General features: G+C 31.6%; 11 protein-coding genes across 11 annotated transcripts in view; 8 read left to right on the forward strand and 3 right to left on the reverse strand.

Annotated features, from left to right (window-relative positions):
• Positions 1-9745: 9745 nt before the first annotated feature.
• On the forward strand, positions 9746-11266 carry LOC132753144 (E3 ubiquitin-protein ligase TRIM71-like). The gene has a single exon (XM_060743586.1). The coding sequence runs from the start codon at positions 10094-10096 to the stop codon at positions 11192-11194; it is 1101 nt and encodes a 366-aa protein (XP_060599569.1). The 5' UTR covers positions 9746-10093; the 3' UTR covers positions 11195-11266.
• A 7214-nt stretch (positions 11267-18480) lies between these two features.
• Positions 18481-19792, reverse strand: LOC132753142 (uncharacterized). The gene is made up of 2 exons (XM_060743584.1): positions 19221-19792; positions 18481-18991 (listed from the first exon to the last, which is right to left on the reverse strand). Exons 1-2 carry the CDS (start codon positions 19658-19660, stop codon positions 18481-18483), a joined length of 951 nt encoding a protein of 316 aa, XP_060599567.1. The 5' UTR covers positions 19661-19792.
• A 19259-nt stretch (positions 19793-39051) lies between these two features.
• On the forward strand, positions 39052-40901 carry LOC132753145 (uncharacterized). The gene is made up of 2 exons (XM_060743587.1): positions 39052-39580; positions 39836-40901. Exons 1-2 carry the CDS (start codon positions 39135-39137, stop codon positions 40170-40172), a joined length of 783 nt encoding a protein of 260 aa, XP_060599570.1. The 5' UTR covers positions 39052-39134; the 3' UTR covers positions 40173-40901.
• A 5993-nt stretch (positions 40902-46894) lies between these two features.
• LOC132753146 (uncharacterized) lies at positions 46895-49235 on the forward strand. Its single transcript, XM_060743588.1, has 2 exons — positions 46895-47390; positions 47647-49235. Exons 1-2 carry the CDS (start codon positions 47266-47268, stop codon positions 48683-48685), a joined length of 1164 nt encoding a protein of 387 aa, XP_060599571.1. The 5' UTR covers positions 46895-47265; the 3' UTR covers positions 48686-49235.
• Positions 49236-61645: 12410 nt separating this feature from the next.
• LOC132753147 (uncharacterized) lies at positions 61646-63973 on the forward strand. The gene is made up of 2 exons (XM_060743589.1): positions 61646-62467; positions 62725-63973. The coding sequence occupies exons 1-2, from the start codon at positions 61758-61760 to the stop codon at positions 63788-63790; spliced, it is 1776 nt and encodes a 591-aa protein (XP_060599572.1). The 5' UTR covers positions 61646-61757; the 3' UTR covers positions 63791-63973.
• A 3922-nt stretch (positions 63974-67895) lies between these two features.
• LOC132753148 (uncharacterized) lies at positions 67896-70855 on the forward strand. Its single transcript, XM_060743590.1, has 2 exons — positions 67896-68406; positions 68690-70855. The coding sequence occupies exons 1-2, from the start codon at positions 67976-67978 to the stop codon at positions 69753-69755; spliced, it is 1497 nt and encodes a 498-aa protein (XP_060599573.1). The 5' UTR covers positions 67896-67975; the 3' UTR covers positions 69756-70855.
• A 2141-nt stretch (positions 70856-72996) lies between these two features.
• LOC132753150 (uncharacterized) lies at positions 72997-79570 on the reverse strand. The gene is made up of 3 exons (XM_060743591.1): positions 79219-79570; positions 77790-77966; positions 72997-73283 (listed from the first exon to the last, which is right to left on the reverse strand). Exons 1-3 carry the CDS (start codon positions 79517-79519, stop codon positions 73036-73038), a joined length of 726 nt encoding a protein of 241 aa, XP_060599574.1. The 5' UTR covers positions 79520-79570; the 3' UTR covers positions 72997-73035.
• Positions 79571-88436: 8866 nt separating this feature from the next.
• LOC132753137 (uncharacterized) lies at positions 88437-101185 on the forward strand. Its single transcript, XM_060743579.1, has 9 exons — positions 88437-88952; positions 93862-93974; positions 94560-94806; positions 95492-95600; positions 96448-96502; positions 97332-97485; positions 98050-98108; positions 98859-99039; positions 99743-101185. Exons 1-9 carry the CDS (start codon positions 88499-88501, stop codon positions 100318-100320), a joined length of 1950 nt encoding a protein of 649 aa, XP_060599562.1. The 5' UTR covers positions 88437-88498; the 3' UTR covers positions 100321-101185.
• Positions 101186-102114: 929 nt separating this feature from the next.
• Positions 102115-118825, reverse strand: LOC132753139 (3-ketoacyl-CoA thiolase, mitochondrial-like). The gene is made up of 11 exons (XM_060743580.1): positions 118699-118825; positions 115738-115913; positions 112722-112850; positions 110993-111109; positions 108494-108641; positions 107085-107144; positions 106258-106373; positions 105589-105691; positions 105042-105139; positions 104427-104581; positions 102115-103298 (listed from the first exon to the last, which is right to left on the reverse strand). The coding sequence occupies exons 1-11, from the start codon at positions 118712-118714 to the stop codon at positions 103217-103219; spliced, it is 1200 nt and encodes a 399-aa protein (XP_060599563.1). The 5' UTR covers positions 118715-118825; the 3' UTR covers positions 102115-103216.
• Positions 118826-124043: 5218 nt separating this feature from the next.
• Positions 124044-128912, forward strand: LOC132753143 (uncharacterized). Its single transcript, XM_060743585.1, has 2 exons — positions 124044-124136; positions 127825-128912. The coding sequence occupies exons 1-2, from the start codon at positions 124118-124120 to the stop codon at positions 128910-128912; spliced, it is 1107 nt and encodes a 368-aa protein (XP_060599568.1). The 5' UTR covers positions 124044-124117.
• A 13843-nt stretch (positions 128913-142755) lies between these two features.
• LOC132753140 (uncharacterized) overlaps positions 142756-144179 on the forward strand; it is a 3560-nt gene continuing 2136 nt past the window's right edge. Inside the window, exon 1 of the mRNA XM_060743581.1 lies at positions 142756-144179. This exon is cut by the window's right edge and continues 2136 nt beyond it. Coding sequence (XP_060599564.1) covers positions 143553-144179 — 627 coding nt within the window. The 5' untranslated portion in view covers positions 142756-143552.

Genomic DNA, 144179 nt, shown 5'->3' on the forward strand with positions numbered 1-144179 from the left:
ATATATTTACACTTCAAACCCAAAATATTTAGAATTTAAACAGAAATTCATGCTGAAACTTCATTAAATGCCATTTTAGCGTGATTTGAGTACATAAGATCACTTTAATATTTTTGAATGAAAGAGAATTGTCGATATTTCAAACGGAATGCAATTAAGTAAGCAATATTAAAGTTTAATTTTGCTGCAAACATCCAGTGGACAAAAGAGTTTTTGGAGGGTTTTTTTAATCGCACGAATAATATATATATTGAGTTCCTTATAATGTTATTTTTATATACAAATCTCATTTTTTTTTTTTTTTTTTTTTTTTTATTTTATTTTTTTTTTTTTTGAAAACACAAGTGTGTATTATACATATCTACACAAACTCTATATGTACAAAATATAAACATTACTTGATTACAGTATCTTGGCATACTTCATAAGGTTGTTCAAGAATATTTGAGTGTCATAACATGTTTAAAAATTTCCCATAAGATATGATGTTCTAAGTAGTTTCTTTTATATTTAGAGTCGACTTGTTAAAATAAAAAAACACACATAGAAAACCCATTGAAAAAATGGACAAATTACCAAATGATATTTTATCCTTATAATTTGAAAACAAGGAAACGTTATAACAGACAACGCATTGAAGCTCTGGTAATTTCATCACAATGTCTTTATCTTCTATCCAGATGTTAATCCCATAAAACAATGTTTGTTACTTTTCATCGCTGTGATAAAATACAGACACTACTTCCGCCAATTGTTTCCCTCTTCTTTCGCGGTTAGATTTAACGATATGTTTGCCGTTTGTGCAATTAATTTTCAAGAAATAATATGACAATACGGAAAAATTTTTGAAAACTTGTATCTCTAATGCATTAATCAAGAAATGATGCTATTCAATCATATCTTAATTTTAAAAACTCTAAGTTATAAGTACTTTTTACCAATATTTGAGGATTTGACTTACACTGTTATTATATAAGTTCAGAATGTCTGCCAAATAACCTTAAAATGTGATATAGCGTCATACAAATACCAGGATTAACCATGATTCAATAATTTATGTTTTATTATAAAATATTGTCCCTCAAAGAATAGATGAAATAGAAAAATAATAATATATAAGATTTAAGATTAACATGTACAATAACTCTAACTTAGATTCGCTGTAAGATTACGTTTTTTTTTTGAAAATCATTTATTGAATTAATATTTTTTATTTTAAGTCAGGAAAACAAATATACTACCTCATCATTTCAATCAAAAGTTTGGGGAACAAATCTTTGCCTCTTAACGATAATATTATACATATATATCAATTTTTTGTCGTGTACTTTTTTTTGTTTGTTGTAGTTGTTCTTGTTTTTGCATATTAAAATACAATAAATATGTAATTAATCTGCCCATTTTTGCTAACCCGTTTCCAAATCATACTTTTTAAGGAATTTCACGACAACAACAATTATTATAGTATATTTTGTAAACATTAGCACGTCAAAATGCTATATTAGCAGACATAATGAATGTATGCGTAGTTATCTACTTTCAAAGAAGTCATCCTAAAATTATCGGATCAAATTCAGTGTAAAAACTAGTGGTAATTAAATGCTTCCTCTCTTTCAATTACCAGGTTAGTTGTCAATGCCAATTACAATTTAATTAAATTCAATCTCCTTATGTTTGTTTTTATTATAACGTTCCCTAAACCCTTTTCATACAGTTACGCATAAACGTGTTTGCTAAAATTAAAGTTTAAATAAAGAGAAAACAATGCTATATCATGTGGTTGTAAATTCAGTATTGAAAACTAACCCGTAGGGCCGACATCATGCTGAGTGTTGAAATCAAGTTTTCATTACAGCTGTCTTGTTTTCATGTAACTGTATTTTATTGTTTCATGATTTCCCATTAGTGACTTTATGGTGCATGAAAAATATAACTCCGCAAATGGGAGTAAGTGCGCGTTCGTGTCTTGGGTCGTTTCAGCAAGAGTGTAGAAAAAACCATTGATATAATTTATTGTTTAAATATTAAATAAGATGGACACAAAAAGGGGATGAGAATAATGGAATCAATCATACTAAGCCTTATACATTTTATGCTAAAAGATTTTAGAGTTCTTTGACATGGTGTGCGCTTTCTTTGAATGCTATCTAAAAAACCAAACATGATGATATTATAGTAATACCTTTGCCAAAGTTTAATCAAAAACCTCATAATGCAGATGGCTGTCCCGTTCGCCCATGCCTTTACCCGTCGCAACAATTAATTGCAAATTATATCTTCTCTGAAATTTTTAAAAGACACTAAAATTCCAAATATGTTATCGTTCCCGTTCCTTCTTTTTAATTTTGCATTTTTGTATAATCATTGTATATCGTTGCATATATAACTTTTAATTTTAATTAGTTTAAGAATATTTGAAAACCAGGTATTCACCGCCATTACAAAAATAGAACTTGTCTACGGACAGTTTATGTTTATAAATGACCTCTGTAGTAGTAAAAGTAACAATAGTTTAGTAGTTTCTTTCAGTGCATTTTTAGTTCTAAATGGCTTTGATTAAGTTATTGATAACATAAACAAATAAACGTCAATTCCTGGAAAAAAATTGTCTCGTTCCACACATAATTGAGTTTTTTATTGTATAATAATATTCTTTTGGGTTTTTGGATTTCATAGCTCTGCAGAATTCTCAATAAAGAATTCTGGTATATTTCAGTAAGAATGCAGAGAAACAATTTAAATGAGGTGTTTTATAGGATTAAAAACATGATAAGACAGTCAACTGGATCACAGTCAAGTAAACAAATCAATAAATGTCTAAAATATAGATCCCCTTAGTGTTATTTTTGGGCTTACTTATTGAGTTTCCGCGTAATCTCCTTTATTTACCATTATGCTAAAGACGAAGATTAGATTTTCCTTACTTCATAGTTAAACAAAAGCAGTGATGACTATTTTTGCTGATTTCTCTTGCAATTACATGAATAAATAAATATAAATTATGCCGGACTTTGAATGTTGTAATTTTGTTTGTTTTTTGTTGTTTGTTTGTGTGTGTGTGTGTGTGTGTGTGTGTTCGTGCGTGCGTGCGTGCGTGCGTGCGTGCGTGCGTGTGTGTTTTGTTTTGTTGCTATCATTAAATAGCCTTTGTATCATTTCTCCTATAATTTTTTACGAATTTGCAAACTTGCTAGTACGGAAATCGTTATAATATTTTTTTATATAACAAAATGTCATATAGACATTTAATGAATAAATCCAACAATATAGGAATATTTCAGCAGACGGGTGAGTTTCGGGCGTTTATGGTAATTTAATACTCCATGTGTTTTTTATCTCACTTCCGAATGGAATTTAACATAGCTCTGTTAACTTCATCAAAGCTTTGACACCGTGCCATAAACTTTTGTAGACTAGGTGTGCACTATCTTTAACAGCATGATGAATTATTTGTATCACGTTTGCTAGACCTTTGCTTTGAAGTTTAACAATGTTTGAATATGTTAGGATAACACCTGCAACTTGACATTTCGTGTTAATCATGTTAATGACAGATCAAGAGCAATTTTTTCTTCTTATAGTACAATATTTTCCCCTCAGAAATTGTATGCATCACAAAAGTAAATATTTTGCTCTTCGAAAGCAATTTACAGGAAATGTTGGGGTAAGGTTTAAGGTTTACTTAGATGCATTTGTTTTTACTTAGAAACCAAAAGTGCTTCTTAGTTTAATTATTCAAAGAACGTTACATTAAAATTTTGAAGGGAGATATCTTTTTAAAGAAAATTACCCGTTTCCATTAAATACTGTTTACGTAAGACATTGAAAACACCAGGTGTTATAATTATATTTTATGATAGCAATCGTATTAAGGGTGTTTTTTTTAAAGTTCTGCATGGAAAAATTGAATCATATATTTGCATTTGAGTACATTTAATTCGTTTCGTCCACACAAAAAAGAAATCAAATTCTTTTGACAATATTACGATGGTTAAGAAAATGATTTTGAAAAGTTTCAATACGTTAGTTATATCTGTATTTGAAACTCAAATAAAACAACAAAATACGAAGATCATCGCCAATGTTATCCTTAAAAATACTTTTTCCTACATGAGTACTTGTGAAACTGAACCATAAGAAAAGAAGAAAATAATGAAACAGACCAGAACAAAGGTCATGATATGTCTGACTTGATTTGATTAGGAATAACTAAAGTTAACATACCTGTTTGAATTAAAAGGTCAAGGGTGTTGCAATTATGTATTTCTATATAAAAATGATAATATAACATACAGCAAAAAGTGCAACAAAAATTTGACTGTAATAAAGTCATCTGTATCTTTGTTTAACACGTTCAAACGTATAATACACGTTATCCATTTGGTTTGTATGTGATACAGGATAATCATGTTTTATTCTTTTCAATTTATTGACTTTTGGGAATGAAATATTTTTTTCGTTCTTAGGGATAACTTATTCCAATAATTTATTTGTTTGCAATTTTAAATTGTATTTAAAGTGGTAGTAATGCCATGATAATAGACAAGGGTTTGATAGTATCATTATGTACAGACTCATACTGAGTTTGTAAATTTGATAATTTACCTAGTATGTCATTTCTGTCGTCCGATTTCTCCGGGTTTTGTCATTTAAAATTTTTTGTAATTGGTTTTTAAAAAACATTTTCCAATAAAAGATAACACTTATAAAAATTTTTTTCATTGGGTTTTGATAGAACATTGAAAAAATTTAGAGTTTCAATACGGGTTTTTTATACTGGACATTAAAAGAAATTTTTAATTTTGACTTTAAAGGTATAAAGCACTTGTAAAAATTTCTTTTTTCTATTTGTGGCAGAAATGAAAAAATAGGGATCTACAACAAATAAAGTAACAAAAAACATTCTGAAAATTTTATCTTTTTTATAAGAAAATTATGTCAAATTAAAAATACAAACAAAGCCTTCATCTTATTCCCTTTTGGAACCTTTAAAATATTTTTTTGAAAAAAAAAACTCAATTTTGTTTCAGGGTGCTTTAAAAACATTTTAAAAACTTCTTGGGAAGTAAAAACGAAACTTTTTATCTTTAATTAACTTTATTTTTTAAATTTTTAAAAAAAAAACATGGTACAGGGTTTTACGGTGTAGATTTTCTTACGTATTTGGGATCTTTTAACTTGTTTAATTTTTTTTGTTTTTTTGTTTGATGATTGGGTACGGCCTTTTCTTTTAAATTTTTCCTGTTCTTTTTCATGAAAAATAACCGTACCCGACGGAAAATAGAAAGAACTAATTTTTCAATTGGGTTTAGAAAATTTTCAAAACTCTTAAATGGGTAAAAGTTAATAAAACATACATTGGACAGCAGACCAAGAGTTGATTAAATTTCTTTCCAAATAACTAGTATTTCATCGTGTTTGTTTGTTCATTTATTCATTTTGGTTATTTCTAATGTTTAAAGTGACATTATGCTCATGGTTTCATTGACAAGTTGAGCTAAACTAACTATTTATTTCAAAAGATCGACTGTTATTATGGCGATAGACAAAGTATGAATCTGACCTAAATATGAAAAGACTGCCCACTCTTTTTTATAGAGTGAACATTACAGGTAAATTTCAAAGCATATTTACAGAAATTTCCAAAGGCCACGTGAATTATTTACCGTCCATGCGAAGTAAATTATAAATATGAAAGGAATTATTGAAAAATGTAAACTTGTAATGACTTCTACCTGTTTACTCGATGTAAGCCCTTAGATGGGCATAATGTCATTTTAATAATTAAAGTCGAAAATTGTGCTGCATAAAAGTTCTTTATCATGTCTATTATGATATGCTATCTAATAAAACACAATATTGACTAAACCATTGGGACATACAACATTACAATTTGTTTTATAATATGTTTTTATGATTGTTTGTTTCAAAATTACTGTGTTTCATTGCAAAATAATAACTTTACGTTTTCCTGCACATTTCAATTTAATTGTTTTAAAATGAGCTGAATGCAGTTGATATCATTGATTCTAAGTAACATGATTCATATCCACCACAATTTTTATCAAATACATGCAAAAACCTGTTACCCACTAGGATTGAAACATTTTAAACAGTTTTACACTGAAGTTAACAAAGTTAATATGTTAACAAATTCAAAACATTTGTAAAAATACTACTAATTAATAATATCATTTCAAAAAAAAAACCCTGAAAAATATGTAAATTCATTTTAATCGACCGCAAAACGCATTTGTTTTTATCTTTATGTAGATGTTATGGTCCTAGATGCAAAACGTGTATCCCAACAAATTACAACTGCTAATTTGTTCACCTGGCTTAGTTTTATATAATAGCATTTTATAACCTATATTATTAACTTTGTGTGTTTTTTTTTTCTTTTTTCTTTTTTTAATAAATGATTGCAATATAATTGTAATTGACAATATCAGTCAGAACTTAAATAATCTAAATCTGGTAACTGGTCATTTTGTGAAAGGTAACATATTACTTAATATAAAAGGGAATACGTGTAAAACAAATACAACCGATTTGCTGTAAGTAGTATTACTTCTGAAATAAAACATTAATGACCACGCTCGTGTAATCGCATAGAAAAAAAGTTTTAGGTATTTGTCAAAGCATTGACATTTGATACTTGTTATCGTTTCATGTACATAATATAAACAGCAGGGTAACTATACTATATTTTAGGAAGAGGAACATAAATATAGTAATCAACATAGCAAAATTTACGCAAATGGTCATTATGTAGATACTGCTCGTTCACTTATATTTTACAAACTCGAGTTTTTTCGTAAAGGAACTCCACTGAGGTTTTTTGACTTGGCAGGACTGGAAATAATTTTCCGAAAAAATGTTCCATTTGATATAAGTTTAGACCAATAACATGTCTGCAAAATTTCAGATCAGTCGCTCACTCCGTTTTTCAAGAATGATATTTTATATTGTGAAAAATGACCCAAAATGCAAAAGTGTTGCAATGCTTTTCACACAAATCGGGCTAGAATAGTACAAAATACGATTCTCAATTTATTTCTTAGTATATTCTATTTATAATTGTTAGTATATATTTAACTCCCGAAGGTGATCTATGAAAGAAATTCAAAATTTTATGTTTTAAGGCTTTTGGACCTCAGTAAAGTTTTTTGTTAATTTGCAAGTTGACCGGTTGCCTTTATCGTAAAGACTACCTATTATCACACTGTTATAACACCATGATTAATAAAATAATGAATGTTAGCACAGATGGATCTTATGAGATATGTCTAATTTACTATTTGTAAAGGTTTTAAAGGTTTTAAGTAAATTTGTCAATTGTGATGTATGATATTTATCTAGGTTAAACGTCTCTCTGGTATCATGTCAAAAATTAGCTCATTGAATGTTGATAGTAAATTTTATTTTTAGTTCTTAAGTTTAACAATTAATGAATTACCTTGATCGTAAATAAAAAAATACAGTTTGTCTAAAAGTAATTTAATAGTAAACACAATTGATAGATTGTCTTTGCTATTTCTAGGAGCGATATAATACATGAAGGTTGAGTCATAATTATAATGCAAACATAAAGAGTTTATTCTGTGCAAGCTGACCATAATGAGTTATTTTCTGCCTTTTTTTCAGAGCCTTGTATTTCACCTTTAACCTTTCACCCACGCTAGTCTTTTTAGGTAAGACAACAAAATTTAGGGCATGTGTGGTGTTTTCTTTTCTTCTTTTTTTCTTTTTGATAACCGAATATGCAAATTAAAAATATGTAGGCGTTTTGTTTTTCATCAGATGTCTCAAGGTGTTCAGGCATTGGTAAAAAGACGTTTTGGTTCATTGGTAACTTTGGCGTTCCTTCAGGTATTTCAGTATTTTTTAATTATCAAAAAGGTATATTTGCTGTAAAGTTGCAAATGTAATTTTGTAAACATGTACTTGTAAACAAGCTGATTAATACCACATTAGCTTTCATACTAAGTAACTTAGACTAAGTAACAGCTAAACGAAACTGTCAATTAGATGCATTTCAAATTTAAGGCATACCAGTTATGCATGAAAATTTAAATTTTGAAAGAACATGGACTCGCCTGAAAAGTATTTCATTACGAATGTTTACTAACCAAAAGGATTTCATGCAATTTCATATTAGAAACTCAATATATTTTATGCTGAGTTAATATGAATGATATACTGGCAAAAATACATAAAAAGATTTCGTTACACATGTTCAGTCAGACTTTTGTTTTACAAGTCAAACAATTAATGAAAATTGTAGAAAATAAATTAGTCATAAATACGTATATATTAACATATACAAGTAAAATATTATTGTTTCTGTGAATAATTTATATCTTAAAAAATTTGATGTAGATCATTATGAATTTTATTATTAAAGATCAATTTACATCCAAAAGTTTAAAAAATGTTGCAAGCTTCATTATTGAGCGTGTTCATGGACGGTATTGGAAAGTTCCTTTTCATTTTGTTTGGCTTACGGCGTACCAACACAGTTAAGGCAATATGACGCCGAAACAGGAAAGATGATTTGGCTAACCTCTGGTGTTATAAACAAATTACCTCATCTGCAGAACTAAAATGTGCAAAGACTCAAATAATTCGAACGCAGTTAGTCGCCTCTTACGATCACGCAAGGTTTAATGGTCGTGTCAATGCTGATGCCTCAATCAGTGAAGGCAACCCCTAAGCCACAAGAGGATACTGGAAATTGAAAGCTACCTTCCACAACCCTAGCACTGGCTATAACAAAATTCAAAATTTAAAATGTGATGTTAAATTTTGATAAATTAAAAAAAATATGCTTATATTTTATGAAAATACTACATTTTATGTGAATAAACAGTAACAGGTTTACTGCCTCTTAACACAATAATTAAGGTGTCCCTTTTGCTTACAATGCTTCAATTGCTTCTTGAGAAAGATGTCACTACGTCACTGCTTGATTCAACTTTTAGATAAAAGAAGACTTTTAAGTACATTTGAAAATTAAAAATGTCTATAAGCATGGCAATGTATATGCTTTAGATCCTGGAAAGGAGTGAAATGTTATGTTTGGTGTTACATATGTTAACTGGCGTTCATTGAACGCCCCCTTCCTTGATGATCTTGTTATTCATATTTTTTTTGGATATAATATAATAGTTCACATTAAATTATTATCAATCAGTAAGTTACAAGTGGTATTGTAGCCAATTTAGGATAGTTTACCATATTGAATGGTTTAACTCGACGATACTTATTATAAGTAATGAAAAGTGTACGGAGAAACATGTTTAAAATACCTTAAGCAATATGCCTTTGTTGAATTGAAACTGTAAACTACATTATTAAATGACTACATCTGTAAATGAGAGCAAACAACACATTATGTCCCTTTTTACAAATACATGTCATTTTATCAAAACAGTCATGTGAACGTTTAATATCATTGTTATAATATGAAATCACCTCTTATCACTATTATGTCAATAAATTGTCAATAATTATGTCAATAAATATGTTCATTTCGCATATATTTATAGAAAATTATTTATAATCAGGTTTAAATCAAAAGGCTATCTTCCGTTACATTATCAGTATTTATACAAAGCAAATGTCCTTTATGGCAGTCATGTACAAACCGTAATACACAATTATACTATTATACATTGCTGCAATGCGTGTTTATTTTTAAACCGGTTTAAATGTGGTTTCGATTTATCGATCTAAACATAAAAGTAACATGTCAAACATATACAGGAGCCATTGAAACGGTAAAATTTGTAACAAAAGGTATTTTTATTGAGGTTATTGTGGAATTGTTTTCGTTGAATATATCGTCTAAATTGGGAAATGGAGATTACACTTTCAATCTCATTGTATAAAGTGTGGCGAAGTTCACAGTTCGTAATGCGAGTTTATCTTTGAACTGGTATGTTAGATTAAAAGTAAAGATAAAAATAGCTCTTTATATGCATAATATTTACAGGCGTTATTTAAACAGTAACACTTTTAACACAAAGTAGTTTATAATTGAAGTTATTGCTGAATTGTTCTTGTTATGGATATTGTCTTATTTTGAAAAATGGAGAGTACAGATACATGCGAGCCGTGCAAGGCGCGAGGAAACATAACAAGTGCTTCTAAATACTGCTTTACGTGTCAGGAATCTCATTGTTTAAAGTGTGCCGAGGTTCACAAAAGCTCCAAAGCTACAAGGACTCATCTTTTAGTTCACATAAACGATATTCAACTGTCGGTGAAGTTAAGCAACGAATTAAAAGCAAAACAGACGTGTGGACATCACGCGGGAAAGTATTTAGAATATTTCTGTGTTGATCATAAGGCGTTTTTATGTAGAACGTGTTTACTGATGAAACGACATTGTTCCAGAATAATACATATGTCTGCACCATATTCACCTGATTTAGAAAGAAAAATGTTTTCTGATAAAATATATGATGAGTTAGATCAAACCATTCTAAAAGCTAAGTATGCAAAGGAAAAAATTCGAGATGCTGTTGAGAGATCAAAATCTGTAGCTCAGGAAATATCAGATAAGTTCGATGCAATACGAGATAGATTTTTAACGCATTTTGAAGAACAAAAATCATATATATTAAATCATGCTAAGAAAAAGATTACTCGACAAACCGACTTGTGCATGCAAATGGTTGATGGTGTAGATGAACTTATAACCGAAGCTGAAGGGACTGAGACATTTCTGAAGGAAATTAAAAATGTAGAGCAAAATTGTGACATCGTACACTGGATAAAGCTTAGCATAGATAAAATGAAAGAATTAGAAAAAAGAACAGAGGAGATTTGCGAAGAAAATTATATTATCCAAGCAGAATTTGAAAACACATCTTTAGCTGAATCAATTGAAAAGAAAGAACCTTTCATTAAATGCTCCATTAAAGAAACAAAGTTAAAAATTTCAAATATTTCTGTAAAAACTACCAACAAAGAGGAATTTTATGATTTTTTATGTAGCAGAGACATTTTAAGTGAAAAAGGCAAATGTGATGCAGAACGCAACATCAAACAGGTCAAAACGTCTTTGGTTAACAATCCTACAAAAGAAGAAACAAAACTTGACAATAAAGAAGCAAGCATTGTCACATCATTGGAGAAAGGTAATGCTGATATTGCCATACCAGTCAATACAGAGACATGTTTATAACAAAATGTCTTATTATATACATGCAAGGAAGGTGTTGTGCCACAAATGGAAAATACAAAAAAATGCATGGGTAACAATAACTATGAAAATTTGACATAATAGATAAAAATGGTAAGATTACTAATATGAGCGGAATTATGTGTCTTCATGATAGCCGTCTAGTGGAATCTGACAACCTGAACATGAGGGAATAATAGTTTTAAGTACTTATAATAAAGTCAGTAAATTTATACCAATGGAATTTGATTCTCGATGTTTATCAGTATTCAGCCAAGAAATGTTCATTGTTTAGTGAAGTATCCAAATATAATATCATTGACAATAAAAGACAATGACATAAAAATGAAAACATTATCTTGAAACCAGATTTTATCCTAGTGCAGCACATGCAGGTGGGCAGAACCAAGTGCCAGTCATAGTAAAGGATGAATACTTTATCCTGCATATGGATATTATGAATTTTAAAAGGAGAAGTTATACAGAAATTTTGGATTAACCAAAATGTAGCCGTGACTACGTACTACACAGCATCAGTAGTAGTAGTCTGATGTTCAGACCTTGATGAAACGATGTTTTTGTTACAAAAGTATTGAAGTTACAAATGGTTTTACTGATCAAAGATGACATATAAATATTTTGGATATTGTAGGGTAATGGTACTATCATCTATTGCAAAGTTGATTAGCAGTTTTAAGAATTTGTCTTATGAAAGGGCTTCTTCATTGACAATGGACTTCTCAATGTACTAAATATTTACAAGACTTATAATCCCGAAAAAAATACATACGTTGAATGTTGTTTTGACAGAGTATTGTTGATCTCGTATAAATTTCTTTTTTCTATATATAAAAATATATCAAGTACGAGGGTTGTCCCAATATTCTGTGACAAGATTGAATTAAAGCTAAATAAAACAGGTACGAATTTGATATTTTGATATGTTATAAACACATTTAATTTAAACGTTTTCACAAATTTTCATAGATAAATATCAACAAACAACAAAAATATGCCATAAACACCATGGCAACTAACTGAATCGCGGCGCACGTCCAACGTCAAAGACGGCTTTAAATCTATATAAGGCACCTTTCTCAAATACTCTCAATGGCTTTCAACGCAATAATGGTACCCATCAATCGTCAATTTCTGACATAAATCATGTGGTTGTTAATGTTTGTTGAATGTTTGGATGGCATACATTAATTTATGCTTACGCGAACTTCCGGTCTCGTTACTCCTGTTTTTAGCTGTAGGAAATAAGCGACGAAGATCGGTCTTCCTATCCGTGTTTTCCTTATTTTCGCTTTTTGTAGCGCAAAACTCTGGTTCCGTTCATGCCTTTTGTACACAAATGCTCAGAATATGTTGCTAAACTGTTATATTTGGTATATTTGTTGAAAATCATTACATGTGTTATCTCGATATAGTCATGAAACCTGAGTGACATGTTCACTGCGCCGCAAATTCTTCGAACGTCGCCATTTTAACTTTCCTATTTTATATGAGATATTTTCATTTATTCGTATCTTTTTCGTTTTTTAAGTTATTTAACTAAAATTTTCAGAGGTGATTTAAACATAGCAGCATAGGAAGTCAACGTGACATTTTGCAGACACGTCATCATATGTTTGAAATATACGTAAATAATTTCAGCCTATTCATAACAAAATGTAGATTATTTGACGTGCGCCGGCAACTCAAACCAATGTCGTTAATACTGAAAATTTCTAAGTAACTAGGGTAATTTTTTTGTAAATGATTTGTTGTAATGTTAAATAATAAACTTAACGGTTATATGTGTGAATTATTTTCTATTGGCGTTAAAAATGAACCGGCTTTAACATTTGACACGGACTTTAGGGACAACCCTCGTATTTTACCTGATTGATTGAAAGTGTTATTATTTCTAAACAAGTTTCTGCTTTGGTTGAGATGACAATTAAAAATATAGTGATCGATATCGCCAACAAAATCTAAAAGAGAATCTTCCTCGTTTTTCTTTATCAATAGAAACACATTAGTGTTTGCCTTTGCTTTTTCAAACAAGAAAGGACCTGGTTACATTTAGCTTATCATTTATCAAATAAGACACTTATCAAATGTAGAACATCGATCATGTACCATGACAATGTGACGTCATCCCTGATAAAAATTGATTCAATTAACCTTAATAACATTACATTGCTTATCGGCAATTAATCGTAATTACATTTTCGCCAACCAACATATGCATTTGTTACAGTTAACATGATATCAAAACCTGTTGCTAAACTTCATGATGTTTGATATAGACAATTAAACAGAGTAAACTAAATGATTGCATATTACTAAGGTTGTTAGTAACTCTTAACTTGAAATGAATCGTAAGCGGCCCTTATATGCTATTTGTTTAAAGGTATCTGGTAAAAAATAGGCATGTTTTTCCGTTTTCAGTAAATTATGACGTAGATTACAATATATACAATAAAAATTGTTTTTGACTGTCCTTATGTGTATGAAACGTGATTTAGAAAGACGTTTTCTTCCGTAACGCGATCGGTTATTTCTGCCACCCTTTTCACTGATGACGTATGAATAACCGTTAACTTATATGTCAGCTATACTCATTTTAAAAAAAATGTCCGCTAATACATCAACATGAACTCGCCACTCGTGAGAATACAGTTTTTAAAGCTCACTCGATGAAATAAAAGTTCATCATCCACAAAAACGAACAAAAGTATTTTATATATATGGTGATGATTGATTATGAAGGCACTTAAATCTTATAATCTAATTGTAGAATTTTTCACGCGCCTTTTATCAGTTATTATAAAATTCAGTTTAAACGTAAAGCTTTCTTTCACTAAATACTTTCTTTTAGAGAAAAAACAACCTTTCTACAAAATTTCTTCACAAACAACAATTTAAAGTTATAGAAACTATATCGTTCATAAAGAAAAAAGTACCATAATAGTTATGTTGTAGGCGAACTTACATTCATTTGCCATTTAGACATATTTATGCATGGAGAAGTTCGATGTACTTTGAATTACAAAGGATGACAACTAACATGAAATAGAGAAAATAAAAATCCCTAAAGAAAGCGCAAAACGACAAAATTAAAATTGTTGCAGGCTCGGTTTAATTGAGCCTGTAAATAGACGGTACTGTCAAGTGCAAACTATCTTCCACGCCCCCTAGCACACAGACTTAAATTTTGGTTTTGTATGACCGTGGTATATTGTTGATGTCGGCATTATTTAAAACATATATATTACACAAAATAAAATAAAACAGATTCAATTGTTGTTTTTTGTTTGTTTGTTGGTTTTTTATTTTTTTATTTTTTTTTTGTTGTTGTTGTTCTTTTTATGATAAAAGATTTTGCGTGAGAAATGGGATGACATGTATAGTCAAGAACATAACTTTAACTTTTTACTAGTTTTTTAGCAATTTGTCATTATCTTCTAATTGTATAAAGTCATCTCATTTATATACTTTTAATTGTTTCCGCGTCCGCATGTTTACATGTATATAGTAAAGAAAATAATGTAACTTGAAATTATCATATCGTTTACTATTATAATAGTAACAGGAAAATAAAATGTATAACATGAAATTTAAGTAATATACAGCGGGCCTCTTGCAGCAGTTCCAAACGTCATGCTTGTTACCACAACTGTTCCACAACCGGCCATGAAATGACTATTTTATTACCTAATACTTTGCAATCAAACTATAATAAATATTGTACCAATATACAATAGTAACATTTTTACAACTGTTTTGATTGTTTACAACTGAATCCTTGTACACACGTTTTAATGAATTACTAAAAAAGTTAACCACTACAGTAAGTAGGTAAGCGATGTTCGATAACCGAATAGTGTCGGACGGCGTGAAATAAAATACAACTGAGTAAGAATATTTCATTGAAATGTATCTGTTATTTTCATCTATGGAGTTTTGTCTTTTTTGTGAATTTGATTGATTACCAATCAAATCCATGGTTAGTATGTACTCAAAATAACAACTAAACAGAGAATTATGGAAAATGCACTACAAGTTTAATCTTGTCCATAAAACATTTATATGCTAAAAGCTTTTTTTCATTAAATGCACTTATTACATCAATTATCACAAAATCCTTTCACTGTTAATTAATTATTCATCGGATGATAATAAAAAGTTTACAGTTCGGTTTAACATCTCGGTATATTCAAACATTTGTAGATTAATTAAATAAAAAGCTGTAAATTCAATCCTTTTTGTTTTACATCTACAGGGCGATGAACAGTTTATTACCTATTTCAATTGTTAACATTAATGTCAGATTCAGCATTATTTATTTCCAAAATGAATGTTTGAAAAGAGCTTTTATGCATACATGAATAACAATTCTCTGGCAAGCTTTTGACCTTAAGACTTTTTCCTACTCAAGATAGAACAACGGTTTTTATATGATTGTATCAAAATTGCCACAAATTGGCATTGTTCGATTGAAAAAAAATTAATTAATATTATGTCTTCGATCCCTTGCAATAAAATGAACAACATAACAACAACATAAATTTTTATTCTTGTCAGGCTCATATACAGAACAACATGAAAGGAAATTAATTTTATACAATGTACTGGAAATAAACATGGTGGCAGTGATGAAACATGTGAATGTACTCAAGACATGTAAAACTCATAGCGGGGTATGGTGGGTACTTTGAATTCTTTAAAAATATTTTTCTTGCGTAATCAAGTTATTTTTGTAAACAAATTAGTTCTATTTTAGACTAATGAGAAGTTCTCTGTTCATCTAAAGTTTTAAATCATGGTTTAATGCTTATATATCGGTGATTTAAATGATTGAATTTACTCCGCAGCACATATGATCGGCACGTATTTAATTTATTAACATTTTCTATTGTCTGTTTAGTAGAACTTTAAGGCTTTTACACTGACTGACTGACTGACTGACTGGTTGGCTGGCTGGCTGGCTGGCTGACTTAAGTAAAGAAAATCAAATCAATCGATGGGGGTTATATTATTTAATTTCTTTTTATTTTTTTTTTATCGATCGTTCATATATCAATATTATCAGAGGCCTTATTTGTACATGTATATCAGAGGCCTCATTTGCTCATGTTTAACACTATAAAATTGTTTTTTTTATAAAATGACTTTATGAAAAATTATAACTTTCAAATTAAAGCGAAATACAATATGTAACAAATAAATTAACGTTAAAGAGATACCATTTACAGAGCAAAAAAAGTATTGTTTTTTAATAATAAGAGTATAAATAAGAATTTTTTTTTTTTTTAAATGCTTAGTCCTCCGTAATCAAGAGTAGGATCAAGGCACAGGCTCACTCTCTCTGGACCAAACACTAGGGGAAAGTATCTTGACTTTAGCACCCTAAGATGCATCAGAAGACATATGCTGATATTTATTTCTTCCTGAAATTGGAATACATATCCTACACGCCCTCTTGAATTTAAAAACTATTATAATTATTATTACCCCCCCCCCCCCTAGACGAAACTTTGGTCCATGATTAAAGATTAACATGCCTAAGAAAACCAAGTGTCTTAGTCGGTCTCATACCCTCCCTCTAGCAAGTACTACAAAGTTACCAAATATTAAATGCTTTTAACGGACGTACTTTTACGTTTCAAACGTATCGTGTAAGCTTATGTTGCATAAAAACGATCTCATAACATATATTCAATGTTTTTCAATGAAATTTAATACTTTCAATTAATACTACTGTGAATACACAAGTATCCTCATAGTGCGAGCACTTTTTTATGATATTAGGCGAAAGAATTATAAAGATCTAATAATCTATTTCTCTATTTCAATATTGTGTTAACTTACGTTGAAGGTTATATCTCTAATATATGAAATGTTAAACAAACACTCGTGCTGTAACAAAATACCTTTCATACCAAAAAGTATAAGGTATTCATTACCTTTTCTTACTGAAATCGGTTGAATCTAAATAGGGGAAAATACTTTAAGTGACATTATGCCTATTCATACCGTTATGCAGGTTCAAAATAACTTGACATTTAATCAGATTTGTTTCCGATTTTGTAATAAACGTCAAAACATCTAAAAATATCCTGAATTTATCGTCAAGAGTCAATTATGAAAAGAGAAGGACAGACATTTTTATATTTTTAGACAGTTTTAATATGTTATCCTAAATATTAGTGAATATAAATACCTGTATTAATTAATGGCCATTATTGTCTTTATCTATTTAAATAAGTATTGTAGCTCAATTTGACCGTGACAAAATGAGCATGTCACTTTAACAAGTTAACTTTATAACTCTTACAATACTTTTGATTCTAAAATTGTCTTTAAAAATACGAAAATAACAAACTTGAGTTTTAAGTAGATACTTACATAGAAATGTAACTTTACACATAGCAAAGAAACGTTTATAATTAGTACATAGGAAAACGAATTAGAAAACCCCGAGTCACAGCAAGCAATGTTTTTTCTTTATTGTATCTTCATAAACAACGCTAATAATATCTCATTTTGTATCTTTCAATGTAAAAAAGATAAAAGTGTCAGCATCTTGGATTTTCAAAATTATTCTCTTACTTTGTCACAGAAAGTAAAAGTATATCGATATGCATTTCCTCAAAAGATGCCCCTGTATTGTTGAAACCTCAATGGGGGAATTCGTCGCCATACGGCCTATACTGTGTTAGTGTGACGAAAAATCAAACCAAAAACGAAACTTCATGACGGACAAGTATAAACATGTATTTTGTCATTTTGCCACACAACAACTATTAATCTATCGCTTGTCTTCTCATGACACAAGGAAGTTGGGCTGTTCTTCATAAACAAATCATCCCTTCCAATTTGTTTCGCATCCTTTCGATGTATATCAACTTGCATCACCCTGTCAGAATTTGTCTCGGTCACAAAAATGTATCCTAGATGGCCAAGACACAGCCTTTGAGGTTGACATAAATTTTCCGATATGATTTCAACAACGGTTCCATGTTTGTCAAGAACCACTATTCCTTTCTTCTCGTCAGCGCAATAAATAATGTCTCCTTCTGTGCTTACACACATGTCCTTAATATTGGCAACATTTTCTGGTTTGAATTTTAAAATATCTTGGCCTATATCGCTATAGACCTCAATTGTGTCAGAAGTGCATGCCCACATTTCATTTGAAACCCAGACAATACATCTAAACAAACGTTTGATTTCAAACATTTTCTTAATGTCAATGTCTAAGTCGCTTTTTAAATCTATTGAATGAAATCCATTGTTTATACATTTATACATGCGATGATAACCTTGTTTTCTTTAACGAAGCGCATCAAGTATGGATTACTGGGTAATCTGTGAGAAACAATAATGTTTAAAGTTTCTTCATTCATTATTTTGAGTTCACAGTTTTCAGAGTCAGCTAGTAGCAGTTTTTTATTGTCCAGCTGTACTATTCCTGTAATAGCACAAGCCTTTGAATCAGAACGAATTTGTGTTGAATACATTCCGTACTTTTGAAGTTTACCCTCAGATTTACATCGCTGCTGCTGTGTTCTTAATTCTTGTGCTATGCCTAGATAGTAATTGTCCTTGTAAAAACCTTTGCTAACAAGTTGATTACCTTGGTTGAAAGTTTTTCGACTATCACTTCCGCCTGTTGATATAGCTGACATGTCTTTAAACATATGTGTTCCTTTCTTCTGATCATCATCCTTGTGAACCTTCGAAGGTAGTTGTGGCATTTCGGACGTTTTAAGTGTTCGGAGTTTGTCCGCTTGTAGTCGTAAATTTCTGTTAAACAATGCACAAAAGTAATTATTGATTGAGTTATCAGAACGAAAAGTGTTTAATAATAATTTAGAAATGTATTCATGTCCAAAACTATGAATGGAGTTAATCATGAATTTAAAAAAGTCTTCAAAACGCCATACACTTCATTTACAAAAAGACCTTAACATAAATTACATTTGCATATTTTTTATCAAATACAACTTATGTTATTTGAATTAACAAAACATACCCTTCACTTTCCACAGATAATGTGACAACATCATGGTCATCAAACCAATAGTTGTGATCTTTTAGACAAACATAGCACATATATTGACGTTCTTCGCTGCAGCTTCGGCAGAAATGGGTTGATACTTTTGTTTTGCACTTTAAGCATTGTTCTGCTATATTGTCATTGCTTAAGTTTACCTCCGTTCTACTTTCTGTACCAATCCAGGGTAAATGATTTGTTTCGTCCGCCATTTCGTGACAGACATCGCCTTTTTTACTCCGAGATCCTTCGACAGTTAGAACTGAACTTGATATTGACCGTCTGCTGTTTTCACGGGAAGGTTTTGAAGACAGATGTCCACGGACGGAAGCAAACATACATGACTTTTCCTCATTTTCATCTTCATTTGAATCAACTTTATCGTCAACATTTGGATCTTCGTGATCATGAGTTGCCATACTTTTCCTTATAAGTTCAACTACAGTTACAATAAACGTTATCTCTATGTCAACCTTTACACTTAAATGTCTCAATACATTAATTCGTCGCAAACATTTAATAGCTTCCGGTTTCGTATGTAATACATTACAATAAAGGCATTGCAATCCCAGTTATATTAAGAATGAACCTTTATTGATTTGGAAGATCGATCAATTTTTATAAGTGTGATCGTCAAACTATTAACAATATCAAAATACATTTATCGAATTAAATTGTTGGTTCACATTGCGTAATGCAGTAGATCGATACTTTTAATTTTCTGTCTGATTGATATTCATTTACAAATATGTTTTCCAATATACTTAAAACGGCAAACATGAAATACTAGAAATTTCAAAGAAGTTGAAAATCAATTTTTATCAACAAGAATTCTAACAGTGGTTTATTTGGCTCCGCTCCAAAATATTTGTTCATTTATTTAAAGGGTTGTAATACAATTTCTCTCCAATGATTAGCGTTTATTTTACAAGAAACAAATTTGAAAACATTAAAGCTTGTTATAATTGACTTGAACTTTAACTCCACCTAACTTTCAATTCTCTATATATCTCAAATGTGACTTTCAGTCTTATATGTTTATGCTACATGAAGGCAGTATTTACTTTACGATATATTAACAAACCCCAAAAGCAATTAAAGAACAACATTTTTTTCATTATCAACACAAACAACAACAAACAGCAAATAATATCACCACCATTAGCAGCAACAACAACAACCATAATACCACCATCAAGGATGTGTGATGTTCCTGCATCGCTCATAAGAATGAATAAGAATACTCAAAGTGTTTATTGTCGAATCAAAATTATATTATTTGAACAAACTTATTAGACAGTCGCCTACTTACCATTTCTATGCAATTTTATAAACATATTTATCCATGTAATCTAATTTTTTCCTTATATGCATATATTTAAAAATGAACATGCCCTATCACTGTCATGTTTTATATTGGTGAAAATTATCTGAAAAATCTTGGTAAATGATCGACCGATGATCATGTAACTTATTTGAATGTAACACAATATCAAACAGAAGATTTTTCAAATTACACGGAAAGTCCATGCACCATGGCGATCATTTATTTATAAAAACAAATTTGAACTCGAATGAGCTGTGAAATATTTCCAATTCTGTCCAAAATTCATTGACCAGTAAAATAAGAATTGCGATATGACTTAACTTGATGTTTATGTTTTACATGAAGTCAGTGTGTCATCATTTAAAATGTTTTCCATGTATTTTGTATAAGCTTCGTTCAAGAAATATACTTTGGGCTTAATAAACTTTGGGTCTTTACATCTGGTCTTCATATAAAGACCCACTTTCTTATGTATAATTTGTTTATCAATGTGGATTTCCTTTTTGTTTAATGTTGTTTTTCTTATGATGTTTAAATTTCTTTTGATATTTTTTATTATATATTACATTTATTTATTTATTTATTTTCTTTCATCTTTTTTATCTGGTGTATATAACATTTCATATCATTCACATTGTAAAGTCATTTCATTTTTTCAATTTATCCAATCAAGCAAAACATATATCTACTCTTTGATTAATATGTTCGAGTCTCCTTTTGAAACGGTTATTACAGGTTTTCTTCATCTTCTGTCCCTTATCATCTTTAACAAACATTACAAAGTTGATTAACGTTAGTGTTAGTTATCCAGTTAAATGTATGAACCATGAGAAAATTCTCTAAAATAATAAAAACAAGAAGGAATCAGCGAAAGTCCTAGATATGTTTGATTTCGTTTGTTCATGACATATAGTGTAAAATGCAACATCGTCCATGGCCCCTAACAACTGTTTTTGCGATATTCAATATTCAATCCTATATATATTGGAAACAATATTTCCAGAAGGATCCACACAAATAGAACAACACCATAGCTTGGTAAAGTAAAAAATAATGATAATATGTAAAACAGTTATGGTTTATTCGTAAAGAATGCAAAACAAAATTTATACTTATACTGTTATATTGTTGAAGGAACATTTTCTGTTGGTAATTTTGGTACACAGAATAAAACCTTAAAGGGGTGGACGTGTTAGAGAAAAAAAGCATTTATCTTTTATGCATTATCTACTTATATATATTTCGGCAGTACAGTAAATAAGATATACATTAATTCTGTATTAAGTAAGAATAAGTCGGTAAAATAATTTCAAAGTCACAAACATCGACTGTTGCATAACCTAACATAACGGTTTAGACAGAAAATAGAAATTTCTAATTATTCTGTTTTAATTTAATGGTTGTAGTTAATTGTCTTTGTCAATGTAAAAATGATGACATTCAAGTGCAAATTTTGTTGTCGTATGAACCATTAAAGTATAAGGTAATAATTAAAGCAAGAAAATTGGAAGCAAATGTAATAAAGAAATAGGATAAACAAGTAAAAATTAGCATCTTGTTAATTGTATCGTCTATGCCATTAACTCATTCATCGACAGAATTGTACTTCCCTTATTAACTCTATTAATGGCATGGATTATTAGAGTGAAGTGTATTTGTACATAAAACTGCTTTTCAATCTAAACAATAAACAATGCATTAATTCTAGATATTTGTATTGGGAACTAATGTACATACCATAGAAGTCTATGATTCTATTGGCTTTTCTAGGTTTGTAAAGAATTCAACGCACATTTTGTTATATTTGTCAGCGTCTGCAAAAGTTACCAATGTTAAAAATGCATCATAATGACGAATGGGTAATTCATCGAAAATCACGTAGTCATCTGTACTGGTTAAAAGATGAGAGGGGACTTAAGTATAATACACAAATTACAATTTGTCCGCCTGCTTACAGTTAATCTTAATATATTAAGCATTTTTCGGCACATTAAAGGTCAAAGCTTTTAGAATTTGTCTACAACCTTAATATACCGTGATGCAGCATTCACAGAAGTTTTAACTCACAAATGAGCCTGATCAATTACCGATATTTGTATCAAAATCATAGCTAGCTATTTATATTTCTGTTATTACGATCATGTTATAAACTATGCCCTTTTTGCATAAGCATTAGTAAATGAAACTTCCTATACTTAGTACTATTTAAAACATTAATAACTTAGGTATTTAGTAAAAGTATGACCTTTTCGGTGTAGCATTAAACGTTATTATTTGCGAAATAAACTTCTTAATTAATATATTGTAAAAATATGTTTTTATTACTATACATATGGCAATCGGAAGTTTTATCAATGTAATTGTTATTCAATACAAATAACATTATAAATAAAAACATAAGAAACCGTTCAAAATTGTGAAAGGTTAAGCGATGAATACGCGCATGCGCCATAATCTGTTGCGACGGAAATTTACAAACATTGTTCTCTAGTTAGTGTTATGTTATATTTCTATCAAGAATAAACAAATAATATACCAATAATAAACAACAGATATAGCTGCACACTCGTTAAGAGCCCCAAGTTCTTAACAAAGTCTTTTCTTGGTATTGTCTATGTTTTGATAAAAATGAAAAAATAACACCCCATTTGTCATATTTTTACATGCAGACGTATCAACTATTAAAACAATTAAAATAACAACTGCTTAATCAATAATGAAATTCCAAATAGACTAGTTGTGTAGTATTCAACTATAGATCAGAATCTCAATGGAAAAATGGATACGTTCCGTTATTATTTAAATCTGTTTTTGTTATTGTAAGCTATTTTGAAACTTTATTTGACATTTAACTAATGGATGATCTTAAATTAAATAAATTGGTTCATACAAAATCTATTAAAGTTCGATTGTGTAGGAAGCAAGAAACTAAAAGATGGCAATTGTATCAAGGGATATTTTTAATTTATACTTTATTTGTGGATTTTTCAATAGTTTGAAGTAACATTTTGCCTCAGAAATTGATATTTTTTAATTTCTTGAGAAATGTCAAACATGTGTTTAATAGTGTTTATATAATTGATTAAGTGCATGTTAAATGTTTCACAAACGAAAGAAGTAGCATTGAACAACCAGCTATGTAGTATTTTGACTTCCATTAAAAAAACTGCTTCTCTTTAATTATACCAAGTGCCAATTGAGCTATTGATGCAAAAGAGCGTTCATGTATAATATAGCAAATGAGTATGTTTTTTGGAAACTGTAACAAGATACTAAAAATTAACAGTTTTTGAGAAAAGAATATAACATTTCTTTGGCATAATGGACCTTTTATAATTTACTGTTAATGCTGATGAGCTTATGTCTGTAACAATGCTATAATTAAAAGCATTTTTGGTTATGTATAGTGACCGGTTGTGGCCATTTTAAATCCCCAAGGAATTGTATCGTCATGATCGTTTGATCAAAAAAAAATCGCGGGCAACTTACAAATCCGACAGATTTTCTGCCGATATTTTAGAACAGTTGTTGGAAACATTTTGACTTTAGTGGCCGGTAACGACAATGGTTTGACTCTACATTTTATCCGTCGTTTGTGTATAAACAGTTGAGGAACAGAAAGAAATCCGCGACATATTTTGCAAGTGTTGTAGAAATTCTACAAAAATTCGCGGGAAAAATTATATGCCTCGACGTCTTATTTCTCAAAAATTGTCTCATAAAATATTGTGGCGAGTTATGGCAATTTTCAGGTGCGACCTTTTAAAAAGAAAACACTATTAAAAGAGACATTGCCAGTATAAAAATGTCAAGGCTTAATGCCCAAACTCGACTTTTTACAAGATATGCACACGGGTTGCAATAGCAGCAATCGGCTACTTAAAGTACGGACATGTTTGTGCGACTAAGTCTACCAAGTAGACAGAAAAAATCGAGCCGCGACATTTTATAAAATTTTGACATAAAATCTCGCGGATTTTAAAGTTTCCCGTGGCATTTTATAAACTGACGGTAGAATTTCTTCGCTTTAAAGTGGACGTTACCGGCCACCATATTTATTAGGCAAAACATACTTTAAGACATAGCATCTATCATAGTTGTGAGACACTGAATTTCTTAGATTTTTTTTAAAGATGTTTAAAAAGCCTTTTGACTGTTAAGATGTTCGTTTAGAAAGTAGAAAAAATATTGCCGTTTCGTTGATGCTTAAAGTGAATTAATATACATTGAAATTTAAAAAGAATTTGCTTTCTTATCTTGTAATTTTAAAATATCCAAAACATGTTTTGTTCAATAATCATCATCAAATGCATGAATGAACGGTAAATAAACTGATACTAGTCAAATATCCGTAACAAATTTCTGAAATTTTTGTAACAATATACATCATTTTCTGTTATGTTCTTTTACGTTTTATAAGAATGCTCACACTTGTTCAAATAAAATAAATAAACCTTTACTGCAGTTTCTTGCACTTCCACAATATAATCAATATTTTCCGCTATGCTCTTCAAGTTTTTGTTCCCCTGTTAGAGTTTTATGAAATACTACATTCTATAAGAATGAAAACAATTGTCGAATAACAATAAAGTAATATTTCACTACAATCGACACAAAAGTTTAAAACAAGTATATATATATTTATTTAATAAGCTAATCATTCAAGAACATATTTTAATCAACATTACTCGGACCAGTTTTTAATTTACCTTTAATCTATATTGTTCATTATACAGGCCAATAAGTACTGTTTTAACTGCATTTAATACTTATTCAATCGTAATTTTAATCTGCTTTTTCTTTGCTGAAAACTTTTAATAAGACAAACATTACATGTAAACGTCCATTTCACAGACGCACAAAAGTAAATAAAAGTCTCATGTCATGTAAGACACAATCAACTTTAAAAACAGTGGCATTGCTTTACTTGATGTAAAAGGTTTTCATCAAAGAAAATCAATAAACAATATTCTATTTCCGGTGCGTCTTTTTTATCTGGTCCAATTGTTGTGTATTCAGAATAATGCACAGAACGTAGCAATTTCCGGGATGCGTTCATTGAAGCCATCATTTCCTGTTGATTTAACATGCTGCAGTAAATGATATCTCACTACACTCGTTTCTGTCTTCTTTTTATAAGTATTTTATTCATTAGAAAATTCAGGAAAAAGCGAGAAAATTGAAAAAATAGGCTCGATACATGTAAAAATGTAAACACCAGCTAGCATGCAAACCCGTTTAAGTTCCTTAAATTACAAATTTCCTTAAAAATGATTATTTTCATGTTTAAACTTTGATAAATCCCTGTAAAATATTTGGTAATGCATAATGAAAATGGATTAGGTTGTGGTAACTTGGTTTTAAATTATGTTAGAATAGTAAATTTTATATTATTTTAGCACTGGCAATTGCATTTCTTTAGAAGTGAATGTTGTCGGAGCAGTGAACAAAAATATATCTACCATTATGTTAACAATTCATCAAATACATCATCAACAAGAGTTTGAAATGTCCATTTACACGCAAATGATAATGGTTTAATATTCACTAGATCATACAAGTTATATCTGGAGACAGTGCAAAAAATTGGTAAAGCTTCTCTGTTTCGCAAGAATAAAACTCTAAATGTTTTTAAATGTTTATTTTTTAACTGAATCATTTTATTAAATATATATCAAAAACTAGAAAATAAAGTAAGATATGAAATGCTTTAAACGTAAAAATATAAAGAAATCATATGAAGCATAAACTCATTTCGTTACATGTCCAAATGCAAAAAAAGGCAAAAGAAATAACACACTTAATAAACTTAAGAACAAAAATATATAAAACCAATAACACACAACAAGTAACATCTATAGACCAGATACCACTCGTATTGTTATAAACTAAGAAAAGAAATGTACATATATGTTGGAATTTTAATCGACTTACATCTTAGTATGTCGACTTCCCTGACGGATGGTTTCCTTTCTTAAAAGGAGCAAAAGGCCCTGGCAGGATTAAAAGACAAAGCGGTGAAGAGCACGTGGTGTTAACTCAACAGCCTTAACCATTCGGCCTCGGTATACTTAGATGTACATAAACCATGGAACGTTAACTTAAGAAATAATCTTCACCATAAATTGTTTAACCTTATCATGTGTAAATCCTTACCAAATTGACTAATGAATTTAAGTATTCATGTTTATTCATAAAACATATTCTTAATAAGCAAATGATTTTCATAATAAACAGAGTCCTATGATTGTTAGAGACATATTTAAAGTGAACTGCCGTTACATAAAACAACATCAGTATCATGTATGCGAGTCATTTGTTGTAAGACAAAATAAGTTCCTCCTACGAGAAATTAGGAGCACTTGACAAACTGATAGAGGGGAAAAGTTAATAAGAAAACGTATTTCAACTCTCATTACCTTGTTATCGTTATATTGAACACCAATTAACTAAGTAATAATTAATTATAGCAAACTCGTCAAAGCTAATATCTTGGAATATTTTAAAAGAAAACATTAATACTTTCAATACTGCTACATACAATATAGATGCACAATTATCTTAACAGTGATAACATTAAAAAACAGACAATAACAATTTACTACATAAGTAAATAAGCTATAACTAAAAGTCGTAGGAGCGACTGTAGCTATTATAACTTGTTATCTTATTTTTAGTTTTCTTTCTTATCTTTTTTTACTTTTCCTGTATTATTTATCATATTATACCAGAATTGGTTATGCACCGGTAATAGCTGTCCTTTTATAATTCAGCAATTTTAAATGTAGTCATTAACTAACATTCCCTCAGATATTACCATTAGAACATTTAAGTGCCACATATAAATATTATAACATTTTATGGTTTCACATTAAAGATAATAAATCGTTATTAAATATTTATATATGCGCACACTGTATAAAATTATCTATTGTAATTTTTTCCCATAATTGCTTTTATTATATTGACAAGTTTTTGCCATTTTGCTGACGTTATAACAAAATGGCACGACAGAGAACTTTTACAGATGTCTTTAAATTTGTACCTTTTTTAAAAAATGTTATAAAAGTTTGCTGGTGTTTCTAATTGCTTAAACATCAATAATGCATATTGTTCAAGATATATTAAAATAATGATAATGTTCTTTGAATTCCTATGGTTTAAACTTCAGTAACAATCTTATTCTTTGTTCATTCATATAAACAAAGAAAGCCAGGAGCTCGTATTGTGGCCTTCAGGCGTTAATACATCCGCTTTATACGATACAATATGCATTAGGTAACGATGCGTAAGCTTAAATTTCTTTCATTTATACATTTAACAACTAGAAACGAAACAAACATCAACTTTTTTAAATGTGTTTTTCTTTCTTTTTCTTTAAAAAATAGTACATTTATCGACAAGTACTTTTAGCAGATTGAAATAACACACAGTATTCTTTTGATCGCATTTACACATTTGAATAGATTATATTATTGCGCACCTGAAATCCAAACCATGCTATATATTATCACAAAGCACACATGTAAAGTTAAGATCAATTTTCACTAACAAATAAAAGAAAATACGACAATATAATTCAATTATCTTTTACAAAGGGAACATATAGACAAGAGACTGATCATTGCAAAATAGGAAATTGCAATGTTCTCTAAAGTATCCTTAGAAGTAAGCAATGGGACAAATAAATGATTCACAGGAAATAGAGTAAGAGAAATAGAAATGTTTTACAATTATCCAATATACCGATTACAGCAAGTTCGTCTTTGAGTGTCTATCATAGTTAATACGACATTAGGTTCTGCTGCGTCTGTACATGGAACTGCCATCGTGTAGTACCATTAACATGAAAGTGCAAACGATTCAAAATGAACATATATATAAAGTTTAAAGGGAACGTTAAAAGAAAGATATCAAAAAGGTTGTCAAAGTTCACTTGATGTTAGTAGAATCTTAGCACCAATTTTTCTTTCCTTTTTTCCCCTTTTTCCTTTTTAAGAAAACAATAAGCCATGTACATTATATCTTCGAATGATATATTTTATTTTTTTATTTTCTTTTTTCTTTGTTTCCAAATGATGTTGTTTATCTTGCAAACTTTAATGTAATCTACTTACTTGACAGACGGATGGAATAAATGACAATATCATAATTAAAAGCAATATATTCAGCTTTCGTAAATGTCAAAGCTTTTAGCATGCACTTTCTGCTGATTTCCTACATGTTTGAATTTGAATTCCATTAACCACATTGTAACTTGACAGAATCGTTTCATGTTAATATCATTTGCATAAAATCATATTCTTGTAATTTTGCAGCTGATTCTTTCATAATAAAAGTAGAGACTGTATCATTCCATAATGACAAAAACAGAGTTTATATATGTTAAACACGAAATATTTCTAAAGGACAAAATATAGAATTTTTCTTTAATCTACAAAAAAAATTACAAACCCAATTGGAAGCGGTGGCATATTGGTTCAAATGTCTCCCTCTTAACTAGGGGACTTGGGTTTAGTCATATATCGCTAACCATCATGCAATTTTTCTTCTTATCACATCGACACTTAAATAACGCAGTAAGAAGTCCTGATAGTATTTTAAGAAAGTTAAAAATTGTCTTTAAAGATGATTAAACAAAAATTACTGATTCAGATGACGTTGTGATTTAAGATGGTTTTACATGGCACTCTTTAATATTTCTTTAGATACTTACATTTTAGCAGATCATAAAAAAATATTTATCCACTAAGCCAGAAAAGCATGGTTTGATGTATAATAATGTCATGAGACTGTTCTGTTAAGTCACGTTGTGATTGATATAATGCAAATACCAATATTGAATAATTCAACAGAAAGCTTTGACCTTTACGACAGCTAACAACTTACTTGTTATTTTAACATAGTTATTTATTTAGTGTTCTGTCAACTTCTTTTCTAATAAATATTTAGATACATTGTATATACAAATCTAGACATATTGTAAAAGGTTGTGTTTTTTATTTATTAAAACTAAAACAAAGAAAAACAGAAATAAAATATGGCCTTACAATTGTACTAACATCAAGTGTACGTAAACTGTTCAATAATTGACCGTTTTACTTTGTATTTACTACTCATTTTTAACTTCTCCAGCTAAATGTACTTATTTTAAGGTACATGTATTTTCTTTATAGTACTTAAAAATGAATTGTTGTGGCGAAAATATTAGGGTTTTGATAATGCATTGCACTTACTTCGGAGACGTATGGGGCGTTTAAGTACGTATTATTTATCTTTGAGAGAGTCGGTAATTTCTGCAGAAGGATATCATCACTGAAAATTTAGAAACTTATGATTACCCTGATTTCAAATTTTAAAACATTTCTTTTAGATCAGCATATTAATTTGTATATCATAAGTATAAAATATTGAAATACAGGTTTTGTTTTTTGCTTTTAAGAAATTTCGCTCAACGGAATTTACAAATTGCATGCATGATCAAGCAGTATTAAGATGAATAGAAATTCATTTAAGGTCAGATAACCGGCTATATGGTATTTCATACATGAAAAGAGAGTTTTGTATTTTCTCCAAGTCATTGTGTAACAAAGGCTGTAAACAGTTACTCGTATATTTGTTCTTTGTGTTTAAGGATTCGCTTTCTCTTAAAATTGTCTTCATTTCAGATAACAAATAGATATAATTATGTTGTGCTTAAAAAAAGAAAGATAAGACTTGTGATGTAGACGAAGTATTAATAATATTTTTCAAATGTTGATGGATATATGTAAGTTCGTTGCTCTCTTGATTACTACCCATGATAAATAGCATGGACACTCATTACTTGTATGGGTTTGTCAAGAAATATAGTGTTAGCATAAACTTTCTCTCTAAAACATATTACATGTAGCATATAACCACGACGAAGAAAAGGCAAAAATCAGTTAACCGAATTAAGAAGATATTGCAAAAAATAAAGAAAAAATCATAATGATGGAACTTTGAAAAAGAGCAAATGAAAATGCATAAATCTTATATTTCTAGTTATATATCTATGTTGTAGCTTAAATATAAAAACCATCAATCATCTATCCAGTATTTCAAACAACTGATATATAAACGTTATATGAATAATAAACGATATTTTAACTATTAATTTTTGCGCTTGTTAAAGCTGTCAACTTTTCAAACACAATAAAGTTAACAATTTTAAAATCTTTATTGCTTTTTCACCAATAGTCATTAAAATGCAATGTGAGTAACTCTTACGATACAACAAGAGCTCTGACAATGTCATGACTGCAACAGCTGCAGCGTCACAAAATCTTATCTGGTCTGTAAATCATTTGTACGCTAAAAGCTTTGCATATTAAAACCACTTATTGCATCAATTATCATAAAAACCTTTTACTGTTTATTAATTATTCATCTATTCTTAATAAAAATTTTTTTTATTCGGAAAAAATTTTCCGTATTTAAATTGAAATTTAAGCTTCAATTGAGAAAAAATTAACTCATAATGTATGATATTATCATTTATTCATTATTTTATTAATATCGCGTAAAAATATTGACCCCCTGTTAATCAATCATTTTGTAAAAAATTGTTTACATTTCAGATTTAAGTAATTTAATTATTATAGCTCTAATTTTTATTTAATGTTTCTGAAAAAAAGGGGAAAAAAATCCTAAAATTGAGCTTTTTTGTATCCTTTTTAAAGTTTACTTTATAAATTAAATTTTAGTAAATATTTTTCCAAAGAAAGTTTAAAAAATTAACTTTTTTTTTTTTTAAACAAAATGGCATGTTTTTAACATTAATTTTTTTTTGGAAAAAAATTTGTACCTTATATAAAATTTAATGAATTTTTATTACATTCCCGAAACATGACATCATAATTTATAAATTTTTTATCTTGCTTTTATTTTTTCACATTTATTATTAGCAAAATTATTATTTTTTTAGAAATATATCATAAGTTTTCTAAGAATATCAACACTTACACTATAAGTAAAACACTTGAAAATATCATTTCCTTTACAAATAAATTTTGGGTAAAAATTTTTTAAAAAAAGAAAATGGAAGGGATAGAAGAAAGTTTGTTTTTAAAACCCGAAAACCGTTAAAAAGGAAATAACTTTTTTAAAAAATTCTATTTAAAAGGAAAAAAGGCGTTTCATCCTAAAAAATTGTTTTTTCTTTTGTTTTTCCCCTTTTTTGGTTTGTGTGGTGGGGGGGTTTTTCCCCTAAAATGGATCGTAATTTTTTCCTTTTAATAATTAAAACCAAAACCCGTTTTTTTGATAAAATTTTTAAAAAAATTGTAGAAAAAAAATTGGGGTTAAAATGTTTTTTCAAATAAAAAAAGGTAACTTCAAAAAACAGGTATTCACCTAAAAAACTTGCAAAAAGTTTCAAAAAAAGGCAGAAAAGTTTTATGGCCAAATTTTGGGGAAACATTTTATTTTTGTTTGAATTTTATTTCATTGAGAAATGTTTACTAAAAAATTTATATTTCTCTTTGAAAATTGCAACTCCCTGTTCATATTTTTTTGTATTTTATACAAAGCATAAAAATAATTACTGAACCCTCTAAAAAATGTAAACATTTATCTTTTCCGCGGATCATTTTTTTGTCCCCTTCTTTTTCTAAAAAACTTTTAGGAATTGAAATTTCCTTTTTTTTTGCATTTTCGGTATCTTGTGTTATTGTTAGTACCTTTTTTAAAAATTTTTAAAAGGGGGGGGGGAATTATAGTTTTTTTTTTTATTATTTGTTTGATTTTATTAAAAATTTTAAAACACTTTATTTTTAAGTGTTTTTTTCATTATTCTTCTAAAAAAGTTAAAATACATTTTACCGTTGTGCGGGTTAAGAAAATCAGTATTGGGTATTTTAAATTGTGGGAAAAAAACTGTCGTTAATTCAACCCTTTGTTTTAATATTTTTTTAAAAAAATTATTTGAAAAGGGTAATTTAAACCGGGCCCCCTTATTGACAGGGAAAAACAAAGGTTTGCCAAAAACCCGGCATTTTTTTTGGCCTCCAAAGACCAAAAGAGGAATGTGTTAATGGTTTAGGGCTTGGTTTTGGGTGCAAAAATAAAGAGACGCGCTCTCAAAAATATTTATTATCTAAAATGGAAAGTCTGGCCCGCGCCATGAAAATATTTAGACGACAATACGAGTACAAACAATGACAAATGAAACAAAATAATGAATGGAAAAATGTAAAAAAGGAAGTATGTGATGAATACAGACATTCATATTTACCTGCAAATTCAGAGACTCGCTTTGAGAAAATATTTATTATCATAAAATAGAACGTCTGGCTTGCGCCATGAAAACCTTTCATACGAGTGCACATGCATGACGTTAATAAGTGCAGAAATGAGGCCCGTACCAGTGGTTAGTACATACTTGTTAATGAATGAATGAATGAATGAATGAATGAATGAATGAATAAATAAATGAATGAATGAATGAATGAATGAATGAATGAATGAATGATTGATTGATTGATTGATTGATTGAGTGAGTGAGTGAGTGAGTGAGTGAATGAATGAATGAATGAATGAATGAATGATGAATGAATGAATGAATGAATGAATGAATGAATGAATGAATGAATGAATGAATGAATGAATGAATGATTGAATGAATGAATGAATGAATGAATGAATGAATGATGAATGAATGAATGAATGAATGATTGAATGAATGAATGAATGAATGAATGAATGAAATATAGGAAATACTACGAAAATAATATAGGTCTCACAAGATGTAAACAATAACAAATACAACAAAACATGACCTGGACATGAACATAACATAATCCACGGTGTACATAGTGAGACATACAACACATTAATATGACCCTGCGATATTAAAGGGACGTGAAGGGATCGAAAAGATTTTTTCAAGAATTTTGTATAACTAGATGTATGTCTAAACAAATAACTCATTTACAAAATTTCAAATCATTCGGTCACTCCGTTTTCCAGAAATAATCAATTTTATTGTGAAATTGGCCCAATAAATGAAAACCGTTTAAACGCTTTTCTTTAAATCGGCCAAAAATCACATAAAAATCGATTATCTATTTAATACCGTGTATATTTATATATCATCTACTGCTTGGTTTCAAAATCAAATGTACCAGTTGATTTAAAAAAAAAATCAAAATTTATTATCATAGGCTATTGGACCTCAGTGGCGATCCTTTAATAAATTAAATATGCACATGCATTTTGAAGTACTGTTTGTTCTAAAACTTATGCTGATGTTTAAACGTTACAAATGGCATGTACAATGTAAACAAAACATCATCATCACTAAATGAATCTTGAAAATGCACATTTTAATGTGTCTTTTCCTGCTAATGTTATAAGAATTGTCAGGCATTTGAAAAGCAGCGTTAACTGTTCTGGCTCTTTGATAAAGGTGGACAAGTACAAATTTATAGTTTCCTATCGTAATTTTGTTCTATTATCAGCTAAATAGCAAAAACTTGTCGATCGTAATAAAATAATTCATTGTTGGAAAAATAACAATAAATATTTCATAAATGTACCGTATAAATATTTAATGAAGATTTATTATATTTAATGTGCGTGTTAACTATAAGAAGTTATAATATTTATATGTGACATTTAATTTTTGTAATGATAATATGGAAGAGAATAGTAAGTTAACGACCATAATAAATTTGAATTAAAAAAGACTAATATAACCAATGCAGATCAAATTTTGGTATAGTTTGATGAAATAATCCAAAGGCCAAGAGACAAGCCTTGTATCCTTCTTTATCGTCCAATGAGGAGCTTAAAATTGAAAAAAATTCTAGCAGCCTATTTCGCACTACTGTCTTCAATAACGTTTAATTTAAACGTTTCGCCTACCTGAAACCCGAAGTGGATAAAAAGAAATGTAGGTCAGCTACTAATATGCTAGTCAGACGCCAAAAGCACTAAGTCTTATAAACACATGCAGTCGTTTCCACATATAGTCGATTCCAAAAAGTTCCTTTGAATCTTTGATTTTTTGTTTGTTTATTTGTTGTCTGTTTATTTTTTATCTCTTTTTTATCTTATTATCGACATACTTTTACTTATAAGGCTATTGCAGATATTAAGAGATTTGTATCTACCATATATCATTATTACGACATTTTGTCTCAATATTACATTTAGCCTCATTTAGGAGTATTGACATATTCATTAATTGTGAATTATTCCAAACATGTTTGCTTTGGTGCGTTTGCTGTTAAATTTTAAGTGGTATTCAGTGTAAAGATAACAGGTAAAGCAAGAATAAAATATTGTTTTTTGTAAGCGTTTTCCAATAATAAGTTTGTCAAGAGCTGTTAGAGAAACTATTAAAAACATTTTTGTTTTAAATAACGAAGTTCAATAGTTCTTACGACAAGAGACTCGCATTGATTTTACTGTTGTTGTTAACTTAACTGTTGAGATAGATGGGTTATTGTTCTATTTATTCTGCATTGCTCTTCTATCTAAGGAGATTTTTGTGCATCGTTGTAAAGAGCTGATTATTCTTCATCTGGTTTCGTATCTCTCCAACTATACAATTTATATCTAATGTCCTACTTTATGCTCCGTTTTTGATATGTTTAATAAAATACTTCAGTACGAAAATAAACATTTCAAGTGTTTTATTGATAATGTATTGTCTTGCGAAACGGAGATGTTTTATTAATTGGTTGCACTATCTCCAAACATAACTGTCATGATTTTATCTTCCTATCAATGTGAAATATTATACCGTTATCATGTGCAAGCAAATTGATACTTCAAGCTCTTATTGATAATGGTTTTGATGAATTGTTAAAATTTCGTATTTTCTTATACTGCTTCGAAAACTGATTGTTATCGCTATAAAAAGATAAAACTTTCAAATGAAACATGATTTCTAGCCAGGTCATCACAACCTCATCTATTATTACGTATACACAACCAAATTTCATTGAAAGGATTGTCAGAGGTGAAACCCAATCTTTCATTTATGTTAAGCAGTTATGCGTTTAGCTTATAAAATGTATAGATCCTATTTTGACTGCACTTTCTATTTTTATTTTAAGCCACTATATGAGCTGTGAAATAAATTAATTTTGAAGTATTATTCTTTTTTGAAAAAAAGGAAACGTTTGAAATACGTTCTCATTTACATTAAAATATAAAGGATATTAAAGTTTTTTTCTATAAATACAGGATTTATTTTCATCGAGTGGTATTCAAATAAATATTTCATGATTGGCAGTAGCCCCGAGTGGAATATGATAATTTTCATACCACAAGATGAAAATAAATCCTGCATTTATAGAAAAAATTAGAATTTTCTGCTTATTATATACATTGTTTGTTGTTGTTGTTTTATTTTGTTTTTTACGTACAATTTGAAAGACCCCCCCCCCCCTCTTAAATTGTATGTTTTGGCTGAATTTAGAAAATAAAACATTATGATTAGACATTTATACACCGTTTATTTCAGACATATCCATTGTTATTACCCATTCAAAATGGAAAATCTCTTTAACTGCAAACATTATCTACAACAATTAGGCAATGTATACACATACATTTGTATAAGCTGCTGCAGTGATTTAATATCAATCTTAAAGCGGCTAACACAGCGTGATGTCAAGTAAAAAAATTTTTAGAAATAATTTAAAAGAAGAAATAACATGCGAAAGGTAATGCTTTAAATATAAAAAAGTTAAATTTATGGTATTCATCGGAAAAGATAAGTAAATAAATAATATTAGGTTGCAACCTTTTAATTGTTCAATCAAGCAAACAAATATATTTTCTCTTTGAGTAATGACTGGAAATTTCGGAACATCAGATATATAAATAGGTAACCAAATGCCCTTCTTTGAAATATGTACGTCACATTGTTTTAAACAGAAGATGTAAATTAGTATACGGCAAACTTGATTCACAAATGTGCTTGAAACTATCCATAACGTGATAGTATGACTATGACCAGCTGTAACTTTTAAACCAACATCAGCATTAGTTGATGGATCAATCTCATTTGTGAGTTACACAATTCGGGAATGCTGTATCATGGGATACTATGTGTAGACAAATGCTTCTAAGCTTAGACTTTTAAATGCACAATAAAATCTTATAGTAATATTAATAATAATAAATCATGGTCTTACTTGACTATCGTCTTTAACTAAATGGCCCTGAATCTTTTCTTACAATTTTTAAGATATTAATAGCTTAGTGCTTGATAGTCAGTAGGACAGCAACGCTCAACTATTCTTAAGTAGTGCTTGACAGGAAAAAAGCCTTGATAATGTAAAATTTTCTAAGTTAACAAAAGGGCATTTTTCCCTTTAAAACCATGTTACAGTTAGGCCTTGAAGAAAGTCCACTTACGCTCTCAAAAAAGGGTAAAAAATTTCAACTTGTTTCAATGCCAGATGTCAATAGAATATGAAAATATCTGAGGTGGTATACAAACTTAAATGTAAATTCTAAGTCAAACAATGGGCATAAATAAAGTCTGTCAAAATGCTTGATACAGTTACCTCCTCCTGTCTACAGGTTAGGGTCATAATAATGAAAAAGTGTGCAAATTTTATTTTCAAAGCCATAAGTCAATGGACTTTGAAAATATTTGAGGTATTACAAAAACTTTAACGTAATTTCCAAGTCGAGAAAGGGGCATACTTCTGTCATAATTCTGTCAAAATGCTTGATAGAGTTACCTCCTTCTATCTAAAGGTTGGGGTTATGACGGTGAACATGTGTGCTAAGTTTCAAGGCCATATGACAATGGACTTTGAAAATATTTGAGGTATTACAAAAACTTTAATGTAAATTCTAAGTTGAAAAGGAGGCATACTTCTGTCAAAATGTTTGATAGAGTTACCTCCTCCAGGCTACAGGTTGGGGTCATGATGTTGAACAAGTGTGCAAAGTTTCAAAGCCATATGTCAAAGGACTTTGAAAATATTTGAGGTATTACAAAAACTTTTATGTAAATTCTAAGTCAAAAAAGGGGCATAATTCTGTCAAAATGCTTGATACAGTTACCTCCTCCTGTCTACAGGTTGGGGTCATGATGGTGAACAAGTGTGAAATGTTTCACAGTCATATGTCCATTGACTTATATTTGAGGTATTACAAAAAACTTTAACATAAGTGGTTACGCCGACGCCAACGCTCTGTGACTACAATAGCTCTACTTATTCATATCGAGTAGTCGAGCTAAAAGTTATGACGGGCTTAGTAATGGATACAAAAATGAAACGCTCGATGAATGTGACCGGAAACTTTGTGTCAACCTATTCTCACTTTATTCAAAATATTCTTTTTCTATTTTCTTCTTCTGTGACGAAACAGATTCTAGAAAATAAACAAAAAGGATATGTATGAAAGAATAAGTTTTAGTTTATTACTTAGGCGTTACTTTTGTGGTAAACCATTTAAGTTAAGGTGATGTCATTTGGTTTCAATTAGAAGATATTTGGTCCCTCACATAAATCAATTTAATGTATACAAGATTGGAATCTAATTGCACAATTATATTGATTTTATACAAAAAGGTCGTCAGGAGGCATTCACTTTTCAATACACACAATCATATTTGAAAATATTCCTTTTAAAAACTGCTCTTTTTTGCTCACATGGTCCTCGCGTGACATCAGACAAATTTGATAAATGAAAAGAACAACCTAATGATAGCACAGGGTCATTTTCCTATATATACATGAGTATATAAAGGAATCATAAGATTATCTTGGATATAGGCTGGTCAGATTTTGATAAAGTTAGTTCAGTGGAGTCCCTTGAACTTGTGGTGTTTTGTTTCTCTAGATATATAGACATTAAGAAGAAACATCTTTGAAAAGTTCTTACAATTTCTTGTTAGCGATACAAGGTCATCATGGATCCTTTATGCCGTTGTTTTTGTTGTCGTTGTTGATTACTGTTGTTTTGTTTGTATGATAATACTTTGTAAAGCAAACACCGCCATTATGTTACATATTCAATTTGAATTGAAGGTCATTTGTAAATATTTAGAGAGTTGAAAATACGTAGAATTAAGAAATAGCGAATTAAACGTTAATAGCATTGATATCTTCTTTTGTAAAATAATCGTTGATTATTCAACCGTTTGTATGAATAAAAAGATTATTTTGATATATGTATAAAGCACTGTTAATGAAAAATTCTAGTATCTAATGTATATCGTAGAACTTCTTTGAAAACGAAAATCAAAGAGATAAAACATAAAAATGTTTAACTGCGCTACGTAAAAATTAACCTTCAATTAATTTCAATATATTGAAACAGCTGATAGATTAACGATAACGCTTTAAAATCGATTGGTTTTCCAGATCAATAAAAACTCCGTCGTTGTATACTATATTAATACATTATTGCGATTTTTATGCATGCATGGATTGTTCTTTATACTAAACCGGAAGCTATTAAACTTCCTTGTCCTATCAGTGTAACCTAATATTTCTTTGTAAACATTGAAACGTAGTTAACGTTTATACATAGCTGTTATGGATATGAATAGACCCTAAAAGAAAAAAATGGCAACATATAAGCATGATCCAAATACTGAAGATGTATTAGATTCAAGTGAAGATGAGGAGGACAATTCAAGTCGGTTTGCTTCAGTTCGCGGACATATGTCTTCAGTGCGTTCAAATGAAAGAAGCAGAGCGTCAATTTCAAGTTTCTTCACTGTCAAAGGTTCTAATGATAAAGAAAGCAATGTTTACAGTGAAATAGAAGATGCTGATGTTATTGACAAAACAGATCACCAGCCTTTCACTGGTCACGTAAATAGAACGGAGGTGGATATAATTAAAGAGAAAAATGAAAAACTATGTTTTAAATGCAAAACAGCAGAGGCAATCCATTTCTGCAGAACCTGCAGATACGGACGTCAATATATGTGTTATGATTGTCTTCAAGGTCACGACGATTGGATTGATGGCCATGATGTTGTCATATTATCGGTGGATATTGAAGGGTATGTTTTGTTGATTTAAGTATCATTTCATGACTGATATTCTGTAAAGATTGTTTACTTTATTCTCTTATGTCAAGGATATCCATGGTGTTTTGCAATCCTTTATTTCATCATTGCCTCACGCTGTTTTGGGTATGAATGTATTTCACAATTTTTATTAAACACTAGTCACTGATAATTCATTTTTACGCACATTTATCTTCAGTTTTCTTGTAGTACGATTACTTCTATAACGGTTTCAACTCTTTTTTTCAGAAATTTGGACCAACAGCCCGAAGACTTAAATAAATTAGGAATGAGCAAAGAAGCAAACTTCAACCGTCTTAAAACATCAAAAATCTCTCGACAACCTTTAAATGTTGACAGTGATGAACAAGATGATGAGAACGAAGGACAGAATACTGAAAATGAAATGCCTCCCTATAAAGAGGGTCAAGCTATCAGCAAGAGATTTTACAAGGACGAGTTATATCCAAGCATAGCACACGAGCTCAGAACAAAGCAGCGTTGTAGAACTGACGGTCAACTTCAAAAGTACGGAATGTACTCGATACGAGTTCTGATACAAAGACATGTGCTATTACAGGGATAGTTCAGCTAGAGAATGAAAAGATGTTACTAGCTGACTCTGAAAACTGTAATCTTAAAATTCTGAATGAAGAAACTTTTAAGATTATTGTTTCTCGTGAACTACCTAGTAATCCATACTTAATGTCCTTCGCTAAAGAAAACAAGGTTATCATCGCATGTATAAACTCCGAGTTTTACTTAGTCGATTTCGCGGACGACAAAGACATTCAGAAATTGTTTGAAATCAAACATTTGTTTAAATGTATTGCTTTTGCTAGAGATGAAGTATGGGGATGCACTTCTGACACAATTGAGGTATATAGCGTTACAGGCGCAGAAATCACAAAGTTTAAACCAACAGGTGTTACCAATATTGAGGACATGTGTGTAAGCAAAGAAGGAGACATTATTTATTGTGCTGACGAGAAGAAAGGTATAGTTGCTATTAACAAACATGGAACTGTTGTAGATATCATATCGGAAAATTTATGTAAACCTCATCGAGTGTGTCTTAGTCCAGAAGGCTACATTTTTGTGACCGAGAAAAATACTGACAGAGTAATGAAAGTGGATATACAGCGAAAGGATGCGATACAAATTGGACGAGAAGATGTGTATACAAACAACAGCCCTATTTCTTTGTGTCATGAGAAGACAAACAATAGACTTATAGTTGCTTTGTGGCAAAGTGACAAAATTCATGTTTATACTTGCCCATGATATATTTGAAGGATTGACAGTATAGACAATATCTAAAGATATAAAATATATTTAAATATAATAACAAAAGCTAACACTTCCTTGTTTATTTCTATATGTTTAAAAGTATTTGAGGCGAAAGAAGTATTTTAGATAATCCAAGATTGGAAACTTAATGTATATTTAACATTGATTGTTTAATATATAATTCACTTGCTTTTTGTGACTTCACATTATAAGAGTTTGAGAAAAAATATTTGTAAAATGTAAAAATGTCGATTAATATGTAATATGCAGTACAAAATTCTTTTAAGCTCCTTCTCGATGTTTTTAGTTCAGCAAGTACTATTTAATCTGTTTAAATTTAGCTAATACATGTATCTGTTTTTAAAGTGTAACGAATTAACGAGTCAACAAAGACTACTTTGGAATGTATTCAGACTTTATTGAGGTTCAATGTGTTATCAAACTACCATTCTGTTAATCATGTGTCTGTTTAACATTTCGTAAAGAAGATATAACAGTCATTGTAACCTGATGTATAATTGATAAAGTTTATCATATTTGTTTGCTGTTTTGATCAATATCATACAAGTTGATTGATTGAAGATATATCTAAGGTCGTTTTAAATGTATAACACTGACAATTTACTGGCAATATATATGTTTTATGGTGAATCGAAATTACCTTCAAAACATGCTGTTTAGACAATTCTGATATATTTTGTTTGAGTTAAGACTCGTTTTTTTTCTGAATAAATCTAATCGACTGCTTTATATTTTGGAAAGAAAATATATTTAATTTAGGTAACTGAAGTTTAGTCCTTCTTCACTAGCCTTGATATTACTGGTACAAATTAATGTTTGTTGTTGGTATAAATTAAGTATCTAATGAAATAAAAGAAATTGAAACGCTTTTACATCTTGTGGATGAGTACATTAACTAAAGCAATTAATTATTGCATTGTGAGGCGGAAATTATTTTCTGAAATCAGGTCATAATAGCCGTTCTTAAAATTTGTAAATTAGGGTAAACAAACTATGATACATGATTTAGGTAAGTGAACACACGAAGGCGAATGAAATAAATGTCTCAGTGATTTTTGTTAAAACGTGTCCTTACAAATGAAATTGTATTGTGTTAGTATTTATCATAATCAGAAACTTAAATTTGCGTCATTTTTTCTGCAATTCCTTATTTGTATCATAATTATAAAGAAAGATAATTGATAATTTTATATTGCAGTTTCTGAAACTCAGTTACTTTGCTGATGATTGATGTCTTTTTTCTGTTTGTTGTTGATGTTTTATTTTTTCCCAACGCAGTTCGATCTTTTAGCCCTTTGTCTGCATCGTTTTTTTGATACCTTTTTTAAATAATAAGAATAACATTCAGAATTACTTGAGATATATCACATCCATTCTCTTTAAAATTCATTGCTTATTTGTTGTGGAATTATCTTCATTATGTTCTGTTACATATACATGTATGTTCTTATAACACGTCTTTATATGTGCAAAGATATCATATAAAATATGGTTTTATCAATGTGTTGTACGCTAATGAACCAATAATGAATAAATATTAAGATACTCCACTGAGGTTTATTAGCCTAAAACATAACATTTTAATTTTTCACATAAATAAACATGAGCACTTTAAACAGAAATATAAATAAAATATAACAGATATACATGAAATACATTGAAAATTGTATGTTTGTGCTTTTTTATTCTTTTTTAGTAATTATTCTAGAAAAACGGAGCGAGCTAATGATCTGAAATTTTGCACATAAGTTATTAGTATAGATCGACATCAAATGAAGTAATAATCTCAAAAAATATTTCCAGTCCCGTCATGTCAAAAAACCTCAGTGAAGTCCCTTTAAGATTAAAACAACATTTTGAAAAGCAATTATAATTACTGGTTCTCCGCGTTACATCGTAAAGAGGAGAACCATTGTCTAGCTGTAAGGGATTACATCAACCGGTTTTGAAGGCTTGAATGTATTCAAGCATACAATCATGTGCATTTTATACACGGGGATATATACCCGCGGCAGAGTAGGAAAATCAGTTCTAGCGATATTTCTCTAACGAGATCACCAGCATTCAAATTCAATATTTATAATGTTATAAGATTATGTTAAAGACATAATTAAGCAAACTGTTTTATAAGGAAAAAATTACAAAGTTAGTAAAATAAATTATTGAATGTATAGTTTTATTTCAAGTTTGGATATTTTGAACAGAACTTGCAATTTTGATTAAGGAAAATATAATGATATGTTTATATTTGATATATATGTTAGAATGTCTGAGCACGGTCCGTTGTTCAATATTCCGAGGAATAGTCTGAGGAGGATCACTTTTGTGTTTCCTCAATGCATGCCCACGGATTCTACGGTTCCTCTTACATTTAAAAGGGGGTTTACGCAGGCGGCAAGTATTCCTGAGACGAATATACGATCGAACCTATTAAGTTTTGTTTATTTTACATTTTTTTCATAAAATGTCTTGGACATAGTACAACAGTTTTGATCGTGATATGCTTTATACATATGTATTTCTCATTGTGATATATCCTCCTGTTTTAACAATCTCGTAATAAAATAACCTCACTACTATGCACAACATAGTTGTTTGTTTATTGAAAGTTAGAGTAAGACCGTAAATTTGAAAAAGTTATTACAAATTTATATTAATATGATGAATGTACGAGTATTTGTCTTTTTAAAGAAAGTTTTGTACTCAGTCTGGATAAGTTCTAGCAATTTATTACATCATATTGTCAATATACATGTACAATATATGCGGTTAAATTAGCATTACCGTTTTAAATAAATAGTTGCAAAAGGCTTAAATGGAAGGTTTAAGAATAAGATATTTTTCAAAACTTTAAATAATGTGTATGCTTATTCCAGTTCCTCTCCAGTTTTCTCCGCTTTGGTCAATGCATATTGACAATATCGATATAAAATTCATTTCTGTTAATAAAAAATGCAATCGGTCTTTATCATAATTTATGTCATGATCGTAATTCATTGTAATTTAATCAAACACTTATTTACGTCATGTTATTCTCATTACTTAACATTGATAACATGATATCATTATTTATAACTTGTTTATCTATGGTTTAGATTGGCAGGAAGTAATATTGTTTTATTTCATTTAATAAATTTTAGGGAAAACGCTTCTAAATATGTACATGTAGTTTTATCACACACAAACGCATTTCCAAAAACATTCAGCTATACAGGACCTCGGAAATAACAAACAGTTTGGCACCAAACAAGTTTAGTAAGGACGTAGGGATTGAAAACAAAACTTTTATCTTTTTAAATATCAGAACTTTATCCTTAGCCATAATTAGGTTATTATCAACTGTAAGCTATAATTTGTCAATCTGCAACTTGGCATACTGTAAGTTACTGCTATTTAGATAAACAAATTAGAACAATCGTGTACTTCTATTATTTGAATACTGCACAATTAAAAACATGACCTACAAAACTAGCAAACGATACTCCATTTACAATATACTAAAAAATAGTCATATTAACTATGATAGACATTCAGAGACAAAATTTTTGCACATTTTTATTTGATTGTAATATACAAATACTGTGAACATTCATTCTATTTCCTTGTCATCTTTTATTTAATCCCATTGCTTTACCTCTAAGTATATTTCATAGTACAATGCAATTTCCGTATTTTACTTTGATCAGTATCTTGTCTAAATGTTTACTATGTAAAAGGAAATTTAATCATTTTCTTGTAATTTTTTTAATAATCGTTTCTTTTAAATTAAATACAAATTGTACTCAAAACCGGTTCATATTATTATTGCTAAATTATCATCATTTTAGATATTCAATTTTTAAAAAACGGTTATCATACAAAATGTCAAGATGTTTTCTGAGAAACTGTTTTAAGTTAAGATAGATGGCTATTTCTTGAAACTTTTTTTCTTCAACTTTACACGTGATAAGATTAAACGATATTTTGGAAAATAATTCTGCTTATATGCAGGCCCAGATGTGTACTTACAGCTTTTTGTTCTTTAACAATGGTATATAGTCGTTGCTTTTTTCTCCAGTTCTTTTCAACTTGTATATGTACATCTGTGCATTTTTGTAATAAACTTTTACTTCATTGTGTTTCTTCATTTATTTTTTATTTATTTTTTGCATATACTTGTCTTACTTCATTTCTTTTTATGATTAATAGAATACTTCAATAGCAAAATAAACATTTCAAGTGTTTTATTGATAATTTATCGTCTTGCAAAACGGAGAAGCTTTATAAATTATCTGCATAGTGTGACATAATCGGAATGATCTATTTTCTCGTTATCAGTCTGAAATGTTAAACTGTTGTACTGTTATCATGTACAAGCAAATGTGTACTTCAGACTCTTATTGACAATTTATGTTATTAACATTTAAAACTAAATATGGATATTTTCTCATACTTATACCCATCACTCTATAAATAAATAAAGGCCTTGAAAACAACTGAATGCTGTAACTATAAATATATAACATTTAAAATGTTGAATAAATTCTATTTCAAGACCAACTCATTTAATTATTACATGAAAAACAGTAATTTAAAAGCGTTTTTAAGACCAAGATTCGGATGCTATTGATTTTACAAAAGGAAGCTGTTTTATCATTGCTATTAACTCGAACAGTGAGCATGTCCTTAGAACTAAGTAGAAATAATGTTTTAGTTTTATGACCTCATGAATACAATTTAAACTACATAAATAAACAGAAGGTGCTATTGTGACGGACTTAGATCCACGTTCAATAGTCGATATTCGGACATGCGCATTAAATGCGCAATAAAATCTTATAGTAATATTAATTATAATAAGTCATGTTCTTACTTGACTATCGTATTTAACTAAATGCCCCTGAATCTTTTCTTACAAATTATAAAATATTACTGAACAGATGTTATAGGTGGTTTCCTATCTAATTTAAGCATTCTATGCCTTTTCTTGCTATTATGCTTGTACTGACTGTTGTTGACTTTTAAGGAATAACACTATTGTTATTATGATGTTTTTTTTTAATATTAGAAATTATTACAAGCTATGCATTATTTGAGATGAAATAACAATTAGTTAACCTGTGTCTTTTTTTTATAGCATATACAATGTAACAGAGCCCTAAGGCTCTATTAAAGTAAGTACGTAAGATCTGAAATGCATACTACCTATACAAATACATACAGCTGATAGATTGTGCGTCTTTAAAAATGTAAAAAGGTTTTTTATGTACAAAATACCATGTTCCCTTATTATCCATGCCAATACAAAATTTCAATTCCGTCGACGAATGATTTCAAGACATTTTTTTATGATAATAATAAGTAGGTTTCATTAAGATATATCTTATCTTATAGCTAATATTTTCTTTGTTTCCCTACTCTTTTATCACTTAAGCTTCTTATTTTTATGCTTTAAACATTTATCTTTACGGTTATAATTTGTACTTGAATGTTATCATTTTTACATGAAAACAGAAAGTTACCTACCGCCAAAATGTTTAACTAGACTTATTGTTATTATACATCAATATGACGGGCTAAGTTATGGATACAAAAATGAAACGCTCGATGAATGTGTAAATGTAAAATAATCGTTGATTATTCAACCTTTTGTATGAATAAATAAATTATTTTGATTCAAGTATAAAACGCTGTTAATTTTCTTTGATTAATGAAAATTTCTAGTTCTTAATGTGAAATCATTCAGATCTGTTGAGATCATTGTGGAACTTCTTTGAAAACGAAAATCAATCAGATAAAAAATGTTCAACAGCAGCGTTACGCAACAATTAATCTACAATTAATATCAATACATTGAAACTGTTGATAGTTTAACGAAAACACTTTAAAATCGATTGGTTTTTAGATCAATAAAAACTCCGTCGTTGTATACTATATTAATACAATATCGCGATTTTAATGAATACATATATTGTACTTAAGAGGAAGCTATTAAACTTCCTTGTTCTATCAGTGTAACATAACATTTCTTTGTAAACATTGAAACGGAGTTAACGTTTATACATAGCTGTTATGGATATGAATAGACCCTAAAAGAAAAAAAATGGCAACATATAAGCATGATCCAAAAACTGAAGATGTATTAGATTCAAGTGAAGATGAGGAGGACAATTCCAGTAGGTTTGCTTCAGTGGACATATGTCTTCAGTGCGTTCAAATGAAACTAGCAGACCGTCAATTTCAAGTTTCTTCACTGTCAATGGTTCTAATGATAAAGAAAGCAATGTTTACAGTGAAATAGAAGATGCTGATGCTATTGATAAAACAGATCATCAGCCTTTCATTGGTCACGTAAATAGAACGGAGGTGGATATAATTAAAGAGAAAAAATGAAAAACTATTTCTGCAGAACCTGCAGATACGGACGTCAATATATGTGTTATGTTTGTCTTGAAGGTCACGACGATTGGATTGATGGCCATGATGTTGTCATATTATCGGTGGATATTGAAGGGTATGTTTTGTTAATTTAAGTATCATTTCATGACTGATATTCTGTAAAGATTGTTTACGTTATTCTCTTCTGTCAAGGATATCCATGATGTTTTGAAAACCTTTATTTCATCAATGCCTCACGCTGTTTTGGGTATGAATGTAATTCACAATTTTAATGAAACACTAGTCATTAATAATTCATTAAGACGCACATTTATCTTCAGTTTTTTTTGTAGAATGATTACTTCTATAACGGTATTAAACTCTTTTTTCAGAAATTTGGGCCAACAGCCCGAAGAGTTAGATAAATTAGGAATGAGCAAAGAAGCAAAGTTCAACAATCATAGGACGTCAAAATTCTCTCGACAACCTTTAAATGTTGACAGTGATGAACATGATGATGAGAACGAAGGACAGAATACTGAAAATGCAATGCCTCCCTATAAAGAGGGTCAAGCTATCAGCAAGAGATTTTACAAGGACGAGTTATATCCAAGCATAGCACACGAGCTCAGAACAAAGCAGCGTTGTAGAACTGACGGTCATCTTCAAAAGTACGGAATGTACTCGATACGAACGAGTTCTGATACAAAGACATGTGCTATTACAGGGATAGTTCAGCTTAAGAATGAAAAGATGTTACTAGCTGACTCTGAAAACTGTAATCTTAAAATTCTGAATGAAGAAACTTTTAAGATTATTGTTTCTCGTGAACTACCTAGTAATCCATACTTAATGTCCTTCGCTAAAGAAAACAAGGTTATCATCGCATGTATAAACTCCGAGTTTTACTTAGTCGATTTCGCGGACGACAAAGACATTCAGAAATTGTTTGAAATCAAACATTTGTTTAAATGTATTGCTTTTGCTAGAGATGAAGTATGGGGATGCACTTCTGACACAATTGAGGTATATAGCCTTACAGGCGCAGAAATCTCAAAGTTTAAACCAACAGGTGTTACCAATATTGAGGACATGTGTGTAAGCAAAGAAGGAGACATTATTTACTGTGCTGACGAGAAGAAAGGTATAGTTGCTATTAACAAACATGGAACTGTTGTAGATATCATATCGGAAAATTTATGTAAACCTCATCGAGTGTGTCTTAGTCCAGAAGGCTACATTTTTGTGACCGAGAAAAATACTGACAGAGTAATGAAAGTGGATATACAGCGAAAGGATGCGATACAAATTGGACGAGAAGATGTGTATACAAACAACAGCCCTATTTCTTTGTGTCATGAGAAGACAAACAATAGACTTATAGTTGCTTTGTGGCAAAGTGACAAAATTCATGTTTATACTTGCCCATGATATATTTGAAGGATTGACAGTATAGACAATATCTAAAGATATAAATATATTTAAATATAATAACAAAAGCTAACACTTCCTTGTTTATTTCTATATGTTTAAAAGTATTTGAGGCGAAAGAAGTATTTTAGATAATCCAAGATTGGAAACTTAATGTATATTTAACATTGATTGTTTAATATATAATTCACTTGCTTTTTGTGACTTCACATTATAAGAGTTTGAGAAAAAAATATTTGTAAAATGTAAAATGTCGATTAATATGTAATATGCAGTACAAAATTCTTTTAAGCTCCTTCTCGATGTTTTTAGTTCAGCAAGTACTATTTAATCTGTTTAAATTTAGCTAATACATGTATCTGTTTTTAAAGTGTAACGAATTAACGAGTCAACAAAGACTACTTTGGAATGTATTCAGACTTTATTGAGGTTCAATGTGTTATCAAACTACCATTCTGTTAATCATGTGTCTGTTTAACATTTCGTAAAGTAGATATAATAGTCATTGTAACCTTATGTATAATTGATAAAGTTTATCATATTTGTTTGCTGTTTCGTTCAATATCATACAGTCAAGTAAAGAGTTGATTGATTGAAGTTATATCTAAGGTCGTTTTAAATGTATAACACTGACAATTTACTGGCAATATATATGTTTTATGGTGAATCGAAATTACCTTCAAAACATGCTGTTAAGACAATTCTGATATATTTTGTTTGAGTTAAGACTCGTTTTTTTTCTGAATAAATCTAATCGACTGCTTTATATTTTGGAAAGAAAATATATTTAATTTAGGTAACTGAAGTTTAGTCCTTCTTCACTAGCCTTGATATTACTGGTACAAATTAATGTTTGTTGTTGGTATATATTAAGTATCTAATGAAATAAAAGAAATTGAAACGCTTTTACATCTTGTGGATGAGTACATTAATTAAAGCAATTAATTATTGCATTGTAAGGCGGAGATTATTTTCTGAGAATCAGGTCATAATAGCCGTACTTAAAATTTGTGAAATAATGGTAAACAAACTATGATACATGATTAAGGTTAGTGAACACACAAAGGTGAATGAAATAACTTTAGATATAAAAAAGTAAAAAGTAATTGCATTTTATAGTCTAAGTTTCATGCTGACGCACGTTCACCGACTTTACAGCTATTACCCCTGGTCATAGGGCTACTGGTATCTATCTATCAATCTCCCTGGGGAGTCCTTTAACTCCTCTTAGTGCAGCCGGCACTTGGCGCAACGGAATTATACCACCCTCGCAGGTACCCATTTACACCTGGGTGAAGTGAAGCAATCGCAGGTAAATTTCTTGCTCAAGGAAATTAGCAGTGCCCCTGGTGGGGTTCGAACCCGGGATATCTCAATGATTTTTGTTAAAACGTGTCCTTACAAATGAAATTGTATTATATTTGTATTTATCGTAATCAGAAACTTAAATTTGCGTCATTTTTTCTACAATTCCATATTTGTATCATAATTATAAAGAAAGATAATTGATAATTTTATATTGCAGTTTCTGAAACTCAGTTTACTTTGCTGATGATTGATGTCTTTTTTCTGTTTGTTGTTGTTGTTGTTGAATCTTTTAGCCCTTTGTCTGGGTTGTTTTTGATACCCTTTTTAAATAATAAGAATAACATTCAGAATTCCTTGAGATATATCACACCCATTCTCTTTAAATTGCATTACTTATTTGTTGTGGAATTATCTTCATTATGTTCTGTTACATATATGTCCTTATAACACGTCTTTTTATATGCGCATATATATTTCATATGAGCCGTGCCACGACAAAACCAACATAATGGGTTTGCGACTAGCATGGATCCAGACCAGCCTGCGCATCCGCGCAGTCTGATCAGGATCCATGCTGTTCGCTTACTAACCCTATAACAAGTAGAGAAACTGATAGCGAACAGCATGGATCCTGATCAGATTGCGCGGATGCGCAGGCTGGTCTGGATCCATGCTAGTCGCAAACCCATTATGTTGGTTTTGTCGTGACACGGCTCATATAAAATATGGTTTTATCAATGTGCTGTACGCTTATGAACCAATAATAAATAAATATTAAGAGTTTTTGAAAAGCAATTACAATTACTGGTTCTCCGCGTTACATCGTTTAGAGGAGAACCATTGTCTAACTGTAACGGATTACATGGCTTGAATGTATTCAAGCATACATGTGTATTTCATACACGGGTATATATACCCGCGGCAGAGTATAAAAATCAGTTCTAAGATTCTGTTAAAGACATAATTAAGCAAACTGGTTTATAAGGAAAAAAATACAAAGTTAGTAAAAAAAAATATTGAATGTATAGTTTTATTTCAAGTTTGTATATTTTGAACAGAACTTGTATTTTGATTAAGGAAAATTTATTGATATGTATATATTTGATATATATGTTAGCATGTCTGAGCACGGTCCGTTATTCAATATTCCGAGGAATAGTCTGAGGAGGTTTACTTTTGTGTTTCCTCTGTGCATGCCCACGGATTCTACGGTTCCTCTCACAAAAAGATAAAAGGGGTTTTACGCAGGCGGCAGACTATACGATCGAACCTGTTTAGTTTTGTTTATTTTACATTTTATCACGAAATGTCTTGGGTATAGTACAACAGATTTGATCGTGATATGCTTTAAACATATGTATTTCTCATTGTGATATATCCTCCTGTTATAACGATCTCGTAATAAAATAACCTCGCTACAATGCACAACATAGTTGTTTGTTTATTGAACGTTAGAGTAAGACCGTAAATTTTAAAATTTATTACAAATTTATATTAATTGTACGAGTATTTGTCTTTTTTAAGAAAGTTTTGTACTCAGTCTGGATAAGTTCTAGCAATTTATTATTAATTAATAATTAATTAATATATGCTATTAAATTAGCATTACCGTTTTAAATAAATAGCTGCAAAAGGCTTAAATGGAGATATTTTTCAAAACTTTAGATAATGTGTATGCGCATTCCAATTTTCTTCGCTTTGGTCAATGCATATTGACAACATCGATTATAATATTATAAAATTCATTTCTGTTAATAAAAAATGCAATCGGTCTTTATCATAATTTATGTCATGATCATAATTCATTGTAATTTAACACTTATTTACGTCATGTTATTCTCATTACTTTACATTGATAACATGATATCATTATTTATAACTTGTTTTCCTATGGTTTAGATTTGCAGGAAGTAATATTGTTTTATTTCATTTAATAGATCTTAGGGAAAACGCTTCTAAATATACACATGCAGTTTTATCAAACCCTGAAACGTTCAATTATTTCTCACTGGTGTTTCATGGTGACAGTGAAAACATATTTAATTGCAAAACAAATTCCGTGAAATGTATACAAATGACATGTTAATGACTATCATAGAATATCAACAAGTTAACCAACGTACATGGTAACTGAAAAACTGTGGAAGGTAATGTGTAGAGGGTCGCTAAACTCAACCATAACACTGTTCATAAGTTGAAGTAGACTTTCACAATATAAGATCAAGGAGTACGGTCGAAATTGGTGGAAATGGGAAAAAATCTGACATTATACATATGAATGTCAAAAAGATATACCATATTTTTGTACTTGGCATTGTAATAAGGTCGAGACAACCTTCTAAGTTATGCAATTAGATTTTGAAATACCCCCTCTCACAACACACACACATGCACGCAGGCACGCACACACACACACACACACACACACGCACACACACACCAACACACACACACACACACACACACACACACACACCTTTCCAAAGACATCCAGCTACACAGGACCACGGAAATAACAACAGTTTGGCACCAAACAAGTTTAGTAATGGCGTAGGGATTGAAAAGAAAACATTTATCTTTTTAGATATCAGAACTTTATCCTTTGTCATAATTATGTTATCATCAACTGTAAGCTATAATTTGTCAATCTGCAACTTGGCATACTGTAATTTAGTGCTATTTAGATACACGAATAAGAACAATTGTGTACTTCTATTGTTTAGTACTGCACACTTTAAAACATGACCTACAAAACTAACGAACGGTCAATTTACAAAATACTAAACAAATGTCATATTAACTATGATAGACATTCAGAGACAAAATTGTTGTACATTTTTATTTGACTGCAATCTACAAATACTGTGAACATTTATTCTATTTCCTTGTCATCGTTTATTTAATCCCATTGCTTTACCTCTAAGTATATTTTGTAGGACAATGCATTTTCCGTTTTTAACTTTGATCAGTATCTTGTCTAAATGACTATGTAAAAGGAAATTTAATCATTATGTTGTATTTTTTTTAAATAATACAAAGTGTACTCAAAACCGGGTCATATTATTATGGCTTTATTTATCATCATTTCAGATTTTCAATTTTAAGAAAGTTTTCATACAAAATGTCAAGACGTTTTCATTCCTGCGAAACTGTTTTAAGTTGAAATAGATGGATATTTCTTGAAACATTTTTTTTTTCAACTTTTTTTGGGGATATATTCTGCTTATAGGCCCAGAGGTGTTCTTTAACAATGTGAAGTAAATCAGGTCGTTGCTTTTTTCTCCAGATCCTTTCAACTAGTATATGTATATGTGTGCATTTTTTTAACGAACTTTTACTTCATTGGGATTTTTTATTTAATATTTTACTTATTTTTTTTGCATATAATCGTCTTACTTCATTTCTTTTTATGGTTTATAGAATACTTCAATAGCAAAATAAACATTTCAAGTGTTTTATTGAATTTATCGTCTTTATAACTTATCTGCATAGTGCCGTGACATAATCAGAATTATTTATTATCTCGTTATCAGTCTGAAATGTAATGTTATACTGTTGTACTGTTATTATGTACAAATAAAAGGGTACTTTAGACTCATATTGACAATTTATGTTATGAACATTTAAAAATAAATATGGATATTTTCTCATACTTGGGGCGTCCGTGGTCGATGGTTAAGGTCGTTGACTTCAAACCACTTGCCCCTCACCACTGTGGGTTCGAATCCCGACAGGGACTTGGGATTCTTTTATGTGAGGAAGCTATCCAGCTGGCTTACGGAACGTCGGTGGTTCTACTCAGGTGCCCGTTCGTGCCTGAAATAATGCAGGGAGGGCACCTGAGGTCTTCCTCCAATAGTAAAGCTGAAACGTCGCCAAATGACCTATACTGTGTCAGTGTGACATAAAACCCAAACAAAACAAACAAATTCTCATACTTATACCCATTACTCTATAAATAAATAAAGGCCTTAAAAATAACTGAATGCTATAACTATAAATAAATAACATTTTAAATGTTGAATAAAGCGCAACTTGTAACAAATAATATTTCAAGACCAACTCATTTAATTATTACATGAAAAACAGTAATTTAAAAGCGTTTTTAAGACCAAGATTCAGATGCTATTGATTTTTCAAAAGGAAGCTGTTATATCATTGCTATAAACTCGAACAGTAAGCATGTATTTAGAACTAAGTGGAAATAATGTTTTAGTTTTATGACCTCATGAATACAATTTAAACTACATAAAAAAACAGCAGGTGCTATGGCGAATATCATATTTAAAGGACCTAGATCCACGTTCAATAGTCTATATTCGGACATGCAATTTGTTAATTATTTATATTAAGTCTTAAGAAATTTCGTAAAAAGAACCTAGTAGATTGTATAAGTTAAGAGGATCTTCTTCACTGCTATATAAGACTGAACGGCACAGAGATTTAACTCAAAAAAAATAAGAGTAACTACTCCACGTTCAATAGTCGCTATTCGGACCTGCGATTTGCTCTTTATTTATATAAAGTCTTAAGAAATTTCGTGAAAAAAATAAACATTTTCTCGTGTCAACTGTTGAAAAACCATTCGACCAATATCGTTGCAAATTCGATTTTGTACAACTTTGGAAAGTCTTCTTTGAACATTAAAAGGCCTTAAGCCCAAACCAAAGTATTATGTCCAGGAGATTTCCGCGTAGCTTTGTAATTTTTTGCACCGGCGATTTGTTCTTTCTCTATATAAACTTCGGAAAAAAACATTCTCACGAGCCTACCGTTCAAAAACCATTGACCAATTCCAATGCAAATTCGATTTTGTACACTTTAAGAGGATCTTCTTTGTACATTAAAAAGGCCTAAATCCCTAACCCAAGCAACATGTCCAAGAGATTTCCGCGTGGCTTGGTCATTTTTTGAATCAGCGATTTGTTCTTTCTCAATATAAATTTCGGGAAAATCATCACCTTTACGAGCCTTCTGTTCAAAAATAATTTGCCAAATTCCGTTGCAAATTCGATTTTTTACAACGTTGGAGGGTTTTCTTTGAACATTATAAGGCCTAAAGCTCTAACCAAAGTAATTTGTCAATGAGATTTACGCGTGGCTTGGTCATTTATTGCACCACGTTTTGTTCTTTCTGTACATAAAGTTCAGGAAAAAAACATCATTTTCACGAGCCTACCGTCAAAAACAATTTGACCAATTCCAATGCAAATTCGATTTTGTACAACTTTAGATGGTCATCTTTGCACATAAAAAGGCCTAAAGCCCTATCCCATGCAATACGTCCAGGAGATTTCCGCGTGGCTTGGTCAAATATTTTTTGGACCGGCGATTTGTTCTTTTTCTATATAAATTCAGGAAAAACATCATTTTTACGAGCCTACCATTCAAAAGCCATTTGACCAATTCCGTTGCAAATTCGATTTTGTACATCTTTGGAGAGTCTTCTTTGAACATTAAAAGACCTAAAGCCCTAACCCAAGTAATATGTCCAGGAGTTTTCCACGTGGCTTTGTCATTTGTTTGCACCGGCGATTTGTTCTTTAATTAGTTCCCTGTAACAAAGACAGGTGGTCGTTTTGAAAGAAATCGGAAATTTCTATATTACATGCATTATTTAGAATACCCGACAAGAAGACAGGATAAAAGACGCAACGATAAAAGAAATATTGCTATACAAATCTTCTTTATCAAGTAAACTACTATCACCGTTTCTAAAACTTATTGTTCTTAGCATATAAACATGACATTTACATTTTCTTGAATGTGTTTATCGGTTCAATTTCAAATTTGCGTGTCCTTTATTAAGTTTTCCACAATGAGAGCGCTTAAGAAGTAACGATTAAAGAAAGATTTTTTTGTATGTTTCACATCAATATCATGTCAACGTAATGCCAATAAGATAGAGTTTGGTCGCTTTAATGAAGCGACATAACAGAATGGCTTTAAAGTAACAATCAAAGAAAACAAATTAAACCATTTCAATTCACGCCCTTAAATTATGTGTTATTCCTTTATTTTTATATTTCTTAGCTGAATAAGGATTGAAAGGTACTTCCGAGTAATGCTTACATAAAAATAACTTCATAATTAAATATATATCTATATTCTGGCCACGTTATTGCGTTGAAAGTTGAAAGTTTACGTTCTTTTTCGAACAATTGTGTACATCTCACAGAATGCAGTATTTTATGAAACCATATCAGGGCAACAAAATCTGGATAGAGTAAATACTGCAGATAATGTTGATTATATATTGTTACGAAAATGCAATTATTGAATCTAATATTGATTGTAATATATGCTTTTGACTTGCATAAATTTCACTAAGCGTTGTTATCATTCATTTGATGATAATTATTGAAAAAAATAAATTTAACAAAATAACAGGATACATGTATTATAAAATTACAGGGCAAAAAAAACATGGTATTTCAGTGCGCTATCACTTGTAAATAAAGTACATCTTAAAGGACCTGAATACGATTCAAGAATCCTAAAAGGGTTTTTTTATTGTTAATTATGTCATTGTTAAACATCTATGGTGAATGGTCTAAAGGATATCTTCTCTATAATCCGTTTACAATGACAGTCTTTGACAGTTAAGATTCCTTTTAACTTAATGTGGATAAAGCAGACGTAAGCTTATCTTCATAGAATAATATTTAACAATAAGATCGAGTTTCAAATTTTGTTGCACTAAAACTATATAAAAGTGCAAAAGTACTAAAAGTATATAAATAAAAGTATTGACTGACAATATGTATGTGTCATATTCTTAACACGGTCTTACAAACATTTGAATCGGCAAACCAAATAGGTGATTTATTAAGATAAGTATATAAATACATGTTATAATAAATATGTTATTATTTTAAATGAGTTTCAGTGTTAATTGAAAACCTTTGTAGAATTAACAAACGAAAATGAACTAGGAATTAAAAATGAAATACCTAATTTGAATAAATACCGTATTCTTTATAAATTTACACATCACAATTTGCTGTGTTTTATATCATCATTCAGATAAAGTTTCAAAGCAGCCCACAACAAAAACAGATTGAAAACTGAAAACTTATTATTGAGGAAATAGTGTATTTGAAATTTGCAAAAGCAGATATTTTCTAATAGATGTCTCTGCATATGATAAATTGGGTGCTGATTTTAATTTCTAACAAAACAAAGACAATACCAAGAAAAGGTTTCTGTTTTAAATTAAATTATTGGATTTCTTAAAGAGTAGAAATCTATAATTTTGTTGTATGTAATTTGATAAGAAATTTTCTTATTCTTGATTTCAAAAATCATTACTAAGTACATTGATCAACGAATACTGTTTATGAATTTGATAACAGATAGTGGGGCATATCCGTAATTTGCTTATCAATTTTGTCTATTAATTGTTATTGGCATTAAATAACAGAAACATTGTTTGCTAAAGATATCACATATGACCATAATTTTATGCACAGTTTTATTGTTGTTGTTTTCTTTTTTCAATTTGGAGCATATTTCGTCAGTTTTAAATTATAATATTATACCTACAATGTAAAGATCATTATGCAACTCTTTACATGTTTTTGTGTATTTGTGGTGAAACCCTACATGCTAACATATTTCAAAACATTAAAAATTATACAATCATACATGATTTGTTAAGGATATATTCGTTTTAATAAATCATACAAAATGGGACATCTTTTTTTAACTGCAACAAAATCTTCAACAATACGGATATTTATACAGATATAAATCGAAGCAATTTACTTCCACATAATTCGATGTGATTTATTGACATTGCTTTAAAAGAAGACAATACGGTTTTATGAAATGTCAAAAAATGTTGAAAAAAAATTTGCTGTGTTTTATATCATCATTCAAATAAGGTTTCAAAACAGCCCACAGCAAAAACAGATTGAAAAGATAACGAAACGTCTTCCATTGACATAGAGATTCTGATCTATGATTAAATTGAGGAAATAGTGTATTTGAAATTTGCAAAAGCAGATATTTTATAATAGATGTCTCTGCATATGATAAATTGGGTGCTAAATTTAAATTCTAACAAAACAAAGACAATACCAAGAAAAGGATTCTGTTATAAATTAAATTATTAGATTTCTTAAAGAGTAGAAATCTATAATTTTCTTTTTGTAATTTGATAAGAAATTTTCTTATTCTTGATTTCAAAAATCATTACTAAGTACATTGATCAACGAATACTGTTTATGAATTTTATAACAGATAGTGGGGCATATCCGTAATTTGCTTATCAATTTTGTCTATTAATTGTTATTGGCATGATGTCAATTGTTAAATGTCAAAAAATGTTCAAATTAAACAATGTTAATAAATCTCTAGAAAAGAGTTGTACTAAAATGATTTGAATATGGTTTAATATTTTGCAAAAATGAGGAAAAACACATTTAAACACGTTTTCGGGAAATTTTATATAGACACATAGGCAACATAAAAACTGTTCATCAGTTCTACTTCATGACAAGTTTAAAGAAATTTTATTGAACAGTTTAAATCATACCTATATGTATATATGAAAACTTCCTAAAACGCCTTTAATAATATTTATTAGGATGAACCCATTTAAAATGTCCAGGTGATGTATGTATATTTACCATGAATGCAAATTTCGAAACTTCTGTTGTTGAATAGATTCATTTGTGATCAAGGAACCTTCCCTGTAGTACCTTCGTTACGGATCTCTTTTACGACACTTAGGTGTAAATTATCAGATTCACTAATGTGCTAGAAACTATAGATTGTGAAGAACGTGATAGCATGTATCAAAAATATGAATAGTTAAATTTGACATTTAAACAAACATCAGAACTAGCCTAAAAAGGATGACGGAACAGTCTCATATGTGAGTTATGACTTCTGTCTTTGATGATCGGGAATACTGCATCACGGGATATTAAGATTGTAGACAAATGCTAAAAGCTTTGACCTTTAAATTCGCAGAGAATGCTCACTATAAGATTAACTATAAGTCGTCCGACAAATTGTAACTTGAGTATCGTACTTAACTAAAGCCCTTTGTCATCTTTTTTAACAAACATCTAATGGGTCTAAACCTACTGATGTTTTAGGTGATTAACTATAAATTATTACGCATTATAAACATTATTTTTTCTTACTATTATGTGTTTACTTGATGCTGTTGACTATCAAGGAAATATCATTTCGTTTTCGATGCCAAATCACAATCCGATATTGATAATTTCGTCATTATGATGTAATTGAAACATTGAAAACTATTACAAGCTATTTATAATTTCGGGCGGAATTACAACTAATTGATTGCTTACATCATTTATAGCATAGAACAATTAAATAGAACCCTAAGAATCCCCAAAAAAGTAAGTACTTAAGTTTATTTAAAATACATACCTTAACAAATATCAAGATCTAATGGATTGGGTATCTATTCAACTGTAAAGAAAACTGTTTTACGTACAAAATGTATTGTAATCTAATAATCGATGTCAACCACTATAATTTCTATACTGTAGAGAAATGCTGTTTTAACGATAATTAATGATGATTATAACCAGTATTTCCATAATCATTATAATTATATCATAAAAATGCTATTTTTACTTTGTTTACACAACTCCGTCGTCACCTTTCCTTCCTACTTTTATGTTTTCAGTATTCATCTAATAGTTTTATAGATTTTACGTCTACAAAATTTGTACTTGAGAACCATCATCAACATTGAAAGAGACCACCACCATAAAGTTAAAATAGATTTATTAGAATTGTTATACTTAAACTTCATGTCAGGCTAAGTCTAGGATACATTTATTCTTTATTAATACAGAATTATTGTATATTTCATCTACTGTACTTTCGAAAGATATTCCACATTATGAATATATTAGGATAAGTATGAAAGAATAAAGCATTTAATTTGTAATAACTTGTAATAACTTTAATTATGCTTCTTTTTACGTTAACCGGTTAAGTTAAGATAATGTCAACTTTTTCAATTAAATGGCATTTGATCCCTCACAGAAATCAATTAAATGAACACAATATTTAGATTCATGGTACATGTATGTCTGGCACTGATTCAATCCGTTAAAGAGCATCAAAATACAAAAAGAAACAGTTGAAACGGTTTAAAATAATTGATATGCCTCAGAGCGTTGCAAAAGTAGGTAACACAATGGCTTGTTTTTGGAGGTTTTTGTTGTTGTTGTTTTTGTTAATGATGCCTCGGTGTTTTTAAACTTTTTACCTGTTTATGAAAAAATACTTTTGATTAGCCATGAATATGACAGTTTTCACACGCGGTCGTTTTCGCTTATATGAATATAGGAAAACTTTGAAAATCTGCCTCCAAAATGCTGATAATTTGAAGAATACATGTATATTTTTCACAGAATTAGTCCTGGGACGCCATCTATGACATAAATTTATGTCAAAACAGAACAAAAAACAAAACACATACACACGCATGCATACTCAGACACACGAACACATACACACTAATCAAGGCCCTTCGGTGTTATGTTGCCCTAAATGTATTAATGGAACACCTCGAGAATCGTTAAAATCATCTCGGACTTAATACGAATTGAAAATAGCCATATAACGTGACTTCAAAAATGAGCGTATATCATTATTAAGTAATGTATTTTGTGACATCCAAATGGAAATAAAGTCCATTTCGGTAGAATTATTATTTAAAAAAAAAAGTCTGACAACAATTGGCATTTCTAGATTGAGTCTGATTGACACAATCTAGAAATGCCAATTGTTGCACAATTATATCCAAATATGATATATTTTCAACAGGTTAACATTAGCAAATTCGGTTTATAGAAATATAGTAATAAATAATATATAAATAGTGTACTGTCTAATATCTATCAATTTACTTAATTCAGGTGGATTTTAAAGTTATGTACCACGTTTTAATGACTTCATGAATTTGTTTATATGTTACGGATGTGTAGCGTAGGTACAAAATACCGCATCGGCTTTGTTTAAATTATATTACACTACAATATATTTTAGGTCCTAAATGGCTAAAAAGTTGCAATTGTGTATGTTTATTAAGAACCTTTTTGTATATTTTATCATAAACTACTGTAAATTTGATGCATAGTCAACATGAACACGTTTTAGTTGTTTTTCCTGTTACTATTGTATAATAGCTGTTTGGTGTATATTTTAATATAACGTAAACACAGGTTATATATTACTAACTAATCGATAGGAGTGATATTGTAATAGTTCCAAACAGTTGGAAGACATGAAGAGATACTTACGTTCTGGAGCGTGTCCAAAATCACAACAGTTACTGTAAGTTTCTGTTAATAAAAGTTTATTAAAATTAAAATTTAAGATATTTAGAATTCGCCATTCAGTGTACCTTGAAGAATAGATATTTGTAGACCAGTCAGATTAAAAAATAAAAGTGTTTGAAAATATACGAATTAATAAAGTTAATAAATTTTGGCAACGTCAACAAACGATCAAGGTATTTTGACACTCTAAATATATATAGTTTAATGATAACACTTGACAAGCGATCGTTCTTCCAAATCAACGGAGTCTCTTTTGTTTTAAATGCTTTCTTTGTATTGTACTACAAGCAAAAACAGAAAGAGATTAAGCGGATCATTTGTATTAGTATTACTAAACATTTTAGTGTTAACATTTAAGGAGATATAAAACTAACGGCATATCTAACTGCTTGGGATGTGGATTGTTGAAATACAGGGTAAGTTAAGGTATGGCAAGCCATGAAAATAAAACTGCTAAAATAAGACCAGGATCAAATGAAGATGCTGAAGATGAATTTTCAAGTTTGTATGTTTCAATCCGAGAACCTCTTTCTATATTATGTGAAACTAGCAGACCATCAATGTCAAGTTCATTCCTAACTGTCCAAGATTCTCATAGTGAAGACGTCAATGTCTATAGTGAAATTGCAGACGAGGATGTTAAAGATGAAACATATCATTTACATTTAATTGGCGAGGTAAATAAATCGGAGGTGAATATCAGCAAAGAAAACATAGCAGAACAATTTTTAAATTGCGAAAAGGCAGATGCAGAAGATGACTTTTCAAAAGTATATGCTTCAATCCGAGGGCCTCTTCCTTCAGTGTGTGAAACTAGCAGACGATCAATTTCAAGTTCATTCCTAACTGTCAAAGGTTCTCATAGTGAAGACGTCAATGTCTATAGTGAAATTGCAGAGGAGGATGTTAAAAATGAAACATATCATTTACCTTGTATTGGCGAGGTAAACAAAACGGAGGTGAATATCAGCAAAGAAAACATAGCAGAACAATGTTCAAAATGCGAAAAGGCAGATGCCACCCATTTCTGCAGAAGCTGTAGACACGCTCGTCAATATATGTGTTATGTTTGTCTTAAAGATCACAACCATTGGCACGATGATCATGTTGTTGTCACTTTATCTGTGAAAAATGAAGGGTATGTTTTGTACATCCAACTAAAATCTCAATCAAATATTTGCGATAAAATATCACTCTGTAATGTCTAAATGTTTCCTCAATTTTGTTTGCAACATATATTGCGTTTGGCAACTTACATTATATTTTTCTGGAAGTATACTTCTGAATTACTTTTAAACACTTTTCATTGATATTAAATTAGATACAAATTCTTTATTAACAATGTTGGCTGGTTTTGTAAAATTACTTTTATACATCGTCCTTTGCTTTTTAAAGAAATTTAGAACTGCCAGCAAAAGACTTAAATAAAACAGAAACAAGCAAAGAAGAAAATCTCAGACAACTTAAAATGGTTGCGTTCTCAAAATTGCCTTCGAAAGTTGACAAGGACGGTGATCAGAACAAAAAGAAAAATATTGTAACAGACATATCAACTAGATCAACAGAAATAAATGAAAGCCATAAACCTTTAAATCAAGGCGGACAAGTAATCAGCAAGAAATTTAACAAGGACGAGTTCTATCCGAGCATAGCACACGAATTAAAAACAAAGCAGCGATGCAAATCTGATGGTCAATTTCAAAAGGACGGAATATACTCGATACGAACGAGTTCTGATACAAAGACATGTGCTATTTCAGGGATAGTCCAGCTAAAAAATAAAAAGGTGTTACTGGCTGACTCTAAAAACAGTAATCTCAAAATTTTAAATGAAGAAACCTTTAAAATTATTGGTTCTCATACATTACCTAGTAGTCCATACTCAATGTGCTACGTTAAAGAAAACAGGGTTATCGTCGCATGTATAAACTATAAATTTCACTTAGTCGATTTTAATGGTGAAATAGACATTCAGTTATTGTTTGAAATCAAACATTTGTTTAATGGTATCGCTTTTGCTAAACAAAAATTATTCGGATGCACATCTGACACAGTCGAAGTATTTAGCGGTACAGGCAAACAAATTTCTAAATTGAAACCTGTCGATGTAACCAATATTGAGGACGTGTGTGTAAGCAAAGAAGGAGACATCATTTATTGTGCTGATGAGAAGAAAGGCTTAGTTGTTCTCGACAAACATGGAACTGTTGTATATATCATATCGGAAAATTTATGCCAACCCTATAGACTGTGTCATGGACAACGAGGATACATTTTTGTTACAGAAACAAATTCTGATAGGGTGATGAGATTTGATATACATCGAAAAGATGTGGGACAAATTGGAAATGATGATATTTTTATTTATAGCCATATTTCTTTGTGCCATGAGAAGAGAAACTATAGACTAATAGTTGCTGTGTGGCAAAGTGACAAAATACATGTTTATACTTTTATGTGATGTATTCGTACTATGATCGACGTACAAGTTCTATAGAAACAATTTATATAAAAAAAAACATTTTAACGAATATAACAATAATTATTAATTATAATATATATTTAACCTTTATCTTTTTAAAAGTATGTGATATGCCTTTAGTTTCTACCAAAAAAAAAGAGAGAATAATTTGACATATACATTCATGCATTTTTAACATTTAAATATAAAAAGAAAATTATAATCAGTCCGTTTTATGACTATAAAATAAAAGAATTGTTTCTTTGTGGCTTCGTTTTCCCATGTATTGTTTCATATTTCTGTAACAATATTTGCAAAAAATAAAGTTATATTTGTATATCAGTACTAGCCTAAAATTGAAGTTTGTTTTCAAAACAAAAAATTAAAAGCAATTATTGAATCAATAGTATTGTACGACGTACTTATTTTATAAGTTAAGTACTATTTTTTACATTTAGCCGATATCAGTTTTTAAAAAGGTAATAAATACCTTATAGTATTAAGTTAACAAGGTATTTGAAATGTATTTTGTTACACTATGAATCTTTGTTCTTGTGTTTGTAATATATTTTATGTTTTAATGAAGACATAACCTCAATTTAAACCTAATATATCACTGAGATCATTAGATCTGTGTTAATTTTCGCTCAATATGATACAAACAAGTGCCTGCGATGTAAAGATATATTTAATACCATGTTAATAGTATTAAATAAGTAATAGAAAGAGCATCGAAACACGAGGCTATCTGATTTGTACGAAGGGGCGTAGCCCCCGAGTATAAATCAGATTGCCGAGTGTTTTGATGTTCTTTCTCTTTTGTATCATAGTCAGACATAAAAACTCGTTCCCTGTTGTCACAACATGAAATCCGAGAAACAAGTAACCAATGAATGAGCATCTGAATATGATATTTCTGTCGCTTTCCCTTTCTCTGCCGTCACAATAAGTAAACCGCGGCAAAAATGACCCAATCGATGTGCATGCTCTGGAGTGCGGGTAACTAATACCTGCACTCCAGTAAACGCATAGTATATGTATACGATTTAACTCGGACACATTTTCAACAGAAAGGTCCCCAAACTATGATACAACATTGAATAATTATTGAATATGATTGTATTATGAAGTCGATCGTATTAATTGTATCCATACCGATACGTTTGACATAGTTTATTTTGAGTTTTAAAACTTTTTTTCTAAAGTATAATGGATTTGACCAGCCACAAAATGCTCTTCAAAAGTACACTACTGACGTCAAAGCAAGCCAGGAGAAAGCATGTTCAGATTGCAGGATGGGGTCGAAGGGGACGGATTTTTCGGTGAGAAATAATCAATAATTTGTAATATAATTTGTACAGTAAAAACTCGCTAATGAGACCAATGAAGGGACTTTACAAATCTGGTCTTAATAGCGGGTTGGTCTCATTAATGAGTTTGGCCAAACAGAAAACTAGGCAATATATTAAGGGATACCATGTACTGTACACATGTTTAATTCTGGGCTAACCTATTTCAAATGAGAAGATATAAAGCATACACTATTATTTTTTTATTTTCATTTATTTTCTTTTACTTTTTAACATTATAAATTTTTTTAACTTCTTTAGAGGTACAAAATGTATTATGAATGTCTTTAAACACAAACATATTTTAACATTCTTATTAAAAGAATGACACGACTTACTCTATTAAATCACCATTTTACTACAAAGCACACCGAACAATAAACCTTTAATTATTTTCACAGTTTTCATCGCCGATAACAACTTCAAAAACCTAATCGTATTTTGTTTAAAATTATGGAACGAAAGAGATAATGATAGCAGCAACACCTCTAAAAAACTTATTGAAAGTTTTCTGTTCAATACTTTGTTGTTTTAATTCCCCAGTTATGACATTAAAGGTGTGAAATTAAGAAATTATCGACAATATTATTGATCATTTCCGGGTTTGATACAAAGTAACCTTGACTCTCTGTCGTAAACGGGATGTCGTTAAATGTCGTAAAACTAGGACAACTGTTGTTTACATCACGTGTCAAAAAGATTTCAGCAATATACACGCATGTCAATATCAAGGTGAGAAAGTGCCCGCGGTCGTATTTATGGGTGTCCAAATGTACATAATTTACGAAATGGGACTGAATTTACTGGTCGCATTACGGAATAACGGGGTGGTCTCAAAATCGGGGTTAGCGACCATTAAAATAAAGAATAAAAAATTCGGGTCTTTAAAAAATCGTTCGTATTAGCGGGTTGGTCTCGAAAACGGGGTGGTCGTAAAGCGGGTTTTTACTGTAATAGCTTGTAAAAACTTTTAATATGTTTCCTTTTACGTTAACAAGTTAAGTTAAGATGATGTCAACATTTTCAATTATCATTTACATTTACATTTGATCCCTCGCGGAAATCAATTAAATGAACACAAGATTAAAATTCATGTTACGACTGGCACTGATGCAGTTCGTTAAAACAACAAATTAAAATGCCCCTCAGATGAACACAAATATAAGTGTATTACTGAAAAGAACTGTTGATTGCAACATCAAAATACAAAAAGAAACAGTTGAAACGGCTTGAAATAATTGATATGTCTAACAGCGTTGCAAAAGCAGGTAACGTAATTTTTTGTTGTTTTTGTTTTTCTTAATGATGCCCCGGTGTTTTTTTCAAGGTTTTTAACCTGTTTATGAAACATTAATTTTGATTACCCATGACTATGACAGCTCTCACGTGCGTTCGTTTTCGATTATATGAATAAATGAAAACTTTGAAAATTTGCGTCCAAAATGCTGAAAGTTTGACTAAATACATGTATAGTTTTCACAGAATTAGTCCTGGGACGCCATCTATGAGATAAATTTATGTAATAACAGAACAATAAAACAAAACACATACACACGCACGCATAGTCAGACACACGTACACATACAGACACATACACACTAATCAAGGCCCTTCGGTGTTATGTTTCCCTAAAATGCATCAATCAAAACACCTCGAAAATTGTTATAATCATTTCGAACTTAATACGAATTGAAAAAAGCTATATCACGTGACTTCAAAAATGAGCGTATATCATTATTAACTAATGTACTTTGTGACATCCAAATGGAAATAAAGTCTATTTCGGTAAAATTATGACTGAAAAAATGTCTGACAATCAGATTCAATATAGAAATGCCTATTATTATATCCAAATATGATATATCTTCAACAGGTAAACATAAGCAGAATTAGTTTCTAGAAAAATAATAATAAGTACTGTTTAATTTGTATATCTATCAATTTTCTTAATTAATTCAACTGGACTTTGACATGATGTGTGGAATACACGTGGTCAACAACTCCCACCTTATAATTATTTCATGATTTGTTTATATGATTAGGATTTGTAGCGTACGTTAGACCAAAATACCGCATCGGCTCTGTGTAAATCATAATAATTATACTACAATTGATTTTAGGTCCTAAAGGGCTGAAAAGTTGCGATCGTTTATGTTTATCAAAAACCTTTTTGTACATTTTATCATTGACTACTGTAAATAGGATGCATATTCATCAAGGGCCCGTTTTAGTTGATTTTGCTGTTACTATTGACGTTCTGTATGATGGCTGTTTTGTGTATATTTTAATATAACGTAAACACAGGTTATAAAATACTCACTAATCGAGTACTTGTAATAGTTCCAAACTTTTGGAAGAAATGAATAGATACTAGCGTCATGAAGTGAGTCCAAAAACACAACAGTTACTGTAAGTTTTCTGTTAATATATGCTCATTTTCACCTTTTATGATAAAAAGTTTAAGGTATTTAAAATTCGCCATTTAGGGTACATTGAAGAACAAATATTGGTAGACGAGTATCATTCGCATTTAAAACTATATGAATTAATAAAGTTACGCAACGTTAACCAACAATTGAGTTTTGAAAGGTATAATGACACTGAAAATATAATTATTATAGTTAAACGTTAATATTTAAGGGGTGATTGTTCTTTTGTTTTAAATTATGAATAACTGCATTTATTGTATTGTATTACATACGAAACAGGAAGATATTAAGCTGATCATTCGTATTAATAAACTTTAATATTTTTTGTGTCAAGATTGACATATTGCTTATTATTCTGCCTTGAATGTGGATTGTTAAAATACGTTGTAAGTTTAATAAGTAACGGTATGGCAAGTCGTGAAAATAAAACTGCTACAGAAACAGCAGGATCAAATGAAAATGCTGAAGATGACTTTTCAAGTTCGTTTGCTTCAATCCGAGGAGTTCGTTCAGTGTGTGAAACTAGCAGACAGACAATGTCAAGTTCAGTCCTAACTGTCAAAGGTTTCCAGAGTGAAGACGGAAATGTCTTAAGTGACATTGCGGAAGCTGATGTTTCATGTCATTCATCTTTGTTTGGTGAGGTGAATAGAACAGAGGTGAATATCAGCAAAGAAAAAATAGCAGAACAATGTTTGAAGTGCAGAAAAGTAGAAGCCACCCATTTCTGCAATGACTGTAGGCACAGACGTCAATATATGTGTTATATTTGTCTTAAAGATCACAACCATTGGCATGAAGATCATGATGTTGTCACTTTATCTGTGAAAAGTGAAGGGTATGTTTCGTAAATAGAACTATAATTTCAATATAAGTTGTTTGCGATAAGATATATTAATTTGTAATGTCTTCATGTTTCTTTAATTTTGTTAAGAACTTCTATTGTGTTTTAGAACCCTTTCATGTAGTATCTACTAACGTTATAGTGTTGTATAAGTATACTTCTGAATAACTGTTTGACACAATTCATTGATATCAAATTAGACACAAATTCGATGATCAACAATTTTAGTGTTGTGAAATTTCTGTTAATATGCATCGTTCTTTTCTTTCTTTTTAAGAAATTCAGAACTGCCAGCAAAAGACTTAAATAGAACAGGAATAAGCAAAGTCGCAGATCTCCAACAACTTGAAAGGTTCCAGTTCACACAAGTGCCTTCGAAAAGTGATACGGACGGTGATCAGAACGAAAGGAAAAATATTATAAAAGACATGTCAACTAGATCACCAAAAACAAACGAGGTTCGGAAACCTTCAAATCCAGGCAGACAAGTAAAAACTACGAAATTTTACAATGACAAACTGCTTTTAGGTATAGCACAAGAAGAATTGGGATGTCTGCAAGCCAAGTTTGGGAAACTTCAAAAATACGGAATGTATTATATTCGAACAAATTTTAATACAAAGACGTGTGCTGTTACTGGAATAGTCCAGCTAGACAATAAAAAGTTGATACTGGCTGACTCTGAAAACAATGAACTCAAAATAATGAATGAAGAAACTTTCAAAATTATTATGACTCATGAATTACCTAGTAATCCATATTTAGTGTGCTTCGTTAAAGAAAATCAGGTGATCATCGCATGCATTAACTATGAATTTTACTTAGTCGACTTAAATTGTGGAATAGACATTCAGATATTGTTTGAAATTAAACATTTGTTTAAAGGTATCGCTTGTGCTAAACATAAATTATTCGGATGCACTTCTGACACAGTTGAAGTTTATAACGATACAGGCAAACAAATTTCGAAATTTAAACCTGTCGATGTAACCAATATTGAGGACATGTGTGTAAGCAAAGAAGGAGATGTCATTTATTGTGCTGATGAGAAGAAAGGCATAGTTGTTCTTAACAAACATGGAACTGTTGTTGATATCATATCGGAAAATTTATGCCAACCCTATAGACTATGTCATGGACACCAGGGATACATTTTTGTGACAGAGAAAAATTCTGACAGGGTGATGCAAATTGATATACAGCGAAAGAAAGTAGGACAAATTGGAAAGGATGAGTGTTATACAAAGGACAACCCAGTTTCATTGTGTCATGACAACAGAAACAATAAACTTATAGTTGCTGTGTGGCAAAGTGACAAAATACATGTTTATACTTGTCTATAGAATGTATTTGACAAACCACCAAGGACGCAATGAATATATAACATTTGAACAAATTTGTTTTACCTTTATCTATCTAAAAAGTATGTGAAATGCCATTAGTTGCGACCAAAATGGGAAAGAATAATTTCACAAATCCAAGATGTTAATAACTAAATGCTTTTTCTAACATTGAAAAATAAAAAAGTTAATAGCAGTCTATTTTATGACTATACAATAAAATTATTGCTTGCTGTGGCGCTGGACTTTTCAATTCTTTTTCCTATGTATTATTTAACGTTAAATATTTTAAAGGTTTATGCAAGTAGAGTATAGTAATATATTTTTCTATTTTTAGCAGATATCAGTGTTAAAAGGTAATGAATACCTTATAGTATTAAGTTACAAGCGTTCGAAGGGTATTTCGTCTCGCTATGAATCTTTTGTTCTTTTGTTTATATTTGATTTTATGTTTTAAAGAAGACATAACCTCAATTTAAACCTAATAGATCAATGAGATCATCAGATCTGTATGAATTTTCGCTCAATATGATACAAACACGTGCCTGCGATTAAAAGATATATTCAATACAATGTTGATTGTATTAAATAACATTGAATAATTATTGAATATGATTGCATTATGAAGTCGATCGTATTAAGTGTATTGTTCAAAATACCGATTCGTTTGACATAGATTATTTGGAGTTTTAAAACTTTTCTTTCCTAAAGTATAATGGATTTGACCAGCCACAAAATGTTCTTCAAAAATATACTACTGACGTCAATGCAGGCCAGGAGAAAGAATGTTCAGATTGCAGGATGGGGTTGGAGGGGAGGGATTGTTCGGTGAGAAAAAAGTCAATAATTTGTAATATAAATCGCGGGTAAGGGGGCATCAAAGGTCTTTATTTGTCATATAAATTGGGAAGCGCCAACCAAGACCTTTCATTTACGTAAAAACATGAATCCAAGAATTGTTGTCTATGAGTAATTCAATATTAAATAAATATTTTGGTATACCTTTAGAAGATTCTGGTAGGGGATTTCCCCCAGGAAAACAATAGAATTGCGTACTAAATAGTGGCCTCTGGTACACTTTCGGATGCAAAATTTGAAATGAAATCCAGCATTTTCCCTGCAAATATCAGACCTTAACTCATGCAAGTGTGTTTTGAATTTCTGCTTTTGAATGAGTATGTACAATATTGTTTAGGCACTTGAAGAGTAAATTTTGAAATGATTCCAATGAATAAAATAATTTACATCATTGCTTTTACATTATCATTTAGATACAATAATCTTTAGGACAATAGCTTATGGTTGCCTAGAGATAGCCTTATTAAGTAGTTATCGGAGATAATATACACTAGTGGCCTTACAAAGGCTTTATTGTTAACTGAATATCATATTGTGACCCAAACCACCTGTTCCTTCCCGTGACATTCAAGGAGATTATTTTACTATTAAACTGACACTAAATCCACAAAGGCTTTTTTATAATTTTTACCCTATTTTATTCTGACCCTTGAAATTGATGTCTGCACTTACCAAGATTCAGACATGCAACGACCGGGTTTTAATTACTATTACTACAGAAATAAACACAATTCACCTTGTGGCTGGGGTTGCCCTAAAGTGCTAATGCATCAGACATGCATCACTGTTTATCCCTGTGTGGTCGCAAGAGGCGACTAATTATGATTACTGGTGTTGCTTTAAATGTGTAACAACCGAGGCTATCCAAAATCAGCGTTTAAATTGTGTTGATGCATCTTCAAAACTGAATAGAACAAAAATGCTAAGCCAACTATATCCAACCACATAGCTATAACTAGCCAGCGCAATTTTGTCAGGCACTATACCGTCTGAAATTATTTGTCTGTTGTTTCACAACTAACCAGAATTAAATTAAAATAATTTGTAAGCATTCAAGTATCTTTTTCGAATTTGTACTCAAAAATTTAGAACGATAAGTTAACGTATTATTATTGGTCAAGTATAATCTTTATCTAAGACTCTTAATTGAAGAATCAAAATTTGCATAACATCATAGAAGATCATTAAAAATGATAAAACATAAATAAGTGTTCGAAATTCGTCATATTTTGAGCATGTCTGTGTAAAAATGATATCAAGTTGAAAAAAATGACCTAGGACAACATAATTTCTGTCAATTGAACACTTATATAGCACTAACTATATCTCTTTATTATGTAGGCAAACAAACCAAAACTTTCCGCAGGTTCTTACATTTTTCTTTCAGGATTGTACATTAATCGATGGAAAGAGGTGAATAATAATCTTAAAGTCTTAAAGTGCGTTTCGGTGTGTGAAAGCGTCAGATACGCACAATTTCCGTACAAGGGCGTGGCTAACCACGGCATTCATTTGGTGATCCTTCTGTGTTTTCAGGGCGCTCTTGATGTGCTGTAGGAGATGCTATACTGAGTTGCTACGGCGTCCTTACTGTGATCCCATTGCGCCCTTGTCAGAACGCCGAGCGACGGCGTTTGTTTTGAGCATGCTGAAAATGCGCGCCGTTGGTCGGCGTTCTATGCAATGCAACTGCGATTCTGCGGCGATGCTTGCGATCTTACTGCGCTCACCACGGCGTTCTGAATTTTCTTTGGACGCCGTGAGAACGCCGGTCTATTGTGACAGCGGTTTAATCTGCAATACAAAATAGCTGTAGCTCTCATTCGGGCTATTTTTGCGTGCCTGATGTCATCATAATGATTTATTTTCTTTCTGGTTACACGTACTTACATGGGAATCTTGAGGTGACTATGAGTGACTTTATACATTCCTTATCTCTTAGATGGTTATAAACTCAATTTTTCCATTCATAAAGAACAATGGGGAAAGCAAATTAGAAACCAATGAGGTATAAATTCATAAGAAAGCGCTCAATAAATAGCAGAATTACACTGTTTAAGCGTAATATAAGGAAACAATTAAGTATCTTCTGAGGTTTAGAAAGTTCACACTGAATAGCTAGCAGAATTACAAATCACAATCGTAACCATTTAAAAATTAATTATACTTTGAATAATGTATCCACATTGTATTCACAGAAACATATTTATATATGCTAAAAAGCGCGATATGTTCTAACATACAATTTCAAAAAAAAATATTTGACAATCTTTAGAGACATGTTATGCAATTTCAAATTGCATATGTTTGTATTTTTAATGTAATTGTAAAACAATTGATAATAATATCAGACTTTTATTTATGCTATTAAAGTAGATTTCGTGAACAGAGTTTAAACTACTTCATTGAAATAATTCATTCGCAACTAGGCACAATTTCTTGTATAAAAGTTAATGCCATTAAACGACACAAATAAAGTCGGGTCTAATCGTGATTTAAGTCTACACATCCCGCCGTTGAAAAGTGGACTGTAGTTGACGCCACGACATGAGCTTGTATCAGAACAATATTTATGGCATCGTGCCAAAGAAGTAAAATGATACTCTCCAGAATGAGTAACAGCCAAGTCCACGTTAAGATATTCGCTATATGTCGAGCCATAGTTTCCACAATCTGTGAAGAGAATAAAACAAAAATATATCTGACCAAACAATTTTTATAGCTCAAGGTAATGCATCCATCATATGTTCGTGAAACATGGGCATTTTTCGCAAATTTCCGTGTCTTATAAGTGTTTTTATATATAGTATGGTTCGCCATTATGGTTGGAAACGTATGAGTCTAGGAAACCAGATTAGTGTATGACCAAGTACATATTGGCTACAGACTTGTCCTCTGACAGGAACCATTTAGGGCATAATCATCGGAAACCTGTGTATTTAAATACAGTCTGCTATGCATGGTGCCCGTAAGCACACAGAAAACTCATTTATTATACAACCATGAGAGCATAATACTATCACAATACTATCATGAATCCATGATTTCATCATCACGAATTCACGATTTCAATTTTTATGAATTCACGATTTCAACTTTATGAATTCACGATTTCAACTTTATGAATTCACGATTTCAACTTTATGAATTCACGATTTCAACTTCACCAATTCAACTTCATGCATTCAACAATTTAAACTTCGTGAACATGAATCTTGAATTCATTAAGGTGAATTTGTGAAGTTAAAAACATGAAAACGTGGAGTCGAATTCGTGAATTGAAATCATGAATTCATGAAATTGAAATCGCGAATTCTTGAATTCATGAATTACTTATGTTGAAAACGTAAATATGCGAGTAAATAATGTGGATTTACGAAGATGAAATCGAGAATTCATGAAGTTGAAATTTCCCCATCGGTCTTAAGGTACGTATAAAATTCAAAGCAGAAATGGAAAAGGGCGTGGCACCGTTATATGTCGCAACGACGCTATATGTCGCACTTGCCTCCAAATGCCGCAATATTGCCGTTTACTGTCGCAACCGCTGCTAAATGACTCAATATATTTTGCCGTTAGATATTGCAATGATGACGTTAATTATCTCACCAATTTTCCTTACCGTTGAATGTCACAACACTATCGTTAATTATTGCAATATCTAATTTCATGTTTAACAACTGGTATTATGTCAATATTAACTTTATGATCTGGGGACTAGCTATCTATATATAGAAAAGCATTAACTGTGATGTACAAAATAGTTGGTTGAAATTGAAGTTATCTTAGTCGTAGATCCGATCTATGACACCAGCTTGAGATGGATCTAAAACATAGAGCTCATTCTAGAAATATTCAATTAAAATATAATCGTAGATCAGAATTTGTTTTTGTCTACAAGCATGTTTGCCTGCGGTTTTATCGATATTGAAGAAATTATACTATAGGTATTATTTTGCCACAACCAGATCACAGTTTTATAAGTTTTGATAATTCATGCAATCATCATTTTAGGTCACGTATGCAAAATAACAACACAGTGTGTCTTTTCTTAAGAATGTTACAGGCGTCCGAAGTGTAAATGCTGTAAAAATGTATTTTCGAGGCTGCCCATGATGACGGAAAATGCTCTGAAGGGGCAAACATTCTGACGGAAAATCAAGCTCTTTTATTAATTATTTTTATTCGTACCACAACTTGGGCTAAAAACGATCATTTGTAATATTATTTAAGAATGCGAAAGGTGCGTCGAAAAAGCTTTTGATTGACATGCAGTTCAATACAAGACAAAACATGTTTCATTAAGACCAAATTTTCCCATGTATTTTAGTAATTTGTTATGTCACTCACTGTTGAGTTTATAGACGTTTAGGGTCAATTTATATATTGTCAGGTAATTTGAAACGACTTTGAATTGACGGACTCTGTTAGATTTTAAAAGCAAAATTAATGATATAGTTACATAGACATAAAGGCAGATTGAAAATTGTATAATAGACCTTATTTAAACTTTGAATAACCTTAGATCAAAATGAATTATGTAAATATAACAACACTGCACTTTTACACTGCGGGAACCGAAAAGACTTTTCCAATATAGAAATACAAGTAAGCCCATCCGTGCAGACTAAACCGGCGCTGTATTTATGGCTAACGAACTCTTGATATTCCCAGATTGAAAGATAATTCTAAACAATGGAAGCTTGAAACGAGAATGTCGGCTGTTCAAGTTTAATTTTTTTCCTGCAGCCTATCACATAACCTTTTCTATCACAAAAAAGTAAGTCGAATATAGAAATTAAATGCGTACTTTGGCAAAAAATGCCCCCGGGTTAATATTTGCAAACAATGTGTGAAATATATCTCCCATATTTATCTCCCATATAAAACGTTTTTGAAACGTTTTGCAAAAAATTTAGATTATTCTGTTATATGCATAGAATGAAATACGGAAAGAAACTGTAAACTCTAAATTTTCCAAGAAATTATATATGACCTTCTTAAATTTTCATGGTGGACTTAAAAGGATGAAAGCTGAAACCCGCTTGGTTTGTGTAACTATTGTGTATATAAACCAATTCTAGACAAATGTATGTGAAAAAAGCCTCCTTATAAATAACAATAAGGAAACGGCATATTTTCAAAGTCTGCCTTTTACTTAAAAGGCGGACAACTCTTTGTCCCTTTCTCGAAGGAGAAGGGGAATCCTGTGATGCGTGCATGTGGTCGCACGGTCACTTTCCTTTCAACAAGTCCTCGGCGCATGTATGTGGTCGCATGGTCGAAAATCCCTAATAGAATGTCAACAATTTCTTAAAAATATTCTTACAAAACTTATAAACTCGTAATAAGGTGATTTAAAAGCTTAATTCGGTCATTGATTCTTTTTTTATAATTTGTGACTCCCAGATATGACAAATTAGAAATTTTTACACTTATTTTAGGACATAAAAAAACCTAATTACAGCTTTGAATTTCTAAATATTATTACGAGTTTAAACATATCTTAGAAAGAAGGAACATCAATAGCCTTAATATGAAACAAAAAGCGTAATTTGAGCTTTTCTAGTTCGAAAAGGCAAAGTTTTAATTAGTTGTAGCAGCAACTCAATAATATCATATAGCGACCTTCTAGTTTTACTGGTAGTCCTCCGTGCACGAACAAAAAATTGAGTAAAATGGCCGGCGTTCCGTTAGCTAGCTGAATAGCTTCCTAAATAATCGTAAGTCGCTGGCGGGATTCGAACCAAAAGCTTCGAAGGGCAAGTAGATGGACGCTTGTCTAGTTATAAATTTTTAAAGCACGCAAAGCAATATACTTAAAATATGATATTTTAAGCACCTAACATGTAGGGTAGTTGCATACTATACTTATATCAATTTTTGTTACTGTTTTTTTTTTTTTTTTTTTTTTTTTTTTTTAATTTTGATAGCAAACAAAAAGGGAATTTATCCATGATGGAAAGTATGCAAAACCAAAAAATGTTTATGTTGATAGTATGTAATCAAAAAAAATATTATATAAGAATATTCAAATGATACGTTTCTACGGCCAATTTAACATGTTCTATAAAAAAGATAACTCCTGCGTTGGACTTTATAACTCCTACATAGGAGATAAAAGGCCTAATTAGGACTTTATAACTCCTACGTAGGAGAAATAAAACCTAATTAGAAGTTTTAAAGTCCTACGTAGGAGTTATCAACTCCTAATTAGGCTTTTTCTATCTCCTACGTAGGAATTACAAAGTCCTATGTAGAACTAATAAAGTCCTACGTAGGAGTTATAAACTCCAAATTAGGCTTTTTTTATCTTCTACGTAGGAGTTACAAAGTCCTACGTAGGACTTATAAAGTCCTACGTAGGAGTTATAAACTCCTAATTAGGCTTTTCTATCTCCTACGTAGGAGTTTTCAATTTTTGTAGAACATGTTAAATTGGCACCAGGACGCTTCCGTACGTTTCTATTGTTTTTATCAATTTTGAAATATTTCTTGGAAATATGTCCATTGTAGACAAATCCACTTTAAAAGCCAAAAATAACATAGATATTAACAAACATTTACTCAATGCGTATTCATGCCAAAAGATAACTTTAACGTTACCATTGCAACAGTTTACGGACATCTAGCGGCGGTTGCGACATTTAGCGGCAATGGTTAGACATTTATCGGCAATGGTTCGACAATTAGCGGAAATTGCGATATTTAGCTGCGTTGCGACATAATTATAACGGTACCACAACGGGAAATCAAGTAAAAACTGCTTCATAAAAGTACACGTTACTTAGATGTAAAGGACAAGAAGAAGCATAATATAAGGTTTGTGTTAATTAAAGACCTGTCATTCCCTATAAATGCATTTATTTTTAATTTTTCAAAATTTTATACTTAAGGTGTCCTGTTATAGTTTCCCAAGAGTTACTCATTGGCCAATTACCCGAGCCATCTTTTTTTCTTGTTTTTTTGGCAATTAGTATAGTTACAGCGATTAAGTATTTTGTATTTAAGTTAAAATATAAATGAAACTACTTTGTTACATTTTGCTACTTTCATTTGACATTAAAACGCTTAATCCATAATTTAAATGTTATAGTTTTGGCGCACCTTTGTTGATTAACAAAACCACATTTTGACAATATTTTACGGCATATGTAAGAAGTTAAGACATAAACTAACTTGAGACGCAAGAATCGGTGGATGATTTATAACTGTAGCCTGCTTGACATTCGCACGTGCTTCGTAGACACTTTCCGTAAGTTATTGTACAATCTGCGGCACCCGTGCATGGCCTTCCATACTGGCTCGACGGAACTGTGGTGGTCGTCGTTGTAGTAGAAGTAGTAGTCGTGATATCTAAGATTGTTTTTAAGAACTTTATTCTTATTATCACATATAATAAACTATACATTAAAATTTATAGAATGATATTACATTTTTTAATATTTAATTAACCTGCGCACCCGATCAATTGCACATTTACTTTTAGGCACTTAAATTGTATACACTCACTCACTCACTCATTCGATCGATCAATAAATAAATAAATCAATCAATCAATTACTCATTCATATAAATCCATTATTAATCAATGGTTCAATTATTTGATTACTTAAGAATATTTATGATTTCTATCATAAATTTATCACAAGCAAATTCGTTGCATTGATATCCTCCGTTGAATGACTTCATATATAGAAATATGTGCTCAGAGCAGAAATATTATACATTTTGTAATAAATTGTAGAGTTACTGTTCCAATACACTGTATCAATATTTGAAATCCCCGCCCCGATCCCAAATAAAGGGCGGGAGGGAGAAGAAAGATGGTGGTGCAAAAGAAAATTATAGTTCTATTTTATAAGACCTATCAAGGTATGAAGTTTTGATCCGAGAAAAATTTTAATGTGAAAAATTACAAAGGGCAAAAATCCAAAGCCATATTTTATGATTCAAACAATAGACTAAAATTAATTATGAAAAAATAAAAAAGGCAAATACTCCATAACTAAGCAAAATAGTGTTATGATTTTTATACGTTGCCCTTAACGTATATGCGATCTATCAATCTATAAAGTTTCAAGTAAATACCAACTATACTTCTTATCAATGCCCAATAAAAATAAGATATAAACATAGCAAAGGGCAATAACTCCAAACTTTTTGCAAAAGAGTGTTATGACTTATAGGCACAGCACTTCTCAAAGAGATTTCATCGTACCAAGACAGAAAGACGGACGGACGAACAGTCTGACAAACTACGCCAAATATATATACCTCCGTCTTCGACGCGGGATAATAATAAAAGTTATTGTAATCATATGCCCTTTCTAATAATAAAATGCCTTAATTCAATATTTAAATGAGCCGCGTCACGACAAAACCAACATAATGAGTTTGCGACCAGCATGGATCCAGACCAGCCTGCGCATCCGCGCAGTCTGATCAGGATCCATGCTCGACTGGTAAAAGGGTTGGTAAGCGAACAGCATGGATCCTGATCAGACTGCGCGGATGCGCAGGCTGGTCTGGATCCATGCTGGTTGCAAACCCATTATATTGGTTTTGTTGTGACACGGCTCAAATGCGAATGCTTTAGACCAGTTACCTGTTGTATGAAAATATAAGGTACCAGACTGCAATGCACATCCTGCGGTTGATGTTAAAATTCCTGGTGCTCCTTTACAAAGTTGGTCATGTTTGTTATAGAAGAAACTTCTGCATGCGGGTTTCTGTGAACATGCGGAAGCACATTTTGTGGCCCTACTATGCAGCCCAAGGTCTATGGTAGCTAGCGGACATAAAAGGTTTGAAAACGAAACATCCTTTATAAATAATTCTTTTTCAAGAAGAGCAACACTTTTTGCAAAGCTACTCATGGTCAACAAAAATATCCATATATTAATCATGTTAACGCTACAATAAAATGCTAAAGAAGAAACTAAACTTTTGCTCAACAAGTTAAAACCATGCACAACATTACTTTTCATTGCCGATTTATGTAACTGAAAAATAATTTTGATGGGTAGTCAAGCCTTCGTCAAATTTACATATACTTACACTGAGAAAGTATTAAACAAATACTGATGTACACAAACGTCACATTTATATAATTTGTTCAAACATTTTTATTAGTAGTGTTTTGCTTTGACATCGACGACCTGATTTCAATTGTTCATTTAAAGTGCAGATTTTAATTTTCTAAAATTCCACTTCCGTTGTATTTATAAGGAGTCTATTGTAACAGGAAACGGTATCGGAAGTAAAGTAAGAGAGAAAAACTATCTCTTAGTACGCGGTATGCAGACGAATAGACGCTCAAAAATTGAATAAAAATGCGAGAAAAGCGTGCACTGACTTAGCTGAGGCAAGTAGCTGCTGAGAAATCTTTAAGTATTTTAGAACAATAAAAAGTTACAAATATTTTGTAATGAAAATACAGTTTGAACTTCTCTTTGAATGTAACTGAAACCGCATCTATAGTCTATTACAGATTTCATATGAAGTGTTCTTTGCTTTCTGAGGTCGAATACTTAAAATCGGATTTAAGGTTATTTGGCAAAAGTTAGGCAGATATGATAGAAGAATTCTCTTTTTGTAAGAATTGAAAATCTAACAATCGTTAAGCTTAAAATAATGCATAGTTCAAATTATGAACAAATTAAACAAAACAGAAAGAGATTCATACTCATTACATTTTTACACGGCAGAAAATTCTAAATTTTGTTATTTCTGTTGATACCTTTTTTCAGTCTTCCAACAAAATGCATAAACATGTACACAAAAAGTACTTTGCGTGGATATTGCGGGTACCGTATGTTTTGTAAAAAAGTTTCTCTTATTTTCCATAAATAAATTTTGAACAAAAATCTCTCTAATTTCCATAATGTTAAACAAAATCTTCGTCAAAAGAATCTTTCTACTTTTCAATAAACTTAAAGAAAATCTTCATTAAATGATCCGATTCGGAAAAAAATAAACTGAAAATCAGGAACTTTAAATCACAAACCACAAATAAAATCGGTAACAGCCGAAGAAATTCCTTTTTATGCTTGAGTTTATATACTTTGTTTAGGGAAAATTAATCAAGAAGTTCAAAAGCTAGTTGCAAAAATTTACGTACTTGTATCGTTTTTTTTTTGTTTTTTTTTATTATTATTATTTTACAGAACCGCCGTATACTCGTTCTTTTATACAGTTCGCCATTTAGACCCATTATTCAACTCGACAACTTAGACCTATCAATCAAACTGCTGTTATTACTAATAGCAGTGTCAATCTGGTATTCTAATTAAACAAAGTAACAACACTCTTGAAAATTATTCCAAAATTCACTTACAGTATATTTGACCGGGTTGTACAAACATAATTATATATCGCTTTCATTTGCCATGCCATGAAATCATTCACGTCAGTCGTGTCAAGGTGAACCTACTTTGTTTAAAGTGAATTGGTCGACATTGGGCATGCTATCCATAAGTATTTCAAATATTGACAGAAAACAATAGAAATGTATCATTTAAATATTGTTTTTATAAAATATTGCTTGAACAAAATGTTGATAAAGTTCTAACTTAAAGATATTTAGTATGAACATTTTTAATACTATTTTGTTCTAGAACATTTTATTATATGCTATATAAATGCATGATATATCATTCTATATCTATATATTTCATATTTGAAAACAACTTCCATGATATATTTGAGCCGTCAACGTCAACATAGTGGGTTTGCGACCAGCATGGATACAGACCAGCCAGCTCATCCGCGCAGTCTGATCAGGATCCATGCTGTTCGCTTACAAACCCTATAGCAAGTAGAGAAACTGATAGCGAACAGCATGGATCCTGATCAGACTGCAAGGATGCGCAGGCTGGTCTGGATCCATGCTGGTCGCAAACCCAATATGTTGGTTTTTGTCGTGACGCAGCTCATATATTTTTTCGTGGTTTGTTGTTATGTCAAAAAATAAATTCTATAGCAACGCAATTATATATTGCATTATAGACTAATTCCTTTTAAAGTCATTATTCCAAGAAAAATGAAATGTAAGCTTTACTCGAAAGAACAGGTCAACACATGATAGCTTTTTTAAAAATTTAAATGAAAACTTTGAGACAGATGATTTATTTTCAAGCAGTATTATCCCTTATATGTTTATATTTTACATGTAGTATCTACCAATCTTTTTTCTACGATGTTGCATTGTGGACGTCAAATTGTCAGTCCACATCCGACTCAGTCAGTCAGTCCGTGTTGTTTTTGTTCCTTCCAAATTAACATTGAAAAACTCCGTACAGCCTGATTTATTTTCCTACAATACATCTCCATACACCAATGTGTTAATAAGATAGAATCAACGAAAGTATATGGTTTCAGCTTCAGCCATATGAATTCAAGACTAAACAATATAATTGAGCCGCGTCATGACAAAACCAACATAATGGGTTTGCGACCAGCATGGATCCAGACCAGCCTGCGCATGGATGATCCGCGCAGTCTGATCAGGATCCATGCTGTTCGCTATCAGTTTCTCTACTTGTAATAGGGTTAGTAAGCGAACAGCAATGTTCCTGATCAGACTGCGCGGATGCGCAGGCTGGTCTGGATCCTTGCTGTTCGCAAACCCATTATGTTGGTTTTGTCGTGACACGGCTCATATTTAATATAATATTCAGGAAGATTTGCGCATCAATAGGTCTCGAATGCCACGAATATGTTATGGTAGTCTGGGAAATCATGTTTTTGCATATATAATTTGTAATTTTGACCAGACGATGTCAAATGAAAGAACTTAGCACAAAACTGTCGGCATTTATTCATACAACTTTGTAAAGGGCACCATTGTAGGTAGCCAAAACACATAAAAATATGTTTGTATATTTCATAAGCAATTTGCATTCATTAGGGTTGTCAAATTTCTTATTCAGTACTTTTTTTAAAGAAAAAAAACTCATCAAATATATCTGTCTCGTTTTTAGATATAAAACTCCAGTAGGAGCAATGCGGGAAATACAATATATCCTGTCCTAAAGAGTAATCCCTTTAAGAAAACGCCTACATATCAATCTATATATAATTAATTTCTTCAATTTAAGAACTTTGCTTGCTCTTGCTGTTCAATGTATTTTGGGAATAAAATCCGCGCTAAACAAATATGTATAGATAAGCAGTTTCTCTGGATAAAAATAAAGGTGCATAGCCAGAGTAGAACGGAACCGAGGGGCATCCGTGATCGTTGACTTCAAACCACTTGCTCCTCTTCGCTGTGGGCTCGAATCCTGACAGAAGGAACTTTGCATTCTTTCATGCGAGGAAGCTACGATCGATTGGGCACCCGAGTTCTTCCTCCGCCGGTAGAAGATGGAAAGTCAATATAAATCATAAAAAAAAGAACCTTAATTACTTCCGATTTGCGTCTTGATCGGGATCAAGCCACTTTACAACGAATTCTTTACTTTTTCGGTAGTTTATCATTGCTCATAGGTTTTTATAGATGGTTCAATTGCTTTCCAAGATACAAATACAGAGTTATAACCAAATCATGCATTTGAACCAAATTTTATCTTGTTACAGTTCAAGTAAATAATTGTTCAATGGATCATTCTAAAATAAACTTTTTTTGTCATACTTTTAGCCGAACATGTCGATACAGGATATTCTATAGTTTCATTTCCACCTGTTTTATAATATATATATATATATATATATATATATATATATATATATATATATATATATATACATGTATCAATCTTTAATCCGTCAAATTCGCCGCTCAATACGTCTCAGGACAAATAAACATAACCAGAATATTCGGAAATCAGACCGCAGCATAGTAAATAAATAAGAAATCAGATATTTCTGGACAAAAAATCAAATAAAACTAAATTAGGTGCCTAATCCAACTTGCAATGAACATTTATTCGTAATAATTCGTCTTGTGTAAATAATCTTCAGACTAACTCATCACCTTAACAAATCAAAAGGGCTGCAAGCTCTGTGGTATTTTCTGATCCCTGGAATCTAAATCGTACTGTATATCTGTATGTGTTTTCCTGTATAAGTTTATTTTTATGTACTATAAGTCATCTTGCAGGGCGCCAGAGTTTGATACATACGGAATTTTGCATAACTAGAGTTGCATCAAAAAATAATTTATGTTCATTTTTTATGATAGCCACACTTTATCCTTGAATATCGTGGCTATTTCATTAACAAAGACACTAAAAAAAAAAAGAATTAAAAAAATGTTGACCTGAATGGGATTCGAACTCCGGACCTCTCACACACGATACTAGCGCGTTACCCCTGCACCACGGAGAAGTTTAATATTTAGCAGCTGAATAAAATCAAGTCATTCTAAATTTAGAATTTCCATTGCATTTCGGGTTAGGGTAATTTCGAGGTATTTTGTTCAGGGTAAACCTGTTGTTAAAATTGCAGTAAATAATTTAGCAAAAATCTTCTCGCCCATACAGTCCAACATGTAGAAACTATATATTCAACTACTCGGCAGTCAGATTTATTTGACTGTGTAGTATTCGGTAATAGACATCGCTAAAATAGCATTTTCATTGATTAAAATCATATTCATCCGCGTAATTTGTGAGTGTGCATTTATTGACAACTCTATAAGCCAACGCTACTTTAAAAGTTTGAAGGTGTAGTAATTTGTTGGACACTTGTAATAAAAAATTGTTCTTTCTTTTAAATTGCTGGTTTTTAAGCAGTTTTGAGTGAGAACTAATTTGCGTTGTTAGGACTGTTAGGAAATTTTGTGTTAGACCGTGGATGTTTGCTATGTATTATCTGATCTGCGATCAGAAAATACAAAAACGATTGAAAACAGAATATCATATTTCCAAGGACATGTTTTCTGACTAAAATGAATAATATATAGTATGCTTTTACCTAACGCCCACTTCCGATATTATATGTAAGACCAACACAGAAAGAATGTAATTATTCCAGAATTATAGATTTGCAGGAGCTTAAATATTCACCAGCGATAGTTAAACAACATTGTTTGGTCCCCCATTTACTTATTATGTAACTTGTAAATTGCATGTCGTAAGTTTCTATATCATGCTTTTCCTGACGCTCACTTCCGATCTTATATGAAAAGTTTGATTTTTTGTAGGCTTAGATAGTAAGAATGTAATAATTATTTTCCCATAATTATATATTTGCAGGACCTTAAATATTTGCCAGCGATAGTTAAACAACATTGTTTGGTCCCCCATTTACTTATTATGTAACTTGTAAATTGTCGGTCGTAGGTTTCTATATCATGCTTTCCCTGACACCCACTTCCGATCTTATTTGAAAAGTTAATTTTTTTCTAGGCCAACATAGTAAGAATATAATTATTTTCCCAGAATTATGTATTTGCAGAACCTTAAATATTTTCCAGCGATAGTTAAACAACATTGTTTTGTTACTTTTGTATGCAACTGGTAAATTGTAGAAGTATCAGCCTGTAAGTCGTACGAGTGTCCCTTTTGCTTCAATATCAGCCTTTAAAAATCACAGGATTACCGCGCTGTCGTTTCAATTTTAGCCCATAGAAAATCATTGAAATCACATAATTACGATAACCGTTGTCGCTTCAATATTAGCCCATAGAAACCAAATAATTTCTGCTATTGCATAAATATCAGCCCATAGAAACAGCATAATAACCGCTGTCGCTTCAATATCAGCCCATAGAAACAGCATTATAACCGCTGTCGCTTCAATATCAGCCAATAGAAACAGCAAAATAAGCGCTGTCGCTTTAATATCAGCCCATAGAAACAGCATAATAACCGTTGTCGCTTCAATATCAGCCCATAGAAACCATATAATAACCGTTGTCGCTTCAATATCAGCCCATAGAAACAGCATTATAACCGCTGTTGCTTCAATATCAGCCAATAGAAACAGCATAATAAGCGCTGTCGCTTTAATATCAGCCCATAGAAACAGCATAATAACCGTTGTCGCTTCAATATCAGCCCATAGAAACCATATAATAACCGTTGTCGCTTCAATATCAGCCCATAGAAACAGCATAATAACCGCTGTCGCTTCAATAAACAGCATAATAACCGCTGTCGCTTCAATATCAGCCCGAAGAAACCACTTAATTACATCTTTTGCTTCGATATATAAAACGATAAAAATAGCAGGCTTAACCTTGAATTTCATGAACTGCAAATAATAATAATAGCTATATTTCAAATGATATATTACAACAATTATGACAATTTATTGGATGTTTATTGTATCAAAACAGCTAGTACTTCTTGTATTATTTTTGCCTCTGATGTAAAATGAACCTAACGTGAATTGAAAATTATGTATTTTATAAATGCAATATAAGTATAATACTCATCAAAAGCGATGGTAGACATAAATAAAAAAATAAAAAGTTTGTACAGAGTTTTATAGGGAACTGTAACTTAGTCATAAAAGTGCTAGACCATCCCATCTCTTGATCTGGTCATAAAAGATTATATAATTGACATATCAATAGTTCTTGAAATGACACATTTGTGTTCTATTATATTTGTACATACAAAGTATGTCAATTCGTCCAAACGATGTCAAACCTGAAACTGATGACACTCTGAAATTAACATTCATACAGTAAGTTTGGCAAAGAGGAAACAGTCATACTGCAGTTTGGTAAAATTGTCAATTTATTATAACTATATATGGTCATATAAAGAACTTTATATCACAAAACTTGCGAGGAACAACTGGCATTTTGCAAGAGTTACACCAGATATATCAATCTTTTGCACGTTAGATTAATTTGAAATGATAAAGGTGATATATCCGTATATGCAAATTGGAAAAGTCCACTCTTCCCTCGTACAAGCAATTTTATGATACCCCATGTTATAAAATATTACTAAAATAGTTTGCTTTGCCTAGATAAAAGCAATATTTAAAGGTCATTTAATTATATACAGTACAACCTCTGAGAGTGGCCCAGTGTAGAGAAAACACCACTTTGCAACAAATGTTTCAACCCCCTCAGTACCCAAGTATGTCTTAACCCTTTCACTGCCATAGGGACGGCTAAGCCGTCCCTGTTATTTTCGGCGTAATTGCCATATGGACGACTTTAGCCGTTTCTATAATTATAATACTAATAATAATAAATTAATGATAATTATAATAATAAATATAAAGAAAATTATACCATCAACAATAATTATTATTATACTAACAGATTTAAAAACATATACAATTATTATAATACTTATAACAAATAATAATAATTATATTCATTAATAATATAATAATTTCTTAGAAAATCCTCTGGCAAATAGGTGAACAATAAAACAATAACCCTCTGGCAGCGAAAGGGTTAAGGGTTTAAAACCTAAAAACATAACATTTGAATTTCTTACATAAATGAGCTGGGACACTTTAAACAGAAATATATGCAAAGATAGTTAAGAAATATACATTGAAATACATTGAAAATCGTATTTTTATGCTTTGCCTATCCCGGTTTGAGTGAAAAGCGTTTTTTTACAATTTGAATAATTATTCTGGAAAAACGAAATACGCGAATGATCTGAAATTTTGCACAAAGATTAGTGGTCTAAACCTACATCAAATGGTACATTTATCTGGAAATGAATATTTCCAGTCCCATCATGTCAAAAAAACCTCAGTGACGATAAACGATAAATTTAAAGATAATTCTACTTGTCTCACGACAGAGGGAGCTGCTTTGCAGATGTTGATCTGTAATTTGACAAGCCTGCTATCGGTACACTCTGTCAGATTTTGGTAATATTGACGGGCAAAATATATTTACAATATGTGAGAGACCGAACTGTAAGAAGAATTAAATAGTGATGGCATGACGGAATGTCTTTTTATTTTCATAACGTTCAATATTTTTCAAAATGATCTATGAAAGAAGTATTTATTTTGTCCGCGAGGCAATATAATCCATGTGATATTCCGTTAGGATACAAGAAAAAAATGGGGGGAAAAGAAATTATGTGAGGTCAATGCTTAAAGACGTCAAACTGTAAGAAAGTGAATGCCGAAATGTTGTCTTGACTTACAGTAGCCACTGTACAATGGATATCATTGTGTTAAATTGATGTCCTTTTCTCTATAAATTAAACAATAAATATATATGTTAACATAAGAAGATATGAAGTATGATTAGTAGAATTCGTTGCTTGATTTTTATGCTATATTATAACAGCTTTTGTGCTTAAGTTGAGAAACTGCGGAAAATGGAAATGGCCTACCATTGTGACACTAGGGTCTTACGAATTTGAAATACCCTTGCGACACCAAAAAAAAGCTATTAAAAATGGTTTTAATAAAGACTAATTGAACAGTATGGTTTTCGTGAAGACTTACCACAATCTGATTTAAAAATGGTAAATAGAGCTTACTAGCTTTGCAACAAACAACAAATATTGGCGTGACCCAAATAATACGGTTATTCTTAGTAATAATATATCTTCTTCCCCCCCCCCCGCACCCCCATAAACACATATCATGAGGCGCATTGCACGTCATGAATATGAACTCATACAATGTAACATAGCAAATGATTATGTTGTGACTTATTCATAACATAAACCAACACAAACGGAGAGTGTTTGTTTCAAAAAAAAATTTCCATTGAAGATATAACATATCTCTGAAGAGAAAAGATTATTGTGATGAGCTTATCGTATTCGTTTTAAATTTATCGCGCCTATGCCGCTTTATAGCCTCATTTTGAACGAACCAATCAAATCAGCACCTTTTTCTTACAACCAATAGAATTCTCTGTTATAACTGAACATTGGCTATTTCCTGACAGCAGACGATGAGGAAATAAATTGAAAATAAAAAAAGATTCCAATGAAATCATGATAACTGCAAAAAGCATGATCGGAAGACCTACGTTTTATGCACCAAACTACGTTAATGTTTGGTTTGCAAGAGAAAATTGTCCGCAAATAAGATTTAATGAGGTGACATTGCAAAAAGTAGAGAAATCGACTGGACATGCTATTGCTGGATCTAAAATTAGAAGTGTTCAAAATAGTTTGCAACGAGAAAACGATGTTGTATGCAAGAAGAGTGAACGACCATTTATTCTAAATGTTAATGGACAATTAGATGATCAGTCATTTAGTGTTTCAGCTCAATCTCCTAGACAGGCAGATTCTATTAAAGTTGATCTTGATTCATACCTTGGTCAAAAAAGTCATAAGCAAGCTAGTACAAAACCGTTACATCATAAAAGAAAGTACAGGAAACAAGAAAAATGGAAACAGTCAGTGACAGAAAATTCCCACATTGATAGCACACACCCTAAAGGTAAAATTAGTCATAGGATGGTCCCCTAATGGTAGCCCGTTCTATGATATCACGGTATAGTACTTAAAGTTTATCGGAAAATATTTAAATATAAATATCATAAATGAATGAGATTTTTCTTCCATCTTATAATTGAACCTTTTCCAGAACTGTTTGTCAAAAAATTATTTCAAAAGAACCAATAACTAGAAATGTGTCATCATGCCACGGATGCCCCCGCATGCAGCCAAAATTTCAGATGTTATAATATTTAGTTCCAAATATGTTTGCACAAATTATTGTTTTCATTTTAAGTTCAAAGCCCTTAAAACTTTTCAATGTTAACACAAACCATTTTCATACAATGTTCAAGGCACTGAAATTATTCAGTCTTAACCTTTTGAAAATAGCATATTTCATATTTGTAGCCAAAATAATGGCTACATACATTTCAACAAAAGTATGAGTGCTGAAACTGAAAGTTCAAAATTTTTCCAATATTCAAGAAAGATAAGTTTGTCCAAAATCATTGAACCACGACCAAATTCAAACTTAAACTGCTTATTCCTAAGATGTATCTATATTATTTTCAAAGTGAAAGGGACATAACTCTGCCAAAAAATCATCAAACCATGACCAAATTCCAACTTGACCTGCCCATTCCTTTGACATATCCATATGTCAAATTTGAGTTGAATATGTAACACTGTTGGGTAGATAATGACCAGAACTGGTCAATTTCATATTATTTTCAAAGTGAAAGGGGCATTTCTCTGCCAAAAATCATTGAACCATGACCAAATTCGAATTGGCCTGGGCATTTCAAAAACATATCCATATGTCAAATTTGACTTGAATGTGTTGTACTGTTGGGGAGATAATAAACAGAAACTGAAAATTTCATATTATTTTCAAAGTTCAAGGAGCATAACTCTGCCAAAAATCATCAAACCATGACCAAATTCGAACTTGACCTGTATTTTCTCATGACATATCCATATGTCAAATTTGAGTTGAATGTGTTGTACCGTTGGGGAGATAATGAACGGAAACTGAAAATTTCATATTATTTTCAAAGTAAAAGGGGCATAACTCTGCCAAAAATCATCGAACCATGACCAAATTCAAATTTGACCTGTATTTTCTCATGACATATCCGTATGTCAAATTTGAGTTGAATGTGTTGTACCGTTGGGGAGATAATGAACGGAAACTGAAAATTTCATATTATTTTCAAAGTAAAAGGGGCATAACTCTGCCAAAAATAATCGAACCATGACCAAATTCGAACTTGGCCTGTATTTTCTCATGACATATCCATATGTCAAATTTGAGTTGAATGTGTTGTACCGTTGGGGAGATAATGAACGGAAACTGAAAATTTTATATTATTTTCAAAGTAAAAGGGGCATAACTCTGCCAAAAATCATCGAACCATGACCAAATTCAAATTTGACCTGTATTTTCTCATGACATATTTAATGTCAAATTTGAGTTGAATGTGTTGTACCGTTGGGGAGATAATGAACGGAAACTGAAAATTTCATATTATTTTCAAAGTAAAAGGGGCATAACTCTGCCAAAAATCATCGAACCATGACCAAATTCAAATTTGACCTGTATTTTCTCATGACATATTTAATGTCAAATTTGAGTTGAATGTGTTGTACCGTTGGGGAGATAATGAACGGAAACTGAAAATTTCATATTATTTTCAAAGTAAAAGGGGCATAACTCTGCCAAAAATCATCGAACCATGACCAAATTCGAACTTGACCTGTATTTTCTCATGACATATCCATATGTCAAATTAGAGTTGAATGTGTTGTACCGTTGGGGAGATAATGAACGGAAACTGAAAATTTCATATTATTTTCAAAGTAAAAGGGGCATAACTCTGCCAAAAATCATCAAACCATGACCAAATTCGAACTTGACCTGTATTTTCTCATGACATATCCATATGTCAAATTTGAGTTGAATATGTGCAACCGTTACTAAGATAATGAACGGAAACTGATGATGACGGAATGACAGAATGACGGAAGGACGGAATGACGGAAGGACGGAATGACGGAAGGACGGAACAGGGTAACACTATATGCCCCGGCCATTACATGGCGGGGGCATAAAAATGACATTTTTTAGAATATTTTCAATGTCTGCCATTTTGGGTAATTTCAGAGGATGTTACTACGGTATCGAGGTAATCCCCAAAAAAGCAAGTATGGAAGGATAAATGGGTCAAAACTTTCAAGTTAAGTTTTGAAAAACTTCCAACAGTTAACTTGCTATGAAATTAAAACTATATGAACAGACTTTATGTCAGTATATGTTTTTATAACATATTTTAATTGACTGTGTAAAAACCATTAAGGAAAATGGTAGTCAAATATGAAGGAAGGTTTTACAAGATAGTTTTCTTGCCACAAACAAATACATTCATTATTCACCAAAGTAAATTTATTGGCAGATGAAAATTAGGGCTGTAGCGCATTGCCATTTTTTCCTGTGACGATACATATCACGATACTTGTTTTTCAAAACGATGCGATTCACGATATGTATTGCATACTTTGAAAAAATGCGATGCAAATTGCGATTCTTATGTTGCGATGCGATACGTATCACGATACTGACTTTCAGACTTAGTACATAAAATTTGGCCATTTGTTTACAGCATAATTACGAATATAATATAGAATTATTACAATAACAAAAAATAAACTCTTTAACTTGTTATAACTTGGTTTCTGATTTTGATCTTTCAACAATTTACTTTTCTGATTACTTATAAGGATTAAAGGTATTGTTAATTATACCATAACAGCAAATTGACAGTTAAAAAATTTCAGTCTTACAATACACCACTAAAAAATTTTCTTGTGAAAAAATAGTAACAAGTGATTTACAATTAGGTCAACAACTGTGAAAATAACAGTTAATCAGTTACTCTCTCATTTTTCTCGAAAGATTTGTATTTTATTTTGAGTTTGCAAATTTTGCAAACACTCGACGTCCGGTCTTCAACATTATACAACACTGTCTGTTGGTTCCCCAAAAACTACAATGTTCCTAAAACTCGTGAATTGTATGACCAGGGAGGATTAACTATAGTTTCTCTTAAGTATTTTGCAGTCTACAGTCATGTGTTTGTTTGTTTTGTTTTTTTACGGGAAAATGATGTCAACGGAAATGAAAGTATAAATACGTGACGAATATCACATGGGAATGTTGTCATCATCACTATTTTAATCCGACATCAAGTGCGACTAAATAAAATTACAAATTCATGTTTGTTGAAAACGCATAGATCTCTTATTATTTTTTTTTATTATAAACAAGTTCAAACAACACCAGCCCATTTATATAGAATTGATAAAACTTGATTAGTTACCGTTAAATGATTGCGGGGGGGAAACGAGATGACAACGATGATATGATAATAGTCGCGCTTGTTCATTGTTTTCATCCGAGCTATTTTTCTTTCTTCATTCTTTCAAAAAATACGTTTGCCCTTATATTCCTGGAAGATATTGTTAGTGTATTGCGATACTTCCCGCTGTATCGATACATCGGGAGGTGAAATATGTATTGCATCGCAATATATTGGAATTTGTAATTTCCTAATTTCATTACGATGCATACATCGAGGACAAGGCAGATCGCGATGCATCGATGAATCGTTACACCTCTAATGAAAATGAATGTAGTGTGCAAGTTTTACAAATATTAGCATCATCAAGTGTTCCTTTTACTAAAAGTCACAGAAAATTTAAATACCTTGATATCATAGAACCCTTGATATCATAGCGACCGAGTATACCATTGGCATTGTTCTTATTATTTCCAGCAAATTGTACAAATAAAAAGAACTTGTATTTACTATTTTATTAAATTGTTCTGTAAAATACACAATGTCATGTCCTACATAAAATAACATTTAATGATTTAAATTAGAAACAATTATGGTCTGAGTCGGCCATGTTTTGAATGAGAGCCTAAACAGAGAGCACAATGGTACCGTGGTATGTTAATTGATGGCCCTTTTTGGCTTCAGTTTAAGTTTTTTCAGCAGAATATGACATCACTACGGTTTCAGCAGATGATCTACACTTGTCAGAACATGAACTGGTAAATATGGGGTAAAAAAAGAAGTATTTTCAACACTTAAGGGCAGCTTTGGATTTTCCTATCATTGACAGAAATTTATGTGAAATGAAAATATTTCTAACAATTTCTATCCCAATTCAAAAAAGCAGCACTTCCACTTTCATTTTAATGGTGCAAACAGTATTTGGTGGCGTTCAGTGTGTAAAGAACAACATTTTCTGATTACACCGGAATGGGCAATGACGCACTCCTGTACCCGTGCCTTAAATTCATCCCTGTAGCAGATTAAACACCATTTCCATCGTAATTATATCACTAAATTCCAGACTTAGACCAAGTCTAGTCAGATTTTCACTATGAAAGAAAACAATTGGATATTTTTTAAACATCAAAGTAAATTTAGTGTATAAAACAAATTTCTTCAAGATAAAGCAGTTTATGAGAAAACATAATGTGTTGTACTACTATAGGGAAAGGTTTAGGGTAACAAATTCTCATGGGCCTGACCCATGGATAATTGCAGGATTTTTTTCCAGGATTTTTGGAACCAAACCTGTACCCATTGAATTGGGAATTTCAGCAATGTTTGTTAAAAATTGGGAACAAATTTAATTGCATGACTAACATTTTGTAGTGATAACTTGGGAAAATAATATACTATTTTTCAATTGGGAATAATCATATAAACCATAATAGGCTATATATTAAAGTAATCCAAAAAAATTCCCTGAATATGTATCAAGTTTACAAATTTTGCGATTCAGATCAAGATAGAATGTCTATAATATCAGATGTGTTTTTATTATATGTTTTCCAGCTGATAAGCAGTACCGACCCAAAAGAGTACAAGATGTCCTTGAAGTAATCGAAAATAGGAAGAAAAGCATAAAAGCTAAGCTTTTGATAAGAAAAGAACACCTTCTAACTCAGGTATTCAAAAAAGTTATATAAAGGGTAACTTATTTTATAACTGTACAATTTTATTTCATAAAAAATATTAAAAATTTATTTTAAAAAGGGTTTTAGGATATCTCTTTTAAAAAAATTCTAGGTAAGTTTAAACATCACACAATTTACTGTTCATTTATATTATTAAAACAAAAGTTTGAGAAATTAAATTAAAAGCAAGTCAAAATTAATCCTACAGGTGATTATCTTCTTTTCATCCAATTCTAAAGTTATTTTATATTAAAGTAATTTTTTAGTTCAAATTGCATTTCAAATTTTCTTCAATCACATGGCAAGCATTAACAAAATTTATCAATGGCATTCCTGGTCTTTTTTCCTTGTATAGCAGGACTATTTAAGGTAAGCTTGCCCTCATGAAAAATTTAATTCTTCAGAACCATGCATTTTCCCCTAAAATTAATCTTTCATCCAGTTTCTTCTTCTGTTTTTGCAAAAAATCTATATTATTTTGCAAAATTTAAAGGGTTACTGTATCAGCTCCTTCCCTTAATTGAGGAAAAAGTCCTGCAATTGTTATAAAAAAACATACCAATATTCAATCAATAGGAAGAAGAACAAGACATTCACACAAGAGCTGACCTGTATGCTATAACTACAATTCCTGATACAAAATACTGCATCCTTCCATCAGAGGACTGCGTCCCTCGAGCTGTATTCAGATATGAAGACCCTCCAGAAAGTATATACCCTCCAGCCCGTAAAAAGAGGAGGCGAAACTATGGAAACACAAGCTGCTATGTGACCTTTCACAATGAGGAGGACATGTTTGACAATACTAAAATGTTACCAATAGGTATTTATGTTTTGCATGTATGTAGTACTAATCCATTAAGTAAAGGAAAGTAACACACTTTCTTTAAACAAAATATTCATTAAAATTATAAACTAAAAAAAAACTATAAAAAAGATGAACTTTGTAAAAATTGTAAAGAAAAAAGATATATTACAAATTCTCCTAAAATTGCTATTAGAACTAAAATTATCATATAATATATAAACACTTATGTTTAGCTGTAGTCACAGTTGTTTTTATGTATACATTGATTCTGACTATTACATTATTGATTAATAAGTTCATTCTTAAAGCTGCACACTTCCAGATGAGCCAAATTATTTCAAGAATTGAGAAAAATGTACTGAAATTTTAAGGATGGTAAAAACATTAAAGATCCATTTAAGTTATATTTTACATGTTATTTGCAGGTACCCCCATATTTCTACTATGTTACTAACACCCTAAGGTTTGTGCATATGTTGACCATATTTTGGAAATTTTCTTGCTATTTGAAAGTGTTGATTGCAATATGTAAATTGCTTTATTTGTTCATCTCACAATATTTTCCTTTATAATACATTTCCAAAATGTTCATGAAAATTAACATGAATCTGGAGGCGTGCTGCTTTAAACATTATATAGTTACAAATCCATCTTTCTTTTTTACCAATTATACCTTTTTCTTGAAATTTTCTTTTAACAGGAACAAGACTTGTAAAACCACCAACGAAACTTGTTGAATTAGTTGCTCAGGCAATCAGTGGCAGCCCAGATGGTCTATTGCAAGTGCAACAAATTTACACCTTTCTCCAGTAAGTAGTCTTATTTGTCATCTTACAGTCTGAAAAAGTGTTGGTAACTGACTTAACTGGGCTGCATAATTTGATTGATAATGATCTATGGAGTATATAACCAACAGAAAATTAAATAGCTTCCCTTCATCAGTCAATTTATTTCTCAATACACAGTAAATATATGAGTGTAATGTTGGAAATTGCTCTTACAAAAAAACAACTACTTGTTTTTGTTCTTTTCAATAACAGAGATTTTCCCTATAATAATTTCTTTAATTTATTCTGACATATTAAATGATTTAGTTATAATATAATTTACATCTTAGTGCTATAATCTGGACAGTGGTTTTCCTACTTATATAACAGACTCTGAAAAAAGGCCTCTTCCCAATTGAAATTTTCTTTAAAATCATGCAGTTTTCCCAAAAATCTGAACTTAAACTTTTTCCCAAAATTAAGAGGCTTCTGCCTCTTCCCAATTAAGTTAGAAAAATCACTGCTGGACTTAAATTATTTCAAAGTTAAATACTAGATCTTTATATATAGCTAGAGTTTGTCCGATTTTAACATCAGACTCCTTCATATTTATAACTAAATCAATTAAGCTATACATGTTAATTTTGAATTTTACATCAGAACTCAGAAACTGTTCATGAATAGACTACATTTCTGGGGTTGTATTCTTTTCCAATTTCTCAAGATTGAGATAAGATATATGCAATTCCTATTAGTATCATTTCATGTTTTGCATCAGCAGTATATTTACATGTAAATTAATTAGATTATTTTTAAGATTGAACAGCGTTCAAATTTTCAAATTAAAATATTTTATGAAGTTTTTATGTTCTGTTGATTTTTCTTTCAGAAACAAGTATCCATTTTTCCGATACATGGACAGGGTTGCTATCAATAGCTGGAGAGTAAGTTTTGAAGTACAATTATTAATCTCTTTGAGAGATAAATAGTGAACTAGAAATGTCTCAAGTTACTTAATATTGTTATCATATGCAGTACTTCTTTTGATGTCTATTTAAATATTTTTTGATTTCACTTTTGCTGTGATCAATCAAGAAAGTCCCTGTAGTCCCAAGACGCACGTGTAAGTACAAAAAAAAAAATGCACAACACATCATAAGTCATAATGTTTATTTGTTACTTATTTGCATTGGTCTAACAGGGTGCACATATTACGATATCATGCATTTTTCATGATATTATCAGTTGAAGATATGGGATGCAAAATTATCAAGATTAATCACTGATTCAATATTATAAAGTGGCCTTTATAAGCCACAAGACACTTGCCAATAATGATTTATACATGTATTCAATAAACAATATGCTTACTGATTTCCCAATTCAGACACTCCACCATACATATTAATCCTATAAAGCTTTTACTTTTCTAAAATAATAATTATATCGTGCCTGTAATAAATTGTGTTCAATAATTCTACTGCTGAATCATAAATTTCAATTTTTCATTTTCTGCATGTTTGGAAGGTAACCATTGAAACTAATTCAATTTTGAATAAATTTTCTGTATGTTTTGTCAGTTTTGAAGGTAACCATTGAAACTAAATTGGTTCTTTTCGAAATTCTTTCATAGATAATTTAACTACAACATATTCACTCAATCTTCATTATCTATCCAATATGTCTAGCTTAGAGTATTAATTATTGTCATTCTTCAAATTGATTATAGCAGAAACTGCCTTAATATTAGTATTCTGACAATCACTTTTTCAGAGTTCAATAAGACATGCGCTGTACCAGAAATGGTTTAGAAAGATTCGTTTTGACTCCAGTTTCATCAGCAGCAAAGGTTGTTACTGGGCCATCAATAACAAAAGCAATCCAAAGGAATGGTCATTACCTGACAATAAGCTTAATTTAGAGACAAGTAACAAATGTTTACTACATGAAATTACTTAACTAATGTTTATTGTTATGATACAATGTCATGAAAAATATTACAAATTTTTCTAAGTACTGAAATTTCAACAAAATAATTAGAACAAATATTGAACGAAAAAAAGGTTCTTGATCAACTTTGTTCCAAGTTTATTTAGGTATTGTATGCCTAACGTATACATAAGCCGTTTGGCATAATCATGAGTAACTCACAGCTCAGTCTGTTTGATGGTTTATCTTATCGAGTCTGTCCATTAGTACATCATCTTTTTACAATGTTAAAGCTTAATAACTTTATATTTGTTAATTGATTTTCATGTAACTGTGCCTAACATACATTCGTATTCTTTTATAACTACCCTATTTTCTCTTTCAAGAACTCAATAAATTTTAAAAATACTTCAAAGAAATGGCCCGAAATTATACAAACATGTGGCATTAATATTAGATTTAAGTTCTTTAAATCTTTCGACTTTCATGCACTAGTTAAAGTTTATATACAAGTTGATTTGAATACCAAATATTATAATAGTTTTTCTCTTTGTTTTATCAGTTGAGTCACACTTGTCAGTAGAGTCCCTACAATACTTGAGTGATGAACAAGAAACACAGGTATGTGTCATTTATCTCAAAAACTGAATTAGCTAGCTTAAGGAATGTCGGTGGCTATACTCAGGTGCCTGTTTATGCCTAAAATTATGCACGGAAGGGCACCTGACCTTTGACCTTATGACCCTCCACTAGTAAAGCTAGAAGGTCACCATATGACCTATACTGTAGTTTCGCCTCCTCTTTTTACGGGCTGGAGGGTATATACTTTCTGCAGGGTCTTCATATCTGAATACAGCTCGAGGGACGCAGTCTAAATTTGACTGCAAAGTTTTTATTTCAATTAATAATATTTAAAATCCAATATAACAGATGCAATAAATAAAGGCCTCTTCCCAATCTGAATCAAAGTTTTTTTGTTTTTTTCAAATCATGCAGATTTCCTAAAAACTTACACCAGCTCCTTTACTTCACAAATTAGCAGTTATTTTTACAAAAATAAAGAGGCTGAGGCCCCTTCCTAAAATAAATTAAGTTAGAAAAAAACACTGAAAACCTTTCTTCATTCTGTAAAACCCCTCTTCAGTCTGAAAAACACTTGTAATTGTGTAAAACAACTCATAGAATTTGTAAAAAATTATCTTTGAATTATCATACATAATATCACAAACCTTTTTCTCAAAATAAAAAAATAACAATTTTACAATTGTATCATAAATTGGTTAAGTATGGTATATTATATATATTATTCTTAACATTAAGCACTATTTGATAAGGCCCCAAAAAGTGATTAAGTATGCTTGTATTTTTAAGGAAGTTGCAGCTATTGCTAGGCATCTCTTGTCTGCAGAGGACTGTCCAAGTGAAATGAGTGAAAGCTTAGATTGTCTGGATCAACAATTACCAACCACAGAGCCTCAGAATACTGTCCCTTCCCCTGTAAAAGAGCCAGACCCTATCCTATCAACATGTACAACAGACTGGAATAATGATGGTAAATAATGAGATTTTGTTAATTTTTATGCATGGCATAATTGGATTAATTAAAGTGACATGGTCATTTCTTTCACTAGTCTTTCATTATTTAGTTGAACTGAATTGAAGTTAATTATAAAACTGAAATTAAAAATGTTAATTAATTTACACTTTCACCTGTTTGCTTACAGTAATTTACACACTTTGATGGGCATAATGTCACATACAGTATAAACTGTCTACAGAAACCAGCTTATAAATATAGACTTAGCAATCCTTTTTAGCTTCCCGGCTCAAATTGCAATGCAGATGGTACAATTGGAAATAAAATGTGTTGGGTTTTTTTTTCCAGTGATTTTTCACCTAATACATGTACAGAGGCATGTAAATTAAAAGGCATCTTCCATTAGGAAAAAACTTTCTTTAAAATCATGTAGTTTTCTCAAAAATCTGAACATACACCAGCTTTTTCACCATATAAGCAATTTGAATAATAATTTTTACAAAAAGTCAAGAGGCTACTTAAGTGAGAGAAAAAACTCCGTTTTCAATGCATGTGATCTGGCACATTTCTGACATTATATGTGTATATATATATATATACCTAATATTTAGCCTACAGAATTCAACAAAAATGTTTTTCATTTCAAAATATAAGATACTGTCAATAACAGGTGTCCCGTTCAAACTCTTATAAATAAATACCACATTATATATTACAGATATTTGTATATCAAGTAATGAGTCTGGACATGGCACAATGACTCCAGTAAACAGTCCATCATTTCAAACTGTGCTGTGTTTAACTCAGGAGCAAAATGAGTGCGACATACGGGCTGATTTGATACTGGGCTCGCCTTTGAACAGCCTCCCTAATGCAGACCTCATATCAGTTAAAGACTATTCACCGCGTCATAAAACAGTTCTTTTTCCATGTCAAAAACTCACAAAGACTGATATATCACCTATGGTAAATTGGACACCAGATTGGGAAGAATATGGATCTTATATCATTTCACCGCAAAATGTCAATACACAGAAATATGTTCAGAATTTGCCAGGGGATCCAACTACAGCAACAGACTGTGATAATAATGAAACAAAGTCTGAGGAAGATGACGCCAAAAGGCTGGAATTACAGACTATGTGCAGCTTGTTAGATTCAGATAGTGAAGAATGTTCACCTCTTTTGAACTGTAGCTGTGGTAGCGATACAGAATCATGTGAATTTGAAGTCATCGCAGAATTTCCAAAATCAGATTTTCCATCCCCTGATCTCGGGCTTGAATTATATTCTTAACTTTAGAAATTATGTCATCCGTATAGGAGAGATTTCTCTAGTTTTGTTTGGGCTATTTCTTTCAGATCTAAAATTGAGTTTACATTTCTTAACTTAAAATCTTAGTTTCAAAGCTATGTTTATTTGTAAGGAACTGAAGTTGTAAAAATCACAATGTATATTTTTTTACCGAACTTGACAAGCTAAGAACTTAAAAGCTGTTGGAGCATAATATTTATACACAGATTCAGATGCATGTCCTAGATCAAGGTGACTATCATTATATTGCTAATGAACCTAATGTATCATAGTTCACCTTATGTCTCACCATTATGTTCAACAGTTAACTGGTGAAGTTAGTTGTCACTGTTGTATGCAATACATAATTATATCATTTCTGTTAGATCAAAAGGCAGAAATTACATTCAAGAAGTGAAATTTAGGAGTTTTTTTACTGTTTTTTTTTTTTTTCTTTATTATAAGTATTGGGCTTATTTGTTTTCATGTGGCAAAAAAAGGTGGATTGGCTTTAATATAAATATGATAAGACTGTAAGAGGTATGGAAATTAAAAAGAAACAAACAACTGAATATGTCATGAATCTGCTTGGCACTGAATTTGTAAATTATTAAAGTACACATGTATACTGTACTAAAGCGCATTTGTTCTTGGAAAAGCGCATTTGTTCTTGGATAACCTTTTTTATATAGAATGTAAATATAAAGTACAGCCATGACTTTGGGTTATACTCTATATTTCAATTCTAAATATTTCTAAGATGGTATGTATTTACAAATGTAAATATTTGCATGTTTAAATCTAATTCAAAACATCATGCTTATAGAGAAATATATATAAAAGTTTAAACTTGTTAGTTTGTTTCTATTGTTTAGTTATCCTCCATCATTGCAGTTGAACCATGCACATTGACAATATTGGATGTGAAAAATTGATAATAATATTTTAAATTAAAATAAAATCCTTAATTCAAAAAAAATCTTTCTAAAACTTTCACCTAGGTGAATTAACAAAAGCACCTGGACAAGACCCATAGACCTAACATCAAGAGCTTAAACTCGATGCAGACTAAAAGTTTATGCTAAAGCTTAGGTTCAAAAATGAAATATCTAAAATCATACAGGCTTAAATGCTTTTTATGGCTGTGAGTAAAATCTACAGGTATTTATATCTATGGTAAACTGTCCTGGTGGCTAATATAATACAGTATTATCTATCACTTGGGGTGGGGGGGTCTGTGACTCTGTTCAACTTCCCCCTTACCGCTGTGGGTTAGAATCCCACAAGATTCTTTCATGACAGGAAGCTATCGAGCTAGCATACAAAACTTCTGTAGTTCTACTTGGATACCTGTTCATACCTGAAATTATGCATGTAGGGGCCTCCACTAGTAAAGCTGGAAATCCCCATATGACCTCTTCTGTGTTGGTGCGGTGTAATACTCAACAAAAAAAAAAAAATCATGTAGTGAGCTTTTATGTAGTATTTTGAAGAAAATAAATGTTTCCCTTTTCTTTTCTTTTTTTTCCATTGTTGGGCATTTTTTGTTGACTTCACAAGTGGAGGAAGAACTCGATTATGATCACTGCAGATTATTTTTCATCCAAAGTATTAGTAAAACCACCTCTTCTGTAAGCTAACTGAATATTTATTTACTCACATGAAAGAATTCATAGTCCTTTAGCTGGTCTGTACCAAAGAGAGTGACTGAATGTCTGCCACCATCCCTTGATCACAGAGGCATCCTATCACTTTATACAATATATACATGTAATCAGATGCATTAAAAAAGAACACTTTCTCTGAATATGATATACATATTTATTGTCCAATGATCTGGAAAATGATTAGAAATATATATATATATGATAGATATTTCCTTAGGTTCCTCATATTTCAGTCACCATAAAATAAATAAAGTGTGAATCAGTATACCGGTACACATTCATATGGTAAGATTTATTTTTACAGTAGATGCTTGTTAATAGTTTAAAAAGTAAGATGGCTTTGAATTTTTTTTTTTTATTTACAAGAACACTGTGCATATTTTACATATCAACTATAATACAAATGACACAAGTGCACATTTTAAGAAAAAATGAAAATTCAGACATTTTGTTTATTAATTATATAAATATAACAATGCCAATATATGAACTTATATATATATGGTACCACTGATGAGTTGAACACTTCTAGCACATAGCCAAAATTAAAAATTCAGACAATCTAGACAAGCTCACAGTTAAATAATTTGTTCCGGTTTGCAGTAACAGGACCAAAATCTATATGGGTAGGCAATTTAGCGGAGTGTTTTTTCTTTGAAAACTTCAATCTTGTAAACTAATAAATCCCAGAAAAGCAAACAAAGTTTTAAAAAATTCAACATTCTGAAAAAATACATTAAGATTTTAAGAAATCTATAAATATTCAGACTCTTGTAAAAAATAATTGTTCATGCTAGATGAACAATAACACCTAATATACTGTTTAATCACCTAACTTCTAACCAGATTAATAACACTATTTTCAAGTGTTTTAACAAATTATAGGTAAATTCATGTGTATTATGATTTCCCATATTACATCTACTTTATATTCATTCAATAAAAGCCCACAACATGAATTAACATCACTTCCAAAATTTGGGATGAAAATAAGTAAGAACCTGGAAATGTGCTGTGTGTTGCTATTAACAAATATAAGTGGTAACTGCAAACTTAAACTTCAAAATATAAATTTCGAAAGACCTATCACTCGGGAAAAAAAAATGTGGTAACAAAAAAACATAAGCATTAAACAGAGGCCAAGGTCATGGTTATATCACAGTAAATTGAAGGGAACCCTTTGTATTTTATAAAGCACTTGGTCCAATATATTATGTCATTTTTAAATCTTTTCAGCATTTCTCAAGAATCACGGCAATCCCCTGTCCACCTCCTATACAGGCAGATCCAAATGCATATTTCTTATTTTGACGGCTGAAATATAAAAATGAATAAAAATTTCATTTAATCTTTATTCTTTGCCATATTTGTACAAATGAAATACCAGTAGGCCTCCAGTCTTAATTAAATTTCTAAAGAGATTTCAGTGTCAAAATTCTAAACTTCAGTAGCTTAAAACAGTTTAGAGAAAGGGCTGCTTCAATTCTGGTGCTTAGGTATTTTTTATCACTGTTATAACTTGACCGCTGACAATCATAAGACAAGAGGGCCATGACAAGGAACAAGTTATATTTTAAATGATAAACAAAAGTAGATATAAAATCTAAATCTTAAACTGATATCATAAAGTTCATATTTGTATCTAAAATAGTGCATGTGTAGTACATTACTGGTTGCTATTTCTAAGGGCAAACAACAGTTCCAAAAGATTTGTACATATATGGAAAATCAATGACCCAAAGGGGTTGGGCAGATTCAGACCCCAGGGCTTTCATTTCAACATACTTTGTAAACACTCACTAGAAGATGTTTCATGATAAATATCTAAGCTCTAGCTCCTTGGGTGTTTTAAAAGAAGATTTTTTAAGAAAATCGATAACCCCCTTGGGCGGGGCCAATTTCGCCAACAGGGTTTTCATTTGAACACACTTGGTAGACACTCACTAGAAGATGTTTCATGCTTAATATCTAAGCTCTAGCTATTTGGAATTCTTAAAAGAAGAATTCTTAGGTTTCTTCTATATACATATAAGGAAAATCAATGACCCCCTGTGGCTGGGCCAATTTTGACCCCAGGTCTCTTACTTGAACAGACTTGGTAGACACTCACTAGAAGATGTTTCATGCCAAATATCTAAGCTCTAGCTTTATTGATGTTTTAAAATAATTTTTTTTTAAGTTTTTTCTTTCGCATGGAATTAAATTCTTTGAACAATTCTTAAAGGTGACCACCAAAGGCACATTCCTGTGAAGTTTAAATGAATTGGCTTTGCAGTTTATGAGATGTTGTTTAAAGTAAAAATTTACAGAGGGACGGACACCGGACAAATTGTGATCACAAAAGCACTTTATGACAGGTGAGCGAAAAATGCAAAGATTTTACTTTAATATTATAAGAATTAAAAGAAAAAGAAATTTAATATTATTCATAACACCACTCACTTTAATTCATGTGCAAGATGGCCTGTGATCCTTGCCCCAGAAGCACCCAATGGGTGGCCAAGGGCTATGGCACCTCCATTCATATTGGTAATCTCTGGATTCAAACCCAGTTCCTTCTCTACAGCCAGATACTGTGGGGCAAAGGCTTCATTCACCTGAGAATATAACATATGATATTAAATGAGCAAAAGAAATAAATTTGTCACAAAGAACTGAAAGTAACAAAAGTAGTCAGCTGCCAGAAAAAAAAAATTTGCAGGTAACAACAGAAAATTTATGGCCAATTAAATAAGCTCATATAGCAAATATAAAAGTTCTCAGGCACAGAAAAGATCTTGAATGCACCTACAAGCATAATTTAAGTCATGAATAATGCACCACATTCCACTATTTTGTCATCTACAGACATACAATCTGACAGACTATAGCAAATCTATGTCCCCCCTTCCCTACCCCCTTAACAGTGAGGGCATAAGAAACACCTTTTCACTCCCTTAAAGTAAAAGTGTGAGAATTCAAGAAGTTCTAACTCAACCAAATATATTTTGGAATATTGTGTAGAGCTGGTATAAAATGACCAAAGAATTCTGTATAAATGAGCTGAAACAAGCTTACCTCACATATATCCATGTCTTTCAATTCTAGCCCAGCAGCCTTGAGGGCGGCTCTGCCAGCAGGCGCTGGTCCGATGCCCATTATCTTGGGGTCGCAACCTGAAATAAAAGCATATGTCATAAAATCTAGGAATATTCCTGATATAGATAAAAATGTAGCGAGACCCTTTTTTAAAAAAAAATATATATGAATTTATAACACAAAGGATTTGGTAGCTTCTAAAAATGAAAAAAAAGAAAAACAACAACGACACCAAATTCCATGCAGAAAATGAAACAAACCACCTTTACATGATTTAAATGCAGCCACTTCAAGGCAGTATCAAATGAATTATCAAATGATTTTTGACATCTTGACAAAATAAACAAGGATACTTAAAGGACTGTACCTTAGCAAAAACAGCTGGTTTTTTGTTGTGTTTATTTTTGTAAAAATTAGAAACTCCATCTTTTAAACACACTATATTTTAGGTGTGAAAATACAGTTTTTTGAGGGCAACTTACATCATTGTTATAAATATATAAACAACAATAATTATGCTAATTACCTGCGATTCCATAGGATACTAGTCTTGCCAATGGTGTGAGGTTATTTTTAGACACAGCTGCTTCACTGGCCAACACGAGGGCTGCTGCCCCATCACAAACACCCTACAATTACATAAAGCCTTTTCCTGAAGTGAGTGAATCTAAAGTGTTTTAGTTTATTTTTACTCGGGCATGATATTCCAGAACAATACCTAGTGTTTTAGTACAATGGATTTTAGTAACAATGACTCAATAAACTTTCTGCTGCTTTCATTCTGGACGAAGACTTATACATACTGCAAGGACATAAATTTCTGGCATAAGTTCACACCTTGGTAGGATATTTAACCTTAATTTGTTAAAATGCTGAATACCTTTTTTATTTCACCGATAAAGGAAACATTTTGCGAAATCATAAATAACTGGTGCTTAACAATTATGTACGAATCATAAACTTGAATAAACAGGTTAAGGTAAATGACCACTATGTGGAAAGTTTTTTTTACTGTCTTATTCTGTTACAGTACTGAAATCTGCTGAAAAAGACCACATCTATTACAAATGGAAAAAGCAATTTGTGGTCTCATATGATCTCAGTGCAGAAGTTTTTCTATATATGGCCTTTATTTAGAGGTGGTCTAAAGAATGGGTCGGAATGAAAAAATTTGCTGTATCTTGTATCATCTTACAGATGCATTGCCTGCAGTAACAGTCCCGTCCTTTTTAAAGATAGCTGGTAACTTGGCTAGACCTTCAATAGTTGTCTTTGGTCGAGGGTGTTCATCCATTTCAAACATCTCCTTTCCTGAAAAATTCAACAATGATAATGTTTATATTGTGTTTATCACTATGGTGATTTTCAAACTTGATTTAATGGACTTTTTCCATTTTTAGCAGCGAAAACTTTAGCCCCACCCTTTCTGTTCAAATGTCAGTTGCTCACAAACAATATCACAACCTTAACCATGTGTTCTTTTGTGTAAACCAGATAAACATAAATTATAACAATGTATTATTCCAGTGTAGCAATTGAATAGCAAGTCAGTCAATCTGTGTAATACTGTAATCATTGGAAAGGTCAATGGAAGAAAGGAACCCAGTTACCAATTGAGTATTACCTTATCATATGCATGTGCAAGCACCTTATTAGAGTACTCACCTTGTATGTAGGTTAAACTGGAGCATATGTGAGTAGAACAGCTCTAGTCATAAAAGTTTTGTCAGAAGAATAATAAGTAAGTCTAGTAACAAAGTAAAATTCCCAGCATATTAAGAAAATTTACTAGACCAAAAGAAAAACTACAAGATTTTCGCTCTTTTTGTTATCAGGCTAGAGTCAATTTTGAGCAATTCAGTCCTCTCTTTTCTTTGTTTAGCCAACCTATTGATAACAAAATTAATTGTTAAATCAAAAGCTAAAACTATGTCATCAATTTATAAATAATAAGTGAATAAAATACTTTATCAGTTACATCCAATATGAAACGGTCGGTACTCAAAGACAGACAACTCTTACCTTTTTTGCCTTTAACCTCAACTGGAGTTATCTCAGCATTGAAGACACCACCAGTATGAGCTGAAATACAGCGGGAAAAAAACAGCTAGTATATCATAAACATTTTTACCCATTCTTAACAGTATCTTTAATACACATTGGTATTTCTTCAATTAAACTATATGTATTTACTCTACTGTTCAACTAATAATAATAAGCTTATTCTATTTAATTTTAAATCTTCAATATATTGTAAAATTAATTCATGAATTATTGAAATTTGTAAAATTTAGATAAAATAAAACTGTACACTTCTTTACCTTACTTTTTTATTAGGCCATATTTTATACAAATGTCTGGGGGAAAATGTGGTCCCTTGGAAGCATTAACAAGAGCTGTCGGTAGGACAGCAACGCTCGACTATTCTTAGTGCTTGATAGTAAAAAAAATGCTTGATACAGTTACCTCCTCCTGTTTACAGGTTGGGGTCATGATGGTGAACAAGTGTGCAAAGTTTCAAAGCCATATGTCAATGGACTTTGAAAATATTTGAACTATTACAAAAACTTTAATGTAAATTCTAAGTCGAAAAAGGGGCATAATTCTGTCAAAATGCTTGATAGAGTTACCTCCTCCTGTTTACAGGTTGGGGTCATGATGTTGAACAAGTGTGCAAAGTTTCAAAGCCATATGTCAATGGACTTTGAAAATATTTGAACTATTACAAAAACTTTAACATAAATTCTAAGTCGAAAAAGGGGCATAATTCTGTCAAAATGCTTGATAGAGTTTCCTCCTCTTGTCTACAGGTTGGGGTCATGATGGTGAACAAGTGTGCAAAGTTTCAAAGCCATATGTCAATGGACTTTGAAAATATTTGAACTATTACAAAAACTTTAACGTAAATTCTAAGTCGAAAAAGGGGCATAATTCTGTCAAAATGCTTGATAGAGTTACCTCCTCCTGTCTACAGGTTGGGGTCATGATGGTGAACAAGTGTGCAAAGTTTCAAAGCCATATGTCTATGGCTTTTGAAAATATTTGAACTATTACAAAAACTTTAACATAAGTGGTTACGCCGACGCCGACGCGGACCCCGACGCTCGGGTGACTGCAATAGCTCTACTTATTCTTATCGAATAGTCGAGCTAAAAACAAAACAACAAAATTACATTAAAATTACAGACTCAGTTTGATTGAGTCTATCCATGAGGGATAATAAAAAAGTGCAACATCCCTCATGGCCCCCGAGCACTGGTTGATTGGTACTCGATTCTCAACACTTAAAAGTGCTGGACTTAATGATCCTGATTGCAGTACCGGGCAACTTTTTACGACTGTCACACAGCACTTGAAACAAGCAATATTTTCAAGCTGATTTATCAAAATATAAGGAAATCATCAGCAAAATCATGAAAATAATTTATTACCTTTTCCCCATCGTGTCTGTGATTGAAGAGCGTACTTATCACAGTCTTCACGCGAGATGCCATACTGCTCGGCTAAATTTTCTGCTGTTATTGCCATAGGCATCTTGGTATAGGAATCTGTCAAACCAGCCCATAAGATATCCTCCAACTAAAACAGATATTTTTATAAAAAACACTATGAAAATTTATGTTTCAGCTGTAGAAATATCTATTTAACATTCATATAGCTATGTTTGTGTTACCATTTCAAATTCAAAATATACAGAAGCCATGTCTATTACTGCTGGTAAAACTAGAACTATCACTAAATGTGATTAATACCCCCACAAGTCTGCTTCGGAAATGAGGATGTTACTAGTAACAGAATACCTTGTAATAGAATTGAAACATAGAGTTATGTTTGTGGGCAATTAAAGATAATTGTGGTTCATGTATGTTGCATTTCCTTTCAATGTGGTTGGCCATTGATGAAGTTTAATTGAATTACTCTGTAATAAGTCCAGAAGACAAAGAAAAAGAACAAAGGGCAATAACTCTATAAATACTGAAGATAGAGTTATAGTTCTTGTGCACTGCACTTCCTCTTATTGTGCTTGACCATTGTATGAAGTTGTTTTGAATTCCAACCAGTACGTTTTAAGTTATGCTCCGGACAAGGAAAAGTATCAAAGGGCAGTAACTCTGTATTTTGTCAAAAATGGAGATATGGCTCTTGTGCACTGCACTTCCTTTTTAATGTCCTTGACAACTGTATGAAGTTGTACTGAATTCCAAACAATAGTTTTCAAGTTATGCTCTGGACAAGGAAAAGTAACAAAGGGCAATAACTCTGTAATTAGTCAAGATGGAGTTATGGTTCTTGTGCACTGCACTTCCCCTTATTGTGCTTGACCATTGTATGAAGTTGTTTTGAATTCCAACCAGTAGTTTTCAAGTCATGCTCTGGACAAGGAAAAGTAACAAAGGGCAGTAACTCTGTAATTAGTCAAGATGGAGTTATGGTTCTTATGCACTGCACTTCCTCTCAATGTGCTTGACCATTGTATGAAGTTATAATGAATTCCAACAATAAGTCTTCAAGTTATGGTCCGGACAAAAGAAAGCAATGGAAAAGTAACAAAGGGCAATAACTCTGTAATTAGTCAAGATGGAGTTATGGTTCTTGTGCACTGCACTTCCCCTTATTGTGCTTGGCCATTGTATGAAGTTGTTTTGAATTCCAACCAGTAGTTTTAAAGTCATGCTCTGGACAAGGAAAAGAAACAAAGGGCAGTAACTCTGTAATAAGTCAAAATGGAGTTATGGTTCTTGTGCACTGCACTTCCTCTTAATGTGCTGGACCATTGTATGAAGTTATAATGAATTGCAACAATTAGTCTTCAAGTTATGGTCCGGACAAAAGAAGCAATGGAAAAGTAATAAAGGGCAATAACTCTGTAATTACTTAAGATAGAGTTATGGTTCTTATGCACTGCACTTCCTCTCAATGTGCTTGACCATTGTATGTAGTGATATTGAATTCCAACCATTAGTCTTCAAGTTATGGTCCGGACAAAAAAAAGAAGGCAATGGAAAAGCAACAAAGGGCAATAACTCTGTAATTACTTTTAGATAGAGTTATGGTTCTTGTGCACTGCACTTCCCCTTATTGTGTTTGACAATTGTATGAAGTTGTTTTGAATTCCAACCAGTAGTTTTCAAGTTATGCCCCGGACAAGGAAAAGTAACAAAGGGCAATTACTCTGTAATTAGTCAAGATAGAGTTATGTTTCTTACGCACTGCACTTCCTCTCAATGTGCTTGACCATTGTATGTAGTTATATTGAATTCCAACCATTAGTCTTCAAGTTATGCTCCGGACAAGGAAAATTCAATGGACAAAAAAAAAAAGCAATGGAAAAGCAACAAAGGGCAATAACTCTGTAATTACTTTAGATAGAGTTATGGTTCTTGTGCACTGCACTTCCCCTTATTGTGTTTGACAATTGTATGAAGTTGTTTTGAATTCCAACCAGTAGTTTTCAAGTTATGCCCCGGACAAGGAAAAGTAATAAAGGGAAATAACTCTGTAATTAGTCAAGATAGAGTTATGGTTCTTGTGCACTGCACTTCCTCTCAATGTGCTTGACCATTGTATGTAGTTATATTGAATTCCAACCATTAGTTTTCAAGTTATGCTCCGGACAAGGAAAATGCAACGGACGTCTGGACCGACCGACCGACCGACCGACCGCCCGACCGACCGACCACCGGGTGACTCCTATATACCCCCCCAAACTTCGTTTTTGGGGGTATAATCAATGAAAGTATTTAAAGCCACTTCCAAATCAATATTTGAAAACTGAAGAGACACATAACACAAAATCAGAGGTGTAAGGGACAAGAGAATCTTTCACAAAATTTTCTGACTTGAAACAAGTTTTTTCTACAAACAGATTAACAAGACTTGATTCAAAACTACTAATAATTTAGGAAACAACAACAACTATTATACAATACCTGTAAGTCTTGGCCAAACCGGGTACCAAATCTGATATTCCGTACAGCATATGGTGCCTGGCTCATACTTTCAGTTCCACCAACTAAAGCTATATCACTTTCACCTAATATAATCTCCTGAAAGCAGAAATAGCACATGTATATATATATATATATATATACATTGTATCAATGATCACCATTAAACTACTTGTGTATGCAGAGATTTTTCACCTTATATAACAGAAGCCTATATAGGTCTCTTGCCAATGGAAATTTTCTTTAAATCATACCGGTGTCAAAACATTGAAACTTCTAATATCTTGAAAACATGGATAAGTATCAATTTATAAATAGTTTTCAACGTGATCCTAATTTTCTATTCCTCAATACCATTTCAAAGATATGCTTCTACTTTTTAAGACAGAAACATTCATAGAATTTTGTGGACAGCAGACTTAGACCAAACATTTACAACAAATCTTCCATACAATTCATTTCATTTGGTTGAGTTTTAAGTCACTGCACAGTTCTTAAGGTCATAACCAGACTAAGTCACTTTTACTTTTAATCGCTACTTGCATTTTTTAAGTCACAAACACCTGAATAGCATTACCAATCACTAGCTAGCTTGATAGTTTATTAAACAGGCCTTTTCATAGCTATTTTGGGAAAAAGTACCTAGCCTAGTTTGGGAAATATAACCTCATAAACTTTAAGACTTTGAAAAAATAAGCATATTTGAGAATGGTTTGGGGAGTCAGACCAATGGTGACACTGGGAAAAGGCCTGTTAACACACAGCTGTGTTAGGCAAGTTATCAAAGACAGCCTCCTCAACCACTCATCCACATAGGCCTAAAATTCAGCCATATAAAATGCACTAATTTTGTTAAAGGTTCCTTTATGCCTCAGAAATGTTTCATATTTATTTCTCAAAATTTTCTTATTTCTGGTGTACTTTAATAGTTTCCAAAAATTTATTCATTGACCAATTACCTGACGAGCGTTTCACAAACCGTCAGTTTTGCGTATCTTTTTCAGTAAATTTTAACTTAGGCAAAGCGTAAATTTACTTAAGTTGCGTTTGACTAAACAGAACATGCAATTTATGTCAGTAATAAGTGAGCTTAACTTTACTTTCAAACTTACGGAAAAGCGTAGCTAAGAAAGTTTAGTGAAACTCAAATAACTACTTAAGTTCTGCTTACACAAAATGTTACGATCAAACTCGAGTTACGATAACGTAAGTACCGGTATGTAAGTGAAACACACCCTTGAACTGTATTTTTCTCCTGTTGCTTTTTGGCAATAAGTGATTTAGTGCTTTGTATGGAAGTCAAAATACTACTTTGTTTACATTTTGCTACATTTGTCACAAGTTATTTCCCAGTGCTACTTTCTTCAGGTTACAAGTATCTATCATACTCTAAATACATTTTTTTTTCAGGTTACAGGCATCATGCATTAAAAACATTAAATGTTTTAAAACTCATGTTTCCCCTTTCTAAAGAAGTAAAAGTACATTTGTTTCAGAGACATCATGTGCCTTTAACAATTATAGTACCTGGGCACCACCGATAACAGCTTGAAATCCTGAACCACATAGCCTGTTTACAACAAGAGCAGGGACTTCAATCCTCACGCCACATCGAAGCCCAGTATGTCTTGCCACCAACATGGCATCAGTGGATGTCTAACAAAAGAAAAATAATAGGGGGGAAAATAAAATGTTTGGAATTTGTTTTTACCTGAGTTCCATTGATAATTGCTTGAAATCCAGACCCACACAATCTGTTAACCGCCAGGGCGGGTACTGCCATAGGAACGCCTGATTTCAGACCAACATGCCTGGCCATGTAAATGGCATCTTGAGATGTCTAGTAAAATACAAAATGAAATCTGTTGTGAAGATGTCACATATATATCTTACATCAGTAACTACAAAACCAAAAATAATTTATTTCTTTAAACTTTAAGCTTCTAAATAAGTGAAACAAACTGTCCAGCCTTGAAGTCCATTTTAAGTTAAAGGGGTTTCAATGTAAAAACAAGAAACATGGCAATGCCATGAAACCAGGTTTTCAATTATCACCATTGTAGATAAATATGTTGTATTTGAAATACAAATACAAACAATGTAACTATGTGCAATGTAAAACATGAATAATGTAGGAGGAATTGCCACTGAAGAAGTGTTCACTATAATATTATGTATAAGGAAAAAAACAAAGGCCATAATTAGGTCAAAAACTATCCAATCACAAAACCCCGACAATATGTGCCAGGGTGCTTGATGACAAAGCTTCTGTGAAAGTTTGAACAAAATCCGTTGAGAAATGTAGGACGAGTTCAGCACAGAAGAATTTGTTCACTATAATTATATTGATAATTCTGTATAATGAAAAACAAGTTACAAAGTAGACATGAAATAATATATCATATCTTTTTTAAATTACCTCCAAAGATGATATGACCTTTGACTGCCAAATCAAGTTAAAATCATGTAAACAGGATTTTCAATGTTAATGTCACTGTGACCTTGACCTTGGAGCCAGCCATGCGGAACATGCGTTCTGCACGTCATCTTGATGTGGTAAACATTTGTCTGAAGTTTCATCAAAATTCTTCAAAGGGTTGAAGAGTTACAGAGCGGACAGGATTTCAATGTTAATGTCACTGTGACCTTGACCTTGGAGCCAGCCATGCGGAACATGCGCTCTGCACGTCATCTTGATGTGGTAAACATTTGTCTGAAGTTTCATCAAAATTCTTCAAAGGGTTGAAGAGTTACAGAGCGGACAGGATTTTCAATGTTAATGTCACTGTGACCTTGACCTTGGAGCCAGCCATGCGGAACATGCGTTCTGCACGTCATCTTGATGTGGTAAACATTTGTCTGAAGTTTCATCAAAATTCTTCAAAGGGTTGAAGAGTTACAGAGCGGACAGGATTTTCAATGTTAATGTCACTGTGACCTTGACCTTGGAGCCAGCCATGCGGAACATGCGTTCTGCACGTCATCTTGATGTGGTAAACATTTGTCTGAAGTTTCATCAAAATTCTTCAAAGGGTTGAAGAGTTACAGAGCGGACACAATTTCGTTTGACGCCCGAAGTTAAAATCATGTAAACAGGATTTTCAATGTTAATGTCACTGTGACCTTGACCTTGGAGCCAGCCATGCGGAACATGCGTTCTGCACGTCATCTTGATGTGGTAAACATTTGTCTGAAGTTTCATCAAAATTCTTCAAAGGGTTGAAGAGTTACAGAGCGGACACAATTTCGTTTGACGCCCGCCCATCCGCCCATCCGCCCGCCATACCCCAATCTAATAACCAGGATTTTCAAAATTGAAAACCTGGTTAATAAAATGAAAGTTTGAACAAAATCTGTTGAGAAATGCAGGAAGAGTTCAGCACAGCAGAATTTGTTCAATTCTGTATAAGGAAAAAAAACAAAGGGCCATAATAAGGTCAAATATTATCCAATCACAAAACCCTGACAATATGCGCCAGGGCACTTGATGACAAGCTTCTGTGAAAGTTTGGTCAAAATCCGTTGAGAAATGTAGGAGAAGTTGCGCACTGTAGAAATTGTTCACTATATATTCTATATAATGAAAAAAAACAAAGGGCCATAATTAGGTCAAATATTATCCAATCACAACACCCCGACAATATGTGCCAGGCACTTGATAACAAAGCTTCTAAGAAAGTTTGGTCAAAATCCGTTGAGAAATGTAGGAGGAGTTGCGCACAGAAGAAATTGTTCACTATATATTCTATATAAGGAAAAAAAACAAAGGGCCATAATTAGGTCAAATATTATCCAATCACAAAACCCTGACAATATGCGCCAGGGCACTTGATGAGCAAGCTTCTCTGAAAGTTTGGTCAAAATCCGTTGAGAAATGTAGGAGGAGTTGCGCACAGAAGAAATTGTTCACTATATATTCTATATAATGAAAAAAAACAAAGGGCCATAATTAGGTCAAATATATACCAATTGCAAAACCCTGACAATATGTGTCAGGGCACTTGATGACAAAGCTTCTGAGAAAGTTTGGTCAAAATCCGTTGAGAAATGTAGGAGGAGTTGCGCACAGAAGAAATTGTTCACTATATATTCTATATAAGGAAAAAAAACAAAGGACCATAATTAGGTCAAATATTATCTAATCGCAAAACCCTGACAATATGCGCCAGGGCACTTGATGACAAAGCTTCTGTGAAAGTTTGGTCAAAATCTGTTGAGAAATGTAGGAGGAGTTGCGCACAGAAGAAATTGTTTACGCCCGCCCGCCCATCCGCCCGCCCGCCGACATACCTCAATCTAATAACCAGTTTTTTCCTTCGGAAAACCTGGTTAACTAGAAAGGTGTCCACAGAACACGGAAGCCCCCCTCATTCCACTTTGACATACAAGAGTTTATAAACTATAAAAAAAGAGCATAAATCTTGAAATAATATTTTCAGTCCTGGCATGTCATAAACTTCAGTACAGTCCCTGAACAAAAAGCATGACATGAAAAAAAGTGAATCCTTTAGCCAGGTTTTGTTTGATTTTCCTAGAATTTATTGACCTTTTCTAAATAAAAAGGCATATATAATTGTGAGAAAGTTTTAATAAATTACAAGATCAACAGTCAGATTTAATATTTTTAAACAATTTATAAGTTCATTTGCAACACATACCTAATTTCATTTGCTACACCCATCTAATTTCAATTGCCACACCCACCTAATTTCAATTGCCACACCCACCTGTATAACATTTCCAAACACCAGAGAACCAACAAGCTCCGGGTTCACTTTACTTTCTTTGAGGGCAGCCAGGGCAGCTATCTCCTGTAACTTATTTCCAGAATGATCTTTCAACTTTCCGCCGAATGTTCCAAATGCTGTCCTTTTAGCAGCAACAATAAACACCCCGGACACATCTGCAAAGCAAGATAGATGTTAAATAAGCATTGGGTGCTTCGCAGAGTAGTACATGTAAGGGTTGTGAGAATGTGTCAATGAAGAAGACCAAGTATAAACATATTTGTTTTATTAACCGGCCATACTAATATTATTATTAGATTTAAATCATTAACATTTTGTTCATATTTTGTCAAACTCGAAAACAATTACAAAACATATCTGATTATGGACAAACTGTCGTCCATTAGGACCGTACTATACAGTAGGCCTACAGTTAAGCTAGATAGAAGGCAATCGGAAAAAATACATTTGAAATACAAACAAAATGTCATATATTGTCATAAACAAACAAAAGTAATGTTAAAATCCAGCCTAAAATTTCTTCTTCTGTTGTTCTTCTACTAACCTCGGTTTATGGTTCTTTAATTTCATACCGGTTTTTGGTTAAAAATTGACCAAACCGTTTAAACAGATAAATGTAACACCCCTAATTCATATAATCTTGGATAAGGAACGTACATTTGACAGTTTGACGTTAATCCCAGGGAAATATGAGGAAATAAGTAATATTGAAAAAGAATATTCAAAATCTTGAAAACAGGGGGGCTGGAAAACCAGGGTGACACATGTTCAATGCTAGCTATATGGTTGCCATCTATAGTCCTTCATTGAAGGACATTGCATTTTTTTTTTTTTACAGTTTGACGTTTATCGGAAAATGCAAATAAAGGGGATTTGACCCTTGTAAAAGCTTCAAATCCGCGGTTACGTCTAAAAATTTGGACTATAAGGTTGCACTGAACTACTCTGGGGTAGGGAGTAGGGCAACTGCAGACAGTAGGTGGTTCAAATGGCATACAATTCTAGGAAAGAAGTAGAATTGACAAGAGTAGGACAGCCGTCTATATTTGTGTACTTTATATACCGTAGTCAAGATATCAACCTTAAAGTCACCAAGAGTGCTTAACAAGCAAGTGCAGCACTACTCATTTTTACTGGCTGTTTATGCCAATGTATATTCTTGAGCTGACTGATCCTAGTTGGACTCCATTGAAGAAGTATAAAGAATGTGTTTCAGATGACAAGTATAATTGGATAATTTGACTCTTGGGATGATTTTATTTGGAGTCCTACTCCTAGAGCCCTATCAGGAGTTAGGCAGTCAATAAAATTGAATGATTAAACAAGACTTACCAACGAAGAAGGGAACTTTAAGTTTGATCTGGATTTTATTGACTGCAAACTCCTGAAGGGCTCACACAAATACCCAAATTTTTATTTCTATGTACAGCTACTATTCTAACTGTCAGATACAGTGCATTTTGGAATGTAATCAATTGATTTAAGGATGTAGAAGTTATTTATATTGCAGAAAGGTCATTTTTAGGGAAGATCTGAGTATTAACTAACTGTACATATGAACAACAACTAACGTGAAGCTGAACTGTTAGACAGGAGGAGGGAATTATGGTGGTTTCGTCGAACTACCGGTTCGGCTAACTTAATTTATGAAGAGGTGCGAAAGTGGTTTCGTCTAACTGATGTTATATAGTAATTACAGGCAAAGTAGACGTGGTTCATATATACTGTAAAGTGTTTTTATCATCAATATTTTGTTATAATTAAACTATGACGCAAATATCATTAATGAATATAATATATTGTAGAAGTATGTTTATATAAAAATTATTATACTTATTTTGAAAAGTTTTTTTCGTTATTTGATAAATTATTTTTGAGTCAAGAATAAATTACAAAAAAAAACAATATAATTTTGTTTGCAAAATTAATTGTTTAGTTAGGGCTTGGTTTACGAAATAAATCAATTGTTTATAATTGATGACAGAGAAAGTTTGTTTGTCTTATCAGCCGATCAGTTAACACGATACGCCCGAATCCATGGAGCCTTATTCGACGCCTGGGACAAGTACGAAGATGATGAGATGACTACTTCCCAACTACTGAGACTGTGCAGCCACATTACCGGAATAGGATGCAACAACATCAACGACGGGATTTATGAGGACGATTTTTAAGTGTTATATATAAAAAGTGATGAATAAAGAATAAAAAAATATTGTTGAATACTACGTAAAAGCCATGGTGTATACTCAGGTTGTACTTTTAAACGTATATATATTTCTATGATGTTGTTTGTTCACTGAGATCTTGTGTTATTATTTTATGTAAATATCATTATTATACTAAAGAAAAGAACAAATAATATGTTTAAATTTTCAATATTGTGTCTTTAATTGCATGAAAATGTGTGATAAACCACACATTAAGACCCGCGATAATTGATGTGCCCATTATACAATAGCTATTGTTCACTATATAAATTAAGTTAGCCGAAACCACTACCTTTTTTACTATAGAAGATCAGTTAGACGAACCGGTAGTTCGACGAAACCACTCCCACCCGGAGGAGGCACCCGAGCCCGAGGTCATCAGGTCATAGCAGGTCACTAACTAAACACTTCATTTTTAGACAAACCTAGACAGTTTCCGTATGAAACGAAACGTTTAACAATTCTATGATGTATATGTAACTTAATGCAGACAATTTAAAAAACACACCAACACCAACGAATGGGTTAAATCTTGAACGTTACCAATTATGACCTCTGTGCTACATAAGTTTTTGGTCAAAATAGCATTTAACAGTTCGTGAATATAGTTATGATACATCTATATATAGAGTCTATTATACCATTAATCAAAAAGATTGGATATAACTTCGTGTTAGTGGTCACATTTTGCAGAAACCATCCATAAAAAAGAAATAAACCGGCAACTTACTTTTAGATAACGCCATTTTGTAAACTCTAGACGACTGCGTTTTTATGAAAATATTGTTGTCGTCTACTTAATGCTACGTGCCAAACGATAGGCTGAATTCAAAGCGACATTTGCAGACTATAAGAAAATTGGATGTTTTAAAGTAACAAATTTAGAGCCTAATGGAAAAAACACAATACTCTAAGGCCAAACTCCATGACCCACGCAAGATGTCCGTGAGAATTCTGCATGGCGTTGTTATTTTTGGACTGGAAATTCCTTAATTAGATTTTCGTTTAAAACACCATTTTCTAGAGCCAACCGTTGAAACAAAAATTTGTCTGATTCGTTTTTCCATTAGTTTTCCAGTTCTTTACAGTACAGCAATATAATTTTAAGTTTTATGTAGAAATAATCCTGGAAATACTAATTGCTAAAGTTTTTACTTATAATGTGGGTGTTAAAAAGGAAATACAGTTGAGTTAAAACTAAAGATCCCCCCGTTGTGCACTTCTAGAGCACTAGACCTGAAATAGAAGTGCACATCGTGTGCACTTCTAGTGCACTAGACCAAACGACCGAACAGGGTGACATATTATTGGTTAAATGGATCTTTGCATAGCAATTGAATAGAGTATTTAAAGTCATATGTACTGATTAATTGTCGTAAGAATAGTTTTTTAACTTTTGGGATATATTCATTCATTATATAAAGATAGTTTAGAATAATCAGTTAAGATATTGCTAAAAAAAACAATTTATATCAAACTCTGTAAATTATATGAATGTAAATACATATGTATCTCCTTCTATATATTTCTCATACTTTTATAGAGTAACTTCCCTTTTGTAATTTCTGTTTTAAACATGTACTTGCCCTTTTCTCGTGGATAAATTGTTTATTATTATCGCTTTAAAGTTTGTAAGATATACACTGAATAAAGTGTATTATTTTTTTTATGAAAGCAGGCAATATTCTTTCACATAATATAAACAGACTTTTCTATGAAGCATGTTAGAAAATTCAGTCAATTATCAATTGTGAAATGACTGCATGTATAATATGACCAATATGAATATCTCCATAACAATATCTTTATTTTGATACCCATCATATAAATGATAAAAAGTCGTGCTTAATCATGTCATTCATAAACGAAATGCTTTTTACAAATATTATTTTAGTAAAGGAATTTTAATTTTCCACCATGTTGTTGTTAAACAGATTTGGGGAATTAAATTGAATTGGGTTTTTTATTATTTATTTTTATTTTATTTTATTTTATTTTATTTTATTTTTTTTTTATTTTATTTTATTTTATTTTATTTTATTTTATTTTATTTTATTTTCTCTTCTTTTCTGGTATCAATTAGCCAAAAATTTTTCATAGGAAATGTTCTACATTCATTTTACCAAAATAACTTAATTAATTAAGTAAAGGACCCTACGACGTGCGACTGACTCTACCCACTGCACCGTACTTACACAACCAACAATTTAAAATTGTCCTTTCTTTTGTAAAAATAACTATTTTCTGGTGTTAACCAAGGAAACACCATTTGAATGATTCCATATCAATTTATAAATTTTATCACTTTGGAGGTTTTTCTTTATAGCAATAAGCCAAAGCTCTAGCCCAAGAGAAAATGACGTTGAGATTTCCGCGTGTCATGGTCGTTGTTTAGACTTAAACCCGCGAAATACATACGACTCAAATGTGTCTTCTTTTAATTCCTGAAAGTGTGCCATTCAATTCTTGTTCTGCAATTATTAGCATAACTCGCAGAAACAGACGTATCATTCACATCTTGATCTCATTTAACATTTGAATAACTTAAACTCGCGAAACACATATGACACAAATGTGTCGTCTGCAAAGTTTTGCTGCACGTGTAATAGTGGCATTCAGTGTTCTTTCTTGTGTCGTTAACTTATGATGTTATCATTCTGATACGACACAATCCTTAACTTTTTGCCCTCAGACATCATCATACATTTTAGAATATACAAGGGTCGTGATGTTTTCTACTTAATTTCTATGTACGCTTGTACGTCGTGCTAAGAACTGGCTTAACTTCTTGTGTTTAAGAATGGGCAAATCTAACCCCAAACGCATTAGACGCCTTACTGGTAGTATAGTATGAGGAGAAGGGTTGTTCAAGACAGTTTTCGATGGAATTAAACTGTAAGATACTTAAAGAATACTTAAAGAAACGGTGATGGATTTTATTGGGTATAATAGACCGTAAATGAGAATTCTGCTGTTATTTAAATATCTCGCAGATGATGAGATGATAATGATTGTGATGATGATGATGATGACTGATGTTGACTGATGATGAATTCTTTTTTGTTATATATATCTTAAAAAAACAATCGAATCATTCACTTCTTGCCCTAACAATCTTGCTGCATTAACTCGCGAAACCTATACATCATGACACAAATGTGTCGTCTGCAAAGTTCCTGTGAATATGCCCTTCAATTTTCATTTTTATGTTATTAACATTAAGTTATTTCCTTCTTACTGAATTGAAAAAAAATGCATTTCAATGTTTCATTTGCCGCTTCTTTTACGTAAGTAAATCGCTCATTCATTATAATGTATACAGTATACAGATTATGTACTTCCCCTACTTATGAATATTGATGAACAAGATAAGGGATATATTGATAAAAAAAAGTTATGTACATTGACAAGTTCGACAACACTATCAATTGCTTGCAGTCGCGAATATGTATGACATAATTGTGTCGTCTGCAAAAAAAATGTGGTTTTAAAGTATCATCCATTTTCTTATTCTCACGCCGTAAGTGTATCAGTGCTATTTTTTTAGTTATTTTCTCATTTTTCTTGTCAATGAATTGAAAATAAAATTCTAAGTAGCAAGTATGAAATGTTTAATTTTGTATGGTCCAAAGTTGAACAAAAACCGCCCCCCCCCCCAAAAAAAAAAGAGAAAAAAAAAGAAAATACATCGAAAAATGTATAAGTGTCGGGTTATAAGTGACTTTGAGTGTATATTCCAAGAAGTTCGTCGTTAACTCTTTTCATGATTTGTGTGAAATCTAAGCTAACGCAAGTTCCGCCAGGTACGCCATTAGATACGACACTGACGCCAGTTACACCAGTGACCTGAGCGCAAATCTTTTGCTATAGGTGAACTTTGCAAAAACACCAAAAATCAAGAATGGAATCATTCACGTATAAGTGTATGTCCACACACAGAAAGTTGTAAAAAAAAGAAATATCCAAATACATTGTATATACAAGAAGAGCAAGACCCGTGTTTCTCAAAAAATGACCCGTAGATAATTATGAAATAAGCTTTGGCGATTCTGATGTCATGTAAATTTTTCTCAACAAATTGGCACCATATACTGAAATATATATACACGATAAGAACTTTTGAATGATTCTTACTGAATCGAAAAAAATACATTTCAATGTTTGATATGTCACTTCTTCTTAGGAAGGCGCGTCCGTGCGAAGCTTTATTGCTCATTCATAATAATGAATATTATACAATTATTGACTAGTGTGCCATTGCATATGATGTTATATTCACCGGCAGATGACATATTGACTGAAGCGATAGTCTACCATCATATCGCATAATCTGTCCTGTCTGACATGCTTTCGCTTTTAATTTGCCGTGCCTGCAATGACTTTGTTGTATATCTGCCTTGTCTGCAAACTTTCGCTAATAATCTGCCCATTCTGCTATGATTTCGCTATAAACCTGCCGTATTTTCATGCTGTTGCAACTTATCCGTCATGTATCCCATGATTTCGCTATATATAATAAATGATTTTGCTAAAAATGAATCGTGCCTACCATGCTTTTGCTCCAAGTATGGAGTGTCTGCTATGCTTTTGCCTTTAACTGCATTATTTTGGCAAATTTGAGATATCCATCGGATAAAGTATTCAAAACAGATCAGCATGGGCTATATTAGTTCCTGATATATGCGATTTTTTTATATTACCTCAGGTTTTACTCCTTAACAAATTGAGCTAGCCATCCTTGGATCTATACCGAACGATTAGGCCGTATCTAAACCTAGTCAAATTTCTTACATGTATGTCACAATTAGATAAGCTAAATAAATGGCCCATTCAATATATAATCAGGCACAATTTTTACTGAAATGTTTTATTAAGATTGCCCAGGATTTATACCTTTGTCTTTGCAATACTATCATGTTTCTGTTAACATGCGGGAAAATGATGCAATAAGCTAAAATCAATGGACCAGGAGTAAATAAAATGTGTATATTCTTGTAAAATAGATGGAAAATGAGAGAGAGAAAACTGTTTTGAGCTTATAAATTGATGCAAATTTTTTATTTGATGAAAGTTAATTTCACTAAATCAACAAGATTATTTAAAATCCCTTTTGATTATACTTTTGAAAAACTGATATTTTTTTGCTAATCTGTGTATCAGTTTATCGATATTTTCCTTTGACCAAGACATTGTAAACATTTACTGAAATTCACAGGTCAGTAACAAAAAAGTCAGAAAATAATAAAATCAAGGCACAGAAGGCGCAGAATTTGTTTGGGTCTCAGGATGTCAGAAAGGTGAAGGTTGTGAGATTATAAATCAGACCTCTCGCCTCCAAAGCGAGTGTGTAAATCCCTCGACCACGGAGAGTTATAAGATAACAGCCTGAAGAATACCATATTATTCTAAATTAGAGTTTGTAACCCTTATTAATTTTGATATATTTTGTTCACATAAAACCTGTTGTTTAACACAGAAGTAAATAATCATGGGGCTGAATATAAGCATGTATATCTATAAGAATAACACAATATTAGAAATCTTCGACCAATCGGGAACTATTTTTTCGTTACGAAAATTAATGCGCCTGTCATTTGACAAACTTAACGGAGTGATCTCCCCTTAATCTTTCGGCGTTAATGTACATATGAAGGGAGGTAACCGCTTCGAGGAGTTTGGACTACTTTCGGTATTTGCAAATAAGAACATCAGGGTCTGAAATTTCGCTATCATTATTTGTTTGGTCTGACGACCCAAACAAATAAAAACAGCACTATCACACCTTCGGATCACATGTTTTGTGTCAAACCGGTGTTATCAGTGTCCGAACAGCCAAAAACTTGTAGAAAAAATAGAACGTGTTCTAATTTTCTCGCAAGAACTCATTTTTCATGGATGTCACATAATTTCTCTTTAAAAACCATTGAAGTAGGGTGCTTCACTTTGCAAGACAATATAATATGACACTTGCATTCAAGACTTGAATATGTGTAGACGGGGCCTTATTAAGACAAGGTGAAAGATCACATATCACATATAAAGTGGGATAGATAGCTTCAAAATACAGCAAGTTAATATACAAACATTTACATTCTTATCAGACATTCGTTGTGGATGGTATCTCATTGAATCTTTAAAATCCTGAAGTCATGGAACTAATCTACGACGGTAAGATTACTATATTGTTTTAAAAATGCATTTGGTTCTCTTAAATTCTACAATTACAAAGATATTATTCATTAGAAACTTCATCAAAAGTTAAAGTCAATAATTTTGCAAGTAATAACCATAAATGTTTTCTTGTTAATTTAGAATAACATGTCTTAAGAGCTTAATAACTTTTTTTTATTTCATTTTATTTAACATTCATAAAATCAAGCTATCTTAAACAAAATACGATTACAAAATACATGTATCAACAATTTGAGCAACATTTTACACATTTTATTGCAATTTATTTCTTTTACAATTCTAATAAGGTCAGTTACTTTACATAAATGCATATCAAACCGTGTACTCATGCATTTGTAAGTATTTGAAACAAAACCGGTCTTTAGATACCTAAAAATTGAGAATCCCTAAAGAAAGCCTAACACGGCAAAATTGAAAATGTTGTAGGCTCAGTTTGATTGAGCCTGTTCAAGGACGGTACTATCAAGTGCAAATTACTGTTCAAGCCCTCTAGCACCGGCTTATGCAGCATACAACATGAACTGGAACAATTTGGAATTTTGAAAGACCCGCAGATGTGTTCATATGGAGGTTTTCATGGAACCTTCAATGTGACACTTAAGTGACATATCATTCCATTAAAAGCGGCATATGGTCCAAACGTAAAGGAAATGCGTGTGCCCTAAACGAGATAACAATGGGCGGAACTAAATTAAATAAAATGGAATTTTTAAAGGGGATTAGAGGTTATAAAACTCTTAAACTCTTAACACTTAATGAAATAAATTATGCGTGCGTGTGCGCGCGTGCGTGTGTGTGAAATGCACAATAATACACAATTTATATTAATGTAAATACACAAAAGGCTTTGGCCAAAAGTTATAACAACATTATCGGAGGCCCTCCCCTAAAATGCTGACTGTAATCTTATTTAAAAGTAGATGTGAAAAAGCCTATGCAAAGTATTACTTATTATAATTATTTAAATAAGAGAATAAAAATATTGATTATAGACAAAAAATAACTCAAATAAATTAATACATTTTATGATGTTTAAAAACTGCACTGCCTGCTCACAACAGCAGTGCAGCAGTGTTTATTATGAATTTTGACAGTTAACGATAGTCTTATAGACCTTTTTACAGTACGTACGAATTTTCATAGCAACCGATGTTGCATTTCGCGCATGTACATTCTACGTAGAACAAAAGCGCAATAACGATAGACTACATTTTAGCGTACTTTAAGGCTTTTAAAGACGTGATTATAAGCACGGATTTATAAATGTAATACAAATCCGTGTTATAAGTTATGTCACCCAGGAAACAGAAATTTTGGGATGGATTAAAGCGGTAAATACATACAACGTGAATTGATATTTATAACAGATATACAAAATTAGCAGAAACAGAAATTTTGGGATGAATTAAAGCGGTAAGTACATACAACGTGAATTGATATTTATAACAGATATACAATATTAGCAGGACTAATAATTCAATGACCAAAAGCCCTCTGTTCAAGGTATCATTAAATGACATCTTCATCAGTAATTTAAATTGAAACAGCAGGGTGTTAAAGGTAAAATTTTAATACCCATGTATTACATAATATTACAATTGGTTTTCCTTTGAAAGTGGATTGGCAACGAATTGACACGTGACCGGTTGTTATTTGCCAGCTAGTTTACAATATCATTCAACCGGGACGTTTTAGTACCATAAAATAGTTAATCACTTAAAATTATGAAAGTTACCAGATATATACGCCTGTCTACGCTTTTTTTTCATCCCGCCCCCTTTTTGTTGTCTCAAATGGTGAAAAAAATGCCTTATTTAGGCCCCGAACACCTGTTTTGTTTGAGAAATGTTGTTTAAAAAAGTGACCAATTTTACAGCACCTTCCCCTATCCAAAAGATACATCGGGGGGTTGCCAGAAGGGGGGTGTGTCCTCTTCTGTTTGGGGTTTGAAAAGGGCGAATAATTTTCGCCAAGAAAATTTTGGACATGTAAGGGGCTAAAAATGACCCCAGACCGTTCATAAGGTAACGTGTAACCAACGCTGAAAAGCCTTTGACTTTATCTCAATCCATTGAGAAGTTGTAGCACTTTGAAATCAATTTTGATGGAAAAATAGTGATTTTGGCAATGTTGAGATGTCCCCTCGTTGCCATGGTAACAGGACATTTAAGACTGAGGATGTTGTTACAAAGGCAATGGTCCAGGCAACATTTGCGCCAAGTTTGATTGGTATTGGAGCAGATTTTATAGCTTAATAACAATTTGAATTTATATCGGGATACTTTTAAATGAAAACAGCCATTTTCCACAAAGTGTTGATGCGGTACTGGGTTTAGTTACTTTTATTTATATGTTTATTAAATTTGTGAAGTGACAAATAGTGTACGCAATCATTAAATTTTCAAAAAGACTGACTTATTGTGACCTGCTTGTGATTTTAGACCGGCTATAAATAAACTTGTATCATCTGAATGGAATGCAAATTGGGACAATGCCATTTTTAAAAATCCTAACAAACAAAACAGTGTACGTGACGTCCATTTTCATGTGTTACGAGGAAGGGGATAAAGTGTGTTATTCCACCACCCATCTTAATTACGCAAGAGTTTGAAGAAATCATTTAAATAAATGTTTGTGACTTAAAAAAATCTGTTTGGCGCACCACTGTCAAGTCAGATAAAGGATAAAATTAGGTAAACGTACTGAATACTAAAAATGCATTATCACGTGTTCCGACATATTGATTGATAATTAACTTCGATTTATATGTCATATATAATTAAATTGACTTCTTTATTTGCTAATATATAATTAATTAATTATATATTTCCACAGTTTAACAACAATTTTCTCAATGTCAGGTCCGTGATCGTAAGGGGGGGGGGGGGTTCTTAAATAATCGTCTTTCCATGGCTTTCTATGGCAATCTTGGCCACAAAGCTATAAAAGTATATTTTGTGTTGCTGTAACAGGCTATTGTATATGATTGTCTATTTTTTTCTTTCACTTGCGAATTTCTATTACATTTCTATGTAAGGCGGTGCTCTTTTTGCCCTACGCAGATTGTGCATGCGCAAGAAAATACTACTTCCGGTCAATTTTTTCATAGCAACGGATCGCGTCGTAAAAAGGTCTATAAATTCGTAAAGAATCGTAAAAAGAGAGAATCATAAAAAAGAAAATCAAAATGTTGTCGTTTCTTTAATAAAATGATGAACATGATAAAATGAAAACATTTTTTGATAACCGTATTAAAGTTTTATACAAAAAAAACTTTTTGTGCACGGAGAGGTTAGAATTCTTTAGTTTTTCAAAAGATCTAAACAAGCCATATCCTTTGATGACTATAATAAAAAAATGGCATTGAAATAGAAATGTTCAATGTCTTCTATTAAAGCACTACATTCAAAAGCTGAGTTTTGTTATACATATCGAAATTCAAACTACCACAATTATCCTTAAGAGGTGTGTGGTCATAACGAAAGACGGGAAAATGTGATTTTTATACATTTCTTTCAGTTTTCTTTTAAAATTTTATTTGATAAAGTGTCTTATTCTCTAATATATATTATTATATATTATATATCGTTACGCACATAAAGTCAACTTAAAGTTATCCAAAATTACTTCTTTTTACTGTAAATATTAATCGTATTATTTCCAGGTCAACAATTACGAAAAGAACGAAGCTGCGCAAAATGCCATAAAGTGGAGCCAGTAGAAACGTTCAATGATCTGGAACCCGGTGATCATATTTCAATGAAAGGTGATATGTTTTCCAAAACAAAAACACGTAATGTAACAAAATATCTATATACCCACCATGCTATCGTTAATGAAGTACGAGAGACGACAGATGACGGAAAAGGGGCCATCGTTCAGGTTTACCATGTCATGCCTCCTGCGCCTGAAGGTGACAATAACCAAGGCAGTAAGTGTGTGCGGAAAGAAAAGAAAGCTCTTAATATAAATACTGACAATATAAAAAAAATTTCATATCATGAACCTTTTTACGAGAAAAATGAAATAAAAGATAGGGCTGAACAATTTTACTCCAATGGATTAATTGAGAACGAATTTATTCCTGATGGTTACCAGGTAATTACAAACAACTGCGAACATTTCTGTCATTTTTGCAGTACGCGTGATTGGAGAAGTAACCAGGCTTCACGTTTATCAGATGGTTGTAGATATGTCATTGAGAGTGTATTTTTAAGTGGTCCTAAGTTTATAAGGATTTTGTTGAAGATTCTGATTTTGAGCACAGATGATTTTATGAGAAATGTTTACATAGCCGGGGGTGTACTTGCTTTTCTTCTATCGGTTTATTTACTTTTGGTAATAATGTTGAATAACCATTGTGCATTTTTCTTTTGTTATTCAACAAGAGAATGTTGTTGTTTTAGACTCTCTTCTAATTGTTGCACAGATTATCCTCTGTGCATTTGCCTTAAATGTTCCTGTAGCCATGAATATTCATCAATGAATTGCAGTCGACGTTGTCGTGTCAGTTGTTGCCAACTAAAAAAAGACGAACAATGGTATTGCAAAATTTGTCATAACAAAACGAAATGCCTGAGGTGGTACCAATTTTTGGTGACTTTATTTTGTCAAGGGTTAGGCTACGCCTTAATGGTCTTTATGATAATATTATATAGAAATATATCAAATGGCACAATAATTGGTGTGGGTGTGGGCATCAGCATTTTGACCATAATTTTGTACATTTTACTTCCACCATGTTTTCTCTGAAGATGTTGTTGTTAAAAGTGTCGCTGTTAGGGATTTTATAGGATTTGAAGTCTCCATCACAAAAGCTTAAAAGTTGCCTACCTTAACAGTGTTGGTGCAACATGAAGCTCAATCAAACAAATTTAATTTAAATGTTGCTGCTGACGTATAACAACTTTATTTAAGAACATATGTATATGCTAGATGTAAATATACGCCCCATTCGCCATCTTAGTTTTGTTGTATTTAATACTCTGTCGCTCGCATCGAATCAAGCACTTTTTGTAAGAAAAATGTTAATTAAACCGATGTTAGGGGTCACAGGAGATGTTTTGTAGTATTTCATGAATTAATCAAGTCAAACTGGCTCAGAAATTTTCGTATATATCCGTATATTTCTAATCGTTTTTCGATCTAAATTACTGCCTTTGTCTTTACATATAAATTCAAAAATGCAAGGAGAATTTTTTACAGGGATGCGCTTAAATTGAATGCTCATATGCACCTTTTAATGGAAACATATTTACTCAGATTCATTTAAGTTCAATTTATATTTTTTGTGTGCGAGTTTGTATAAATTGTCGAGCGGTCTCTGTCTTTAATTATATCAACTTTATAAGCAAAATGTAAGAACAGGCTCAATCAAACCGAGCCTACAACATTTTCAATTTTGCCGTGTTGGGCTTTCTTTAGGGATTCTGTATGTATCTATTTTTTGTTAATAAAATTATGTTTTCTTTTGATATGATATCATTATTGAAAAATACGATAAATTGTATTGACAGGAATATAACAGTGCGATCAGAAAATTCAATGCTGACATTTAATCTCTGAAACAGAATTTTCACGACAAACCTAACAACAAGTAGTTCTCAAAACAGCTTAAAACAAGCCATGGTAAAGAAAGAAATATTTTTATTTTGTTACAAGAATCAAACAAATTACAACGCATTCAAAGTTTAAAAGTAGCGTTGGCTTATAGAATTGTCAAATCACCAATTACGCGGATGAATATGAAAATGCTATTTTTAGCGATGTCGATTACCGAATACCTCAGAGCGTTTTACGCTGTCGAGTAGTGGAATATATACATGTCGGACTGTTTTGGTCAATTTTAGACAACAGGTATATCGTGAAGAAAATACCTCGAAATTAATAAGGATTACCATGGAGCTAAATATAAGATTTATATATCTGTGGGAATGCATATTCTAAAATTAGAATTATTTGATTTTATTCAGGCTGTTTTCGTTAAACATTTTCGTGGTTCAAGGGTAACGCGCTCGGTTAGGGTACGAGAGGTCTGGGGTTCAAATCCCAGTCGAGGCAACTTTTTTATTAAGGAAGTAGCCATGATATGCAAGGATAAAAGGATAAAGTGTGGCTGTCAAAAACAATAACATAACATAAATGAATTTTGATGCAACCCTAGTCATGCATAGTTCCGTATGTATCAAACTCAAACTGTTAAAGTTAAAAAATCCAAACGCAGTCGCTGCATCTCGGTGCCATGCAAGGTGAATTATAGTATAAAAAATAAACTAATACAGTAAAATACATACAGATATACAGTACGATTTAGATTGCAAAGATCAGAAAATACAACAGAGCTTGCAGCCCTTTCATTTAAAAATGTAACAGATCAAAAAGTATTTGCATCATTTCCAATCTGTAATTTCCATTTCTTTTAAAAGCTACTTGACAGTTCATACAATGATTGATTGTATGTATAAACAAACATTGATGATCATTTAAACAGCTACTCGATAGGTCACACAATGATTATATGTATAAACAACACCGATAGTCTTTTAAAAGCTACTCGATAGGTGACAAAATGATTTAATGTACATGTATAAACAATATTGGTGATCGTTTAAAAAAGCTACTAGACAAGTGACACAATGATAATATGTCTAAACAACATACAATTTGATTGTCAAAGATACTCGACATGTGACAAAAAAGTATTGATGAGTAGCTTCGAATTCCACCAAATGACAATTTACTCGACAGGTGAAAAAAATAGTATGAATAAACAAGCTTGTGTATGGACGTCATGTTCGAGAACCTCTACTCTCTTAGTCATTGCACTAAGGAAACTTACTTTCATTTCATTCATTTTATCTTCGATAATTTTCTTTATGAAAGTGGTATCATCTTTTGATAGGAGTGTTGATAATTGAAAACTGATGTCTGCCAACTGCTTTTCAAATTTTGTTTCGTATAAAGTTTCCTTTAAACATGCAGAAGTAATATACACCGAGCTGTCGTCCATAATGCAATTATTTTTGGGCGTGCTATTAGATTGAGGATTTGGATTTCTGTGCTTTACTTTTTAGTTTTAGTCTTTTTACCTTTTTGTTTAAAAAGTGGGTAAACAGGTTGATTGTCAATATTGTCACTGGTATCTAATTCACTAGCAGTTGAAGAGCGTTTTCTTGCTTACATTTGAGCTCATCGTGATACATGAATAATTTCAACATAAATCTTCCATAAATATATAAATATCACACTGTTCAACAAAAGCATATTAAAGCCGATAGCGGCTCAGTCATGCGTGGCCGCAAATTTTGTCAGGGACAGTAGACCCTCAGGCTATTTTACGCTCACAAATTGCTCACAAAAAGTCTCTCCACACATTCAAATTCTAAAAGTTCAAGATAACCTCTTTATGCAACATTCAAATTCAAACTTACATATTTTAATAAAATTCAATATCCTTCATTCATGAATGCAACAGTAACTCAATTATACGAATTTAACATTTACATCGCTATAAAAATCGTGAAAGCTTTTAGCCAAAATACAACATTGTTTTGTTTACATTTAACCGGCAGTCACCACCTTTAAACCGAATAGATAAAATATTACCACACATTGATGGACAAAAGATTACTTCACATTGATGGACAAAAGATGACCTGACATTGATGGACAAAAGATTACCTGTCATTGATGGACAAAAGATAACCCAACATCGATGGACAAAAGATTACTTCACATCGATGGACAAAAGATTACTTCACATCGATGGACAAAAGAAAAACCCACATCGATGGACAAAAGATAACCCTACATCGATGGACAAAAGATAACCCCACATCGATGGACAAAAGATTACTTCACATCGATGGACAAAAGATAGCTTCGCATCGATGGAAAAAAGATAACCTCCCATTGATTGACAAAAGATAACCACACATTGATGGACAAAAGATTACCTCGCATTGATGGAAAAAAGATAACCTCACATTGATTGACAAAAGATAACCTCACATTGATTGACAAAAGATAACATCACATTGATGGACAAAAGATTACTTCACATTGATGGACAAAAGATAGTAGTTTAACCATAGAATTTATTTTAACAACACTGATTGTAATAGACTCTCTGGCCTAGAGGATGTTGTTGATGACTGTCACCCAATAAATCGGAGTTCAAAACTAGCGTATGACATGTATTATTTTGTTTTCTTTTTTTTGTCTTTTAATCATGCATAATGTACTGGTAATAAAATCAAAACTAAAACAAACTGAAAAAATAAAATGAATAGATCAACATATTTTTATTTGAATGAAAATGTAGATATTCTGTGTCTGTGTACAGTGAATTTTAAGCTACAATAACTGCTTGTTGTCCATTTTCAGCATCAATTAACATAGAATATGTTTTAAAAAGGATAGCACTTTCTTGAAGCGATAATAACTTAATCCAATATTTAATCATAATTATTTTCCGTTGAAAATACCCTTCATATGTCTTCACTTTCAAGTAAAAGTATTTTATAGAAGCTAGTAAAAAAAGCAATTTCTTTCTTTTGAGTCACATTTTCCCTATTTTTGGCAATGCAACAGAATAATAATTGTTCGTGTATTGCTGAAGCATGGTTCCCAGTAAAGGTTTTACTTAGAAGAAATACTAGTTTGATGTTTACTATTGTTTGTAGAATATTCCACGGCAGATAATATGATTATACAAGCACATGTGCATCCTTTATGAAAATATTTTTGATATTCACGTGACTTACCAAAATATATTCTGAAAAAAAATATGTTTATCTCTTACATAGAAATACATTTCCGAATAATAATTGTGGCTTTTTATGATCTAGAATTGCTTTTATATTTATATGACTGTAATACAATTATCTAATAGTATCCGTCTGCTTTCGGCAATTCTGGGAATCTATTTCTATGCAATATATTCTATCTTGATTATTTAATAGTTTCCTGAACTAACTCCCGCGTAATAATAGATATCTTAATTCATAAAGTGCTATAAATAAAAGCTTTGACATTTTAGGTTGTCTGGCAGAAAGACTTAAGAAGTTTGACTAAAATGTATACACGTTGTAAAATTATTGATATTGATCACGAGCTATTTTGACTTTGCAACACATTTTAAACACGATATTTTTATTTTGTTTTATGGTTTGTTCTTGCTAAAACAGGCATTTGCTATCATCATTCATACAACATCATCTTATATTGCCACATTATTATTGTATCAGGTGGCAATAACATATTATATACGAATGCTAACCAAGATTACATATTTTCATACATAAGTTATTGTGGCGAGAGGTGTTTAGAATTTCTCTATTTATACAAAACATTTTTTTAAGAGAAATGTTCATGCAATAAATGAGCCGAGCCATGACAAAACCAACATAATGGGTTTGCGACCAGCATGTATTCAGGCCAGCCTGCTCTGATCAGGATCCATGCTGTTCGCTATCAGTTTCTTTATTTGTTATAGAGTTTGTAAGTGAACAGCATGGATCCTGGTCAGACTGTGCGGATGCGCAAGCTGATCTGGATCCATGCTGGTCGCAAACGCTTTATGTCGGTTTTGTCATGGCGCGGCTCAAATAACATAAGCTTGAACATTTTATAAAATACAAACTTTAAAAGAGATATTTTAAAATAATTGTTATAGGCGCTCCAAAACAAACAACGTTTTAACAACGTTTTAAGACATTATACAATTATTGTCGATATTAATAAAATGCGTATATACATGTAAATGTCTTACTGCTGTATACCTTTTTCAATACATATATTTATTTATTTATTATTTATTTATTTATTTATTTATTTATTTATTTATTTATTTTTTTATTTATTTACGAGGGACGGACCAGAAAATATCCGGACTTTTCATGCTCCTCTCTTTCCCATGCAGCTATATACACACATTATATATTGGTGAAAACTACATTCATTCGCCAATAACGTGGTCAGTTTATTTTCAATGATAGTTGTGTATACACAGTATTTTGCCCTCTGATATATGATAGGTGTTTCGTCTATCATGGACTCTTTGTAACGCTCTGTAATAAAGTTTCTGGTTGCAGAAGGTGAAAAGCCCTGCCACATCTTTCAGAGGCTTAAAAAAAGATTTTCTGATAAAAATGTATCACATTCAACCTTCTACAACTGGGTTTCTCAGTTTCGCGAAGGCAGAACATGTGTTTGTGACAGGCCTAGGACTAGGCGGCCAGCTGAGGCGGTGACCCCAAAAGTGGTAGCAAATGTTAAAGCTTTTGTCAACAAAAATCGTCGAGTAACTTCGGAGGAGGTAGCCAACAAGTTTAGCATCGGTAAGGCATCGGCACACAAGTTTTACACGAACACCTAGGCATGAGCAAGGTAAGTGCCAGGTGGGTGCCTAGACAGCTGTCCGCAGATCAAAAGGCAACCCGAGTAACCAATGCAAAAGAACATTTAAGTCGTTTTAATCGTGAAGGAGATAAGTTTTTGAACCGGATTATCACTGGAGATGAGATGTGGGTTCATTATTCCGAACCTGAGTCAAAAGCTCAGTCAAAGCAGTGGAAACGAGCCAGTTCCTCACCTCCTAAAAAGTTTAAGCTGTCTCCTTCAGCTGGCAAAGTCATGCGTGTTGCCTTTTGGGATTCACGAGGAATGATACATACTCTTGTCATGCCAAAAGGTCAAACTGTCACCGCCAAGTACTATTCTGAAGTAATTCTGAAAAATCTCAAAGAAAAGCTGAAGCAAATGCGTCCCAGGTTAGCACAGAAAATGTCCTCCTTCTTCACGATAACGCCCCCTCCCATACCGCCGCAGCTACTGTGGAGGTTATCAACTCCAAATGGCAATTGTTGCCTCACCCTCCTTTTAGCCCAGACCTCACCCCCTGTGACATTAATTTGTTTCCAGAACTGAAAAAATTGCTTGCTGGAAAGAAATATAAGACCAGGGCGGCTTTGATATCTGCTGTTACACAGTACCTAAAACATAAGTCTACGTCATGGTTCACAGCGGGAATACAAAAGCTCCCACGAAGATGGCAAAAGTGCGTAGACGTAGGTGGAGAATATTTTGAAAAAGAGTAGAAAGATTTTTTTTTAAATGTTGAATGGTTTTCGAGAACGAGTCAAAAGTCCGGTATTTTCTGACTTCCCCTCGTATTTATTTATTATGTCGAGGAAATGCTGTAAAGTTCATAATTAAGAATAATGATGATGGTTACTAAATCACCGTAGGGAACGTGTTACAGTATCGCGCTTTCTGGTAACAGTATAGAATTTTCAAGATGGAGGATTATTTGTGGCGAAGACAGGTAGGTGATTTTATTCCGGTCCATACTACAAATAGTTGAGTTTCTAAGGGATTTGCTTGTACTTTGCTTGTAAGGAACTGGATCCGGTATCTAGTGATATATTTCTTCAGACCCTGCACCGCAGATTGTTCTCTATATTCCCTCATAAATATGCAGATTTGACAGTTTGAAAATTTGAATCGAGAGACCAACGCATTTTTCTCCAATTCCGACATTATTTAAGCATGCCTACAAAAAGTAAACCTACAAAACATTAGTCCTTTGTGTTTAGAAACGTTTATAAAAGTAAATGACCAGTTGAACCTATTTTCCTGTTCGTTAAATGCGTTTAACGAGCGAGGTGAGTTTTGCAGGGTTACAGTGTAGACCGAGCGACTTTTGATCCGATTTTGTTACAGTATATATACCAGATTTCGGTTACAGTTACATGCCAAATACAAATAAAGTTTGAGAATCCAACCCATATTTCTATCTAATACATTCTTGAAAGTTATATTATTGTCATTTTTTCTTCAGCAGAAAAGTTACAGTTTGAAACACACATTATAATGCATATTAGTTTACAATAGAGAAAAGGAAAATACAACACGGCAAAATTGAAAATGTTGCAGACTCGATTTGTTTGAGTCTGTTCATAACTGCAAGCTACCGTCCACGCCTCCTAGCACCAGCTTTAGCAGAATTTAACATGAACTGGTAAACTTAAGAATTATTTTAACATCTGTCGATGTGTTCATATGGCGGCTATCATGGAACCTTCATTGTGACACATTAGTTACCCACATTAGTGTCAGTTCATGAAAAGCGGCATATTGTCCCAAAGATTAAAAATTCCGTGTGCCCTAAACGAGAACACAATGGGTGAAACTAAATAAAATAGAATATTTGAAAGGGGATCGGAGGTTATGAAGCCTGCATACCATAGATAAGCTGTCAAAATACACGATTAAAAAAAGCAGGAAACATAACCTAAGGGTGATTAAACAGTAATCAAGTGAGAAATACTGCAACCGTAAAACTTATTTTAAGTATTTAAAAAGGATGGTTACTTTTTTTTCACCGATATTAAGGTCATGTGAAAACATTCCTGCTTAACTGAATAATAATCCTTTGTGAAACATTTCAGACAAGAGCGGGCACCTTAATAGACCGTAAATTACCTTGATAGATTCCTCATATACAAGGAATCCAACGTCATGGCGGAATTCAACCACAGAGGTAAAAGAAAGATGATTTGAAGTCGGCGACCTTAACCCGACTCTGCCACTATTATGTACCTCCATTAGGCTCTATGGAAAATATAGTGTAATTGTCTGTCCTTTTTGCTTGATATCTTTCAATATAATTTTCTCTTTCAAAAACATGAAAACTTCCGTACAGAATGTCTGTAATAAAAAAAACGACTTTTAATTCAACAATGACAAAATAATTCCCATTTCAACAAGGAAGCATTCGAAATGACGCCAAGGTCATGATTATATATTTTTTTGCAAAATGCTTTACAGCGAATGCTTTTTGGTTCGGGAGAAGAATGATTTATATTGCCTTTTTTAAAAATCTATATTTTTTGTTTTCGTATCCAAGATTGCAACCGAAACCATTTGAACAACTTTGGTAGAAATTCATGTGCATTTCATCAAATCTGGCCAAGTAGTACTGAGCGGATGTCATTGGACGCACATGTGTACAACAGACGGACGAATAGTCATCGGGCCAATAAGCTTAATTTAAAAGTCTATAATATCATTTATACATTTTACCTAGTATATATAGAAAATATCGAGGTCTAAACTGTACCCGAAATCTGGGTATAAACTGTAACAAAATCAGATAAAAAACGCTGGGTCTATGCTGTAACCCTGCACAATTCACCTCTCTCTGTACTGTTACATTGTTTATTTTTTCAAACTCATTTGACGAACAAGAAAATAGGTTCAACTGGTCATTTACTTTTATAAACGTTTCTAAACACAAAGGACTAATGTTTTGTAGGTTTACTTTTTGTAGACATGCTTAAATAATGTCGGAATTGGAGAAAAATGTGTTGGTCTCTCGATTCAAATTTTCAATCTGTCAAAACAGCACATTTATGAGACAATATATAGAGATAAAACTGCGGTGCAGGGTCTGAAGAAATATATGGCTAGATACCTGATCTAGTTCCTTATAAGCAAATTACAAAAACTGAACTACTTGTAGTATGGACCGGAATAAAATCACCTATCTGTCTTCGCCACAAATAATCCTCCATCTTGAAAAGTCTATACTGTAACCGGAAAGCGCGATACTGTAACACGTTCCCTACGGTGTAAATGTATCGCTTTCATGTATCTAAATTTATCAATCAATGTTTGAATATTTATTCCAGCAGTATTTCATTTTCATAGTTGTAAACATCATATATGTCAAAATCCTTTTTATATCTAAAGATATGTAAAACAAATTGTACCTGCAGATATACAAAACATATTTTGACACAGATATTTAGAAATATACTATCACAAAACATTTTTTTCACATATATTTAGAAATATTTTATTACTACAGATGTTCAAAAACATAGTGTTCTTTTTTAACTTTCTAAAAACATTTTGCTTTACATATATTCTAAATAGATTAATGTAACTGATTTTCGTGAAAAAACGTCTTTTCTCCTTTGGTTTGTTTTAAGAGTACATTTTGAGATCAATGATTTGTTTCCATCTCATGTATTTGATTAGAGATTATACAGACGTAATTTTCAGTTGAATGTTGTATATTTCAACTGAAAATGACGTTTGACCTTTCACATCATCTATCCGGACTGATCGAAATACATTTATAATACTGGCACGTTTGTAACGTCATTTTTCATTGGATAATCTTGACGTTTAATAGTTGTATTTTCTGATCGAAGATCAGAAAATACAAAGCTAACATTCAATCTCTTACTCAGCGGTTTCACGACAAACCTAACAACAAGTAGTTCTTTAAACAGGTTAAACCTAGCGATTTAAAAGAAATAGTTTTATTTTGTTACAAGTATCCAACAAATTACAACGCATTCAAAGTTTAAAAGTAACTTCGAGTTATAAAATTGTCAATAAATGTACATTCACAAATTACGCGGATGGATATGATTTTAATCAATGAAAATGCTATTTTAGCGATGTTGATTACCGAATACTACACAAATAAATCTGACTGTCGAGTAGTGGAATATATACATGTCGGACTGTTTTGGCGAGGAGATTTTTGCTAAATTATTTACACCAATGTTAAACAACAGGTTTATCGTGAACAAAATACCTTGAAATTGATAAGGATTACAAACCCGAAATGCAATGGAAATTCTTAATTTAGTATTACTTGATTTTATTCAGGCCCTTCGTATAACTTCTCCGTGGTGCAGGGGTAACGCGCTCGTTTAGAGTGTCAGAGGTCTGAGGTTCTAATCCCATTTAAGGCAACTATTTTTTTTTAAAGTTTCTTTGTTAAGGAAGTAGCCACGTTATGCTAGGATAAAGTGTGGCTGTCATACAAATGAACATAAATTTTTGATGCAACTCTAGTCATGCAAAATTCCGTATGTGTCAAACTCTGGTGCTCTGCAAGAAGAATTATAGTACATAAAAATAAACTTATACAGGAAAATGATACAGATATACAGTGCGATTTAGATTGCAAAGATCAGAAAATACCACAGAGCTTGCAGCCCTTTGATTTATGGCCATGTTCCTAACAATTTTATTCAAACACTATTTGTTTATCGATGATTCAGTTAAGGAATACATCCTTTAGTAATATTTTTTTTTTAATTTTATTTTAATGTGAATTTCAGCTAAAATATGATTTCTTTGTATTTACTGTAGTCAATTCAATTTTTATAATAGCACTTCTGAGCATGTTTCAAATTGTTATTACATCTTATAACTCATAAACATTAGTTTATATTTGCCGTAAATGCTGGACCGGAATATACCTTCTGCAGGACGGATCACGAACCTTGCCATAAAGCTGTTGCTGTTTTGCCATGAAGCAGTTGATGTAGCTGATTATGGAAACGTGTCACTGGACCATATACATGTATGTTGTACATTTCTTAAAAATGACCAGTCCATCCTGTCGTCTGCCGTAACATTGGTTGCTGATGCTGATTACCCGTTAGAAACAGGGTAGTAACACCAATGTATTCATTATTTTTTTTAAATACGTGAAGATGTTTCGACGAATGGGAAAGAAGTATGCATTGCAAATGGTTTCTAGTGAAAAAAGATAAAATAAAAAAAGTATAGCATAATGCACAGAGTACCGGAAGGAATCCATTATCTTACATGTTTGGAAAATCTTACACAAATCGAATTTTTGTTCTCGTATCAAAGTATACATCAATCATTGAAATATATTATTGAAAGTCGAAAGTTACAAAATTAATTAAATAAGTGTATCGGAATATCTTTTTCCTAACATTTATCCGAAATTAAACCTCCTGTATAAATTCAAGTCAAAATAGAATTTTCTAGTTTTTTATTTGCAAGTCGCTGTGCTTTAGATAACACCTACTAGCCTCCCGATACCACTTTGGCTTTAATGGTACTTAAAAAGTCCCTTTGATGATAAAACTTCACTATCATCCTGAAATAGAAGCAGTCATGCACTGTTATCTGTCTTTATGTGAATGACTTTTTTATGTAAACCGATGGTATCACTCTAGTGGAGCAGGAAAAGAAAGTATCAAACAAATTTTGGTGAAAATTTTAGTTTGGTTTAAATCTCATCTTATATCACAGGAACCTTCCAACTTTAATAAAAGTCACGTACCTTTCTGGAGATAGGTGGAAAGCTCCCTGGAATAAAATAATCATGTTATGAAGGTAGCTAATGAATGGTCGGTCAGTGGCCATATCCATTCCTTAAATAATACTATGAGATAAACCTTAAGTATATATCTGGTTGGTTGACAAAAGAATAATAATAACCTGCCTATTTTTCAAACATTATCCTGTGTTTGGTTGTTGTATGTTTCATCTTTATATCCCAGGCGTAGTTGATGTGAATTCCATCGTTAATCCAGCAGTAGAAACACTTCCCCTGTTAAACCATTATCAACTGAGAGACAACAGTTTCTTAAGAAGTTCTACCACGAGACTTATATGTAAACAAACCCAAAACACGTAAGTATCATAAATGTTGCCGCTTTTGGCCTTTTTAAGGGATTCCATCTGGTGGGGTTTTTTATCTTAAAAATACATTGAAGGTTGGTTGCATTTTAAACAAGCATTTACGTGATGATAAAAGTAAAAAAAATGTTTAATGATATCTTCTTTCAATATATAAATTCAGAAACCCATATAAGGAGCTTGGGTTAATCATATTCGATAACAAACTATATTTTAACCACCAATGAAATCGTTTTTTAAGTAAAAAATGTCGACTTTTAAATTGGTTTCAAAATAACTTAAAACGACATAATCAGACCACCTTCGACGAAGTTCAATTGTTCAATTGGAAAACTGGAATATCATCAAACAAAAACAATACTTTTGAGTGTTACGTTCTCAATGACAAGCTATAAATTAATATAAATAATGTATTATAATAGTAAATACATATGTTACTATAATATATCTACATTGTAATTAGAATATTTAGGGTATTGTTAGGACATTATGGCAAGACTTAGGTCTTTATGCAATTTCGGGCTCATTGCTGCTCGGCATTAGTTTTCCTAAATTTGCGAGTATATTAGCGCACGTGAAAACGACTCCCAGTGACTTTCGAGATTGTTTCTGTTGTTGAAAGAACTGAAGTAACTTGCACACACAATTTTAGGTTTAAGACAGCAACAAAAATTTAAAAAAAATAGTGTAGATTTAGAGCTCAATCTCCAAATAGAAGACAATGTGCAACAAGGAAGTACTTGAACCGTCAGCAAGAAGGCACATTTAGTCTTTAAGTACAGCTAGATACTTTAAAGCACAAAGCTTCAAAAGAAAAACAGGCACTTAACGTTATTCTCACACACACAGAACAATTATCAATATGAACAATATTAAAACTTTATTTTGTGTTATCCTTTTTTTAAAAGATAAGCGAAGGTTTCTTGCTAATTTGGATATTACTCCGATTGTCGGTACAGACTTGAATATCTATGATAACAGTTTACAACGGTAACGAGGCTCTGTCGAGATTCCGCTTAACAGTTACCCGATAGCTAGATATTCCCGTCTGTTACGACAGCTGGCGTTCTTGCATATTAATCACATATCGGAAAGAAATTAGGAAAGCTTATATTATCATTAATCAGTCTTTTCATATAGCAGAGTATGATATTACAACTTAATTCAAAACGGCAAATTGACGTCATCACAAGAACGCAATTCTTCATAGAAGGCGCGCGGGAATGACGTCATTTACACAATCGCATCTTCTCGGCTTTTCCCCGTCAATCTTCTTCGTCTTTTCTATAACTGGGATGGGGTAATGAAACGGTTTATTATTTGACATCAGTATATTAGCATATATGGAAACAAGTTTTTTTGTAGGATTAGCTATCATGTATTTTTTAAAAGAAACGAAATGTTGTAAACAGTAGACTAGTAATAGTCCTACCTTTTTCCATCATGATTGCATGAAATGTTTAAACAGTCATGTTAAGAAGTAAAAGAAAAAAAAACGAAAAAAGAGCCTCTAAAACTTTTAAAAATTTTTGTACACCAAAGCAGTTTAGTTGATTGCAGACAAATTAAGTATTTCTGAATGCCATTTTGATACCATTTTAGACATTTTTTGTCAATAAAATATCCAAAATAGTATTATGAAATACTTTTTTCAGTAAAATACATAAACAAAACACTCATTATATTCAAGGTGGTTGAAATTAAAAACAATATTTCTTAAAATGCTCTGCAAAACACAAATTTATACTCATACAGCTTTTGCTTTTGACTCAATGTACTTAAAATAAGTTTATTTTTAACCTTTTTCGAATTGGCCGGTTCATTGAGAATGTTTTATTCAATTGAATTGTATTTTAGACCTTTGCACAACGTAACAAAAGGCTTTTTTATTATAATTTGCATGGTGGTTGGGAATAAATATGTCATTATGTGAATTAATTCTTAAATTGTGAATTGCATTGTCAGAAAAGGGCAAAATTGCATAAACCTGATCAATTAAATCTGAAATATCGCTGATCATATTACACGGCTTTTGTGGATAGAAAAAATTGTAGTGATTACGCGAATAGAGACAATAACGGCAGGGTTCGCCACAGTAATTCGACTAAACAACGGGAAAACTTATAATGATGTGATTATAGTATAATATGACATTTTACGCCCCAAGTGTCTGTGCCAAGTTATTTAAGTCTAATTACAATGGATATGTGTGTAATTCAATCTTTTTTCATGAATTTAACATTTGTTAATTTCTAAACAAATGGGAATAAATTCAACCTTTTTTTACCCTGAGTATACAATTTCAAATTGTTATATCTTTTGTGAATATTTCGACCGACCATTATACATCGTTGATTAGATCGTACGGAAAGAGTAGTTTTCGTAATCTAAATGTGAAAATAATGGCAGACATAGATTGTTTAAAAGTTTTAGATGACATAATTCTCAACACATTGTCTTTTCAAGCTATTTTAGGTTATTTATCAATACCTGAAAGGAGTTACAATTTGAATAGTAATCAAAGTTAAAGATTGATATAACCATACAATAGAAATGGTTATTCCCTTAAAAGCTGGTTGTTAAAAATTGTTTCTGAATTTAACATTCCAGACGAAGGAAAAAGCAACGTGCTTTGTTACGCATCTCATACAAGAAGCAGGGATATTGTAAAAGCTTTGATACAAGCTGGAACGGACATTAACGCACACACTGCAAAGAGGGAGACAGCACCATATTTCGCTTCCAAAAAAGGAAAAATCAAAATTGTTGAACTTCTGTTCAAAGACGATGCAAAAATAAACATACAAAACGAAAGCGGGCATTCTGCTCTTATTTTGGCAGATACTAATGAAAGTGGCTGTTGACAAGCATTAGTTAAAGCTGGTACAAGTGTTAATTTACAAGATAATGATGCATGAAGATGAAAATGGTCCTGAAGTTAAAGTTAAAAACTTGTCCTCATTTCCAAAAATTTTTCAGATGTCATTGAATTCTGATATTGAATTTCGGAAGGTACCGGGATGTGATAAGACTTTATGTGACAGATTTGGACGGACGATGATTATGGCACATTATAAAGATGTATATATAGGTTTAAGTTTACTTGTAGAGAAGTTTGATAAAACAACATTAGATAAATTCGATGATTTTGGAAGTAATTTATTGCATTATATAGCATGGGAAGAGACGACCGAGGACTTTTTCATCACATCCCGTGTATATTTAAAAATTGTGCCATTTTCAAAGCTAAGCGTTAGTAAAGACGCACATGGACAGCTCCCTTGTGATGTTGCCTTTTTAAGGGGACACAGTAATATTCTCAATCAGATCTGCGTTTGTAAAAACGGAATTCACCATCAAAACCTTGTTTTCTGTCACAGACGTTTTCGAATAACATCTGTCATAGAAAAAGACGAAGCGTTCAAAAACTTTATAAAAGATCTTTCCATACACTGCTCAGAAAGTAAAATACGAAACCTAATCAATGTACCCCTACTAGGACTGGTTAGATTTAACAAACATGAAAGTAAAGTT

The sequence above is a fragment of the Ruditapes philippinarum genome, unplaced genomic scaffold (assembly GCF_026571515.1).
Source record: "Ruditapes philippinarum isolate M1 unplaced genomic scaffold, ASM2657151v2 ctg3933_1_1_1_1, whole genome shotgun sequence".
Lineage (NCBI taxonomy): Eukaryota > Metazoa > Mollusca > Bivalvia > Venerida > Veneridae > Ruditapes > Ruditapes philippinarum.

Bases quoted from the DNA above. Each gene is read 5' to 3' on its own strand.
- LOC132753144 (XM_060743586.1), top strand. From the start codon at position 10,094: ATGGAGAGTACAGATACATGCGAGCCGTGCAAGGCGCGAGGAAACATA.
- LOC132753142 (XM_060743584.1), bottom strand. From the start codon at position 19,660: ATGGCAACTCATGATCACGAAGATCCAAATGTTGACGATAAAGTTGAT. The intron at 18,992-19,220 runs GTATGTTTTGTT...ATTGTTTAACAG, and splicing joins TTATCTGTGGAAAGTGAAGG to AAATTTACGACTACAAGCGG.
- LOC132753145 (XM_060743587.1), top strand. From the start codon at position 39,135: ATGGCAACATATAAGCATGATCCAAATACTGAAGATGTATTAGATTCA. The intron at 39,581-39,835 runs GTATGTTTTGTT...TCTTTTTTTCAG, and splicing joins TTATCGGTGGATATTGAAGG to AAATTTGGACCAACAGCCCG.
- LOC132753146 (XM_060743588.1), top strand. From the start codon at position 47,266: ATGAAAAACTATTTCTGCAGAACCTGCAGATACGGACGTCAATATATG. The intron at 47,391-47,646 runs GTATGTTTTGTT...CTCTTTTTTCAG, and splicing joins TTATCGGTGGATATTGAAGG to AAATTTGGGCCAACAGCCCG.
- LOC132753147 (XM_060743589.1), top strand. From the start codon at position 61,758: ATGGCAAGCCATGAAAATAAAACTGCTAAAATAAGACCAGGATCAAAT. The intron at 62,468-62,724 runs GTATGTTTTGTA...TGCTTTTTAAAG, and splicing joins TTATCTGTGAAAAATGAAGG to AAATTTAGAACTGCCAGCAA.
- LOC132753148 (XM_060743590.1), top strand. From the start codon at position 67,976: ATGGCAAGTCGTGAAAATAAAACTGCTACAGAAACAGCAGGATCAAAT. The intron at 68,407-68,689 runs GTATGTTTCGTA...TTTCTTTTTAAG, and splicing joins TTATCTGTGAAAAGTGAAGG to AAATTCAGAACTGCCAGCAA.
- LOC132753150 (XM_060743591.1), bottom strand. From the start codon at position 79,519: ATGATTAATATATGGATATTTTTGTTGACCATGAGTAGCTTTGCAAAA. The intron at 77,967-79,218 runs GTAACTGGTCTA...AAACAATCTTAG, and splicing joins CTTATATTTTCATACAACAG to ATATCACGACTACTACTTCT. The intron at 73,284-77,789 runs GTTAGTTTATGT...TTCTCTTCACAG, and splicing joins CACCGATTCTTGCGTCTCAA to ATTGTGGAAACTATGGCTCG.
- LOC132753137 (XM_060743579.1), top strand. From the start codon at position 88,499: ATGATAACTGCAAAAAGCATGATCGGAAGACCTACGTTTTATGCACCA. The intron at 88,953-93,861 runs GTAAAATTAGTC...TATGTTTTCCAG, and splicing joins TGATAGCACACACCCTAAAG to CTGATAAGCAGTACCGACCC. The intron at 94,807-95,491 runs GTATTTATGTTT...TTCTTTTAACAG, and splicing joins TACTAAAATGTTACCAATAG to GAACAAGACTTGTAAAACCA.
- LOC132753139 (XM_060743580.1), bottom strand. The intron at 108,642-110,992 runs GTATTGTATAAT...TATCTGTTTTAG, and splicing joins GGTTTGGCCAAGACTTACAG to TTGGAGGATATCTTATGGGC. The intron at 106,374-107,084 runs GTAAGAGTTGTC...TGAATTTTTCAG, and splicing joins TGAGGTTAAAGGCAAAAAAG to GAAAGGAGATGTTTGAAATG.